The sequence below is a fragment of the Toxorhynchites rutilus genome, chromosome 2 (assembly GCF_029784135.1).
Source record: "Toxorhynchites rutilus septentrionalis strain SRP chromosome 2, ASM2978413v1, whole genome shotgun sequence".
NCBI lineage: Eukaryota > Metazoa > Arthropoda > Insecta > Diptera > Culicidae > Toxorhynchites > Toxorhynchites rutilus.
The window spans coordinates 95950745-96076185 of record NC_073745.1 but is presented as its reverse complement, the minus strand read 5'-3'; the positions used below and the strand labels follow the sequence as shown (position 1 = coordinate 96076185).

At 39.1% G+C, this 125441-nt stretch overlaps 2 protein-coding genes and 1 long non-coding RNA gene across 10 annotated transcripts; 2 read left to right on the top strand and 1 right to left on the bottom strand.

Moving 5' to 3' along the window:
* Positions 1-9020: 9020 nt before the first annotated feature.
* Positions 9021-103699, bottom strand: LOC129767748 (A-kinase anchor protein 9). 8 transcript variants are annotated; one of them, XM_055768917.1, is made up of 14 exons: positions 103442-103699; positions 63574-66435; positions 63370-63513; positions 62919-63212; positions 47948-48073; positions 46779-47885; positions 46655-46690; positions 46146-46313; positions 45695-45754; positions 39250-39444; positions 38695-39186; positions 25761-26414; positions 25615-25650; positions 9021-12932 (listed from the first exon to the last, which is right to left on the bottom strand). In XM_055768917.1, the coding sequence occupies exons 1-14, from the start codon at positions 103520-103522 to the stop codon at positions 9648-9650; spliced, it is 9540 nt and encodes a 3179-aa protein (XP_055624892.1). In that variant the 5' UTR covers positions 103523-103699; the 3' UTR covers positions 9021-9647. The 8 variants fall into 8 exon arrangements, with proteins under 8 accessions (XP_055624892.1, XP_055624894.1, XP_055624895.1 ...); XM_055768919.1 differs by lacking the exon at positions 25615-25650; XM_055768920.1 differs by lacking the exon at positions 45695-45754.
* A 3593-nt stretch (positions 103700-107292) lies between these two features.
* On the top strand, positions 107293-108459 carry LOC129767754 (uncharacterized). The gene is made up of 3 exons (XR_008741570.1): positions 107293-107491; positions 107551-107988; positions 108045-108459. It is a non-coding gene; the product is annotated as an uncharacterized LOC129767754 (long non-coding RNA).
* A 517-nt stretch (positions 108460-108976) lies between these two features.
* On the top strand, positions 108977-120889 carry LOC129767749 (probable ATP-dependent RNA helicase DDX46). The gene is made up of 5 exons (XM_055768926.1): positions 108977-109136; positions 109226-109489; positions 109543-111342; positions 119722-120463; positions 120530-120889. The coding sequence occupies exons 1-5, from the start codon at positions 109117-109119 to the stop codon at positions 120770-120772; spliced, it is 3069 nt and encodes a 1022-aa protein (XP_055624901.1). The 5' UTR covers positions 108977-109116; the 3' UTR covers positions 120773-120889.
* Positions 120890-125441: the final 4552 nt, after the last annotated feature.

Below are 125441 nucleotides of genomic sequence, written 5' to 3'. Positions count from 1 at the left end.
TGTACGGAAAATTCAGTGACGGAAAATAGTTCAATTTTGATGGTCCTGATGTTTTCAACAGGTACTGTGATTTACGGAAGAAGGAACAGTATTTTTAAACCAGAAATTTTGGTGGACGCTCGTGCATTGTTTGGGCAGGATTCTGTGAAACCAGAAAGCTCAATATAGCTTTCACATCATTCAAGGATTACATACTTGTTCTGGAATCCTCTCTCCTACCATTTTTGCGTGCATATCGTCATAAAAAATTCACATTCCAGCAAAACAATGCTACTATTCATACCAGCAAGGAAACTAAGCAATGGATTATGGACCAAAAACTAATTTTTTGAACTGGCCGGCTCGCTCTCCAGTCTTTAATCCTGTTGAAAATCTTAGGGGGATCCTTGTACGCAGAATCTACACTGAGGGAAAACGGCACACCTCGATTGACGAGCTCAAGGTCGCAATTTCGGAAACATGGAAATATATCGAGAAATCCGTTCAGCAGAAATTGGTAAATAGTATTCCAACACGAATTTTCAAGGTTATTAGTCGAAATGACAAGGTTGCCACTTATTGACATGTGAATCAGCCGATCGTTATGATTTTTGACCAAAAAACAGGTCACGTTTTTATGAAATAAAGTTAACGTTAATAACTATTTTTGCCGTGAACGGATTTTGGCGATTTACATATGACTGAGCTGTGGACGCGACCAAATTATTCACTCGCTGATGTCTCTGGCATTGCAATCATTGCATCAAACTGACGCCATTGCATTAATGTCATCAAACTAGGCTATCGTCAGCTCACCAAGAAAATAAATATTCTAGAATTTTGCCTGTGATTTGGTTTCGCATGACGGTAGCAAAACTCTATCCACCAAGGATGACAGCTAAGCTAATCTAGACAGGCATTATTAACATAAAGGACTTCTGTTGAGAAGAGCGCAAAATAAAGGAGAATGAACTTCAAAGTTTAAAGCCTCTTAAAAACAAAGAAAGAAGAAGAGCGCAAAACGGAGATAAGTGTGTGTATATTTAGATACTTCAAGCTATCGATATATGGACATTTGTGCGCGTATGTGCGTGCTTCATAACCCGTAAGTAAAAATAGTGCATCTCTGCTACGCTGACTGTTGTTGTTTCCATGCGGCACCAAATATTAGGCTGTCAAAAAAGTCCTGCGGTATTATTTTTGAATTTTCATTTGTTCATAAAATTAGTTACAATCATCTGTTTTAAGTGGAATATGCGCCGTTTTGTTCGATGACTTGTTCCCAACGAGATGCCAACTTCATAATACTCCTGTTATAGAAGCTCGCCTCCTTATTGGCAAAAAACTCGGATAGCCAATTTTCACAGGCCTCTTTTGTGGCTAACTTCTGACTACCTAGCTCGTTCGCCATGGACAAAAACAGGTGGTAGTCACTTGGTGCAAGGTCCGGACTATACGGCGGATGCAAAAGAACATCCCATCCGAGCTCCCGGAGCTTCTGGCGCGTCACCAAAGAAGTGTGTGGCCTGGCGTTGTCCTGATGAAAGACAATGCGGCCTCTGTTTATCAAAGATGGCCTCTTCTTCATGAGTGCTACCTTCAAGCGGTCCAGTTGTTGGCAGTACAGGTTCGAATTGAGCGTTTGGCCATAGGGAAGCAGCTCATAATAGATTATTCCTTGACAATCCCACCAAACACACAGCAGAACCTTCCTGGCCGTTAATGAGGGCTTGGCCACCGTCTGAGCCGCTTCAGCGGGCTTCGACCACGACCGTTTGCGCTTCACGTTGTCGTAAGTGACATCGCCAGCCACCATTCGCTTCAAAAACGGGTCGATTTTGTTGCGATTCAGCAGCGATTCACATGCGTCGATACGGTCAAAGATGTTTTTTTGCGTCAACGTGTGTGGCACCCATACATCGAGCTTCTTTGTGAATCCAAGCTTCTTCAAATGGTTAATAACGGTTTGATGACTTATCCCCAGCTCTTGGCCGATGCTACGGCTGCTATTATGCCGGTCTTTCTTGGCTAATTCAGCGATTTTGTCGCAATTTTCGACGACAGGCCTTCCGGAGCGTGGCGCATCTTCTACGACCTCTACACCAGAACGAAAACGTTGAAACCATCGTTGTGCGGTGGAAAAGGAAACTGTATCGGGTCCATAAACTGCACAAATTTTATTGGCAGCTTGAGATGCATTTTTGCCTTTGTCATAGTAGTACTGTAAAATATGTCGGATTTTCTCTTTATTTTGCTCCATATTTGCGACACTATAACTCACGAACGACTTAACCAAACAAAACATTGTCAAGGACTATATTATAGCGCGTAAAAATACCTTTCCAACAAGCTATAGTATGACTCGATACAATGAATACAACTAGAACTACGCGCTTACAACGACATCTCGCGGAAATACCGCAGGACTTTTTTGACAGCCTAATATATATTGATGTAGTTATGAGATGTGGAATAATGGTGCTGGTGCAACAAGTATATACTCGACTGTAGCCGACTGTAGTCAATTGCTAAAAAGGTCAACAGAATAGCGTTCGAAATAAATTTTCAATGTATTGACATGAAACAAATTGCGACATACGATCAGCTAGTGTATTGTTCTGCGAGGGTGAGAATGAATCATCAATCAATTATCGTCAATTGATTCTACAATAAAAACCATTTCAAAGCGATCATACCATTCTACTAACCAGTTATTTCTAAAATTTCACAGCATTATAAAATAATATCCGATGCTCAACACAAGCGACTTATATAAAATAACAGCGCAGTTTTACGTCAACAATGCGGTCGTATCTTGGACACAACCTCATATTATTTTTTCCATTGATAATACTTATGAATTTTGAAGTGGTCTTATAGAAACTGGACAGCTGAAATTATGATAATTAAGCACAATAAATAAACAAACAACTCTTTTGAACGAAATTGATGTTAAATATACTTTATTCTAAGCATTCAACAATGTATTAATGTATCCTGTTGAAATTCTAACTGTTTGTGTTGCAACGAAATATAATCAGGGTGGTCTTATAGAAGTTGGACAGAGTGTAGATGTATGTTTGAATATTAAACGGCCGCTTAGACGCCGCACAGACGGGACTAGTAATGAAAATAACGAACCTGGAATTGTTCTTTTCCTTCTCAAGAGATAAACCAGCCTACGGCTGAAAGTCTCTATAATAAAGAATAAAAAAAATGTTCTTTCCCGTTTTATGTTTTATGACCGGCTAGGCGATAATCAACGCGATGTTGGTTGTCGGTAGTATAGAGAAGAGGGAAATAAGAATTCCCTAATGCTTTAGGAGGTAGATTTCTTAGCTTAAGGTTCGTATATATAGGCCGAAAATTTACTGAATAAAGCACTTGCATTCGCGGTGCCCGATGGACACTTGCATTTCGAGAGTAAACGACTTCGTTTATTCAATCCGAAACCTGCGGAAATCTTGCACCACCACAAGAAATATAGCGAGATACGTGCGATACGTAATCCTCAAGTCTACAATCGACGTATCAGTCCAGGGCTCCTTCTCTCCCCTCGGTCTCGCAAGATTTCCTTTTCGTCGCCCTTCGCCCCTCGATATTTTCGTTATGATGAAGTTATAACCATTTTAATGATGCGGTATCTTATTTAGTGGGTGCACCCGTGGCCGAGTGGTTAGCGTCTCACATTATCATGCCGGGTGTTCGGGTTCAAATCCCGTACTGGTCGGAGGGATTTTTCGTCAAAGAAATTTCCTTCGACTTGCACTGTGGTCACGCGTATTCTAGAGCTTGACCCTCGGAATACATTCAAGGCGTGTTATTTGGCTGAGGAAATCTCAACTTAGTATTACTAAATGACGCTAGTTAATGCATACGTTGAGACGGCAAAAGTTTCACAGGAACGTGAACGCCATTCAAGAAGAAGAGATCTTATTTAGTACGACCAAAACAATTACCTTCAAACGCGTTGATCTCGGAACTAGATTTTTTCTCAATCTGGCGTACACGATATCTCAAGTTCTACTGAACCGACATATGTCGAATTTATATGAATACAATCTGTATGCATATCTCTACCTCATGAAACAATAGAAACAGCTTTTTATAAATTTTACTATTTTAAAAAAAATCGGGGAACGGGAAAAAAACGTTCTTCTTCTGTAGGAGCATTGTACCATTGCGACCAATAGTTTGATCTATTGTAGTGGGAAAAAGACGTTAGGAATCATTTTTTGTTCAAAGGGTCGTCATTTTGACAAAAATCATATTTTTGACTTGTCCGAGACTCATGCGAGAGCGGCATCTTTATTGACTCAGAATCTGTTCGATTTTTTTTTTGTTTCCAATAACCACAAGACTTGTACCATTGCGTACACGATTACAACCCTCAATCGTGTACGCAATGGTACAAGTTTTTTGTGAACCCCCTCACTTCGTCAGCTTGTAACTATTCTGATCATGAATATTTTTTCCCGTTAAATTTTTAGTTCCTTGGTAAATGATAGATAAACAAATATTAGGCTGTCAAAAAAGTCCTGCGGTATTTTTTTTGAATTTTCATTTGTTCATAAAATTAGTTACAATCATCTGTTTTAAGTCAAATATGCGCCGTTTTGTTCGATGACTTGTTCCCAACGAGATGCCAACTTCATAATACTCCTGTTATAGAAGCTCGCTTCCTTATTGGCAAAAAACTCGGATAGCCAATTTTCACAGGCCTCTATTGTGGCTAACTTCTGACTACTTAGCTCGTTCGCCATGGACAAAAACAGGTTGTAGTCACTTGGTGCAAGGTCCGGACTATACGGCGGATGCAAAAAAACCTCCCATCCGAGCTCCCGAAGCTTCTGGCGCGTCACCAAAGAAGTGTGTGGCCTGGCGTTGTCCTGATGGAAGACAATGCGGCCTCTGTTTATCAAAGATGGCCTCTTCTTCATGAGTGCTACCTTCAAGCGGTCCAGTTGTTGGCAGTACAGGTTCGAATTGAGCGTTTGGCCATAGGGAAGCAGTTCATAATAGATTATTCCTTGACAATCCCACCAAACACACAGCAGAACCTTCCTGGCCGTTAATGAGGGCTTGGCCACCGTCTGAACCGCTTCAGCGGGCTTCGACCACGACCGTTTGCGCTTCACGTTGTCGTAAGTTACCCACTTTTCATCGCCAGTCACCATCCGCTTCAGAAATGGGTCGATTTTGTTACGATTCAGCAGCGATTCACATCGAGCTTCTTTGTGAATCCAAGCTTCTTCAAATGGTTAATAACGGTTTGATGACTTATCCCCAGCTCTTAGCCGATGCTACGGCTGCTACTATGCCGGTCTTTCTCGGCTAATTCAGCGATTTTGTCGATTCGACGACAGGCCTTCCGGAGCGTGGCGCATCTTCGACGACCTCTACACCAGAACGAAAACGTTGAAACCATCGTTGTGCGGTGGAAATGGAAACTGTATCGGGTCCATAAACTGCACAAATTCTATTGGCAGCTTGAGATGCATTTTTGCCTTTGTCATAGTAGTACTGTAAAATATGTCGGATTTTATCTTTATTTTGCTCCATATTTGCGACACTATAAATCACGAACGACTTAACCAAACAAAACACGCGCAAAAATACCTTTCCAACAAGCTATAGTATGACTCGATACAACGAATACAACTAGAACTACGCTCTTACAACGACACCTCGCGGAACTACCGCAGGACTTTTTTGGCCGCCTAATATCATTGTTTGTTTGGTTGAAACGATCAAAATTTGATCGCAGAAAAACTCCGTGCAGTTTTGATAATTTTGTTATTTAAAACTTTACAACACCGCATGTTGCTTGGCTCGATGCACTGTTGTGTGCGAAATCCCAAACTTATACACGTCTCAAACTGGGAAGTTGGGGTCCACTTTAAAGTGTTTTTTTAGTTTCTAAATGTATGTGATTGATTCAAGGAAAAGCATTAGAATTATCGAATCTTGGGATGCACCCTGACCATTTTTTGAGTTTGTGTAATTCTTGATCTATATAAACAAAAATGGAAGGCCAAATGTGTTGCCAAGCACAAAACCCGAAGAAGGAATGGTCCGATTTGAGCCATATTTATTTTGTTGTATTTGTCTCTGCCTGGAGATCAATATAGTGAAGAGCAAAATCGGAAAAATTTCGGAAAACTCAAATTTTAACGTTTGTGACACCAGTAAATGAAGTCCCAGAGTGTCGATTTTTGACAAAAACAAAAATTTTCGAGATGACACTAGATCTCAACGATTCATGCAATTTTAAGACATTTGGCATCATTTTTTTTCGGAAAACCCCGATTTCCTTTCAATCACCCAAGGGGGGAGGATTTCTTGATTTTCAAAAAACTCAAAAAACCGCTTTGCGCTACTCTCCCTTAAGTCCGATTGAGCTGATATTTGGCATAGGGTGTTTTTTCGAGGTGGTGAACATTTTTATGGGGTAATTTCTTAAAATTCGAGATGACTATTTTTATTGGCACCCTAATATAGATTTGGAAGATAGAAGATATAGAAGTGCGTTATTTCACCTGAAAATCCATTTCTACTTCCAAACAAAGATCAATTTCGATAGCACAAACATTGAATGGATCGACAACGCTTATCATGATATAATTACATATGGGAAATCAATTTTCCGAATTTTCCGACCTTCCTTCAGAGTTTTCCGAAAATTTTACGATTTACTCTCCATAACAATGATCTACGGGCAGAGACGAATACACCAAAATAAAGATGGCTCAAATCGGACGATTCCTTACTGAAACACCTGAATTCACTCAGATTAAATCGGACACCAGAACACTTTAACTTACTTTCTTGTGTAATATATGCCAAGAACAGTACACCAAATCTGATGTTCCAGGACCAGACTTTGGAGATTTGGAAAACCATTTGAAGATATCTATGTAGGCAGTATTCTAGTCTAGAAGTTTGAAAAAAATCAAAATTTTGTCTCGTCATATTTCTAGAGCTTCTACATTCAAGAATATACCTTTTAGAAAATCCTAAAAAATTATATATTTTTGGAAAAATTTTCTATTTCAAAAAAATCGGGAAACATAAGAAAAAACGTTTTAAAACGGCCACCATTTTGTCAAAAAATATGTTTTAACCTGTTCGAGGTTCATGTGATAGCGGCATCTTCACTGATTCAGAAACTGTTCGATTTTTTAGTTTCAGATAACCAGAAGGGCTGGAATCGTGTACGCCATGGCCCAACTTGAACCCCCTTGGCTCATCAGCTTGTAACTATTCTAATCATGAATTAGAGGCGAATGAACTGCAAAGTTTAAAGCCTCTTAAAAACAAAGAAAGAAAGAAAGAATCATGAATATTTTCATCCCGTTCAAATTTTGTTTTCTTGGTAAAGAATAGATGAACAAATAATGGTATAATTGATACCAAAACTATTCTTTATTTATTTTTACGAAGCTCGAAAAAACGATCGAAGTTCGTGTCTCTAGAATAACCCCTTAAAGATGTAGAAATAGAAGCTACTGAAAAGAACAATAGCTTTTAGGACCATCTGCTGAACCATCAAATTGTTAGAGTTTTTGCTATAGTTTGAATAAAAAATAGAAATTTGAATAAAAACATGCCCGATTATTTTTTTAGAATGAAAATTTCCTGTCCTGTCCATATCCTAAGTATTAGATATATAGTAACTCTATGTGCCCTTTTCATGCGTTGACAGTTCTCCAGTTTAGCATTATTATGCTTCTTTTTATTCCATTACTACCATTACCTTTCTGTGTGTACCTGAAATATATTATCATGACGGTATTTACGTTGCCTCATGTGGACAAGTATCCCCTGGTAACTGAATAAATTTCCCAGGTTTGCGTTCGAGACACCACCTCTTCCGACGACGGGTCATAACAGAAATGTGAGGCACATGATGTTTTTCCCGCGTCACACTATTTCTAGCCTACTACAACTTTTCCAAGTGGTTGTTTCTGTTGCAGTTGCTCACTGTGGCAATTTATTCCGGTCTCGCATGAAGATATAGGATCTTATTCACAACATTTGTTCTAGTCCATAGCTGCTTCCAATTCCATAGTTTTCCAATTCCGGGCCACACCGATTAAGTCCTGTCATCTTACTGGTTGGGCTCCTCTTCTTCTTGTCTCCACCGGATTCGATGCAAACATCATGTTTGCAGAGCTGCTGTCCGGCAATTTTGCAACACGTTTCTCCTGTCGCACTCGACCAGCCTTGGCGACTTTCATGATACCCGGTATCCAACTGCGCCAGTTCGTGGTTTATTCTGGTTCATCGTGGTTTTCCTGTACACCACCGTATATTGTGCTTAGCACTAGGCGTTCGAAAACACCAAGTGCCTAAGTAAGTCCTCTTCGATCATCGTTCATGCTTCGTGCCCACAGAGGACTACCGATTTGATCAAAGATTAGCGCATAATTAATTTTATACGGAGTCGGAGTTTGTTGGATCTTAGGATCCAACATCCTAGATAGCACGCTGGACGATGCCTCAGCGTGATGGAGATTAATCCACTCCCTTGTTTAGTTTGGGATAGTCAAAACTTCATCTGTATGTTGTTTGGGAAATTTCTTTAGTTTTTAACGTTTCCATTATTCGAATTCGCTTTGCATCCAGAGTTATGTTGGTTTTGAAAAAACTTACCTTTCACAAAAAGCTTAATCGAAGTTCCTGAACTAGTTGCGGTAGCTGCTGAGTTGGTATCGCATGGCACAGGAAATGCCAATTACCAAGCTTCGTGGATTTCGTAGTTTCATCGCGAGAAATCTTCACTTCACCACCGTCTTGCTTTGTTTATCATCGCGGTTTGAAGCCACTTCCTTCTTAGAAATCGACAGTCCGGCTTGTTGTAGGCGACAATTTTAGCTTGTTTGCAACATCTTGGACGGAGAGTGTGAAATTGCTGGTCACTCTGTAAAATACTAGCGCATACTTTTTCCACTTTCGTACTTATGTCCAACTTTTTACTCAACTAAATTACATTTTTTGGGAAGTTTTCGGAAATAATAATTTGCATGATTTTTTCTCCTTAATAATTTATATTCATAGTTGTGTTGAATTTCTAAAATATTTATCGAACTAGCTCAGTTAATATAATCACTGTACATCTGGGATCAATCTCCACGCAATTTAGAGGCAAATTGCATGTCATCTGATCGTGAAAATAAATCGAATCTCAGAAAATTCTATCATGAAATTTAAGACAAAACAAAACGTTGATTGATGCAGAGTCTGCGTTAAATTTAGGTTATAATTAAGATAATACACATTGTCGATTCCATGCGAGCTCTGGTTAATATCCTGATTCCTAACCCTTGTAATATAGTAGCTATTATGCGATGTATGTGTTTGTTAGAATTTGTTCATTCTAGGTAAGGTTTGTGGAAATTTGCGTGAATTTATAAGGCACTATTGAAACATCATTGTTGTTATGAATTGTATTCTCACTATCGTAACAGATAACGACAGCTTGATTTATTTTTCTACTTTGTCAAACTACCTTAGCTTCAGTTTCACCAACTAAACCGTAAGAGAGAGTCATGAAAATATGACTAGAAAAAGTAAACCATATATTATACAAATTAATACTTTTGTCTCTTAAAAAGAAAATAAACTAAGCTGTGTTGTCATAACCATAAAATGAGAGAAGGTTTATCCTACCGATTACCAACTAAACGACTATACTGCTGATCGAATTTGTCCCGCAGTTCCTGGGCCTCCGGCAATCCCATGAAATGACCGGAATAACTTTGAACGGGCTGTTGTTGATGTTGTTGTTGTTGGTGGTGGTGATGGTGAAATGCGGTCCGATCTCGAGAAGATGGAGACGCATTGTATTCCACAAAGTGCGAGTTTGGTGATCGAGTCCACACGTTGGTACTCGCGGATTGTGTCCGCCTGGGAGTGAATTGCTGGGAAAAGATTGCCTTCGCACATGCTCGCTGTCCACCCTGCCACTTTCGAACGATGAACTTCATCCGTTCGATAGCGATAACAGCGTTTACAACGGCTCGGAATGATCTGCGCTTCTTGCGGAGATCGTCTGCGCGCTCTTGTTTTATGCATGCGAGCGGTAGCCCCTGTAGATGCGGTGATGAGGTCTGGGCGCTGAGCAACTGAAGTGCTTTCGACTCGTTTTCCTCGTACGAAGACAGTACAATTTGCAGGTAACGCTTTTGATGAACCAGAGCCTTCCGGTGACTTTCCGATCGGAGATATTTGCCAAACAAGTGATTGGCGCGTTCTTCGAGATCATCACGATTGTAACGGTGCACGGTTCCATGAATACTATGTCGTTCCAGTTCTTGAATTCTTAGTTGCAGTGCTTTGCGTTCTTCCATCATGTTTCGAAGAGTCTCAGCTTGGTGATGGTTCTCTCGTGCATTCGCCTCCAACATTCTGTTTAAATCTTTTAATTTCGTCAAAAATTCTTCTGGTACAGACCCCTGTCCACTTTCAAACAATGAGTTTTCCCGGCTCAGAGCTTCGGTCAGTTTTGCTTCACGATGTTTACGGCGCTCTAATTCGGCCTTGAGATTTTGGACGGTGTCCTGCAACTGTTTACGCTCTCTTTCTACGAGTTCAAGGCGCGACTGAAGTTCTTGAGATTCGAGCGAGTTATAACCGGACAATCGCTCTCTGCGAATTGAACGCATCGACTCCGCCTCCTGCAAAGCGCTGATTCTTTTTTCCAAACTCTCTATTTCTTTGTGAGCCAGTATTAACTTTTCTTGCTCGTGATCAAACTCAACTTCGAGACGGTCTTTCTCCTTCGTAATTCTCATCAGTTCTTTCTTCACCTGTTCCCCATGTTCGTTCCTATCAGCAATCTCTTTTTCAAAGCGATTCCTTTCCCTTTCCAAAACACGCTGCAAATCGGTGGTTCGCTCACGTTCCCTATCGTTTTGGGCGGTCAAAAATTTAATCTCGCTTTCAAACCGTGCTACCATTTCAGACTCAAATTCATTACTTCGATTGAGTCTTCTGGTGGGAGATTCTTGAGGAGAATTGACGCGATTCATCAGCAAGTAGTTATCGAAAGATTTTGTCCGTTGGACACCAGCCATCAGAGTCGACAGCCGCTCATTCTTCCGCTTCTCTTCCGCCAGAAGATTTTGCAACTTACTCTCATTTTCAATCGCAGCTTCCAGACTCAAACGCATCGCCTCAATTATGTCGGCGTCTTGCAACTGAATCGCGTTGGAATTTTGTTTTTCTTCTTCGAGCAGTTTGGCACTTTTCTGCAATTCCATGTGCAGCAGTTGCGTCAATTCTTCCAACTTTTTTCCGTCATTTTGATCCTCACCTACTGCTTTTGTTTCTGGGTTCTCGTTTTCGTCTTCCGAATTCAGGTCATCACTCTCAATCGCCTTCATTATACTCGAATCCAGTTGGGCAGAATAGTTTAGCTCTTTCTCTAACTGCTCGGCGATTTCTTCAACCGAAAAAGGCTTCGGACTGGACGAATTGTCACTTCTTTGAATCTGAGTCTTCAACGAGTCGACCTCCGCCTGAAGGGCTTCGTTCCGAAGCTGCTCCTCTCGAAGTTTTTTGTTCAGGTTATTATTGTTTTCCTGCATTTTGTTTTGAATGTTCGATAACGCCTCGTGTAAACTGTTTCCATCATCACCAATTTGCGCGATAACCATTTCTTTTTCCTTCAACTGATTCTTCAACAGCTCAGCTTCATTCTGACAGCTGGCCAGATCAATCTTGACCCGTTCGAGCGATAGCATCTTTTCAGTAAGCATAACTTTTGTCTCCCGAAGCTCTTCCTCGAACTTTTCGCAATTTTGCTTCAGAAACTGAACGTATGAAGGATTCGACGTTGGATTCGAAGACGAACTTCTTGCTATCTCATTCTTCAACCGATTTATGTCCTCGTTCAAAAAGCGATTATCCTCGTTCAAGATCTGAATTTCATGCAAGCGATCTTTGTAGTTACCTTGCATAATTTTCAGTTCAGTTTCTTTGGCGTCCAGCGATTTCAACTGCTCGAGATACTTTTCTTCATTTTTGCTATAATTTAAAATATCTTTTTCCAATTTAGTCAAAAGCTCATCTTTGTGACCAATGGTTTTATTTAACGATTCGACTTGCTGCTTCAATGTGTCCAACAGAAGCACGTTCTTCTGTTGTTCTGACTTCAGCAATTCGTTCTCTTTGGTCTGTTGTTGCACCTGATCACAAAGTTTTGCGTAAAGAAGCTTCACTTCAGCTATCTCTTCTTCCTTCTGAGCAATCTGTCCAACCGCCTCTTGCAATTCCACCTCCTTCTTCTTAAACTTTTCTGCCTCACATTCAAGTTCTCGCAAGCTAACTTTCACATTTTCCAACTCTTCCCTAATATCCTTTTTCTCTTGCAACAAATCTTCGTAGAGCTTATTTCTAGCAGCTAGCTCTACCTGTATATCGGATATTAGATCTATTTTGTTCTGAATATCTGCCTGCAGACGTTTCAGCGATTCATTCTTCTCGTTGGTGACCCTATCTAAAGCTAGCTTCAACGATTCAAGCTCATTCTCAAGCTTACCTCTGTCTTCTTCGATTGCATTTTCCGATATGTCCGATAGACGCGCTACACCACTTTCGCCGCCGCGTTTCACTGGCACTACCTCCTCTACCTCATCCTGTATCTCTTCAATGAAGGCCGGTTCCCTGACGTAGCTACGTGACTCCGTCGATCTGGAATCATCCACCACGGAGAAATTTATTTGCCTGGGCAAAAACTCCGGCGTGCCTCCTCCACTACTCGCACCAGCGGATGAAGTTGGCCGGGCGAAGGCAGCGGAAAAGTTTTGGAAGAACGGAGCCTCGAAACTTGGTGGGAAAAGTGACGGTTTTGGCAGATGTGGCGATCCGGATGCGTTGGCGGAAGGGTGGTGAATGCCCGCTGACGTCTGTGGTGCTTCCTTTGAGTGAAACATGGTGCTAGAAGTTTCCTGGAAAGCATAAAATACAAATCGTAAGAGCATTGAACAGAATATGGGAACATTTCTCTTCCAATAGCGGTACTACTATTTTGGATTATCGCAAGCCCATCAATGTAGCCAAACTAAATTACCTTTTTTTCTATTTGATATCTAAATCTAATAGGAAATTTAAACAATGATTTTTTGTTCAAAATATTCTATCGATATGATACGATAATAATAAGAACTAAGGAACTGAATATGGCAAACCTAATACTGAAAGATAATACTCAAAACTCTAAACTAAAAAAAAATACCTGCTATAATTTTTAAAAATGAAATGTAAAAAAGTCTTTTTGATTTGACATTTCTAAAATTTAAAAAATACATAGATTTTGAAATTTTCGTCTAAAAACAGACATTGCATGTGAAGCTCAATATTTGTTATGGAAAGTTCTACTTTTCATTTACTGCTTATTTATAATTTATAAAAGACACTCTACCACTAACGCTTCCAAAAAATTACCAATTTTTCACCTTAACATCTGGTGATGAGATCACTTGATCGGTGTTAAGCCAGATGGACCTATTAGCAAGCCGTGACCCAGAAACAAAGGCTGGAAGTGTTGAAGAATTATTTTTTACCGGCGGAACGTCGCGATCGCCATGGACGTCCGTTGTTCCGAAGGATCTTCTCAAACAATTTCGTGACGAGAACGGAGGAGGAACTAATAAATAGAGCTATAAAAAAAAACACAAAAATGCCAACAAGTATATTTTCCACAGCAATGGCTAAAGTTCCGGCTTGTTTCGGTTTTGTTTTATGGTAAAATTTGTCCTATTAAACTATATTTTTTTAATTTTTACTATGGCATTCCTGTCCTTTGAAAAAAAAAACAAATAATGACAAAACGTGGCTAACAATGTTTTAGATTAAATTTCGTTATACATGTTGCTGCCTTTGAGGAATTCGATAACCAGTTCTTCTTTCTGTGGGTTGTACGCCAGGACATCAGTTAATGTTCTGTTGATTCCGTTGATCGACTAGAATGTTTTGCACTGATATTCGACAACATTTACAAATCGGTGGAGAATTGTGGTTTAGCTGTGGTGAGTTCCTGTTATTCCTTGTTTGGCTAAGTAATCTGCTTGTTTGTGTCCTGGAATACCAGAGTGGATCCATAGGTGTTTCGATCGTTAAGGCAACTAGCAGAATCTGTTAATACCAATATGTTTTGTTCTTCGCTCATTTTTGACAAATCAACGTTCAAGGCGAATGCTTCCGCAGACAAAAAAAAACGCTGCAGATACCTAGTAAACAGTAGCTATATTTTTCACTACCTATAACCACTGGTGCTGGAGTGAAGTTGCCGTCTTTAGAGCCGTCAGTGAAAACATGAGTGAAAGAGTTGCAACGAATCACGATAAACTCTTGACACTGTGGTAAAACGATGTTCTAGATTGTGCCAGCTTTTGGTTTGCGTTTCTCAGTGTCGATTTTCGGAATAGAACATAGAAATCCTGTAACTCGAAGGAGTTCTACTGATAGTTTTACCACCGGATAGTCGGTCGCTTCCGGATTTTTTTCTAGGATGCGTGCTGCCCGTTGCGACAGCCGTTGAATTAGTGCTAGTTGGAACGTAATTTGGCGCCCTACTTCGTTGTGTGTTGCTCCAACATCTCGTTTAATATCATCTAAGTTAAGACTAGTGAGTCCTAATCCGGAAAACAGCTTGGAAATAATCAACGCTGAACCCACTTTCAACAGAGTAGATCGACTACGTCTTTTTAATTGGCGACCTAGGATTCGCGGATTTGTATTCTTCTACTGCAACTATTCTTGATAGAGTTTATGTGTTATTTTAAGTCGAGCTTTGTATCAACAAGGATTCCGAGAATTTTTATTTTTCTTACTCGTGGTATTGGCGCGTTGTTCATCCTAATAGCTCGTCCTCGTTTTCGGTGCTGTTGGAAGCAGGCATGTAAGAGCTTAGACTGGTCGGAGCAATGATAAATCCGATGTTCGGTGCCCAATCGATGGCAGCTTCAACACCCTTTCTTAGATGTTTCTATATTCCACGGTATTTTTCGTCACTGGCTATAAGGATGACATGGTCGGCATACAAAAGAATACCAGATTCAATGTGTATTTTATTGAAGATAGGTTACATGGCTACCTAGAATAAGGTCGTGTTCATCCTTTTTGTAATGAGAGATCCCAGAATTGCTAAGTTGGCATCGACCATTGCCCATTGTCCGCATGGAATACGTGTCGGCGTGAATCAAGCTTTCTCGTAGATTCGAGCTCGACGATAAAATGACGATTTACCTATCTTTCGAAAAGCTCGACAAATCAGCTCACTATAGTTATAGGCCGATAACTATTAATTTTTCTTCGGTCCGCTTTAAGCTTGGATGTGGATATTATTGTACCTACCTTCCACTGCTTCGGAAACGAGTCATTGCCCCATTCTCTGTCGGAGAGCTCTAACGTATTCGTTGTAAGAGAACATAGCTAATGATATCAGTCCCGGTTGAAGAGCATCCTCTCTTCCTCAAGAGCCCGTGTTAAGAGAAGTTCGAGAAGTCTGCGACATCTGCTTTTTGCTTTTTTTGGAATTTTGTCTGGGTAGTTGACATCAGACGACTAACTTTGAAAATGGTCTGCCAGTGCGTTAGCTTCCATCTGGCCACCGTTTTGTCATGCCCGTTGGAAGGATTTGTGTAATTGTACTATTTCTCCTTGTACCAAGCAGTTCGTTTATGTTGCTCCACACTTGGCTGGTTCGGTCATTTGGATTGATACCTTCAACGAAATCTTTCCATATTTTTCTCTTCGCTTCTCGAATGATTTTATGACATGCTGATCGAGCTTCTTGGAATTGCTTTAGTGCTGTGATTTTTCGTAGGTCGACTGGGCTCAACCGGCGAAAGGCGCGAAGACAATTACTTCTTTACATTATTGCTAATTTTACATCTAGAGTCCACCATACAACAGTCTTCGGTACGGCCTTTCCGGCAGTTTTCAGAATGCTGAATTCTTCGACCGTCAATGAGTCTCCCGGAAACAGAGTCATTTTAGTGAGATTTCAAATTACAGTTAGCTTTTTCATAGCTCCATCTAGGTCGATTATTCCGTTCGACCGTTCCGAACTCTATCAGAACGATCCGATAATGTTTCCGAGTTGAACTTGGGTGCTAACGGTGTTGCACAGATGTAGACGTCAAGAGCCTGTGTAGCCCGGGTGGCTGGATTTGTTCGAGTGTGGGAACCGTCGTTGAGCACTAGCATATCATGTTGTATCGCTAATTCTAATTTTTTTTCGCCTCTTTATCTAGCTTCTGAGACTATTGGGCAAATTCTACTGCCCCAGACTGTATGATGTGCGTTCAGATCACCCAAGAGCATTACAGGTTTTTACAATTATTCCAGCAATTCACTTAACCATGTAGTATCTTGTATCGTTGTATTGCAATGACTTGGATGTTGGTTTATATTTGGATCTGCTGAAAGGGTAATCCTCTCTTGTCCAAAACTGCGGAACTTCCCTGATTAGAGTCGACATGGAAGGCCTCGTGCTTGTCGATTGATAGGATGTAGGTTCTCATGACCTGCTAGATGATGGTACGCTGGTTTGTTTCCGAAAATAATCGTAAGATTTGGAATCGAGTATTGCTGTATATGGGCGTTAAAGTCCCGGATTATTGCCATCATCGCTTCCATTACTGAATATGGAGAGTGGACTACACGTTCCCCGCCTCCTAACCGAGCTTCTAGTTTATTGTTGATGTCTTATGTTTCAGGGTCTCGTTTGGCATGATGTTGTGTAAACGTGTTGAAAGTGGTGTACGTTGTTCATTCGTTCTCATATTCATGTTCGTCGCAGAGTCAATTATATATATATATATATATATATATATATATATATATATATATATATATATATATATATATATATATATATATATATATATATATATATATATATATATATATATATATATGTTCTACTTTTGCTCCGATTTCAAGAATATCATTTCAGTATGCTTTTCGTGCGTGATTGAATCGATCGTGGTGCCTTACCACCGAAGGACTAACGAGCTGTCTGCTTAGTCCCGATGAAACGAGTCCTCACGGTGCGAGAGTAGAGTAAGAAATGAACGAAAGCAAGGGAAGTGTCATTTTATAAAACATAAAAGAATCGAATGTAAACTCCACCCTCTTTATTATATAAGCTTACTGTATACTCACGAATATAATAAGGGTGGGATTTAGATTCTATACTTTTATGGTTTATAAAATGACGCTTCCTTTGCTTTCGTTCATTTCTTACTCTACTCTCGCACCGTGAGGACTCGAGCTCGTTAGTCTTTCGCAGACAGCTCGTTAGTCATTTGGTGGTAAGGCACACGAAGTCAGCTCGGATAAGCGCACCAGTAGCAGGATAGGTGGAGAAGCCACATCGCTATCGACCGGGAACTTTGCGTGAAATTCATCGCTATCAGAAGTCGATCGAATTGCTGATCCGCAGCTACCTTTGCAGCATTTCGATCGTGGAATTGCTCAGGACTTCAAAACCGACTTGCGCTTCCAAAGTTCCGCGGCTATGACGCTGCAGGAGGCTTATTCGAAGATACCAATTTGTGTGCTATCCATGCAAAACGCGTCACATCATGCCCAAGGACATCCAGCTGGCCCATCGTATCCGAGGAGAGCGTGCTATATTAGCTTAGCATATAATCAACGGCCCTTTTCAGGGCTCCAAATTTGATGGATTAGAGTACAGAGAAGTTTTTTACAGGCCGAACTGAAAGGAGCATTTAGCGAAAATCGTGGTTTCGATAATAATTCGTTACCGATAGGTGCCATGGATATGGATTTCTTAGTGAAGAATATGAAATACATGACATGATGTAGTGAATATATCCGAAGAAATCACTTTGGTGAAACTGCATTATAAAATTATTTGTGTACGAATGCCGCAATCGATAGTCGACTCTAATTTGCGCTGGGTAATTTCCTCGGAGGACTCGATTCCTCCTTTGAACATTAATAATCTCTTTCTGGCAAAACGATGTGGTATGAATCACATTATTTGAATGATAGAATGAAGAAGTTTTCTGCCAATTTCCTTCAACCTCCAAACGTATATTTCTCCCGTTTGTCGTTTTCGCGTTCGCTAATCCTTTCTCACAACACCCATTTCTCGTTTGAGAAATTGTTGAGTAAACATTGTTTGCCAGTGCACGTAGAGCAGGAATTCCTAAAGATTCATTGCACCTCTAATAAATTGCCGAAAGACATGGTCTTACGTTGATCGCACTTGATTGAAAAAATCCAAAACGAAATGTATTTGGTCGCAGCATTATATGAGTAGAAAGCAAATAATCGCTCGAAAATGACTTGATTTTCGCGATGTGAAACATTTTCCGTTTTTCATGTTATGCATCCAATATTGGATACGAAAATTTCCACTGATGGGGAAAAAAAATATTCAGAAGCTTTCCTGTTAATTGCGATTGATTGAAAAATAACAAAACCAAATGTATTTGGTTGCAGTGTTATATGGATAGAAAACATTAAAATAAACTCTTTCGCATGAATGTATTTTTCAATTCCCAGGGGAACTGGCAGATTATTTTTCAGCAACGATGATAGCAACGAGAATTCCGCGCGTGTATGTGTGTGTGTGTGTGTGGCGGCTGCTCCGATGTTTCAAGCGGAACCTTGGCATCACTCTCCTCCTGATGGATTCCCTTTTGGCCTTAGGTGCACAAAAAGGCTCTTGGTGACACCGTTCATCAGCGTTTTCATGATAAACGAAATTAGCTTCACAACAACAGCGACAACATGCTCCAATCGCTGTTCAATCATAACTGAGTGGGTTTACGAGCGGCGCTCGCTTATATACCGATTGGTGATTTCAATAGCCTGTTTTGAAAGCAATTTTAAGACTATTGAAACAAGTTTTTGGATCAAAAAGTAACAAGTATATGACGCGTAGACATTTTATCTTTCGAATGAAGTGTTTATCATACCATTTCGTTCAGTTGTTTAAGAGCTATTAACGCTCAAAATCTCGGTCTCCAGCGTAACGCTTTCGTTCTCGAAACTTTGGTTTTACACCCCGGTATAGAAATGAAAGACGTAGTCCTACGTCAAAAATATAAAGGAAACAATTGCGCGAGTTATCCAGAACCAACTGAAGCAATAATTAGCTTCCAAGGACATATTAATGGCCAACCTGCAGATGCAAGATGACCTCTTAGTAAAACAAGTTGCCCAATTCAAATCAGTTTTGAAACGACGCTCTCAAAGACGTTCAACTACCCCAAAAGCCCCACTCACCCAGCCAAACTCAGCAGCCAAGACTGCATCTTCACCGAGCCAAAAAATTACAGCCCCGCAGAAACACAACTCTCGTTTATCAAGGGATGACCAATGCTGAGAAAAATAAATTACCTTTCAGATAACTCGTCTTGCTCAAACCTATATATATATATATATATATATATATATATATATATATATATATATATATATATATATATATATATATATTTCGATCGACTATATATATATATATATGTTCTACTTTTGCTCCGATTTCGAGCATCGTAGTCCGTTGATGTTGGCCCTGCCTCCTTCCCCTACAGAGGTTTGAGCAAGACGAGTTATCTGAAAGGTAATTTATTTTTCTCAGCATTGAAATCAGTTTGGCAAGAGAAAATGAACTGATTTTATTCACAGATATAAATTCGTGTATAGTATTGCAATGTCGCAAACAACCTAAGCCGATACCACAGATCCGATTCGGTCCCTACAGGGCCCTTGCAGCCAGTTGGTCCACAAGTTCAACCGCCATCCTTATTTTTGATTGACTATGAATATCCTCATCCAAAGAAATCAAGAAATTTTCATTCACGAAAAATTCTTAGACCTTAAAATTTACATCCTTTAAATCTGTGCCACGTTTCTTGTTCGTGACCGCTGATTAAGTTATCTTTCCAGCCGGCTGAGGGGGGAAATTAAATTTTGGTCATCCCTTGATAAACGAGAGTTGTGTTTCTGCGGGGCTGTAATTTTTTGGCTCGGTGAAGATGCAGTCTTGGCTGCTGAGTTTGGCTGGGTGAGTGGGGCTTTTGGGGTAGTAGAACGTCTTTGAGAGCGTCGTTTCAAAACTGATTTGAATTGGGCAACTTGTTTTACTAAGAGGTCATCTTGCATCTGCAGGTTGGCCATTAATATGTCCTTGGAAGCTAATTATTGCTTCAGTTGGTTCTGGATAACTCGCGCAATTGTTTCCTTTATATTTTTGACGTAGGACTACGTCTTTCATTTCTATACCGGGGTGTAAAACCAAAGTTTCGAGAACGAAAGCGTTACGCTGGAGACCGAGATTTTAAGCGTTAATAGCTCTTAAACAACTGAACGAAATGGTATGATAAACACTTCATTTGAAAGATAAAATGTCTACGCGTCATATACTTGTTACTTTTTGATCCAAAAACTTGTTTCAATAGTCTTAAAATTGCTTTCAAAACAGGCTATTGAAATCACCAATCGGTATATAAGCGAGCGCCGCTCGTAAACCCACTCAGTTATGATTGAACAGCGATTGGAGCATGTTGTCGCTGTTGTTGTGAAGCTAATTTCGTTTATCATGAAAACGCTGATGAACGGTGTCACCAAGAGCCTTTTTGTGCACCTAAGGCCAAAAGGGAATCCATCAGGAGGAGAGTGATGCCACGGTTCCGCTTGAAACATCGGAGCAGCCGCCACACACACACACACACATACACGCGCGGAATTCTCGTTGCTATCATCGTTGCTGAAAAATAATCTGCCAGTTCTCCTGGGAATTGAAAAATACATTCATGCGAAAGAGTTTATTTTAATGTTTTCTATCCATATAACACTGCAACCAAATACATTTGGTTTTGTTATTTTTCAATCAATCGCAATTAACAGGAAAGCTTCTGAATATTTTTTTTTCCCCATCAGTGGAAATTTTCGTATCCAATATTGGATGCATAACATGAAAAACGGAAAATGTTTCACATCGCGAAAATCAAGTCATTTTCGAGCGATTATTTGCTTTCTACTCATATAATGCTGCGACCAAATACATTTCGTTTTGGATTTTTTCAATCAAGTGCGATCAACGTAAGACCATGTCTTTCGGCAATTTATTAGAGGTGCAATGAATCTTTAGGAATTCCTGCTCTACGTGCACTGGCAAACAATGTTTACTCAACAATTTCTCAAACGAGAAATGGGTGTTGTGAGAAAGAATTACCGAACGCGAAAACGACAAACGGGAGAAAGATACGTTTGGAGGTTGAAGGAAATTGGCAGAAAACTTCTTCATTCTATCATTCAAATAATGTGATTCATACCACATCGTTTTGCCAGAAAGAGATTATTATTGTTCAAAGGAGGAATCGAGTCCTCCGAGGAAATTACCCAGCGCAAATTAGAGTCGACTATCGATTGCGGCATTCGTACACAAATAATTTTATAATGCAGTTTCACAAAAGTGATTTCTTCGGATATATTCACTACATCATGTCATGTATTTCATATTCTTCATTAAGAAATCCATATCCATGGCACCTATCGGTAACGAATTATTATCGAAACCACGATTTTCGCTAAATGCTCCTTTCAGTTCGGCCTGTAAAAAACTTTTCTGTACTCTAATCCATCAAATTTGGAGCCCTGAAAAGGGCCGTTGATTATATGCTAAGCTAATATAGCACGCTCTCCTCGGATACGATGGGCCAGCTGGATGTCCTTGGGCATGATGTGACGCGTTTTGCATGGATAGCACACAAATTGGTATCTTCGAATAAGCCTCCTGCAGCGTCATAGCCGCGGAACTTTGGAAGCGCAAGTCGGTTTTGAAGTCCTGAGCAATTCCACGATCCAAATGCTGCAATGGTAGCTGCGGATCAGCAATTCGATCGACTTCTGATAGCGATGAATTTCACGCAAAGTTCCCGGTCGATAGCGATGTGGCTTCTCCACCTATCCTGCTACTGGTGCGCTTATCCGAGCTGACTTCATGTGCCTTACCACCAAATGACTAACGAGCTGTCTGCGAAAGACTAACGAGCTCGAGTCCTCACGGTGCGAGAGTAGAGTAAGAAATGAACGAAAGCAAAGGAAGCGTCATTTTATAAACCATAAAAGTATAGAATCTAAATCCCACCCTTATTATATTCGTGAGTATACAGTAAGCTTATATAATAAAGAGGGTGGGGTTTACATTCGATTCTTTTATGTTTTATAAAATGACACTTCCCTTGCTTTCGTTCATTTCTTACTCTACTCTCGCACCGTGAGGACTCGTTTCATCGGGACTAAGCAGACAGCTCGTTAGTCCTTCGGTGGTAAGGCACCACGAAAGCAGCTCGGATAAGCGTACCAGTAGCAGGATAGGTGGAGAAGCCACATCGCTATCGACCGGGAACTTTGCGTGAAATTCATCGCTATCGGAAGTCGGCCGAATTGCTGATCCGCAAGCTACCTTTGCAGCTTTTGGTTCGTGGAATTGCTCAGGACTTCAAAACCGACTTGCGCTTCCAAAGTTCCGCGGTTATGACGCTGCAGGAGGCTTATTCGAAGATACCAATTTGTGTGCTATCAACGTAAAACGCGTCACATCATGCCCAAGGACATTCAGCTGGCCCGTCGAATCCAAGGAGAGGGTGTTATATTAGCTTAGCATATAATCAACGGCCCTTTTCAGGGCTCCAAATTTGATGGATTAGAGTTCAGAAAAGTTTTTTGCAGGCCAAACTGAAATAAGAATTTTCGTTTGGATGCCATACAGCATCGAGAAAATTCCGGAAAGATCTAATCGTTGCTGAAAAATAATCTGCCAGTTCCCTGGGAATTGAAGAATACATCCATGCGAAAGAGTTTATTTTAATGTTTTCTAATTATATGGCGAACACAGCGACCAAATACATTTGATTTCGTAATTTTTCAATCAAGTGTAATTAGCTGGAAAGCTTCTGAAGATTATTCTTTCCCATCAGTAGGATATTTTCGTATCCAATAATGGATGCATAACATGAAAAACGGAAAATGTTTCGTATCGCCAAAATTATATAATTTTCAATCGATTATTGCTCAGTCGCCGAAATTTTCATACTCAGAGAGTTCATTCTCCTCTAGTTTGCCTTCCAAATTGCCATCGTAAACCACACCTTCTCTCGATTCAATCACGCACGAAAAGCATACTGAAATGATATTCTGGTGGTGTAACCCATTCATTTTTCGTGAGGCGTCGTGCACAAATTACGTAACGCGATAAGGGGGGAGGGGTTAGATGTTGCGTTACTTTCTGTTTATTAGAGATAGGAAATTGCGTTACGAAAGGGGGGGGAGGTTCAAAATCCGGATTTTTGCGTTACGTAATTTGTGCACGACGCCTGAGGACATCGACAAGACAACATCGTTACTGAACGAGCTGAACGGCGAGGGATCGAGGTATTCATTACCTGGCTTGACCTGACCTGAAATGCAATCAGTTTGTTTTAACTGTGAGGGAGCGCAGAAAAGCCGATCGATCAGAAGGAGAAGAGAAGGTGACCAAGAGAGTATCAGCATCGAAATACGGTTCCTCGGGAAGACATAGAAGCAGCCGCCACACACACACACATACACGCGCGCAACTCTTTTCGTTTGCTGGTTATCGAGAGGAAACCTGGAAAGAAATGATCGTTGCTGAAAAATAATCTGCCAGTTCCCCTTGGAATTGAAAATTACATTCAAGCGAGTTTATTTTAATGTTTTCTATCCATATAATACTGCGACCACATACATTTGGTTTTGTGATTTGTCAATCAAGTGCAGTTAACAGGAAAGCTTCTGAAGATTATTCTTTAGAACAAGGTTTTTTGTATCCAATATTGGATGCATAAAACCTTGAGTCTTCAAAGTAACACTCTCGTTTTTGAAGTCACCCAAATATTTATTTATTCATTCATTCAGGATGGATTTAGATTCAACTTCAAACAAATGATCTCTAAATCAACGATAGTCCTACGTCACCCTTGCGGTTATACCATAGATATAACCCACTTCCTGTTTTTTCGTTTGATATATGTTTTGCTCCAATGAAAGAGATACACTGGTTCACTTAAATGATCATCCTCCTTGTATTTCGGATAGTCACGGGATGTTATTGGGTGCCCGAATTTTCATACCGCTCTCCTTCAGTCAGATGAGAAGTCTGTGAACATCGCATGCAGATACTATTTTGTTGTGGGCAGAATTTTGTGGGTGACCGTAAGCGCCGCAATTGTAACAAACCAGGGGCAGCTGATAGTATGGACGTACTACAATTCGTTGCATACCAACGTAAATAAACTCAGGTAGAACCGAGCCATTGAACGCTATGACCACTAGAGGACTGTTCTATAGGTCTCGCTTTTTCATACGTCGTTTACTCGCTTTTTCATACGTCGAATTGATGAAACACCTTGCGATTTCAACTTCTCCTTTATCATTTTCACATCGGAATTGATGGAGTTCAATTCATACACCGTTTCCTGTATCGTGTTTAGCGAAGAAATATTTCAATTTCCATTTAATCGATGAGTTCCGACGTCAGATATCGACGTCATTTACGGGAAGCTTTATTGGTTTATCTTCTTTTTCCCTTACTGCAAGTTCAATTGAAGTTTCAATGATGAAAGGTTCCGAAAAGAGACACATAGTCTTCTTCTCATTCTTCTCTGGAGTTTTCGTTTTATCTTCTTCCATTTTTCGCTCGCTCATAATTTAATTTATCTTATATAATGCGAAATTCTTCCATCGCCTTGGAATTCAGGAAGTTCTTCTGGGAGAAGGCCAGGCGGAGTAGTGGAGCTACTGGTCATTCGACCGAAGCTCAGCGACATTTTTTGTGATTCACATAACTTTTCAAAATGTTTTGTTTTAATTTTGTTCTCTTTTTACTTTACTCTGTTACCTGGAACGCACAGTTCAACTCACACGGTAGGATTGTGTATTCACACCAGTATGTATTAGTGACCTTAAGAACTAAAATTATCGCGTAATATTTTCACTTGGTAAATGTCGTTTTTTACGACTTCCGTTAAGATTTTCACGAGAAATCCACTTGAGTGTACCACCGAATGTAATAGTGAAACCACTAAGCGTGATGATAAATATACATGCTACCATGCAAAAAAATCGATATTAGTTCATAATAAATATACCGATCTAGTTTTTTGATAAGAAATCAATATACCAGATTTTAGCGAACTCGGTACATTTTTTAAAATTTTCTGTGTCCATCGAATGTGTTGCCAAAACTTGAATTCTAATTTGACTAATCAAGACTAGGACAATGCAGAATTCATAAAAATTATCTACTCCGTACAACTTGACATACAAAAAGCAATAATTCAATCCCAATCCTACGTCTGATTGTTTCGGCATCGAAACAACATTAAAAAAACACACACTTAAAATGTGCTACAAATGCATTTATCTCAGTCTTTTCCATTATAAAGTTACAAACATTCTATCAACAAACTACCCAAAACTTCTCTACAGCGAAAGCAACCCAATTCAAAGCTAACAGAAAATAGAAGAAAAACTAAAATAGCTACATAGAAAATAACAAGAGCATTCAACCCGTTAAGCCAGGAAAAGAAGTGAAACAAACAAATGGTTATCAGTTCAAAACACCTTAATCGTCAAGACACACAAATCTGTCCAGAACATCTATATATCGAACGCGACAGGAGGAAAATATCTGGGTTAGTGGTAAAATAATTTTGGAAAAAAGGGTAAAAATCAAAAAATCAGAAAGCAAATCATTCGAACCAACTTACCATCGGAATGCTGTTGGCTGGTAGAAACCTTTCACCCTGTTCGGGCATACGTCGCATCACCATATCGGATTCGTCGCAGTCGGTAATTGAGACGATGTCGCTCAAAGTCCGCGCGTTGTCATCTTCTTTGCCGTGACTGAGCAAAATAGGTTGAGATTTGTGCTGCTGTGTTTGCAACTCGTTGAGCTTTTCCTTCAACTGATCTATCTCGTCGTTTTTGTCCGCCAACATTGTTTCCATGAGATCCGGCAACGCCACCTTATTGATCATTTCATTTTGTATTTTACTCTTGAGCTGCTGTATCTCGTCACACTTGGCACGCAGATCCGCTTCCAGCTTCAGCTCATACTGGCTGCGATCGTTGTTGGCCTGATTGATGGCGAGTTCCTTCTCCTGGCGCTCGATAACCTGCTGGCTGTTCTCGAGAAAGTTCTTCAGACTGGCAATCTGCTTGTCGCGGGTCTGAAGTGTTTCCTTGAGATTGACTAACTCATTCTGCAAATCGTGTACTTTCACCGTCAGGTGCGATGTACCTTGACGATGAAGCTCTTCGGCTCGCAATCGCTGCTCGTCCAGCTTCGATTGTAGCGTTGTAATTTTGAGCGATTGCTCGGACATCCTCTCCTGCAGCACATCGCGTTCATGCTGTAACTCCTGTTGACGCAAATAGAACGAGAAAAAGGAAATATTAAGTGATCTCAGCTATGGTCATGCTTGCAAACAAACGCATTGAACTATTCCATTAGGCGCCGTATCTGGGTGCGCTTCAAATAGCTCCCGTTAGAAAAACATCTACATACATCATTGCAAGTAAATGGCGAAAAACACTCGTTAAATTATCATATTCAAATTCGACATTCGAGCGATAGTATTAATGGAAAATTAAATCAAAGAAGCTGGATAGATGAAAACATTCACGTTAAAGCCTTCATCGGTACAAATTCACTTCTATCCATTTTATATATCTTCTGCAGGTTGTTTCTTGCACAATGCAAATTCGTGGTAATCGGAAACTTATCTCACGAGGAAAGTACCAGTGTGTTCAATTAAAAAAAAATCTAATGCGCTTGCGCGATTCATCTGCAGGAGAAAACAAATTTGCAAGAATCCTGATGCGGATAGACAAATGACAACATTTTCCGATTTGTGTTTATCTCTGTAGACTGTACTTACCCCGAATGGCTCCGGGAGCCTTTTAAAACCGTTTATAGTTGTGAACATTTATCAAAAAACAAGTTAGAATGATTTTTGTTTCCGATTCGTAGAAAGTACACCCTTAAGGTCCTTCTTGTGTATTTGGTTGTTGTGATTGTTCCTCCTAATTGAAACCATGGTTAAGGGAATTTTTTCGTCGTGTAAATTTATTTAAGATAAACCTTCCGCAATCACGATGACGAGCGTCTGGATTGAGTGTAAACAAGGTGCACGATTTGTAAACATTTTTTAATACATGAGTGTAGGAGTAGGGTGGCAATGAAAATGGTCATCTCGAATTTCAAAAAGTTACTCCATAAAAAATGTTCACCACCTCGAAAAAACCCTATGCAGAATATCAATTCAATCGGATTTAAGGGATAGAAAAAAATATTATGTCAAATGTTTTATAATTGCACGAAACGTCGATGTTTACTGTCATCTCGAAACAAAATTTTAATCAGAAAAAAATATTTTTTTGGCACTGGATCGGTTTTCCATCTGAAAAGTCGATTTTTGACAATTTTTTTTAGATCACTGTAAATCTCGACGTGCCATGCAATTTTAAGACATTTGGCATCGAAAAAGAGTTTTGAAAACCACGATTTCCAGTGATTTGACGGTTTTCAGAAAGATCAAATTTTCACGTCTGCGACCCTAGCAAATGAAGTCCGATTGAGCTAATACTTTGCATTGGGTATATTATCTTGCAAATCAACATTACGCAAGTTCCGAACGGAAAGTCGAGATAACTATTTTTATTAGCACCCAAAACCATACGTCGTATTCCGAAATAATGATTAAGTCACATAGTGTTGATTTGGATTTATGAGATGATAGTAGATCTTTACATTTCATGCAATTAATTTTAAGACATTTGGCACCAAAATTTTTTTTTCGAAAACCCCGATTTCCTTTACTCCCCTCCCCTTGGGTGATTTTTCGATTTTCAAAAAACTCAAACTTTGACCGCTTTGCACCACTCTCCCTTAAGTTTTTTCGACGTGGTGAACATTCTGTATGGGATATCTTTTTGAAATTTTAGGGTGGATTTTTTCCCATACATTCATTGGCACCCTAGTGTAGAGTATTGCAAAATGTATTTCCTTTTCGTTGGTGATAAATGAGTTCTCATTTGATTTCCACTAGTTTTTCAATCAATTTGGACGACAAAAATGGATCAATTGACCCCCAAAAAGTTAATACAGTGGTAGACATTCATTCAGCTGAGTTCCATTTTCCGAAGTTTTTCGAATTTAAATCACAATTTATTACTGTTTTTCGTACATGTTGGACATATCATCTTTATGAAAGGTAATAATTGTTAAAACTGAAAATGAACTCACATTTTGTTAACAAAATATTAAAAATAAAAAAAAATAGTTCGTTCGGCCGAATTGTTCAATTTCAACAAAAAGATTGTTAAATTCGGAGGGAATTCATAGCTAATATTGGTATAGCCGGCATCGTTTCGAGTCACTTCAAATGGTTTGGCATCGAATCAGACAGCTTTTGCAGTGTTACCGTATGTCGTTTTGAATAGCTATCTCGAGACTAGAAATGCTGTCAAACTGACGTCCGTTTGCATAGACTTTCCTAGTCAAGATTCCCCAGTGGTTCTCAATGGGATTGCACTCTGAACCCTGAATCGAGATGAAGGATAGAAGGTGGGAAGATTCACAGGTTTTAGTCGTGTTGAACTTTGATTGTGTTAGTAGCCAGGAAGATAGGAAGTTCACATATCAGGCATACCAGTCAGTTACTCAAATGGTACAAAATTGAATGTGCAAACGAATAACGTTGAAAGAGGATGTACAGAAGCTAATTACAGATTTCCAAATCATATTTTTCGAATTATGAACAAAAAAAAACAAAACATATCATAAAATGTTATAAAAGGTTTAATTTAATTTTTAATGTCTACTATGTTTGGATTCTAGAGCAACTTCATGGAAGTTTGACTTTTGTCAGCAATTGTAATTACTTTTTCACAATTAGGGTGCTGAAAACTTCAGTCGTCTAAAACTAAGACGCAAGCGGAAAACTTTTTGTCTCAATCTAAGTTATACGCAGTCAATTAAATTTATTTTTCAAGTTCATTTTACATGAAATGACTTGCAACCTTTTTCCCATGCTCTGTCAAATGTTTATCCACCAAAGGAACAAAAGTTTATGTGACTCTGACTTTGTTCGTTAACGTTTTGGTCGACGTAACGAGAAGTAAAAAAATATTAAAATTTCAGTTTCTGTTAGAATGTCGGGACCTTATGAGTTTTAACGCTAGCATTGATTTAGGGAAAAAAATAGATCGTTCATTTCATTTGCTTATTTTTACTTTTAATAACAACACTTTTCCTATGTAGTGGGCTATTATAAGAAAAGTAACATACATAAACAAAATCTGTGACGTCACAGATTTAAAAAATCTTCCCACCTTTCATTTTCCATCTCGACCCTGAATAACCCACTACCAATCGGTAGTGGAATATTTTTCACAGCTAACTAAGTCTGTCATGAGACGTGAATACATTCTGTCAAACATATTTCAAGCATGTCTACAGCCAGTTGAATGCGATGAAATTTTTGACGGAATAGTCGTGCCGCGACTAATGTCCAAAACATCAACATAAATGTGACGAACGGTCTCGTGAAATGTTTAGTTGTTAAATGACGATTTCCGATCACCATTCCTTCGATTTTGCCGAGGTTTTCGTCAGTCAAAGACGCCACCCAGACGACCAGCCTGTCTTTGACATGGCAAATCGTTCATCTCTTCTCGACAGTCTTTGAATGTCTTATACCATTCATACACTCGTGTTTCCGACACAGTTGAGTCACCAAATGTATTCTGCATCATTTTAGGTTTTATTGTAACCGATCAAAAAAAATTTCAGAAGCTTCAGATACATTCCAGAATACATACTAAAAGGATGAAATAAATTGGGAGTTTTGCATAGCGAGGAAAGGCACCTAGTAGATTAAAACCTGGCAACATCTAGTATAAGAATCAACCATTGGACCCTCCAGGTTTTCAAGAACTTCTTGGACAAAACACCATGGCCGTCATAGTATTAAACGATATTCAATCGATTTTGCGTAAACTGCCTCAGAAACCGAAAGCCCAATTTTCACGTGCCTCGGCTAAATGAATACTTGGGGTAAAACAATGCAATTCGATTGTTTACGTCCGTTCAAAACAGTTTGCATGAACTTTTGAGGTGATCCAATCATTGAGCCAATTTTTATTGCTTTCATGAATTATAAGTTTCCACCATTAGAATCAACTATATTAACTGGAATAAGCGGCCATTTGAAAGAGCTATATCGTCGTTACATATCGTCGTACATATCGTCGTTATCAAATCAATATCTGTTTTCCATCTCATTAATTGACAGGATGTCAACTCAACGGGCGCAAAAAACTGATTTTCCAGTATTTTTTCAGGAAAAATCTAGCTGTAGACTAATCATAAAATTAATAATACTTGTTAAGTTTATGAGCAAGTACAGAAAATTTATAAACCTTTGTCGATAACATCCAATAAATTAATCATTCAATTAATAAACTAAGTGAAACGACGAATGTCAAAATAGTCAAAAGCTTCTCAAATCTTTTTCCAGCCAATTTTTGATCGGAATCAAAGATGGAATGATCAAAAGAGAATAAGGCTTTCGTCAAAAGATACGTCAACAACGATCGCTTTATAACCTTTAAGACCCGTGCGTTCAACATTCATTTGCATTACAGACAAAACTGCAGAATTTGTCTGTCGTAGGAACAGCCCTAAAGATGTGACAGATACCTAGAAGAAACTCCGTAACATCCCAGCACGCGAACACCATTCTTGCACCGTGTGAGATGTGACAGATAACTAGAAGAAACTCCGTAACATCCCAGCACGCGAACACCATTCTTGCACCGTGTAAAATATACGATTATTTCAATCCAGATTATCTAAAGCATTATGCAACAACTGTTCTTCTCTATTTTGAAACACCAGTTTCAGCTCGCTTCTAAATGACGAAATCAGAGATCATTGATTGAGGTCGTCAAGTCACCTAAAGTAGCTTGCCTAAAGGGATATTTTCGAGACCTTCTTTGAAATGCTGATAGGACTATTATATATAGACGTATCATAAGACTCTGTGTTCTTAAGTGAAGTGAAAGTGAAAGGCCCCGTTGGGGCCAAAATATTTTTTTCTAAGTGAAACTCCGTGAAAAAGTTTTAGCTGATCTGATGCTCGAGATTACCCCAAGCACATTGACTCCATGTAACGAGTTCTTCTTCGTCTTTTATTTATGCCATTTTTAACCATCTCCAATGCAGTTTGTATTAGGCAATGTTACATCTAGCTCAGATTTATAACACGGGGCATTGTCGAACATCATCGTGTAGCTCTATCTGGCTGTCGGGAAACATTCTTCTCAATACAGCCCGGTTCTTTTCAGAAGCGCGAAATGATTTAGGACACAACTACTTCCAGTACCGTTTTTCAGCATGAATTTATCGAAAGTTTCGAAGAAGGAAAAATTCTCACGGAGAATATTGAAGGATGTCAAACAGCATGTACTGATTGCACAGGAAAGTGATCAGTTACAGCACAACCGGATTCAACATCCCTAGAGGTGCCTATTTCGAACTATTGATGTAAATGACGTGTTAGATATTTGGAAATATTTCCGGCTTCTGTTAGTTGAGACGAAATTCCCTGATATCCCCTGATTTTCTAGGGTTTTCCAGGTAGTCGACATCCTGATTAACGACATTCAATACTGATTTAGAGTCATTAGGAACAACACACTAAGAACAGAGAGTGAAGTGAGTGATTCACTACACTGGAGTCACTTTTTACGCGTACCGCGTATTAAAAAACCGCGTAAATTGCAAACTCCGCATAAAGATAAACCGCGTAAATTTCAAATACCGTGTAAAAATCTAACAAACAGTGAATTATTTATTTAAAATGCAACTCATATTCTAACTATTGATTAAATGATTTTTTTGCATGCTACAATCATGATATCTGTTTCACCTTTTATTTCTCAGTTACTAACCAGAAATACAATACAAACTTATTTCGTGAAAAGTCACATCAATCAGCACATTAAAGCTGTTTACATTGGAGTCACTTTTTACACGGTCGATACGTGCCGCGTAAATTTCGAAATCCGCGAGAAAAAAACGCGTAAATTCGTAAAACCGCGTAGGAAACCCGCGTTAAAAGCGACTTCAGTGCACTCTGCTGAGCGTCCTAGCGCCCTGTGATATGTGAGTGCACCACGAGTGAGACTCGATGTTGGAAGTGAAGGGGCTTAATGGCGTGGCGTGTCATTTGCGATTCTTTGATTTTAAAAGTAAAGAAACTGAAGCGCGCAACAGAAGTTGAAGTTTTAAAATATGCAAAGGTATGAAAACAATGCGATGCGTTGAGCCATAAAATATATTATCGATCCTTTGTATAGTCGGAGTTCTCCCAGTTGCCTCCACAGTGACACTCATGGAGACCCTCAGTCAAAACACGGTTCTTTGTAATTTCTATGCAACTATGTAGTGTACAAACTACCGCAACTTTCTTTCATCGTGGTAGTGTCGAATAAGAGAGACATCAAACTTTTTTAGTTCATTCGCCTTGAAAAAGCCTTATAAAAATACTGAATACTCAATTTAGTTTTCAAATTTAGTTTTTTTCCAATTTATATCTCCACTATGTTCCCAAAAGACGTAATCATACAACAAAAAACAGCTGATACAGATACGCTTTGCAGGGAATACCAAAATGTGCGCGCATGTGGAAATACACATCTTCAAAATTGACTGTCAACGCGACGCTACTAGCTGAAAATCAGAGGATCAGCGTCCCGGAATAAGAACAAAGCGAATTTCGAATACAGTACAGGCGCGATTATCCACGGTACAGGCAAGGTCTTTGCGGGTAACACAATAAAAAAAACTAAAATGAGATGGAAGCAATAAACAAGATATTTCATCATGAAAATGTTCCCAGTGGAATTTCGCCGTCTCAACGTAGTACTACTTGCATCATTTGTTCACCAGTGATTAGACAACTCGAACGCCAATAAACACGTCAGTAATATTGAAAGTTTGCATCATATTGCCAATTGTACTTCTTCGGTGTTGGCGCTTGTATTCAAATTGATTCATTGAGGATCATAATTTTAACATTTCTGTGTAATTGGCGCTCGTTCCACTGCAGCTTCATGCACCATCGTTTATACACAAAGGCGTAAATTAAGAAAAAATATATTTTAATTAAGGGTTGTAGAAATTACGATGGGCATAAGAACGAAATATAGAGAGGAATTATAACAAAGTTCAAACGATTTTGTTTAAGATACAATGATTTTGGGAAAAATCCGTGAAACTAATGTAGTGCACCCTTCGATTAGTAAAGAGAGATGACGAAGAAACTTCAAATATATTAATTAGAATAAGAAAGGATGTCTCACTAGAATTGTTCTAATTTTACGTCTACCTAATTTTTGTTACTCTCGCATCATGTAAAACTTAACCGATCATGTTATTGACAAAAATATATCTATCTTCAGGCTTCAATCTGTCACTCATCTGTGCTCCATATTTTTCAAAAAAAAATATCTTTGTTGCATCTTACTATCCGTTGATAGAACAAGGAAGCGACCGTTCTCAAACGCATTATTCTCATGTTGTTTATCTCACACTTCTTGTTTACACTCTTTCAAGCTTATTCCCTCGCCATCATCAATTGGACCATTGCCAGATGTAAACAACATAATGGCCGTGTCGTATGTAGCATCGTTAGACGTCTGTCTAAATGGCTATGCATTATGATCACCGCTTATTCTATGTCTAACGGCTATAATACATGTACACTAACATTCACAACAGATCATCATTTGTACTAAAATTGAACTTTGCACGCGCGTTTGATATGTCCTCGGCTGGCCGACGATATGAATACCGCACTATTTTTAAGACCGTTCCACGTCACTCTGACGCATTTCTATAATTTCTCACTCCTCAAACTCCAATGCCAATTGTATAATTATCTGCTCCAAATTCACTACCAACTTTCAATAGTACACCAAGTCCAGCTGAACTACCAACATGATACTAAATCAAAACAGATTTCGTTCACTTGCTGACAATTTCAAACATTAATGTACTGCGCGGCAGGAACATTCACGAGTTAGAACGTAACAGATCGCCACAACGCCTGGCAAAGTCAACGACTGAAAGGAATATTCATGGACAGATTCAAACTCGCCACTCTCGTGACTCGCGCTTGCGCGGACTCATCTGTCACCGAGGCATTATATTGAAGGAGGAGAGAATAAATGTGTCTCACTCCCCGTCACATCCAAATGTGATCGAGGAGAGAAAATTAATTCTATGTCCGAAGCAACGGATGTGGAAAATGCCAACTGCTCTTTTCCCCGTCTGACATTAACATGCGGTTAATTGAATCATGAATTTATATTTTGCTCGTTAAGTGCTGTAGAAAGATGCCTCTAACAAGTTAACTATCATTATTGAATATGCGATTTCGATACAAACATTAATAATAAAATGTCCCCACCAAACTCGGATGATGAACCACACGTTTTCATCGAGATGTCCCTCACAAAGCCATAATGACAAATTGTCAGTCTCCTTTGTGGCGGCAAACAAGCTCCTCACTGCAAAAATTGTGCAAATCATTGAACCTGCGAAGGTAAATGTGTTACTTCTCGCAAAACAATCTGTACCTATATGCATTTGAGAACAAGAATACTTCCTATTTCTTCCGATCGCGAACGGCAACCGACCCAATAAAAATCACAACTGCGGCTACGGCTTCACCGATAACCTCTTGATTATGATACAGGACGAGCAAGAAACTGTGCTACTCTCCAGGACCGATACCTTATCATCTTCAACAACGCACGTTAATTGAATTAGCGAATCTTATTGGAGCTCGGGCATAGGGAAAGCATGGAACGTATAATTTAATAAATCAATGCATGTAATGAGCCATCTGGCTATTTCTAATACTTTTATGATACATCGAATAATATCGCTCATGTGAAAACATTGCTCTCTCATTACATGACTGCGCTACAAATGAAACAATAAATTATTGTGCGGAGCAAATGCTTTTAAATGTCTTTGCCTCAAAAAGTAAATATTATCACAACCTTTAGAGCGTGATTCTATTCTACCTATTAGTTCCACCGCACATAACGATTTTTTCATGAATGTATTTTTTTGTTTTTTTTTAACTGGCCCAATTTTGCAGACGCAATCTTCATGACCAAAAAGGACAATTTGCAGCATCGGTTTGTCATTTTGTCTCTAGTCTTATTTTTGAGAAAGGCCTATGCAACTTGAAAATTTTCAAAAAAATATAAAAATAAATATAAACGGTTGGCCCGATTGAATTGTTTAAAAAATGTTCTATTTTTATTCAATTTCGGAAATAACACTCAAAACTAAATTTGCTCAAAACAGATGTTTTTGTTTTATTTTTAATATGTTGCAGTGGACGACTAATGAAGTTTATTGCACAGTTCGCCGAAATGGAAAAATAATGGACAAAAAAGGTACAAGTTGATTTTTTTAAAGGTACCGGCAAAATAAATTGCAGTACGCTTCTGTTTCAGTGAAGCCTGGCCTTTTTTGAAAAAATGTTACACCTGCAGATCCAATCCAGTAGATCAAAAGTTATGAATTTTTGTGTTGGAAAAAAGAGGAAAAAATGATTTTTCGAACCATCGGTTAACTTTGAAAAATCATAACTCAAAACCGAAAAAAAACGCCATATACGACATATGTTATGTGAAAAATCCTCAGCTTTCCAGAAAAAAAATATAAAAAAAATATAGCGCCTTTGGTCCCGAGACAATGAAAACAATAAAAAAAATGAATACAATCAATAATAACGAGACGAGAGTTTGAATTTTTTGCAGGTATAGTATTCCAAAAACACCAGATGATTGGCTTTAATTTGATATGTCGATCATCTGAATCGGTCTAGTAGTTCAAAAGTTATGAATTTCTGAATTTTTGGAAAAAAGAGGAAAAAGTTGATTTTTCGGACAATCCTAAAATGGAAATGGTCACCCTAATGAAAAAATAAAAAAATACGGGTCAAATGTTTTGCGATAAGATAAATAACAAAACTACCATTTTTCACGAAATTCACACAGTCTGATAAGTGAATTGATCTAAACAAACGGTGTGCTTTGCTCTCCTCTCACTAACACTATTACCAAATAGGAACACGTGGTTTTACCTATACTACTACAATGGCTTCGTTCCACCTTCGCCTTAACTGATCTAGAATTATATTCCAGATAGCCGTGCGAGAAAGCTGTTGCTTATCATCCGAACAGCCGGAGTTCGAATCCCATCGGAGCAATCTTTTTTTTTTCCACCACTAGTTTTAAATACTATACCCCCTCTCACTAGAAGTCAATTGTATTATTCATATTCCTATAAACATTGTTGTTGTCATATATACAATTGGCGGTTCTTGAGGTTATAAAAATAAGCTCACGAACATTTTCCGCCATTCGATTTTTTTGTTTGTTTGCCTGTAGTAAATCGTATATACGTAAGATCAACTGTCATGAATGTATATCACCTTATATGACCAAATTAGTAGAACTAGGATTGGCAGAAAAAACCAGCCTAATAAAAAAATTAAAATTTCCGATTCGTGTCGTCAGTAGATGGACGAACGAACTGCCTTATCTAATAGTGATGATTTATCCAGTAGTGAAGAGGAAGATGTTTGTATGAACGAACCCAGACATGAAACAATAGAAGCGACATCAGCAACTTTAATAGTCAGTGAATTCCAACATGAATATTCTTAGTCAGAAGACATTATTAGAAGCAACATCAGCAACATCAATTGAAAAAACGGACTCTAGCGTTCCTGAATACATCCAAATAGTTAATATTGATATTTTCAACGAGTCTAACTAACCCAAATTTTCTTTTACTATGCAGTTTCAGGAGGCGATCTGGCGTAGTGGTAACAATCATACCTCTCACACTAAAGGTCACGAGTTCGATTCTCACTCTCGACATTCTTCCAAATATGGAAGTAAAAGTGACGAACCAGCCAAAATGTGTTGAGAGTCACTAAAAAAAACTACAACAGAGTAGGAAAATACCAAGCAATAGCTTCTTGAACAATATTCGAGAGAGATTACTATCCAAGGAACACAAAAATACCATTCATTTTTTTGACGTAGAACTACGTCATTCATTAAGGGTTCCAAATCAGAAAACAGGCCACGTTTTTATGAAATAAACTTGACGTTAATAACTATTTTCGCCGCGGAAGGATTTTGACGATTTACATACCAAACGAATTGTAAGTTCCCTAAGATTTGTTTGCTATACATTACAATCCCATAGTATGTATATAGTTTAAATTGATCCCCATTTCCATTGATCACCATTTCCTCATACATTTGTTGTGTCCATTTGTGTGCTTTCCCGAACAGAGCTGTCAATTACGAGCAACTTATTGACGAGCAACGAAGGGAAAATCGTGAGATGTAAAGTCTCCGTGAACAAAGAAAAGGAAGAAGAACGAAGGGGAATATTTGCTTAGAGTATAAACAGTTGATCTCGCTGAGGCAAACTTTCATTCTTTATGAGGACACCGACTGGAAAACATCGTTTCTGGGCGAGCTGGACGGCGAGGGATCGAATGCCTTTCTCAAGGCAATGGGGGTGGAGGAGTAATATGATGGATAAAGTAAAGTTTTCCAAGGGCCTTATTGAAGGTTAGAGGCGAATGAACTGAAGAGGTTTAAAGTCTCTCTAGTTCAACAAGCAAGGAAAGAAGGCAAACTTTCAGTCTCGTTCTGTATTCAAAGCAATGAATATCGCTTGTTCTTCCTTGTTTTGTGTCATCACATGTCTTCGTTTCGGATTAAGCTGTGGACGCGACCAAATTACTCACTCGCTCTTGTCTCTGCCATTGCAATCATTGCATCAAACTGACGCCATTGCATTAAGGTTCTGAGCTACATAATTGTGTGGGGAATTATCAAGCTAAGCTATCGTCAGCTCACCACGAAAATAAATGTTCTGGAATTTTGTCAGTGATTTGGTTTCGCATGACGGTAGGAAATAAAATACTTTCAAATAAAATACTTTCAGAAAAACAATTTTCTGGTTTGAATAAACTCTAAATCATCCGAAAACGATCGAAAGTTGGCCGAAATTTTATACGAAAAATTTTGCCGTTCACCTTTTTTATGTCAAATCATGCGTACTTTCCTAAAATCGGATTGAAAAACATTTATAAGAATCATTTCAACAGTTTCCAAAAATCCGATTTTAAAAAAATAATTTTTTTATCCATTATTTTTCCATCTTAGCGCACTGTGCAAAAAACTTCATTAGTTGTCCGCTGCGACACATAAAAAAAATCAAAAACACAGAAAATTGAATTTCATGTGTTATTTTCAAAATAATTTAATATAATTATATTAAATTTTAATAAATTTAATTAGTTATATTTTAACAGTGCATACTTTCTCCATATAACCCCAATAAGAATTTTCAACATTGCGGAAGAACCAAATCAAACGGACCAACCTTTTCTGAGTTATACTGCAAAATTTGTGCCAAACCCAAAATACAAAATAATCGAATTACAAAATACAAAATACAAAATACAAATTCAAATTGAATCGCTTCTATGTAACGTTTTTAGAAGCAAAAAACACACTTACCGCAAAACTGCCACGCAAACCACCGATTTGCATCTCCAGATCGTTTATACGCTTGATTGCGACCTCTTCGATCCGTGTGTGACGATGGAGTTTATCGAAAATACGCTGCACTTCATCCACAGGCAGTGGTGGCAGAGGTTGACCTGCATTGCCATTCTCGTTGATCTTTTTCTTGTGCAAAGGACTCTCGTGATTCACGGAGACGTCCTCGGAAGGACTGCTACACACGAGCGATGCGGCCGAATTGGAATGTAGCGTTTCGAGATTTCTGGCTTTCTTGTCGAGCGTTTCCTCGATGTCACGTAGTTGGGCCGTCAACGCTTCCAGCACCAAACTATGCTCAACACTGGGTCGAGTTCGTTGCAGTTCCTCCTCCAGCTTGGCGATCTTGTCCTCGTACCCCCGAACGGCGATGTCGGTCCTGATGCTCTCAACCTCGTGGTGAAGCGATTCATTCTGGCGATTCTGAGCGTCGATGTAATTCTCTAGCTCCTACACGCATGAATGACAAAATTAGAACTGAGTTAATAATAACCACCGGTAGCGAAGTATTACCTTGATCTTGACATCCAAAACGTGCTCGTTGATTGTTTTGCTTTCGATCTGGGTCTCAAGCTCGGTAATGATTTCTCTGAGCGTAAAGCCTTTGTCGATCGAATCCTTGAGGTCAATTTCAAGTTTCCTTATTTTATCGTCTTTCTCAGTGAGCTGAGTGGAAAACTCCTTGCTTTGTTGCTCCACTGATTCCAGCTATCGATACATACACATTTATAAATTGCTTGTTATTTCGCTTCCATCACTAAAACTCTACAATAATACTATTTTCATGGCTCATTTGTATCTCATGCACACTTTGAACAACCCTAAACGGCAACGGGTAAAAATCATTCTCACTTGACGAACTTTTTCAAAGAAACATTTTTTGAATGTAACGTATTGTCTCACATTTTCCGTGACCTATTAACAGCTCGGAAATAACAAAAAATGGAAAAAAAACTCATACTTATGGATGATAGATACTACCATGCTTCGACAGTGGACGCATCTGTATTACGCTTGCGCTATAATGGAAAGAAAAGAATGAGTTTGCCAGGATGAACAACAAAATTGCTGGTTGCGATGAGGTGATGATTGCCTAGCGTGGGTTTGAAAGCGTGGTACTGAAGAGTGCAGCGTGCGTATATTTACAGTTAGTTCGAAAGGGAGATGGAAATGATAAGGAGTCTTGTTCAGAGAATGTTCCGCTTTTTCAAGTGTTTTTTAGGAAAGTGTCTTTATCTGAGAAATAGAAGATAGACAAACCCATTTGATCATTTTCATGTTGATGAACATTTTCTAATAGAATCGCCAGTTCTGTCCACCTTTTGTTTGATTGAAAGCTCCATTCCCAAATATACATAAACAATGTTTGTGTTCATCGTGACCAATATGTTAACGCAAGTTATATATTTTCTCTCGACAAAAATACTATTGACAGAGAACAGTGTTTGTAATTTATCTCGAGATTTTGCACAGCACTGATGTCTCATATGACATTCGCATTTCTGGAAATAACTGTATAACCGTTGATTCATCTCTCTGTTTATCGTTTATGGGTTGTTTATGGTATGATGGGTTGTATGTGGGAAGTAATTCAAGACCCTCACGGTAGCGATAACTTACCAATCCCTGTTTCTATTTTCAATGAGATTCCATCAATTCGATATTCAAGGTTCCATTTCTTGGAAAATATGATATGACGAATGACGCTTCGGTGTAGCAAAACATTCTCATTGTACAAGTATCGGTGATTCGAGCTTTAAATGTATTCATTTAATTATTTATTAATCATCACCACCTGACTATAAATCTTAATAAACTTAAACTTAGATTGGGAAAAGCCACCTTACGCAAACGTTAAATTTGGGCTCAAAGCGGCATAAAAACTCAATACCTTTTCACAAGGGTATACAAAATAAAATGACATAAAAACTAGGCAAATAACAAAGATGAATAACAATTATGACAATACTATACTACGCATTTAACAGTTGCACACAAAATATTCTAAAAGGACAATAGATTTCCACGACGATTATAATCTAACGCAATCTGACGAATAGGTCCTTGAAGACCATAATTAGTGCGGTGCGCGTCAGCACGTAGCAGATGTTGGTTCCGTAGAGATCGAACAGGGCAGTGCAACTAAAGTCGCGACAGAACCTAGGTCCGTCACGCTATCACTTCGCTGGAGTAACGAGCCATTAATGTAATCGAAAACTATTGGTTGTTTTTTACGGGTAAAACTGATAGCAGTACATTTCTGAATGCTGATTGTCATATGATTAAAGCTGCACCTTTCCGCAAATAAATCAATCAAATTTTGGAGTCTCAAATAGTCTGTGGTGGTCTCAATTGGCAGATAAAGTTTTACTTCGTCAGCTTAGCATTTGTTCCATGAGGAAATAGTCGAGTGATGTCGTTAACGAACAGCAAGACTAGTAAAGGTCCTAAAATGCTGACTTGCGGTACTCCGGAATCATTCTGGAACCACCTCGATTGGGAGGAACCCACTTTCACGGAAATTTTGCGATTGCGTAGATATGTGCTTAGTAACGAAAGCAAACTAGATTATATTCTTAATTTGTTGAGGCGCATTCAGATCAGTATAAATCGTGTCGTTCTGATTACCTTGTTCTGATAGTATGCAAACATAGCGATGTGAAACTGATCGACCAGGATGAAATCTGTTTGCAAGCAGGCACAGAAATTACGGTTACCTACTCGCATACGAACTCTCCGGATGGTACTTCGTTCAAAGTTGTGTTTTATTGGCGATGTCGTAGGACGAGATTTCCGGGTTTATCTTAATTGTTTTCAATACATTCAACCTCAGCTTCCGATCGTAAGTTCCACTACAACGCGCCCTCTGAACCATCCAAACAGTTGTACGTTTACGGAAATGTTTCAGCACATCATACACGGTCAATTTAGCCACTTTCAGCGATTTCGCGATTTTAGCACCTGACCTCGCCGGATTTCTAATGTAAATATACAAAATCTAATTTCTTCTCTCGATTCCATCCGACACAACTTTTTCAAAACAAAACGGTTCAACGTGAAGTCTTTGCCGTTGAATGATTTAAATGGATTTTCACCGTTAGGTTTTCCAAACAATTTGCTTTTAAAAATTTTCAGATACGCCTACTGCGCCCGCTGCTATAAAAATGGTTTTAAATATGTACGTCTAGAACAGGGATCTTCAATCTAACAAGGCGTCGAGTCATAGACATACGTATAATTTAATGAAAGTTTGTGCTATTGAATTATCTTTGGGTGTTTTTTTTTATCGTAATCTGAAATTAGTCCATTTTTGAAGCATAGATTTAGAATAGTATCGATGAGCCGTAGTGTTAGGGATTCCACCTTTTTTTTTTGAGGAGGTGGAAATCTACCATAATTTTTTTTTAATTTTTTCTTTGATTTCAGAAATAGTATTCTAATGTCTACTATGTTTGGATTCTAGAGCAACTTCATGGACGTTTGACTTTTGTCAGCAATTGGAATTACTTTTTTCACAATTAGGGTGCTTCAGTCGTCTAAAACTAAGACTCAAGCGGAAAACTTTTCGTCTCAATCTAAGTCATACGGAGTCAATTAAATTTATTTTTCAAGTTGATTTTACATGACAAAAAAAACATACAATCTTTTTCCCATGCACTGTCAAATGTTTATCCGTCAAAGGAACAAAAGATTGTGTGACTCTGACTTTGTTCGTTTACGTTTTTAATCGACGTAACGAGAAGTAAAATTGAATTGAAATTAAGTTTAGAACACTTCAAAAATACTGAAATTTCAGTTTCTGTTAAAATGCCGGGCCCTTATGATTTTGAACGCGTTGAACGTTCATTTCATTTGCTTATTTTTACTTTTAATAACAACACTTTTCCTATGTAGTGGACTATTATAATAAAAGAAACATACATAACAAAATATGTGACGTCACAGATTTCAAAAATCTTCCATTTTCCATCTCGCCCCAGAACCACCATTTAGTATTACTTGAGGGGTGTGCTCATGCTCTCATTGCTCTATGTTTGTTATGGTTACTCTTTGATCTTCTCTCCATTTTCGTTGGAGTTCTAGCATAATTTTACATATGGCGCTGTTCACTGCATTCCACGTGTTCTCTTCTCTACACATTGCCTGAATAATATTTCTAGCATACACGTCGGGACCGCTCACTACAATCCTTTCTTGTCTCTCTGCGGACAATCGAGGACAGTCAAAAACCACGTGCTCCGTTTTTTCTTCTATTTGATCGCACAAAGGACAGAACGGTGAGCTTGCATGTCCAAATCTGTACAAGTACCGCCTGAAATATCCATGGCCTGACAGAAATTGTGCCAGGTGGAAATTAACTTCACCGTGCTTGCGATCAATCCAATTTGCAATGTTCGATATCAATCGATGGGTCCATCGACCGTTGGACGTGTTGGTCCATTCCTGCTGCCACCTCCGTATCGAGTCTAATTTTGCTATTTTTCGCACTTCTTTGTTTCTTTGCACATTCATCGTTTTTTGTTCGTAGCTTACGCTGTCTTCTGCGTTATTAGGCATAATTCTTGCCATCCCTGCCACGACCTTTGCTGCTATCTCACATGCATATTTTACATGGCTCTTGAATTTAGGTCGGTCATCGATGATAACGCCCAGATATTTCAATTCTCGTTTGGACGTAATTCTGCGATCCCCAACAATAATTTCTGCCTGCTCCACGACTCTGCAATTGCTTATCAGCACCATTTCTGTTTTCTGGTGTGCTATATGTAATTTTGCCTTCTTCATCCATTCTTCAACAGTTTGAATTGACTCGACTTCCTCTCTAGTCTCGCCAATCACCGTCAGTGGGATATCATCTGCGAAGCCAGTTATCTTCACGCCCAGCGGAAGCTTCAACGTTAACACTCCGTCATACATCTTGTTACACAGCGTTGGATAGATCCTTGTGGGACATCCGCTGGGATATTGTTCGTTTTTTCATTCTGTCTCTGTATCGTAGATAAGAACACGGTCTGGGAAGTAAACTTTCATGATCTTACACGCATAGTCGGGGATTAACAAGCTATGTAATGCTTCGGCGATGACTTCCCAGCTGGCACTATTGAATGCATTATTTACATCGATCGTTATTACGGCACAGTAGCGATCTCCACACCTTATCTTCGTCAATGCTTTGCCGGCTGTCTCAGTGACTGACAGACTATCTTTCCGAAACCCGAACTGCATCTTCGAGTGATCGTGCTCGCTCTCTTTGCACCTTGGTACTCTATTCAGAATGATCCTCTCCAGCAGTTTCCCTAGAGTGTTCAGGAGGCAAATGGCCCTATCAGAGGATGGCTCACCAGGTGGTTTCCCTGATTTTGGCAGCAGAACCAATTTCTGCCTCTTCCAGATATCTGGAAAGTTTCCTTCATTCAGACAACTTTGCAGCATTTCCCTAAACATTTCGAGGTAAGCTTGCGCCGCGGTTCTGAGCGCCACGTCAGGAATTCCGTTTGGACCTGGTGCTTTGTTCACCTTCAACTTCTTCTCGGGGTATCGATGGACGTTTGATTTGATGCCAAATGTCTTAAATTGCACGAAACGTCGAGATTTAGTGTTATCTCGAAAAGTTTTTTTTTCTTAACAATTGAGGCTTTGGTGTACTCTTCAGTGTACTCCTCAGTGTGGCAGAGTGCGGATCAGTGCGCTTCAGTGCTGGACACAGGTTTTCGCACACTCGAACTCTCAATAGTAAAGAGAGTGTGTCTCATTCGCACCAAGATTTCTCTCATCTAGCACACTGGCTCTTTATATATTCGCCGGTGAAAGGGAAAAGCGCATGGTTTTTCTTTGGCTTTGGCGCGCACGGTTGTATCATTTCAGTGAAAATGCCATCACTGCTGGCTGTGATTTGGATGGTTTTTCGATTTTCAAAAAACTCAAACTTTGACCACATTGCCTCAAGTCCTCAAGACTTTGCGCCACTCTCCCTTAAGTCCGATTGAGCTGAAATTCTGCATAGGGTGTTTTTTCGAGGTGGTGAACATTTTGCATGGGATAACTTTTTGATATTCGAGATGACGATTTTCATTGGCACCATAATCTACACACACCAAGATAAAAATTTGTTCGTAAAATATTCAAAAACTTGAGAGTTTAGGCTTTAAAATAATGTACATCCCATCTTAATGCGTTCGTTCTTCATACAAGAAAATTGTATTTTATTTGCAATGGAAAAAATACTTCACTTTTACTTAATTACTTTACAGGCAACTCAGTAGTTTAGATATGAAATGAGTTTTGCGACATGATTTCTCGAACGAAATTTCAACAAGCTATAGTATGTAATATATAAGACATACCCCAAAGTCGTTTTTGGGCATCGGAGATCCTTAGTCCAACCGTTCGTGCCGCATCGAGAGTGGATTTTCAACTTTCCATCGAATTGAGAAAACTACAAAAAAATAAGCAACTGGTCGTCGAAAGCGATATGAGACTGGCGAACGCAGTCTCGTATTACGAAATTGGTATCCTAAATGCGGCTACAACAAGGGATCGTGGAATTTTTGCGAATCCCCGGTCTATAGAAACAAGACATTAGCATCAACCATATATGAAAATCATGGGGTCGCCGTTTTGGAACAATAGAGTATATCATTTTCCATCAAATGAATGATACACACGACTGTACCGATTACTAGTATGACTCAAAGTTAGATAGACATGAATGGATTCTAATAATGTGTTCTACAAACAATGTTAAATTCATTGATAGTATTTCTCCGTAACTCTAAGTGAGATGATTTTTACCCACCGTTCGCTAAAAATGTTACAATGTACCTTTTACCCATATAAATTAATAGAAGTTTATTATTCGATCAAAAAATAAATTATTTGTTCTAAAGCCCACAAATAAAACCACCAAAACATTAGTTAACATACAAAAAATAGTATAAAAAGAATAAACTACACTTACTTTTTCAATAATCTCCCGATTATCGATATCACAACTACAACTGCCACACAATAATCCTTCCTAACAATATAAAATGTGTGTGTATTTATACGGAAACAATCAATACAGTTGTATACACATTAGGTCAGTGGCGGTGTTCGGTTGCATTGTGACGATTTCGGATTGTATATGTTTGTGTGCGGATAAAAGCCAAAGGTTTGCAGTCGTGTTTGCGAGTATTGAGAATTACCAGTAAGAGGAAAAGTGAGGGAAAAAAAATTCTGGTTAGTAAGCATTTTACATGTGCCGTAATATCACTATCTATGGTGCATTGAAATGAAAGGATTCAAAATAGCTACGTAACTGTGTTATATTCAGTCAGCCGCGCACTCTCTGAGAAAGCGAGTGTTGCACTTTGCGAAAAGGAAAACCTTACAATCGAACACAAAATGCACTCGCAAATGTCACTTACCTCTTTCGTGACACGCTCAAAGTTCACCTTGTCCTTGTCTTTCTCTCGCAACTGTGACTTGAGCCTTTGGATTTCTTTCACAAACTCATCACGTTCCAGTTCCCGTTCAGCGGCTTGCTCCTCGAGAAACTGTCGAGTGGCTTTCAGTTGCTTGTCGGCAGCCTCGATCTGAGCGAAAACCCAAAGGGGGCGGTGTGGAAGGATCAAAGTTGCGGCAGCGCGAATCGCGATAAGCGTTAAACAGATGAAAGCGATCCAGAATGTTTATGTGTATGCGTGTGATGATAAATGGAAAAGGGAAAACGAAAATCACATTTTAAAACTAGCTTTTGGGGGTAATGATGAAAAACAATGGATTTTTGAGCACGGACATTGATTAGTATGCGAGTACAGTTTTCATGTTGCTACAACCATTTGGATGAAAGAAAAAGTTCCAAATACTCCTCTACCAAACAGATGAACGGAATTCAAATTGCAGAAGCAAAACACATAATAAACTAAATGTTTACCTTACTGACGGAATCGTTACTGTTATCAGTAACTTTCTGAGAAAGGTGTTGAAAAAAGTTCGAAAAAAGCTCAGTTTCGCAACGAAAATCAAACACGCAACTCAAATTTCAAATCTATACTCACTTGCGACTGAAGATCCGTTTTATCACGCTTTTCATCTTCCATATAACGTTCTCCTTCTCGACAGAAATCTTCGACTAGTTGTAGTAAATTGGCACTCTGGTCAATCGAGGAATCAAGATTGGCACTACCCAAAATGTGCTTAGCCCTTTCCTGTAACTCGAAAAAACTATTGCTCGACCACTGGACGCATGGCATCAATACATTCGTGCCGTATCCCTCGCTGAATTCAACCCTCTGAGTGTTCAACTCCAACAAGTGTTGTTTAGTTTCGCTCAGCTCAACTACCAAACTACTATGTTTACTTAGCACTTCATCTAGCTCACTTTTCAAACAACGTTTCTCATCTTCCGATTTCAACAGCCGATTCCGCAATTCATGCAGTTGAATATTCAACTCACTGCTCGATTGAATAGCTCCCAAATCAGTTGGAAGGCTACAAGCCTTGACTTGTTGATTCTCGGTAGGGCCGCTACTTTCCCGAACCATGTTGTCATCAAGCGAACGAGTGTTCGTAACCTCTTTTCTATTAAACGCACGTTTTAAACCGTCTTCCTCCTCACAACTGTCACTCTTCACCGAAACTTTGTCCAAATCTTCGTCTTTGGATAGGGTTTGTTTGGCAAGCTTTTCAGACAACTTCAAAATCTGTGTCGCCTCGAGCCTTAACCGCTCCAAACAATCGTCCAAATTAGCCGACTGATTTCCACCAATGTTTTCCTTCGAAATAAACTCGAGCAAGGAAGGATCCTCGATAGCAGTCATCAAACCAGACACATCTGGTGCGAACTTTACAATCTTCTTCGGTGACAATGTTAACACAGTCGAAGCATTCATATCCAACAAGGAAGTCTCCAGTGTTTCCTCTCCAGCGCAGGACACAATTCCGTGCTTTTGTAGCTCGCCGATAAATGTGTTGTTCAAATCTTCTTCACAATTCGAAACATATTTCACCAGTTCACCGAGTATGTTCCGCAGTGTTGACGAAAGCTCCCGAAGATTGTCCCTTTCGCTGATGATTTTGTCGAAATCACGTGCCGAGTCGAACGTTGTCTGACGCTTCAATTTCCACTGTAGCTGCTTCTCAAAGTCGGCTTTTATTCGGGCCATCTGAAAGAAATAATGAATTAGATAAAACGGCCGTGACTGTACAATAATGCGCATTATCCTACCTCTTCTTCATGTTTAATCTGAAGTTGAGCAATTTCCAGTTGGCTTTTGGCAGTGAATTTTTCTCTGAGCAACACAAATTCTGCGGGCCAGTCGCTGTCCTCTGTAGCCGAGTCAGATAGCAGAGTCTAGAGGGAACGAAACAACAACAACGATTGGCGTTTAGAAAATGATAAAGTCCATTTCTAAAGTGGTTGTAGCCAGGGTGTCTCGAACCAGCTTAGATGAGAACCAAAACAGAAAGAGCGTTAATTCACAAACATTGCTTTGCTACTGGATGCCAAAATCTATTGGTAAACATCACAGATCATTCTCTTTTTCGGCAACATTATACCGATTGGACAATTGCTATTGGACAGACAATGGTTATGAATAAAAGGAATGTCAATTGTGCAATCCTATGGAAAATTTTCACATTGGGAATGATCATCGGTATGCAGTTTAAAATTAGATATAAATTTACCAACGACCGATTTGTGCTAGTTTTCCGAACGTAGTGAACGTACTTTTTATTCCGAATGGCGGGAAAACGTGTTTGCAAGCAAGCGTCGTGATGCATGTATGTAAACGATCATTAACTCAGTTTCGGTACAAAAAGCTATGCGACTCTGCATCATCATGTGCATCCAAAAATGAATTCTTGAGATGATCGTGCGGAGTACAAAGCATCACCGGCGGCTTATTTTTGTACACATATGTTGGATCCTATTAATAGTCACATGAAGTTCATGCTTCTGCAGCTCAGCAGCATTAGCGTGATCAACAACCGCTGGTGGGATCGCAGCAAAAGATGCATGTCGGATTAATCTTTGTTCATATGCGGTACATCTTGAATGACGACGGGGAAAAAAGCATTTCAGAACACAAACGCACATTACGCGGTTCTTGAAATCGTATAAAATTTTCTTCGAATGGATAAAAGCAAAAAAATAGCATCCGTTGTTTGGTGTAGTTCTAAAGAAACATACGCACTACACGCCAGGAAGAAATGAGCGAATGCATGATATACTATGCTAGATGAAAAGTTCGTGGCACGATACTTATACTGGACTAGTTAAATGTATGATTGGGCTTGATTTTATAAGCGTTTGGTGGTTTATTCACAGAAAAAACGAGGGGTTTTATCCGAGGCACGACCGCTTAGGACGTAGGACCTTTTTTTTTAATTTGTTGGTTTATCATTTCGGATATTATTTGCGAATACGTCGAAATTTCATAAATAACTCTTTAGTAAAAAGTTCCGGGGACCCCGAAAAGGTTTAATGCCTTGCGTGGTTTTGAGAATCATTTCGAGAAGCAACGATTATTTCTTACCTTTGCGAGAACAATAAACTAATTGGTCATATGTCGCAATTTGTTTCTTTATATCAATGCACGCATTGCACTAAGTATTTAATGAGAGGCATCTTCCGTGCATCGCCATTCAACAAGCATCAAACATGCTGCAACTATGTGCATTTTGGAATGAAACATCGCGAGAATGACCGTTTATGAAAAATCGTTTCTTGACTCTCGATCAAAACCGTCAACAAAGCTAGGAGCATGTTGCATCAGAGCCGATGCGCACGAGAGCAAATACAAATGGCAACTAAAAGTATCGAAGGTGTGTGTTATTCACATGTACAAGAAATGAAATCAGTCGATGAAGCCCCGTAAACACTCATCTTATTTCCTCACAAAAGTGAGGGAGCAGATGAGTGTACTGATTGAAGGACCTTTCAACACGTTCATCGGCCCGTCACCCGAAAATGGGTGACGTATGCATTTCCTGGGGGCCCCAGATATGGGTGACACTTTTCTCGTTCAAAATTAATAGGATTTTTAAATAGAATTTGATGGAATATTAACCTAAATATAAATTCAGGATGTGTAGAAAAATCATAAAACTAAAAATATTGAAATATGATTTTTATATAATATTACACTTTTTATTAACTTTTATTTTGGATGGTACTGTTTCTTATGAAACTCATATTTTGTGACATTGGCACCTGTTTTTGTTGTCAGCTTCAATTATGTGCGTCTTCAAATTTGAAAACAATATTGCTAGATCATGTAAAAGTTGTCTGAAAACAAAATTCGTCCATTGTTAATAATTTATCCGAAAGTTGAATGTGAACGTCTTCGTTAGGCCAACACGCTTTCTCCCACTGGTATCTCATCTAGACATACTTTCGTGAAGCACATTTATGCTTCAGCCGAATCGCGCTGGGCGACAAACGTGTTAAGATAACTTTTGTATGCAATCCCCTCGCATTCGGGCGATGGGAAGGCGGATTCTCTCGCAAAGGTGGAAGGAAGGGAAATCGTTTGATAAATAGATTTCATACGATGAATTTCACCAATTATGAAACCTCTAATCTTTGCTGATGTGCCGCAGACGACTGTCCCATTGGAACACATTATTCGCCTCGTTATCGCTGATACACGACCGCCATTGCTGTAAAAAATTATCGAAAATTAGAGTGCACTATTAGGTTTTCTCCGAGACTGCCAAGATAATCTTTGTATCATCCTATCATATATATGTATGTGAAATCATATTCAAGCATTCGAAAACGCATTCGAATATTTCCATATAGCAAAAATTTCTGACGACAAATTGAATTCACAAAAAATCAGACGAACTTTAAAAACATTAATTTCCAGAATGTTAACTATCGGTTTAACTCGATATACGGTCTCCCTCCCGAATAAACTTTCCAAAACAACATCTTGTTATTAGGTCATAAATTTACTAACACATTTCAATTAGTCAACAGGTCTGGAAAGTCCAATGAGAAGAAAGCAACTAATAACCCGACGTCGTTGAAACGTGAGAGCTAAGTGATTCCCACCCTATCAACAACCGTTCAACCGTTATATTTTTGGACGAAAACCAATAATACGAGGAGAAGTCGCTGCAACAAATTTTGGATGGTTTAGAAATAGTACGGATGCGGAAGTGAAACCATCATAGTGCCGTAGCGTTTAGTTATACAGTGAAGGATGGGAGAGAAGGTCATTGGCCATAAAATGCATCAACGTGAAAACTACTTGCACGTGTTTTCATGCATCAGCATTTATGACCAATCCATCGTACAAGACGCACATACGAAGGCAAACACAGGTCTATCATGAACTTATCAGTTAAATGTTTTCACACTATTTAATTAACCAAATCAAAATCATAACAGTGTCGAACTGTTCACGGAAATTCTGCAGTTAATGCAATTAGAATGTTAATCAATATACATACATATGTTAATCAATATACATACTTACACACATCACTCAACTAGAAATAACTTATTATCAATATTTTAATTGGAATTATATGTTTCACTTTTTGCTATTGTTATTCAAAATATGGTCTGCACTGTTCATATATAAATATCCAATGAATATATTTTGTAGCAAACAAACAAAACAAACACTGAGAGCAAATCAAAACGAACCTTTTTTTTTTCAATACAACACAATAATTTAAACGCGTGTTATCAACGCACGCTGTGTGTGGTGCGCGTTCAAAGATCACCAACTGTTTGTTTCTAACGGGGATTTGCACAGCATGTGGTTTTCCTTCTCGTAAAAAACACAAAATCACTATTTCTATTAATACATCAATACACCACCAATTGTCATGATATTTTCACGTTTCATATTTGGCAAACGCACTTTTGTTTATTGAAGATCATATATGTCAACACTGTCACAGTTCTGATTGTTTTGATTCTGTCAGTTGATATCTAACATTACCACTGTGAAGAATACGTTTACGCTAAACGCTCAATGATTTCGCCGCAGATGATTAGCTGTTCTGATACACGCGCGCTTTCCTTTGCACGGTTCAGCAAACACGCAGGATTTACTGAACAGCATCCGAACGCCGCACGATTCAAATCTAAACTGACAGCCGATTCGTTGCTAAAAATACGAACCAGACTCCTTGTTTTCAAATTCGTTCGCACATGCGCACACTGTCGGAAATCGCGGACACACGTTCTAGTACCGTTTGTTCTAATTGAATATTCACCTCTCAAATCTCACCACCTCAGATTGCGATGAGATTGGATGATGGGATGAGAATAGCTACTACAAAAGTGAATTTGAAAACTCGCATTAACTGAACCTAGAGTGCTATTTGAGTACACTCGGTCCCCTAAAATATTCTCGCTTTGAGATCTAACTGCGTACCATCCGTTTCAGTAAATGGAGTGATATTTGTTACCCAACAATATATGATAAGTATATCTCATGTCCTGGAACGATGATGATGATAAGCAAAAACAACAACACAATAAATGTCAACAGTATTGAAATATAGATAGAAAAAATCCTTTAGAATGAGTCATTTTCTGACAACCACTAGGGTGGGTAAATAGGTAGCAAAATAGCCAACGATGATGATTCATACGTTTCCCTCAAAGTTGTTAGATTTACATTACATACATTGAGTGTCATAAAATTTTGAACAGTAGTTTTTGTTATTCATCTGCTATAAGGTCTGATTAACGAATCTCACCGAGCTTTGGATCCGATCTACTTGAACCATTACCAGGATTGATGCTAGTTTCGATTGTGTTTTTGTTTGTCTAATTAATATCCAAGGCGAATGAAGATGTCATTAGGATCTTCGTAATCAACAGTATACGAAAACTGCTCAGGATTAATCCCATTGCCCATCAAATTGTGCTCCACGTTTACGTTGACATTTTCTAATTTCCATTTTTCGATTTACCGAAAAAAATTGTAGCATTCACTCTATTCCCTAAACTGATATAAGCTGAATCAACACTGTTCTAACATTCCATATAAAATGTACTGTAACACTAGTCGAGGAATATTTTATGTATCTGGACCAGTGATGAATCGGATATGGAGTGGTTTGGCCGGATACAGGATGACGAATATTCGGCCAGCTTCGAGACCGGATGGTTCTTTATTTGCGAGTTCGAATCATGCGACCATACATGAAGCAAATAAAGCATTACATTTTAGAATAAATAAACTCATTTCTAAATAAAGATTATGAATGAAAATCAATTTTTTCGTTGAGAATGAATATCCTATTTAAGGGAGTATTCTAGTCTAGAAATTTCAAAAAAATCATTTTTTTTCTTTCATATTTCTGTAGTATAGGCGTTCAATAATATACTCTAGAAAGGACTATCGAAAATCCTATTAAAGGGTGTGTCACATCAAATTGCATCACGGAAAAAACGCTGTAGAAATTTAATTTTTAGGAATTATATCTTCAGCTTTCGCTTATAATCAGATAAGAGTGTATAGATCACGTTGGCCATGCGTCACTGTCAATTTTTCGTAAATTTGGAAAAATGTCGTCGAACGAAAAAGAGCGTCGTGAATTAATCCTGTGCACTCATTTCGAGAATCCGGAGTTGTCACATCGGGACATCGGTAAGATGCTGGGAATCGTCCAATCCACGGTCAGCAGAGTACTAAAACGATACTTCGAGAACCTAACCATCGACCGGAAGGTGAAGAACGGCAAAAATGGATGCTCCGTCAGTAAAACAGATCACAAGCGCGTAGTTAAGCAGTTTAGACGTGATCCAAGAAGTTCGGTCCGGGATGTCGCCAATAAGCTGAATTTGTCAAGTTCATTCGTCCAGCGGACCAAGCAGCGGGAGGGCCTGCGTACATACAAGGTTCAGAAGGCTCCTAACCGCGACGAAAGGCAAAACATGGTGGGGAAGACGCGAGCCCGGAAGCTGTACACCGAAATGCTGACGAAGCCGCATTGCCTGGCAATGGACGACGAAACCTACGTCAAAGCGGACTTTCGTCAGCTGCCGGGCCTGTTGTTCTTCTCCGCAGAGGACAAATTCAGCGTTCCGGAGGAGATTCGCAAGCAGATACTATCCAAGTTTGCCAAAAACTACATGGTGTGGCAAGCGATCTGCTCTTGCGGAAAGCGGAGCGCCCCCTTCGTGATGACCCGCACGGTAAACGGGCAGATTTACCTTAAGGAGTGCCTACAGAAGCGCTTACTATCACTATTGAAGCAGCACGAGGGCCCGACCATCTTCTGGCCGGATCTCGCTTCGTGCCACTATTCAAAGGACGTGTTGGAGTGGTACGAAGCCAACGGGGTCACCTTCGTGCCAAAGGAAATGAACCCGCCCAACGCGCCGGAGCTTCGCCCAATAGAGAAATATTGGGCGATTATGAAGCAGGCCCTCCGGAAGAACCCAAAAGTTGTCAAATCGGAGGCGGACTTCAAGAGAAAATGGATTTCTGTTCAAAAAAAACTACAACCTGACGTTGTACAGAACCTTATGGACGGGGTAAAGAGGAAGGTGCGAGCATACGGGCTTGGGCTCGAAGTATGAATAAAAAGAAAATACCAAAAGTTGTTTAATAGTTTTTATTTTACTGTCTAAAATTTTCAAAAGGATCGGTCTACTGGGTGAATTTCTACAGCGTTTTATCCGTGATGCAATTTGATGTGACACACCCTTTATTTACCGAGTTAGATCCATTTTAGTGGTGCGGTATCTAACCTGCTACAGCCATAACAATGATCTTCAAACGCGTTTTTCTCGGAACTAGTTTTTTTAAACTAGCGTACACGATATCTCAAGTCTACTGAACCGATTCGTGTCGAATTTATATGGATACAATCTGCAGACATCTCTCTATCGCATGAAGCTCTAAAAATGATAGTTTTTAAATTTTACTATTTTCAAAAAATCGGGAAACGTAAGAAAACGTTTTTTGAAACGCATTTTGTTTTACTAACGTCCGCCATTTTGTCAAAAAAGATATATTTGACTTGTCCGAGGTTCATGCGATATAAGCATCTTTACTGATTCAGAATCTTTTCCGATTTTTTTTTTGTGTCAGATAACCAGAAGGGCTTGAATCGTGTACGCCATGGCACAACTTTTTTTCATCCCTCTTATTTCATCAGCCTATAACTATTCTAGTTATGCACATTATTTTTCCGTAAAATTTATGTTTTATTGTAAGAAGATAGATGAACAAATAATGATATAATGGATAGTACCAATATTCTTTGTTATATATTTACGGAGCTCGAAAAACGTCCGAAATCCCTGTTTCTACACTGGAATACCCCCTTAATAGAACAGTAGAACCTCGATTATCCGACCTTACAGAAGGATAGTTCAATAATTTCTGTATTGATGAAACATAGTTTTCATGCTAAAATATCTTTTTTTTTGTGTTTGCACCTCAATTTTAGCCCTTTATTGCGTTATACGCGATGACCTAGCCCGACTATTTCGCGGATAATCGGGGTTCTAATGTATATCGTGTTTACTACAAGGATTCTTGAACAGCTTTTCAACGTAAGACTACGTCTTTGAATGAGAGTGCCAAATCAGAAAACAGATCACGTTTCCCTGAAATAAAGTAGACGTTAATAACTATTTTTCAATCGTACAGTTTCTGATGGTTTGTATACCAATTGAATCGGAAATATCCTAAGATTTGTTAAATATGCTATACATTACTATTTTCTAATCCGTTCTAATCCGTTCTGCACAATTATATGCTTGCCTAATCCTTGTGCCAATAAGGTTCTACTTATGCATATACGAGTTACAATATTCATATAACACTTCGAATCAAATCCAGCATTGAAGTTCATCATGAAGACATGAAGTTCCTATTAACATATTCGTATTCCCGTAGATAATACACCAAATGATACACAAACAGGTTGAATAATACAATTTCTAGCCCAACGTTGAAAATACGGTCGTGTCTCAGACACAACCTACTTCATTTTTTTACTGATAATGATTGAATGTTATTTTAATGAGATTTTTGTGAGTATATTGAAATGACAATGATAAATACAGGGTCTTTCAGATTAAACGCTCACGCAACAAACCGTGAACCGATTTTTATTTAAAAAAAACCAAAAAAAACTTATTTTAAGACATTTTCGTTGCTCGAGTGATACGATTTCACTAAAAATACACGTTCTTATAAATTGTACATTTTGACACTAAAAACCATCCAATCAAACTGAACGAGTAGCCGAATATTATAGTCCCGAAATGGGGAATGCGGAGCGAAAAAAAAATTATAACGAGCTCTTCGATTTTTCTTACGTGAACGCCCACTGAAACACACTGTATAAACATATGAACATATGAATACTACATATTGTGTATGTGTAAAGACTATCAATCAATTATTTTCAACAATGCCGAGACTTCACATTGGTAAGTCATTGCTTGGGAGAAAATCCAAATTACATGATTTTTTTTTGTTCCGAGGTTCAAGTCAGCCTATTTGTTCTTGAAACGAAACAGCTCGACAGAAAACTTATTGGATTATACAAAAAAATCTTGTAACGAATCTTTTGAGAGAAATATGATACGATATGAGATGTTCACAGGAGTTTCGGTGATACACTAGGTTAAAAAATTACCTGCTAACATGAGTAATTACTGAATAAATTACTAAATTATAATAGATTTTCATTTATATTCAAGTAAAGTTTCCACTGAATTCATTTCCAAGATCCGATTTAATTTCAACAAGAAGCGCGACACCTATATTCGAATGACGGGTAACCGAGGAACTACACTCGTCACATTCGCCACTCGAACTCGAATAGATCAATGATTTTGTCTACCTTGGAATACGAGGAATGAGATGGTTGAATCAGAAGCACAGTGTTGAGGATTTTAGCAAGACGTCGTGCTCAAATTACGTAATGCATGAAGGGGACTTGAGGTTGCGTTATAGGGGTAGGGGAGATCCCCATGATCGTCACGTAACAAAATTCCAATTTTATTCCTAAATAAATTAACGCGCCCCTATATGCTTGAGCAGCTTTCTTCGATTCTGGAATGTGTGTGTTTCCTGAGTCAAGATGGTTTAACAGCAGCCATTAGACAAGCACCGAACAATGCATTTCGAATAATGCTTTGATCTAACGGATCATGATTTTGTGATGGCTGCTAAACATTATCCCCTCTGTTATCGCAGGATGCAAAATAAACCGCATGTTTATTGTTACGTAATTTGTGTACAACACCCAATGTAAAGCCTTACAAAATTTTGGTTAAAGAATGAAATGTAGGGAGTTATTTGTTTTCATTAAAAAACAAACGAATTTAAAAAACAAAATCATTGAAAAAAAATACTTTGAAAATTTAAATTCATGTTTCTTAACCGTACGCACTCATATTCAAAGGGTCAAAAATATGCATTTTTTTCAATTTTGAAAAAAAAAATGAATAGCCAATTCAATTACCAACAAGTAATCTATACATCAGAAGAAGGGGATTGCTACAGAGAAAGTGTTTCCCAAACAACAACTTTTTGATGTTTTCTTTGAAAAAATACTACTAATGTTCAACTCGTAATATTTTTATGTATAAATTATCGCAATTGACATATACTGCAAACTTTTTTCTATTTATAAACATGTCAAGAACATGTCAAACGAGAGAATTTACACATAAAAATGTTACGAGTAAAACCCATACAAAAATGTCATATATTACAGAAACTATAAAAGATAGAAAGTTGATGTATTCGACAAAAGTTCATATTTTTATAACATCTAAAACTTTGTCGAATACACTATATCACTATCTTGACTTTAAATAAAATTAGTATTAGTAAAAATACGTTTTTGGGGAAAATGAATTTCAATTTTCAAAAAAAAATTTTTTTTTCTGTATTATAGTGACTTTCAACGCTTCTGGCTGGTTCGTCACTTTTACCTTCCATTTTGGAAGAATGTCGGGAGTGAGAATTGAACTCGTGATCTTGAGCGTGAGAAGTATGGATGTTACCTCCACGCCAGATCGGCTCCACGTTTTTTTTCCAAAATTATTTTTTCAGTGTAATTTAAAAAAAATATTTTTGATGAAAACTTATACATTTCATCTTTTGACCAGAACTTTGTAGGTACCGTCGATGGGGATGAGATTGGGTCAAAACGCAGATAGTTAATACAGGTCGGACTCGATTATCCGGAGACTCGATTATCCGAGATTCGATTACCCGGAATTTTAGACTCTATTATCCGGAGTATTTTATTTTTTATTTTCGAAAATTTCTATTTTGGACATCTAATATGGGTATCAAAAGAAAGGGCTTGATTAGTAGAATGCAGTTATTTATGAAAAATGCAAATCCTAGATGGTGGCCACTACAAAATGGCGGATTTAATATTTTCTCAGAACCCCATCAATATCGGTACCAAATGAAAGGGCTTGACTAGTAGAACACAGTTATTTATGAAAAATGCAAATCCAAAATGGCCGCCACCGCAAGACATACATATTTTTTTTCACAAACCCATCAATATGGGTATCAAATGAAGGGGTTGACTAGTAGAATACAGTTATTTATGAAAAATGCAAATCTACGATGGCGGCCACTACAAAATGGCGGATAACATATTTTCTCAGAATCTCATCCAAAATGGCCACCACCACAAAATGGCGCCATATATTAGGCTGTCAAAAAAGTCCTGCGGTATTTTTTTTTTTAATTTTCATTTGTTCATAAAATTAGTTACAATCATCTGTTTTAAGTCAAATATGCGCCGTTTTGTTCGATGACTTGTTCCCAACAAGATGCCAACTTCATGCAAAAAATGCAAAAAACTCGGATAGCCAATTTTCACATGCCTCTTTTGTGGCTAACTTCTGACTACCTAGCTCGTTCGCCATGGACAAAAACAGGTGGTAGTCACTTGGTGCAAGGTCCGGACTATACGGCGAATGCAAAAGAACCTCCCATCCGAGCTCCCGGAGCTTCTGGCGCGTCACCAAAGAAGTGTGTGGCCTGGCGTTGTCCTGATGGAAGACAATGCGGCCTCTGTTTATCAAAGATGGCCTCTTCTTCATGAGTGCTACCTTCAAGCGGTCCAGTTGTTGGCAGTAAAGGTCCGAATTGAGCGTTTGGCCATAGGGAAGCAGCTCATAACAGATTATTCCTTGACAATCCCACCAAACACACAGCAGAACCTTCCTGGCCGTTAATGAGGGCTTGGCCACCGTCTGAGCCGCTTCAGCGAGCTTCGACCACGACCGTTTGCGCTTCACGTTGTCGTAAGTGACCCACTTTTCATCGCCAGTCACCATCCGCTTCAGAAACGGGTCGATTTTGTTGCGATTCAGCAGCGATTCACATGCGTCGATACGGTCAAAGATGTTTTTTTGCGTCAACGTGTGTGGCACCCATACATCGAGCTTCTTTGTGAATCCAAGCTTCTTCAAATGGTTAATAACGGTTTGATGACTTATCCCCAGCTCTTGACCGATGATACGGCTGCTACAATGCCGGTCTTTCTCGGCTAATTCAGCGATTTTGTCGCAATTTTCGACGACAGGCCTTCCGGGCGAGGCGCATCTTCGACGACCTCTAGACCAGAACGAAAACGTTGAAACCATCGTTGTGCGGTGGAAATGGAAACTGTATCGGGTCCATAAACTGCACAAATTTTATTCGCAGCTTGAGATGCATTTTTGCCTTTGTCATAGTAGTACTGTAAAATATGTCGGATTTTCTCTTTATTTTGCTCCATATTTGCGACACTATAACTCACGAACGACTTAACCAAACAAAACACTGTCAAGGACTATATTATAGCGCGCAAAAATACCTTTCCAACAAGCTATAGTATGACTCGATACAATGAATACAACTAGAACTACGCGCTTACAACGACACCTCACGGAAATACCACAGGACTTTTTTGACAGCCTAATATATTTTTGTCAATCAATATTGGTATCAAATGAAAGGGCTTGACTAGTAGAATGCAGTTATTTATGAAAAATGCAAATCTAAGATGGCAGCCACTACAAAATGGCGGATTACCTATTTTCTCAGAGCCCCATCAATATGGATATCAAATGAAAAGGCTTGCCTAGTAGAACACAGTTATTCATGAAAAATGCCCTAAAATGTAACAAAAGAAAGTTCTCGACTAGTAGAACATAGCAGATAATGAAAAATCCTGTTTCAAGATGGCCGCAGTCCCCAAACAACTAATTATTTTTTGAATGGTTTCATTCAGCTTGACCTGTTTCTATGTATGTATGAATGTTTGTTGGGTTGTCCCACATTAATAAAAAATTGACGCCGTTCCTGTTGAATGATTGATCTGAAATTTGGAACATACATTAAATTCTACTGTCATTATAAAACTGTGTATTCCATGATCTTTAAAAATTCAATTTGGCCGACGCAAAAAAATGGCTGAATGGCTTGATTTGTAGAATACACTACACACTACACACTATGAACAATATCGAACAATTCGAAAAGGTCGCCGCCACAAAATGGTCGACTATGTATTTTTTGCAATCCCCTCAATAATGGTATCAAATGAAATGATTTGACTAATAGAATACAGTACAGGTCAGACTCGATTATATACAGACTCGATTATATGTGATTCGATTATATACAGTTTTGGACTCGATTATATTCAGTTTGGAAAAAAAATATTTTTTTTATGTTTTAAATATGGCTTATTTCATGAAGAAATGTAACCTTTCAACGTTAAGGTGAAGTTTAAGTGGCTATTGCATGTACAGTGGGGTAAAAATCGTGATTTTTGGAGATTTTGCTTGAATTTTCACCAGGAATTGTTTATATCGATATTGCAGCCAAATTAAGAAATATAGAAGTTGTGCGTCAAAGAACAAATTGTGGAGCGGTTAAAGACCTTCATTTTAATTCATATAAACAATCTAGTTCAATATAAATTTTTAGGATAAAATTAATAATAACACATTAAAAATTATTAACTTTTATGTGTTTCACAAGAAAATAATTGTTCAGGAATTTGGTGTGTGACCTGGTAGTAGCAAAACTATCTTCACCAAGGATGACAGCTAAGCTAATCGAGACCGGTAATATTAACAGAAAGGGCTTCTGTTGAGAAGAGCGCAAAATGGAGATAAGGGTGTGAATATTTAGTTTCTTCGAGCCATCAATATATGAACATTTGTGTGCGTACGTGCGTGCTTCATCCTCGTTTCGCTGAAACCCCATTTGTATCTGCTCCCGTGTACATTGGCCCTGTTGCGATGCAATAATCGCCTAATTTTTGATGCTATGATGGACGATTGTTTGGTGATGCACAATCTACAGCCGTGATGATAAATATAAACAAGTAGAGGATATAGTGGGAGGAGAATATCTGCGCTAGGGTATGATTTTTTTTTGTCAAAATAGTTACTCGAATGTCGTTTCGAGTTCAAATTCTAGACTAGCTATATCAATCACGTTATTACATTGCATAATAATAGTTACATATTTCACAAATATTTTGAGAATTACAACTTTTTTTGATTTTTGTATGCTCCTCAATTGAGGTCTCAAAAGCTCCCCTATTGAGAGTCTGCGCCATCCATTGAGCAGAGTAATTCATTTTTTCGCAATAGTCTCCAAGCTGGCTCTACCCGTACGCACTCGCTCAGTTTGTGTTCTAATGTTTCGCATCCAATGTTACAGAACAAACAGCTCTCACCATCGGTTCTATTCATTCGGTACATCAATTTTCTATGATCAAGCTTTCTATTGGTCAACAAGAAAAGAGTACTCCATTCACTCGAGATCAGCTTTCGAAGCGTAATGTTCTTCCAAATGTGTCTCCAGTTCACTGCTGGATATTCACAAGTAACTTTCGGTATTTCAGTTTGTTCGATGTAATGGTTTTGTATAGTATCGGCGGAAGGATTTTGTTGGATATGTGGAGGGAGATTTGGGAAAAATGAAAGGATAACTTTTAAACAAGGACAATCTGCAGGAGGGGTAGGATCTCGCTGGGAAAGGAAGGACATATAAAAGGGAAGCGACGGTATATCATTCACGTGTCGATTCAACAGAACTATACTAGCGCACGGTGTCACAGACCGAAAATTGAACTTCTCTGTAATGTTGACATTGTGTATTATTCAGGCTTTATTGGCATTAATTTGAAGAGAAGGTATGATTGAATGAGAAAACTCCAAAAAATATGTTTTTTTCGTCTTTATTATGTTTTAATAGTCATCTAATTCAACCTCCTTAAAATAGATTAATTTTTGATACACCAACACAAATAACGAAATTCGAATTTTTCACTGATATTAATTAAAAGTAAGCAACTGAATATAATTCATGGAAGTATAAAGAGCTATAAAATAACATAAAAACGTATTAATCGATTGTGGTTTCATTGGAGTAAGAATCAGAACATAGCATAACTGCATGCTCGAAGCAAACATAATTTTTATGCAGTTGTTGCGTGTTTTTCGGGTCTTTTATCGAAGAGAAGAATGTATAACAACCTTCTAGATAATTACCAGATGATAAAGGTTCTGGAATATAAAGTTTGCATATAATATTCTGTGTCTCTGTTTCCTTGGTAAACTAAGAATTAATGTCTTTTTTAAGATGGGGCATAAAAAGATGATATGGAAAGATGATAAAAGATTTCTAGGAACTTCCTTTTCTTTTTCTTGTTTTCTTGTCGATATTGTCCATTATGAAAAAATATCCCCGAAACTGTAACTGTTAAAAATTACCATAAGCTACCGATTAGTTTATAGTTTACTGTTTACAATTCTTCCACAAGTGAAATTCTTTCAGAAGTGTGTATATGTGTGACCATTGTATTTATCGAATAACTATACGAAAGTCAAACATTTGTATTTTGCTTTTGCACATATGACGTGAAAACGACGAATAGTTTAAATATGGATCCGTTCAATCCATTTACAAAAGGGACTGATACGATACGATACGCTAAACGATGACGAACGACGAATAACGAAGCTAGAGAGAATCGCAAAGTCGTAGTGTTGATATCTTCTGAGAAATGAACAAATTATTGATTTCTCGGTCTGACAGACCAATGCGCGAGTATAGGAGAGTGAAAGGAATTTCATGCAGTGTTCCACACAAGGCCCAAATAAATTGTGTGCAATATCGAATACAACTGACGGCGAAACTGCACACAATCACTAAACTCACCTGTATCTGCACCTCCAGCTCCCGCAGAACATCCTGCCGGGCGAGCGCAACTTGTTCCTTCAAACGTCGCTCGTAGTCAGCGATTATCTCGTGCAGATCATCGCTCGGCTCGGTACCAATATCCACCGTTGTAATGTTAGTGGTGGTGGTGATGGTATCGGTGCTTTTTTCTGTTAGTAACACAACACCGGGTTGGGATGCGGTACTGTCCGGCTGCACTGCACTCTGTGACGCTACTACTTGTGTTATCAGATGGGATGCAGATTGGCTCGTGAGGGTGGTTTCGTTATTTGACTGTGGTTGTTGTTAGATGGAGAATGCACACACACGGTATTGAATTGAAGAAAGAGAATGTGTTACGGAGAAGCTCAGTATGAGGTTCATGCATATTTTGATATTTAAGGTAAATTAATTTCTGAACATGCCATATGAGGAAGAATGGGTTACTTACAATAAATTCTTCGTTGGTGTCATTATCTTCATATTGTTTCAGTCTTTCTCGCAACCGATTGATTTCGACTTCGTGCTTTCGATTCGAGTCTTTTATTTTGTTTTGGTAGAAACTACGAAGTCCTTCCATGCTTGTATCAGGTTCCTTTACAAAAAGCATACAAACAATCAAAACTAGGTTTAGTAAATTCGCTGGGAAACTCACCTTGGCAAGAGCCGATTCGACCGCCAAAACCTCATCAGCACTTCCATCCGTTGTATCGACTGTCGTTGGAGTAATCTTCCGGTGCGTTGGGCTTTGATAAATTTCATCCTTCAGCTTGCGCTTTGGACTGCAGGGCTTCGATTGATATCCACCGTTCTCTTCAGGGAAATCTTCCTGATCCGAAATGTCTGTCGCCGTGTCGTTCGACAATCGTCGACTTTGCTGCGAGAATACCTCTTCCGAATACTGCTTCTCCAGTTCGGCACATTTTTTCTCGAAAAATTGGCGCAGATCATCCATTTCTTGAGTATGGCGCGCCTCCATCTCATTGCGTAGCTCCACGACTTCTGTCGATCCGCTTTTGACGTTGGCCAGCATTTGTCGGAGACGACTAACTTCGCTTTCACGTTCGGTTTTTTGCAACTCCAATCGTTCCTGGAGTATTTTAACTTCATCTTCGTGTTTTTCCGACAGATTGTCCAGTTCCTGTTTCAAGAAATCGTCAAATTTCCTTTGCACCATGTTGAACAATCTAAGCTCGTCGGGGGATAGATATTTCCTGAATTGTTCCACTTGATTGGACATAGTGATGGGAATATGGAGCGGGTTCTGTTCAGAGTAGTCCACTTCCAAATTAATATCTAGCTGTCTTTCTCGCGAATTCCTGTTCGATCTTGCCTCGTACATATCGGGGAAATCGGACAGTGCTTCATCGGTTTCACTGACTAGATCGATGGATATTTCCGAGATTCTCTGACCGGTACTTTCCTGATCCCGCATCCAGTGTGGTTTATGCTTTATCACTTCGACGTTTTCAGCAACCTGTTTTTTTAACTGTTCAATCTCCGCCCCCAAGTTCAAGCCTTCCTTGTGTAATCGGTCCCGATCATCGATAGTCTCTCGAAGTTTGTCAGCGAGTATCTCTATCCATCCATTTTGCTCGGCTATTCGGTCGTGCAAATCCTTAGTCGATGCGCTTTGTTCGTTGAGCGGTCTGTATTCAGTTGAATTGGTAGCTATGCTGTTCGAATCACTCGATCGTTGTGGATCTTTTAACGAATCTGCCCGAACCTCTTTCAATGAATCTCTTCTCGACAGACTCTCCAACATCACATCTTTCACGGCAATGGTTTCGTGTAATTTTTTTATCTCGTTTTCCATCGCTTTGAACAAGTTTAAACTAACAACACTATCTAGGTCAAGTGATTTATTCGGTGGCAAAGAATCTGATATATTTTCTTTATTGTCTTCGTATATTGTACTGCTTATGCTAAGTTGCTTTTGTAGAACCTTCTCTTCCAGTATCTTACGTATTTCTTTGCCCTTTTCAATCACAATGAACGATTTGGATCTTTCACCCTCTGTATCCGTTCTTTCATGCGAATGATTTGAATTATGAAGCGTTTGTTCTGATTCTTCCGAAATATCCTCTAACGGTTCTTTGAACTCCGTCACTTTTTCCATCTGTTTACTGCCAACGGTTTCATTGTCTTCCAGCTTATCGCACATAATCTCCAGCTCATGCTGTGATTTTGCTTCTTCGAACGATTTACTAGATGTCATAACTTTCTCTTTTAAATCGCCCGACGAATTACTATCACTCGAGCTCTCCTCTTCCGGGTGCTCGGCTCGACTCAACTGATTTATGTTGGACTCAGTGATGTCCTCTGCAACTATGCCAGCGCCAAGTGCGCCGACCGATATTTCGATCGAATGATTCGACATTATCAGTTCCTCGATGGAATTATCCTCCTCAACACTGCGATTATGCTGATCTGATGATGCCGCAGCATCACTCATCTCCACATCACCGAGGCTGGCGAACGTCGGCTTCACATTTTCTTTCGAACACTGCTCTGCTTCCACACTTTTGCTTCTTGACAGCGGCTGCAATGTGCTTCGGGGAGAACGCTTTTCATAATTGTCATCTTGTTTGTTGGAAGAGCTTTCGCTTCGCGAACTTCGATCGTAATTATCACTCATTATGCGTTCACTTTCCGTATCACGGGCCAACTCCGAAATATCATTAGTTGTGTTCAAACTGTTATCACCACTGTTATCTTGTACATTTGATTGCTTATGGGGTTTCTTCAGCGAGTGCAAATTCACTTTATTATTGTTGATTAACACATCATCTTCATTCAACGGAGATAATTCCTTTAGCCGATTAGCCGACTGCTTTTCAGAAGCTATGCTTGCACTTGATTTTTTCTCTTCAGACACACTTGATTTCACTTCTTGTTTCACTTCGTCTTCCCCCTCCGAAGAACCTATGTCATTCAATATTTGCTCCAGTGAGTCAACATCGTGATTCTGCTGTAGCAATTTTCTTCTTCTGCTAAATTTCACACTAAAAATATCATCCTTTGGATCATCGTCAGAGCCGTGCGATTGAAAGTGTTGAGCAATTTCGTCTCCCGATAGTTGTAAATCATCTATATCAAAGTTTGACCTATTTGCAACGCCACCGAGGAACAATTCGTCTTGCTTGTCCTCAAAATCAAACAAAGTTCTTTTCCTGGCGTCTGCCGTTTTCTGAACACCGGATGCTTGTCCAGTCTTCTCGAGATTCATCGATATTTTCTCCGATATACTGCTGGAGAGATTCCCATCGTGTTTACTGCCATCGTCCTGCGCTTCTATCTCTTCCATAATCTCTAAACTGTCCTCATGGTTGGTGCCGCTACTTGCTTCACTGGCACTGCTTGCGCTGAGGCTACCGATGATTTCGTCCTCCAAGTTAAAGCGAACCGACTGCTCCGAACGGCTGGGTTGTACTATTGCACCACCATTGTCTGTCGTCGATGATTTACCAACATCGGATTTTTGTGACACTGCAAACCGTGGCGAACTGGTGGATCCCTAATGTGAGATAAGAATGCAAAAAAAAAAGTTGTTAGCTTATTTATGGTGGCTTGAGGATATAAAATAGAAGCTGGAAACATGATTGTGTATGGCACAGTAAAAATACATTTATGAGCGCAAGTTTGCTTCCTTTGGCTGTGTTTAAATATTGACGCCTTCATAATGATTCTAATATTTGAAATTTTTTCTTTTTTTCTGTTTTATGATATTATGAAATAACAAATTGATGTTCGAACCCTGTATGATAATATTTGCCCAGTTCGACAATAATTCCTAGCCAAACAATTCCGAACGATACTACACCAACATGCAATAGATTTTCAGATTTAAGCTTCAAACCCCAAGGAAGAGGGTCCAAAGCCCCTAAGGAGTATGGTTATAATAGCTGTTATCCATGGCTATCACGTGAAGAAAAAAATGGATAAATCCTTAAGCCAAGATGTGACGCGACCCGTGCCGAGGGATGAATGGTTGGGGGGATTCAATCAAATACCCTGCCACTAACGGAGCCTGTGGTGTACCAGGGCGCCCTCCACAGTACTTTGTGCCCTTACTGCATTAAGCGGGACACTGAAGCGGCGGACCTTCTTCACCGCGCAAATCGTTGGATCTTTTCCCAACAAACAAAACTTTTCGGGTTACTACAGCCCGGAGTCTCTAAATTCCAAAGACCTTGGAAATATGATGTCTTCGTCTTCGGGGACTAGTAGCACCAAATTTGGGGTTCCATACCAAGTTCAAAGAGTCATCAGGAATTCTGGTAAAGAGAAGATTCTACGCGGTGAACCTTCGAAATCCGCGAAGCTTGGCAATCTGGCAGTTCCTGGGCCAAACGGTACCAACTCAGCGGCTACCGCAAGAGGTTTAGAAACTTCGATCAAACTTTGTGAAAAAGATGGGATTCCGTCTCTCCTCAACGAACCAACGAGCGGTCAGAAATAGCACAGAACACTAAGGTTCTGCAAATAAATCTGTTCAAAAACTGTTGTCTTACTTAATGCAAATAATAAATGATTTCATATAACAGAGTTCATTGAGCGGGACATCGTCGCGATCAGAGGTAAGACACCAACAGCTAGGGGAAGATCCGACATAATAATTTCGTCGGCTTATTTTCCTGGCGACGTTCCCGAGGCTCCCACCTAAGAGGTTGCGGCATTCGTAAATAACTGCAGATAAATCAACAAAGACTTCATCATTGGCTGTGATGCAAACGCTCATCACACACGGTGGGATAGTTCTAATATAAGCAGTCGAGGAATTTCTCTCTCTCCTCTCTTCAAACAACATTGACATTGTCAATATAGACAACAAACCAACGTTTACAAACGCTATCAGACAAGAAGTCCGGGACCTAACAACGTGCAGTCCGGTAATTTCTGAGAAAATACACAAATGAACACATTTTGAAAAATGCGTCTTTGTCTGATCACAGACACATTTTTTTGAATGGGATGGTGGCTTGACAGCACAGAGAAAATATCGTGATGCAAAAAAAAATACTTGAAATCGAGTCAAAGATTCTCAATACAAGAACAAAGCCGATTCAACAGCTTGAATCAACTTTAAAAGAATTAAACGATGCATTAGTCTGTCTATAACAGTAATCGTCAACTAAAGAGTGTTTTTTCGACAAAAAAAACGTTCCTTGATGGAACAAAAGGCTCGAGCGGCTTCGGACTCAATACAGGAGAGCCCTAATCGAATACAGCAAAGAACAAAGAAGATCTGAACAAAAATCCTAGGTAAATAATTGCGAAATCCAATCGTTACAAAACACAGTAACACTCTTGAAAACCACTCGAACGGGTTAGGTTCCCTTAAAAAAGTTCGTTCACAAAATCTCGATCAGAAGTATTATACTTACTGATGGAGACTCACTTCCCAGGGTCTACAACTGTTCATTCTGATACTATTTTTAGCTATAATCGTGATTTAAGTTACTTTCGAAGGTGTCTCACAAGACCTAAAAGTGCAAACGTAGCAAACATAGTTGCTGGATTGCAAGGACAAGAGGACAAGAACAGAAAACGCGATGAGATCCTTTCAACCATACAAATCCACAGATGCAAATGGGATTTTTCAGCCCTGATTAAAAAGAAGAATTAGAACTAATTCCATCTCTAATCGAAACTTTTAAGACAATTGAATCGTTTGTTTGGGAAACCTCATAAACGCCACTTTTATCAACCTTAACTTTTTGACAGTTTTTGAGTCTTTGTGGGCACCTACATCGACTATCAATATTTCAGAAAAAGTTGGCTCTATGAACTTAAATCGGGGTTGCAAATATTCGTTTGTTTGAGAAACCCTATAAGTCCATGTTTCTAATTATCATCACGGACAGCGCTGCGATAGATATACACCTACATTCATTGTTTACATCCGAGCCGTAAAAAGCATGCGCTACTCAATTTAATCGGAATGTCTGCTGGTTCGGATTAGGACCCGGACATGACCACGAAATGTGAGCGTGGTGTTCGGCGGACAGCAGAATACAAATCGGAAGTCATGAAAAGGGCAACTGCCAATGGAACGGTATACAAAAATAGGAAAGGAAAGGAAAGATGTTCCAACTGTGAAAGTAGGAGAGGATTGCACCTCCAAACAGGATTGCTTGGTTGAAAATACAAGCGAATAGGACTGATACTTGCAAAACTTGATCGATATCAAACGGAAAAGAGATATCTCGGAAGGATTAAGTAAACCATTCAGAGGTGATACTTCTGGGTAAAATGTTCCGACATTACTCTAACGATTTGAGAGGCAAATCATTTCCCGGAAACCCCAAGCTGATAACTGTGCATTATCTTTTTAGACAACGCATTTCGTCCGTAAAAGTATCGCTCTACACCACCATCGAGAAAACTACGAGGAACTACGCGAGAAAATAACTATTTCGTTGGAAAGCAGTGGCCGAAAACCCCCAATGACCAAACAATCCACTTCAAGTTTAGGCAGTTCAATCAGTTTTCTTACTCGAAAGCCTTCAAGTACATGGCGGTGAAAAAAAAACCACATACGTGACGCCAACAGCAGTACTTTTTGGCTTCCTGGTCAATTGAGTCTTTCAGTCAATCCTGCATAACCAGATAGAAAAGTTCCGATCAACATTAAGAAAATCGAGGACATCAGAAAGTTGAAAGTCTGTATACAGAATGTAGATTATATAATACAGAAACCCTGGATGAACATGACCAATAATTCAATTCAAGTAACAAGGTTCATGATATGAATTGTCCAATAAAACAATTTGAATGCAGCTGCAAAAAAAAACAATTTTAAATATTGCTTGACTGTAAAATCTGGCAATAGCGTAGATGGTAAGCGCGTCGGTTTAACGAGCTGAAGGTTGAGGGGTTCGCATCCCACCACTGTCTGAAGTATTTTCGGGTTGAAATTTGTTCGACAACCTTTAGCAATAAACATATCGTTGTGCTTGTTGTGCTTAATTGGATATAGGAAAGACATAGTTAGCCTAAGAACTGTGAAAGTGCCCCCTCCCTCCTTCGATGCAGAGCATAACATATAAACAACCCCAATCTTACTTGGTATGAAAATTATAAACGTGCATAAAATTTAATTGCATCCCTTCAAACCGATAAATACACTACTGATTTCTCGTTTGTTTGAGAAACCTCCTAAGTCCACCAACTTTAAAACGTTATGTTTTGAACATCAACTGTCACATTGATGAAAAAGTGGTTTCACATAATATGTTTTGGTTGTGATAACCGAACCTGATACCAACAAATAGAAGGACTAGGACAGAAATTTGAAAGAAAAAAAAACAGTTTTTAGTGGTTTTCTCGTAAGCGCGGCAAATGGACTTATAGGGTTTCTCAAGCAAATGATTCACTTAGTCCTGCACACATAATTGTTCACCAGAAATCTATGTTTGCAAAAGTCAATAAGGAAAAACGAAGAAGCCCTCCGACCAATATACCCTACAAAGTTTTAATTTTTTATTGCTCTGCCCACAGTCGTGTTCATCGACCTAAAGACGTATCAAAAACTAAACGAAACAATTTTCCTCCAAACAACACGCAACATGTACGATTATCTTCGGAAAACTTTCGCTTTCAATGGACTATCTCAACAATCGGTTCGGCTACCAACACCCGACAATCCTCAACTAGAATTATAGGTCATAGGTATCAGTTAGAAAGTGGAGCGCTATTTCCACATTACTCAGGCAAACGGGGCAAACATGAACCTTGAGTTTTGCGAACGACTGCAAATCAAACCGCGGTTTGTCATCCAAGCTGCTGCTTTGCTTTATTTTTAGTGGTTCCCCTGCGAAGGAATGCTTCCACTATGTCGGCGGGCCTTCAGTAGCCGAATTGCCTTGTCTGTTTACTTTTTCGATTACAGCCTTTCTTCGGATACATATGTATGCAAGCAAATATTATGTTTTTACGTTTGCATTCCACAGTTTGTTAAATCGATACGTGGAGTTCAAAGCAAAGACCTATCTAAGCTCTAAAACAAGCTGGCAATTCTGTGCCGCTATATTGTGTGTACTTTTTACACCATGCTCAAAACCTTGTCGCATATGGAAACGCAGTATGATTTCGTTTAGTTCCAACATTCATTCCCGTTTGGCATCAACTCACCACTTATTATTTGTAAAAACTCAAAATAGGCTCGCATATGTCGCTCACACTAATTTGATCGGCCCCATAAAGATCCGAATCGTACAGTTGCATAACATACTTCATTCTAGCACAAAACATGATCCCAGTCTCTTGGTGAATTACGAAACGATCGAACTGATGAAATGGATATACTCAAACGATCCGATCATGTTCACGCTCCCGATTGTAACAACGTCTCTGGCTGAGCTATGTTTGTTTGATTTTCACACGCGTTACAACCAACGATATCATGTCCGAGTGCACGATATTCACTGCTCGAGAACTGCCGCAATACTGCCGACTTTCTTTGGGACGGAACGTGCTCATCGTGCAAAATCTGAACAGAAGGCACGAGTCGTCGGTGCAAGTTGCGTGTCGATTGGATTTACTAAGGCGTTCCATTGGAGACATGAACATACATACGAAACTTTGTTTAAACAACGCTCGTTAGAACTTGACATTCACGCTAGCATAAAAATTATAGAAGGCAATCAAACGAACAACATTTAAAATGATAATTAATAAAATATAATTAATTCACCATTATGACAGTTGATGTATTTTGGTATTGGAAATGACTCGACATAATTGAAAAGCGAAACTATCAGTATGAATTATTACAAAAGAAAATTTCAAAACAAGAATAAACGTTTGCATGCTGGAAAAATAGACATTATTCGTTACCGCTGGAAAAGCCCAAGCCGCAACGTCACATAATTCATTCCTGAAGATGGCCGAAATTTTCACGATAGAAATTTATTTAAAAAAATCTAGCTTACAACAATATTTTTTTTCAATTCTTTATTTGAGAGGCTTTCCTCCTGGGATGACCGCTTCTGTTGCAGCAATGGTGATACATTAATGTTAACTAGTGCTGTACTGTGTATTTCTATTTTGGCAAATGATTCACACGTTCTTCAACAAAAAATCTCATCTATATGGATGCAATTTATTGACGTAGGACTACGTCTAACCGTTCAATATAGGAGCCTATTTCAATATTTTTCGGTGTGAAAAAGTATTCAGTTTTTTAACGCTAATACCTCCTCAATTAAAGAATGGATTTTGGTTCCAAATACACAAATTGATAGGAAATATCCTCAGCATTTGTTTATATCCTACACATTACAGATTTTCAGCTTATCTTCTTCTTCTTCAATGGCACTAACGTTCCTAGAGGAACTCCGCCGTCTCAACGTAGTATTACTTGCGTCATTTTTTTAGTACTTAGTTGAGATTTCTATGCCAATTAACACGCCTTGAATGCATTCTGAGTGGCAAGCTCTAGAATACGCGTGATCACAGTGCAAGTCGAAGGAAATTTCTTTGACCAAAAATTCCCCCGACCAGAACGGGAATCGAACCCGAACACCCGGCATGTTAGTTATGACGCTAACCACTCGGCCAAGGGAGCACAGATTTTCAGCTTATATAAAGTTCAAATTGATGGAAAATTGGTATTTGTATGTTTGTATGTAACATGTTTGTCTATGGCGCTGTACCGCATTAATTGAAATTTGACCCCTTTCCTTTGTCTCTGCATTCATTATAAAACTGCGACCGCTACAAAATAGCGGATTACATATTTTCTCAAAGCCCCATCAATATGGATATCAAATGAAGAGGATTGACCAGGAGAACACAGTTTATTATGAAAAATGCAAATCCAAAATGGCCGCCACCACAAAAAGGTAGATTACATATTTTTTCAAACCCCCATCAATATGGGTATCAAATGGAAGGGATTGACTAGTAGAACACAGTTATTTATGAAAAGTGCAAATCCAAAATGGCGCATTACATATTTTCTCTAAGCCCCATCAAAATGGGTAGGGGAGAGGGAGGCAAGATGACGAATCGGTAATTTGACCCGTCGTAATGAAGGTAGCGCCACCTACTTTTTAACTGAAAATGCATCATAACAAGGCCAAACTATGTACTCGGTAACTCTGCCGAAAACGTTATCCCAAAAAAAGTGAAAAATAAAAATGAGAAAAATCCTGATTTTGTTATTTTTTTCCCGTTTTTTCAAAAATATCATTATCCACTTTATCAGAAAAGTTAAAATTTCAAAATAATTTTATACATGATAAAGGTACTCTGTTGTACATAATCTGTTTGTTTCCGGCAAGTTTCAATCATGAATTTTTTTTATTGAAAAAGTCGCTTGGGGCAAGTTGGCGAACTACAACATTATGTTAATTTTTGGTTTTTTATTGCAGATGGTTAGAACTTATAAGCGAAAAAGAGACCAATATTGGTCGGACACCAGTTTGGAGAATGTTATGAAAGCTATAGAAGATGGTTTGTCTGTTCTGGGTGCTTCAAAACAGTTCGGTGTGCCAGAACCAACTTTGAGACGCTTTCAATTCAGCATTTGCGTTTCCATGTTCTTTATGCAAGAAATATCAAATCTGTATCAATTTCAGGATAAGTCGTCCAATAAAGGCCGCTTCAAAGCCACATTCAGGTCCAGCTTCGAAGAATTGCCTATTCGTTTGCGGTTAAAAATGGCATAGAGCACCCTTTCAAAGGAACATGCGCTGGACGGACATGGGTTGAAATGTTTATGAAGGCTCATAAGCTATCTTTGAGAAAGCCAGAAAATACCTCAGCGGCTCGATTAATGGCGTTCAATAAAGAAAATTGTGACTTATTTTTTCGAACTTTGGGAGATATACGAGCTCAGTATCGTTTTCCTGCGTGTGACATTTACAGTGTTGATGAAAATTGCATTTCCACGGTTTGATGTTGATCAATCCATATTCGCCAACTTGCCTCCAGGCATTCGCCATCTTGCCTCCACGTGGAGACAACTTTTGCGCAAAGCTTTTGGGTGTACAAGTTTTTTAGTTTTTTTTACCCATCCAATAGATAATATGATAGAAAACACTTCAGGCTATATGAATCAGCATCAACATTAAAAAAAATCCAAGATCCAGGGCTCGCCAAAACTTAACGTCGCCAACTTGCCTCCCTCTCCCCTATCATTTGAAGGACTTGACTAGTAGAACACAGTTATTCATGAAGAATGCAGGAAAGCCAAATTATATCACGATTTTTTTTTTTATCTCATTTATTTATTAGGCTCATTAGCATTTAGCTGTAACAGAGCCGGGTTTAATCGTGTACATGTACATATGTTTATGTTTCTATAAATTGTGAATTACACAGTAGTTAGTAGTAGCCATTTAGGCGTTAAGTTTTCTGTTCCATTGCATTATGGTTAATTACACAGTAGTAGCCATTTAGGCAGGCGTAAGGGTATTCTTTCTGTTCTTCCATTGTTCAGCAGACCGGACAGCGGAGACAGTTGATATCGATCATTGTTGAGTTATTTATAGAACAGCAGCCCGATATTTCTTGCAGAGCAGAGCAGTTTTATGGTTGAATCGATCTTTTGTTCCACCGTGGATCGATTTCCATCGGTGATGATGGTTGCGTGGACGTAGTTATTCTATAACAACACAAAGATGGTCAATTGAGGGCCCTGAGTTTGAACTCACGATCGATCGCTTGGTAAGCGAACGCGTAACCAAGTGGCTACGAAGACCCCCTAGTTATATCACGATACCAGACGGTAAATTCCTATTACGATATGCTTGCCATGAAGTGTGTGTTCGTTGCCGACTGAACAATAACCCCTACAACATTTGCACCGCACGACATTTGCACGATAAATTTTGATATTTTCGTATTTGAATCTAAACATTTTAGTGTTTGCTGATTGCTGAGGTTTTATTTTATCCTTTGATTTTTTTCTGTAATTTTGTACATGAAAAAGTTGGTCATTCTGGGATCTGTGCTCCATGATATTCGAATAATGGACACTCCTTGGTGTAGTCCTACGTCTCTCCGGTTGTGTCCCTGACATTACCCACCCGTCTTTTTTTAACCCTTCTATATTCGCGCATTCGATCTCACAGGCCAAAACTCAATAATTTTGTTTTGAGGAGGCTGAATTAAATGACTATTGAAATAAAATGAAGTTGAAGAAAAAATTATATTTAGGAATTGTTACATTCAATTATATCTTTTTTTTTTTAATTCGCCTAAAAATACACAATAGCAATACAGGTCGGATTCGATTGTATACAGGCTCGATTATGTAGTATTCGATCATATCCAATGTTAGACTCGATTATAAACAGTTTGTTTTTTTATTTTTCAAATATGACTTATGTCAAAAAAATGTAATACAGGTCGGACTCGATTATCCGGAGTATTGATTTTTTTTCACTCCGGATAATCGAATCATAAAAAAACGAAATTTCTCTCGGTAAACGTAGAATAATTATGATTTGTACTTATTCATTAAACGGTTTCATCTTGCTTGAGCCGTTTATATGTATGTGATTTTGTAACATTGTCTGTAGCGCTGTACCACATTAACACATTGCAGATCGCTCACGAGTTTTCTCGTGTTTAGCGTTCCGTCTGTTACGGATAAATCACGAAATAACCCGTGTTTTCTACACTTGAAGGTTTAATTCTTGTTTTGCCAAGAATCTAACAAGGCCTACCGATGGCTCGCAAACACTCAAACATACATACAAACAGAGCAAGCTGAATGAAGCCATTAAAAAGTAATTGTTTATTTGGGAACTGTGGCTATCTTGGATTTGGATTTTTCATTATCTACTGTGTTCTACCAGTCGAGCACTTTCATTTGATACCTATATTGATGAGGCTTTGAAAAAAAAATATGGCGCCATTTTGTGGTGGCGGCTATTCAGAATTTGCATTTTTCATGAATAAGCGTGTTCTACTAGTCAATCCCTTTTATTTGATATCCATATTGATATGGTTCTGAGGGAATATGTAGCCATTTGGATTTGCGTTTTTCATAAATAACTATTTTTTGCTAATCAAGCCCTTTCATTTGATACTCATATTGATTCTTCAATATGGAATTATCATACAAATTTCCGATCTAAAAATAAGAAAAATCAAAAATAAAATATTCCGGATAATCGTGTCTAAAATTCTGGATAATCGAAATCCGGATAACCGAGTCCGACCTGTAATTGGTTATTATAAGTACAGTAGAGTCAATGAAGTATAAAATGATATTGCAGTAAAATTAATAAAGATAGAAGCTGGGTGCCAAAGAACAAATTGTAATCAAATTTTGTTGATACAATCAGGTTTACTATCGTTTTTTTGGATAAAATTTATAATAACTTCTTATAAATCACTAACTAACTAGCTTAACCCTTTCCCGTACAATATCGAGTCTCACTCATGGTTTACTTGCATAACATAGCTAGAACGCTCAGCAGAGTAGTGAAATCACTTCATTTGTGACTTATTAAATAATACTGGAAGAGTTAACATGTTTTTCATTTCCAAAATATGATTCAAATCCACTAATTTACAAATATACCGTACCAAATTTTCTCATCTTTCAAATGAGAGCAACAGAATCTTCCTACTTAGCATACTTTTTGAAGTAGAGCCAGTTTAAGCCAACAGAGCTCGAAACAAAAAAGAAGTTCCATAACTTTGTCATCGTTGAAATTCCAACTTCGGACTTTGGGGTAATGAATCAAAACCCGGCTGACCCCGCAAACTTCGTTCCGCCTTAAATTAATTCTCGGGTGATGCTGAAACTTGTGTTTCATTCGTATGGCAGAAAACCCCCCTCCCCCGGCATAGAATCGACAAGCTTTTGACAAGTGTTGACCAGACTGCTTTGATTCTTTCCCATAGTTCCTGCTAGTTTTTGATTTTTGTTATCTTTACGATCTGCCAGAGATTCTCCATGAGAACCCATCAAGTTGACCTTTGTTTCGTCAAACCACAGCACATTTCGCCATATCTTGTTGTTTTCTACGCCTACCCAATCGAAATGGTCCTTGGCAAACTCCAACCTCACTAGAAGACGCTTCTGTGAGCCTTCCTGGGGCTTTTACCACCGATTCCATGCTCCTCAAGCCTTCTCCGAACTGTTCGGGAACTCACAGACAAATTCAACTCGTGTCTGATTTTCTTTACAGGTTTGAATATTACCTTCATTCAAAACAGTAACCAATAAAATCTGAATATCTCATGTAAAATTTGAAGTAAATATTGGACACGGTGTACACGCTTTGAAAACTCTGAACACATCTTATAAAGAGCAAATCACTAGCATCGGAAGCCCACAGATAGTGTTCGAGACATGCATTGCCTCGCTAACCCTGGTTTAATCATATCGAATGACCCGCATATAGATATCGCTATAAGCTAATCAAGAAAGATGCTAGCCAAGTAATGAATTAACTTGTGGGTTCCTACAGCCAAACACACAGTTCACCCAAAATTAATGTTTAGCACATTGCTTTATCATCCCGATCTATTACATTAAATGAGCCTAAAAATAACAGAAAATGTCGTGACTCTGAAATACTCAAATACTGCAAATTAACTGAATGTATTAAAGATTTTCGCACACTTTGCAATATACACGGCCCAGACCGAGATAGATATAGATTCACGTTAAGCTCTCATTTTTCTCTTAGAAAACACTTTCTAAATTCATTTTATTATGATATGCAATATTATCACGCATATATGCAACAGCACAAGTAGCTATGTGGATAACGTGGTTGTGTAAAGAGCTTTGCATTCCAGACAGCCATGGTTCGATCCCCGTTGACATCGTTTGGACTTTTTTCGGGTGCAATCCCAAAAGAGATGAAAAAAAGAAAGAGATGTCCATACATACTTCCACACATACATATATTTTAAAGCTTTTGAAACAGATGATTTTATTTGCTCATTTGACCTTTCAGGACATTTGACCTTGAAATGTTTTATGTCAACGCTAGGTTAGGTGTACAGTAAACATTTTGCCGCAAGCATCAGATCGTCCAATGGCCTATTCTATTTTCAAAATTAAAGATGAAGAAATAAACAAAAATGAGAACAAGTTATTGAACAAAACGGTGCGTATTTCCTCTAACTTCGGTAAAAGTTTTCTAATTCAGGCAAAAATAATGAACCTATTAACTACATCTTATAGAACCAACTCAACGCGTGATGTTAATAAGACGAAGTTTCGCATGATCGTGCCATTGCCATTGATAATGAAACTATAAATTTTTAAAACACTCTTTTCCTACAATACAAAATCAATTGAATTTCACGCCTTCGCGGCAATACAAAAGCGGTTACATACTGCTACACGAAACATTTGCTCCAGTCAATATATCCTGTAATACAGTCCAGAAAACAAGACGTTCCAAGAACGAGAAATGCAAATGTCAATAAACTCTAAACGGAAAGGAATGCGTCTACTTCCTTCTGCACTGATCACACGCACTATTCATAACTAGCTCACCTTGTTGATAATGTTTCACTAGAGCGCCATCCACTACAAAGTGTACTGTGCGTGAGACTTCATTTCTAAAATTACACATAACTCATCTCGCACAGTTATAATATAGAACACAACTAGGACTAGCATAAGACGATCCCTCTTTTCACATGTATATATAACACCAGTTCAAATGCACCAAGAATAATGTGCATGGTGTGCAACGGAACGTAAATTAGTTTCAAACACCACGCACCCGCACTAAACTCCATCAGATTAATTAGATAAACAAAAGCTGGAGGAACAAAACTACGCTACCGCGTTTCCTATCCATTCGCTAACACCCGCATGTCGAACGTAACTCATTCCGGATTCGGAGACCTGCAAGAAGAGCTGCAGACGATGTGAACGATTCAAATCTCAAACGAAAACTAACGCGTGAAGTGAATCGTGAGCGCTGTGCGATCAGAGAAGGAGAGCACAGATGCATTTTCTCGAAGCATGTTCTTATCTAAGCGTGGATGGGGGCGAACGACGATTCAAGTGATTTCAAAGTGCCGCTCCGAGAACGAAGTGAATTATGTTTCATATATCCGAGAGCAATTGAAAGTCGAACTATTATTTAAGAATATATGTTGCTCAATGTTGATACAGTTTATGAGCAATTTATTGTTCAGAAATGAATTGAACGGAGTTGTGAATGTAACGCGTGACTTCAATCTAAGTGCCAAGTGTATATGGTCGCAAGATCGAATGTCAAATCAACAGTCACGTAGAGAGTAATGAAGCGAGTTTTATGATAATATTTACATGTAAACCAGACGCACACTTAATCGCTAGGCACTCAATCAAAAATTTTAATTCAATTACATGTTATGTACCACACATATTACATTTCGGTACATTGAAGAAACTGTCCTCAAGAAAAGTTTTACCGAAAAAAATGATCTGGTTTTGCTTGACTCATGAATAATTATTCCCAACCGAAAAACTTTAGATCTGTTTTGATAATTCAGTAGAACCCCCATTATCCGCGGAATAGTCGGGCAAGCTCATCACGAATAACGAAAATCGCAGATAACACAATAAAGAACTAAAAAAATAAATAAAAATGAGGTGCAAACACGAAAAAGATGTTTCAGCATGAAAACTATGTTTTATTAAAACAGAAAAACAGAAATCATTGAACTCTGAATCTGATTGTTTTTCAACCCTTACATTTTGAGAATGAAATTCGATTTCGGTCATATGGCCCGTTTACAGCGATTGATCTGTTGGACCCAGTTTTTCATTACTCGATCACACATTTCGACCAGAATGTTGCGAATTTCGCCTTGTATTTCGTCTCTGAGCACTTTTAAGTTGCTGATTTGTTGGCACAGATCAGTGATTGACAAAGCCCCATAAAAATAAAACCAATGGCGTCAACTCACATGAACGTGGCAATTCGCGTTGATGGCGGAATGGTGTCGATATCTGGATACGACATTAGTTTTTATGAGGCCAACTTTTCTCTATCAGATTAGTCGGCCCTGAGGTAAACTGACCAGACAGTCCCGCATTTCAACAAAATGTCCCGCGTAAGATTCCGTCCCGCGAAACGTCCCGCATTTGGCAAAAAAAACGAAAATGTCCCGCGATATCAATATATTTCAATATCACAACTTGATCATGCTGATTTTCTTAAATGAATGAACTTAAAAAAAACAGACTGTTCAAGAGCGCTTCTAATGCATCCAAAGATTGATACGTTGAGCTGGTTTCATCGCACCGATAGTGGGCTTTTTGTTTAGAGAGCAACAAAATTGGAAAATGATTTTTATAAAAGTCCCCTATTGATCCGCAGGGACCCACGTGAGTCAGACGAAAAGTTCATCTTTGGTCCCCTAGCTCGGTCAGGGCTTAACGTTTTAAATAAGCCGGAAGAACTAGTGTATACTCGACAGGAAGAGGCAGAGTTGTTTGATGAAGTATCGTAAACGAAGCACTGGGCGGTCTTACGGAAGTTGGCCGGAATCTGAACCATGGCCGATGAAAAGATGTATATCGGCGTGTTATTTTACCTTTTAGTGGCTTTGGGGGTCGTCTGTCTCTCTATTTTGGCCATTCGCCCAAAAGTTTTCTATCGGGCGCAGCTGGGGAATGTTGGTAAGGTTGGTGGTCTTCGCGACAATGTTTATCTCCAGCCGATCCATCCTCCAGTGATTCTTTGACATAATGGGCTGATCCCAGGTTCGGCATAAAACCCACATCACCTTCCCAACTCCGGCAAGCACTTCGTACTATATATCTCCCCGTTCACCATATGACTCGAAAGAAGAAGTTTTTCACTTCTTTCGCCGAAAAGAAGTTTTTCACCAGCACCTCAAGCTACTCCTTCTGTGTGATTGCCTGCTGCTCAGATACGGCCGGTCTCGTTTGACGCTTCCGCATAAAAATGTCCATTTTGGTCAGATTTTTCTCCACCGTTTGGCCGGTTGCTTCGATCTCCCAGCTTAAGGAGTGGCAAAGAGATGATATTGTAAATACCAGATCGGCTATATCTGGCGGACACAAAATGTCTCAGGATGTCCAACTCTTTCGATGTGGGGTGGAGCTTGCATTATGGAAAAATCATCAAGTTGCTTGACAGTGCTGCTGCAGCGAATCAACAGCCTTGAATCATTTTTGTTGTAGACTTAATAAACGTGAGATTTAAAAAAAAATTGTTCCTATAAATTATCTTTCATCGTCATCTGAAATTAATCCATTTTTTGAATGCATACGATTATACTAAAATCGATGAAAAATGAATTGGAATTTTCGAGCATTCCATTCGGTGATTTGAAGAAAATTGTAGAATTTGAATCGTGCTTGCCAGGCGTAAATGCTCTGATTAAGCGAATGATTTTCGGGTGTACACAAAATCTAAACCACCGAAAAATCACAACTGAGTACCGATACTCCGAAAGAAATAATACTGTCCCGCGTTAGACCTTTGACCATCTGGTCACTTTACCCTAAGGCAGTTTTAAATTACTAAAACTTGTATGAATTTTTTTTCTTGGCGTTATTCACATACTAGAAGTACGTTGTTCTGACCCTAAATTAAACTATTTTCTATGAATTTCCAGATATTCTTACCAAAAATTACCATTATAATATAAAATTATCTTTAAACACAATTTTTGTATGATATTTTTTCCCTAATTGCAAGCAAAAGTGATTTTTATTTGCATAGAGTACTAGTTTGATTTAGAAAAAAATAATTTTCATTCATAATTTTTATTTTGGAAGTGTGTTCATTTCTTCTGCAACCCCATATTGCCATGCCTACTCCCTCATTTCGTAATACGAAGCTCAATGCCGTCAACGCGGATTGGCACCGTCTTGTTGAAACCACCATATCATTGAGACAGTGACGTATTGTACAGGGCGCGAGTGAGGCGATCCGCCCCGGGTGTCACCCTCAATGGGGTAAAGCCCACGACCGTGGTTAGTATATATTTTTTTTGAAAAAAATCCCTCCAGGTTTCGATTAATCGTCACGCGTCTGCGACTGATGGATTTATTTGATGAGTAGTTTTAAACCAACCTACTTATTGAATTTGAAGAATTTAGTATAATATTCAGTCTAGTAGATTTTACCCCAACTCTGCCAGAAACAGTGAACTTGCAATTTTTGTTTTGCACGATGACTGAGTTTAGTTCAAATGATTACTGTTTGCTATAAAAACGAAATTTGTGACAGGTGGTGATGGAAAATAAATCAAAAGTGCAAACGCATGAAAGGCAGAGTTGCCATAATAAAATCTGTGTTCTTGATCTCAAAAAATCTTTTATCTTAGTTTTTTTTCTCAGAAAATCTGTATCGAAATCTGTATTAAATAAGTTCAATTTTGAAGCATGAGTTTAGCTTTAGTATCATTTATTGGCATAGTTATTAAGAATTTGGCGATGCCTTAGATTGAACATGAGAAAGCAGTACTACACGCTACATATGGTCGGTGTTAAGTTAGAGAGGAGATGCAAAAGTAAAGTTGCAAGTTGGAAGTTGCAAAATTGAAAATTTTGAGTTATTGATTGCATTAGGTTAAGCATTTCGTAAGCTACATACCATATTCATTAAATTTGAAAATTCACCCGTACAGCAGGAATAACGTATCGAAATTGTTTTGAATGCTCAACAAAACCACTTATAGTAAGGTACACCGGGGTAAGTGAATCAATTGATTTTTACAAAATCTACTGTACATTCGTTCCGATCTAAATGAACGTATTATAACGAATCGATCCCTAACGACACCCCTGCACCAATACTACTAACAAATCTAGCGTATGTACACATTTATTAAGCGCAATACGCGAAACTTAATTTTCAGCTCTAGAAAAAGTTAATTTGCGACGTCCATGTAAACTTCGGTAGGCGCTAAATTTTTTTTTTGAAACAATTGTTCTGTTTCTCAGGTAATTATGACAAAATGTTAAACAAGTCTTGAATGAATAAGAAATGATTCAAGCATTATAAGCTAATATGTTCATCATGATACACTTCCCCAATTATTATATTTAACTGGGGAAAGTGGATCTTTTTTTTTTGTTTACTTAGAGTGAATCATAATTAGTTGGCTTATTTCGCTACCTGTTGGTTCAATAGAAAATTCAATTTATTCCTTATATCATTATAGGGGAACTGGGGGTAAAACCAGCACCCACTGAGTTTTACTAGAAAACTTTGATTAACTATGTTTTTTAACACTGTACATGTTAGAATCTATTATTTTAGACTTCATCGAACACATCGTAATCCATCGAATATCAAAATATTAATCCAAACAAACGCGAGTGCCGATGATGCGCAACCGGATCTAATTTTTCAATAGTGGAGTTTAAGTTTTTATTCTTGAACGAGGTTGCAAATCCTTTTTCGTTGCTCTACAATTTGTCCATCGGGTTGTTAACCATCACGAGTTGAGGTAAGTTAAAGCAATAAATCCATATATATAGTCTTCTTAAAAATGTGTGCTGACCGTCATCCTTTGAGTGGGGTAAGCCAGGCATGGTTTGCGGTTAGTTGAAGGTTTTTTGAGACATATTTTCCATCTATTTGAGATGTCTCTCGGCTACCGAAGGAAATCGAATAGTGGGGTTTGATCCCAGGAGAACCTCACCCTTGCAAAAGTGCCTATCGCCGGTGGAGTTTCTGTCAAACGTACTTTCAAGACTTCTGGATTCCCAAGGCTTACATTACAAGAACACGTTTGCGAAAGGAGGTAGGCTCGAAACTAGGACCAAGAGAGACAATATTTACGACGGAGCATGAAGCGGAGCTCATGCAGCACCTATTTGAATTAGAAAGCCGATTTTATGGGATCACGAAGGATGACGTACGGAATCTAGTTTCGAACTTGCTGAGAGAAATAAAATCGTTCACTCTTCCAACAAGCTAGAGAAAATGGCAGGACGCGATTGGTTAGCCGTTTTTTTTTAAGCGGAATCCGAATCTTACGTTCTCTATGTCGGAAGCTGGATTTAACTGTTTTGATATGATTAGTTGGATTGATTCCTTTATCATTAAACGATAAATAATGGTCATTTGATGGTCTTAACAAGCGTAATAAACTAATTACAAGTAAAAATAAACTTGATTAGTTTTATTGTCCCATAATCACAATTCCATTTTAAAGGATGTACACGATGCCAGTGTACAAGCAGGAGATTCGTCTACTCGTAATGGATTTTGTACTTTCCTATTGGAATACGTTCCTATTGGAATATGTAAAGAAAAGTTGGTCTACATCAAAGTCCACAGGAAGAAAGAATATGCCCGTGAGCCGAATTGATCACTTCATCGGATACTGTTCAAACATTCAAGAGCACCAAAAATTGTGACATAGGTTCTACTAAGAAACGTATTCCAATTGCCAAGTGATTAGAAATTTTTAAATAATGGACTAACTTAACAAAAAATAATGTGTTTTTCTCAATTGCCTTTCAATCTATACACTTTTTGAGCTAATAAAAGTTAATAAAATATAGTAGCTTAATTTTCTCCTATGATTCTGTATTCGTCATAAATGAACAATCATGATCCACTTACCCCTTAACATAGGGGTAAGTGGATCACCCGGTATCCTGTTTTCAATTCGCTTCTATAGTGTTCTAGTCAAACCCAAGATTCTAGTTTCATACCTGTCTCCTTTACAATACCCTCCGAATTATTTCATGTTGAGTAGACGAGAAAATACTCCTTTTTAAAAATGTGACACTAAGTTGAAGAAGGACTTCTCATTTTTTTGTATCCACTTACCCCGGTGTACCTTATCATAGTTCAAATTCGTTTTTCTCGAAATCATAAAAATGTCACATGGTCCAATCTGCCTCAACACCGACCATGTGAACCGAAAAAATCTATAGTCGGTAACTACAGATTCATGGTTTCAAAAAGTCTTAGAAATCCGTGTAAATACAGAATATTCTGTAGATATGTTCACCCTGATGCAAATAGCATAACCGATGTTTGGAAAAATTGAAGGTTTTGTCGTTATATCTCAAACTTGATCCAGAAATCGCATATATCTATCGTATCTCTATACATCCATTCAGTGGCCTAGCGTAACTGGGTGACCCACGGGACGGGTGACTTGGGTGTCACCCCTCTAACCAAAACTTGTTAGCAAGTCTTCGTTTCATTCTCTGATGAAAAAACAAATTTACCGAACCAAGACACTCAAATTCACGGATATTAAAGGGGATTTCATATGCGTTTGGATTTTAATTTATAGAATTTATACAATTGAAAATTGTAAGAAATATAACATATATTATTGGGGTTCAAAATCAATCCTTGCCTTTTTATTAAAGGTTATTTCATGTAAATGTTGGTCACAACTACGTTTCAGGTGTTCCATATGTGAAGTCCAAATTCGAGTTACTTTTTGGGACATATCGGCTGGTATTTAACGAGAACACGTGTTTTGACGTAGGACTACGTCTTTCATTTCTATACCGGGGTGTAAAATCAAAGTTTCGAAAACGAAAGCGTTACGCCGGAGACCGAGATTTTGAGCGTTAATAGCTCCTAAACAACTGAACGAAATGGTATGATAAACACTTCATTCGAAAGATAAAATGTCTACGCGTTATATACTTGTTACTTTTTGATCCAAAAACTTGTTTCAATAGTCTTAAAATTGCTTTCAAAACAGGCTATTGAAATCACCAATCGGTATATAAGCGAGCGGCGCTCGGAAATCCACTCAGTTCTAATTGAACAGCGATTGGAGCATGTTGTCGCTGTTGCGGTGAAGCTCTTTATTTATCATGAAAGCGCGGATGAACGGTGTCACCAAGAGCCTGTTTGTGCACCCTAGGCCAGAAGGGAATCTATCAGGAGGAGAGTGATGCCACAAACGGTTCCCTGGGAAGACATCGCTACACACACATACACGCGCGGCTATTAACAGGTGGTTATCGAGTTGGCATTAACCACTGGTGGGCTTCCAGTATCGAGGAAAATGTGGAAATATCTAATCGTTACTGAAAATAATCTGCCATTTCCTTTGGGAATTTTCAAAATATATTCATGTGAAAGAGTTTAATTGAATGTTTTCTATCCATGTAACACTGTGATCTTCTTCTTTCTTTGTTTTTAAGAGGCTTTAAACTTTGCAGTTCATTCGCCTCTAAACAATGTGACCAAATATGTTTCAATCAAGTGCTATTAACAGGTGGTTATCGAGTTGGCATTAACCACTGGTGGGCTTCCAGTATCGAGGAAAATGTGGAAATAACTAATCATTACTGAAAATAATCTGCCAGTTCCTCTGGGAATTTTCAAAATATATTCATGTGAAAGAGTTTATTTGAATGTTTTCTATCCATGTTACACTGTGACCAAATATGTTTCAATCAAGTGCTATTAACAGGTGGTTATCGAGTTGGCATTAACCACTGGTGGGCTTGCAGTATCGAGGAAAATGTGGAAATATCTAATCGTTACTGAAAATAATCTGCCAGTTCCTCTGGGAATTTTCAAAATATATTCATGTGAAAGAGTTTAATTGAATGTTTTCTATCCATGTTACACTGTGACCAAATATGTTTCAATCAAGTGCTATTAACAGGTGTTTATCGAGTTGGCATTAACCACTGGTGGGCTTCCAGTATCGAGGAAAATGTGGAAATGTATAATCGTTACTGAAAATAATCTGCCACTTCCTTTGGGAATTTTCAAAATATATTCATGTGAAAGAGTTTAATTGAATGTTTTCTATTCATGTAACACTGTGACCAAATACATTTGGTTTTGTGGTTTTTCAATCAATCGCAATTAACAGGATAGCTTCAGAAGATTATTCTTCCCCATCAGTAGGATATTTCCGTATCCAATATTGTATGCGCCCGCAATCAATTATTGCTCAGTCGCCGAAAGTTCCGAGCTCAGAGAGTTCATTCCCCTCTAGTTTGCCTTCCAAATTGCCATCGTAAACCACACCTTCTCTCGATTCAATCACACACAAAAAGCATACTTAAGCGATATTCTGGTGGTGAGACACATTCATTTTTCGTGAGGACATCGACAAGACAACATCGTTGCCTAACGTGCTGGAGGAGGTGGACGGCGAAGGATCGACACATACATGCGCAGAACTCTTTCCGTTAGGATGCCATTCAGCATCGAGAAAGTTCCGGAAAGATCTAATCATTACTGAAAATAATCTGCCAGTTCCTCTGGGAATTTTCAAAATATATTCATGTGAAAGAGTTTATTTGAATGTTTTCTATCCATGTTACACTGTGACCAAATATGTTTCAATCAAGTGCTATTAACAGGTGGTTATCGAGTTGGCATTAACCACTGGTGGGCTTGCAGTATCGAGGAAAATGTGGAAATATCTAATCGTTACTGAAAATAATCTGCCATTTCCTTTGGGAATTTTCAAAATATATTCATGTGAAAGAGTTTAATTGAATGTTTTCTATCCATGTAACACTGTGATCTTCTTCTTTCTTTGTTTTTAAGAGGCTTTAAACTTTGCAGTTCATTCGCCTCTAAACAATGTGACCAAATATGTTTCAATCAAGTGCTATTAACAGGTGGTTATCGAGTTGGCATTAACCACTGGTGGGCTTGCAGTATCGAGGAAAATGTGGAAATATCTAATCGTTACTGAAAATAATCTGCCAGTTCCTCTGGGAATTTTCAAAATATATTCATGTGAAAGAGTTTAATTGAATGTTTTCTATCCATGTTACACTGTGACCAAATATGTTTCAATCAAGTGCTATTAACAGGTGGTTATCGAGTTGGCATTAACCACTGGTGGGCTTGCAGTATCGAGGAAAATGTGGAAATATCTAATCGTTACTGAAAATAATCTGCCAGTTCCTCTGGGAATTTTCAAAATATATTCATGTGAAAGAGTTTAATTGAATGTTTTCTATCCATGTTACACTGTGACCAAATATGTTTCAATCAAGTGCTATTAACAGGTGGTTATCGAGTTGGCATTAACCACTGGTGGGCTTCCAGTATCGAGGAAAATGTGGAAATATCTAATCGTTACTGAAAATAATCTGCCAGTTCCTTTGGAAATTTTCAAAATATATTCATGTGAAAGACTTTAATTGAATGTTTTCTATCCATGTTACACTGTGACCAAATATGTTCCAATCAAATGCTATTAACAGGTGGTTATCGAGTTGGCATTAACCACTGGTGGGCTTCCAGTATCGAGGAAAATGTGGAAATGTATAATCGTTACTGAAAATAATCTGCCAGTTCCTTTGGGAATTTTCAAAATATATTCATGTGAAAGAGTTTAATTGAATGTTTTCTATTCATGTAACACTGTGACCAAATACATTTGGTTTTGTGGTTTTTCAATCAATCGCAATTAACAGGATAGCTTCAGAAGATTATTCTTCCCCATCAGTAGGATATTTCCGTATCCAATATTGTATGCGCCCGCAATCAATTATTGCTCAGTCGCCGAAAGTTCCGAGCTCAGAGAGTTCATTCCCCTCTAGTTTGCCTTCCAAATTGCCATCGTAAACCACACCTTCTCTCGATTCAATCACACACAAAAAGCATACTTAAGCGATATTCTGGTGGTGAGACACATTCATTTTTCGTGAGGACATCGACAAGACAACATCGTTGCCTAACGTGCTGGAGGAGGTGGACGGCGAAGGATCGACACATACATGCGCAGAACTCTTTCCGTTAGGATGCCATTCAGCATCGAGAAAGTTCCGGAAAGATCTAATCATTGCTGGAAAATAATCTGCCAGTTCCTTTGGGAATTTTCAAAATATATTCATGTGAAAGAGTTTAATTGAATGTTTTCTATCCATGTTACACTGTGACCAAATATGTTTCAATCAAGTGCTATTAACAGGTGGTTATCGAGTTGGCATTAACCACTGGTGGGCTTCCAGTATCGAGGAAAATGTGGAAATATCTAATCGTTACTGAAAATAATCTGCCAGTTCCTTTGGAAATTTTCAAAATATATTCATGTGAAAGAGTTTAATTGAATGTTTTCTATCCATGTTACACTGTGACCAAATATGTTTCAATCAAATGCTATTAACAGGTGGTTATCGAGTTGGCATTAACCACTGGTGGGCTTCCAGTATCGAGGAAAATGTGGAAATATCTAATCGTTACTGAAAATAATCTGCCAGTTCCTTTGGGAATTTTCAAAATATATTCATGTGAAAGAGTTTAATTGAATGTTTTCTATCCATGTAACACTGTTACCAAATACATTTGGTTTTGTGGTTTTTCAATCAATCGCAATTAACAGGATAGCTTCAGAAGATTATTCTTCCCCATCAGTAGGGATATTTCCGTATCCAATATTGTATGCGCCCGCAATCAATTATTGCTCAGTCGCCGAAAGTTCCGAGCTCAGAGAGTTCATTCCCCTCTAGTTTGCCTTCCAAATTGCCATCGTAAACCACACCTTCTCTCGATTCAATCACACACAAAAAGCATACTTAAGCGATATTCTGGTGGTGAGACACATTCATTTTTCGTGAGGACATCGACAAGACAACATCGTTGCCTAACGTGCTGGAGGAGGTGGACGGCGAAGGATCGACACATACATGCGCAGAACTCTTTCCGTTAGGATGCCATTCAGCATCGAGAAAGTTCCGGAAAGATCTAATCATTACTGAAAATAATCTGCCAGTTCCTCTGGGAATTTTCAAAATATATTCATGTGAAAGAGTTTATTTGAATGTTTTCTATCCATGTTACACTGTGACCAAATATGTTTCAATCAAGTGCTATTAACAGGTGGTTATCGAGTTGGCATTAACCACTGGTGGGCTTGCAGTATCGAGGAAAATGTGGAAATATCTAATCGTTACTGAAAATAATCTGCCATTTCCTTTGGGAATTTTCAAAATATATTCATGTGAAAGAGTTTAATTGAATGTTTTCTATCCATGTAACACTGTGATCTTCTTCTTTCTTTGTTTTTAAGAGGCTTTAAACTTTGCAGTTCATTCGCCTCTAAACAATGTGACCAAATATGTTTCAATCAAGTGCTATTAACAGGTGGTTATCGAGTTGGCATTAACCACTGGTGGGCTTCCAGTATCGAGGAAAATGTGGAAATAACTAATCATTACTGAAAATAATCTGCCAGTTCCTCTGGGAATTTTCAAAATATATTCATGTGAAAGAGTTTATTTGAATGTTTTCTATCCATGTTACAATGTGACCAAATATGTTTCAATCAAGTGCTATTAACAGGTGGTTATCGAGTTGGCATTAACCACTGGTGGGCTTGCAGTATCGAGGAAAATGTGGAAATATCTAATCGTTACTGAAAATAATCTGCCAGTTCCTCTGGGAATTTTCAAAATATATTCATGTGAAAGAGTTTAATTGAATGTTTTCTATCCATGTTACACTGTGACCAAATATGTTTCAATCAAGTGCTATTAACAGGTGGTTATCGAGTTGGCATTAACCACTGGTGGGCTTCCAGTATCGAGGAAAATGTGGAAATATCTAATCGTTACTGAAAATAATCTGCCAGTTCCTTTGGAAATTTTCAAAATATATTCATGTGAAAGACTTTAATTGAATGTTTTCTATCCATGTTACACTGTGACCAAATATGTTCCAATCAAATGCTATTAACAGGTGGTTATCGAGTTGGCATTAACCACTGGTGGGCTTCCAGTATCGAGGAAAATGTGGAAATGTATAATCGTTACTGAAAATAATCTGCCAGTTCCTTTGGGAATTTTCAAAATATATTCATGTGAAAGAGTTTAATTGAATGTTTTCTATTCATGTAACACTGTGACCAAATACATTTGGTTTTGTGGTTTTTCAATCAATCGCAATTAACAGGATAGCTTCAGAAGATTATTCTTCCCCATCAGTAGGATATTTCCGTATCCAATATTGTATGCGCCCGCAATCAATTATTGCTCAGTCGCCGAAAGTTCCGAGCTCAGAGAGTTCATTCCCCTCTAGTTTGCCTTCCAAATTGCCATCGTAAACCACACCTTCTCTCGATTCAATCACACACAAAAAGCATACTTAAGCGATATTCTGGTGGTGAGACACATTCATTTTTCGTGAGGACATCGACAAGACAACATCGTTGCCTAACGTGCTGGAGGAGGTGGACGGCGAAGGATCGACACATACATGCGCAGAACTCTTTCCGTTAGGATGCCATTCAGCATCGAGAAAGTTCCGGAAAGATCTAATCATTGCTGGAAAATAATCTGCCAGTTCCTTTGGGAATTTTCAAAATATATTCATGTGAAAGAGTTTAATTGAATGTTTTCTATCCATGTTACACTGTGACCAAATATGTTTCAATCAAGTGCTATTAACAGGTGGTTATCGAGTTGGCATTAACCACTGGTGGGCTTCCAGTATCGAGGAAAATGTGGAAATATCTAATCGTTACTGAAAATAATCTGCCAGTTCCTTTGGAAATTTTCAAAATATATTCATGTGAAAGAGTTTAATTGAATGTTTTCTATCCATGTTACACTGTGACCAAATATGTTTCAATCAAATGCTATTAACAGGTGGTTATCGAGTTGGCATTAACCACTGGTGGGCTTCCAGTATCGAGGAAAATGTGGAAATATCTAATCGTTACTGAAAATAATCTGCCAGTTCCTTTGGGAATTTTCAAAATATATTCATGTGAAAGAGTTTAATTGAATGTTTTCTATCCATGTAACACTGTTACCAAATACATTTGGTTTTGTGGTTTTTCAATCAATCGCAATTAACAGGATAGCTTCAGAAGATTATTCTTCCCCATCAGTAGGGATATTTCCGTATCCAATATTGTATGCGCCCGCAATCAATTATTGCTCAGTCGCCGAAAGTTCCGAGCTCAGAGAGTTCATTCCCCTCTAGTTTGCCTTCCAAATTGCCATCGTAAACCACACCTTCTCTCGATTCAATCACACACAAAAAGCATACTTAAGCGATATTCTGGTGGTGAGACACATTCATTTTTCGTGAGGACATCGACAAGACAACATCGTTGCCTAACGTGCTGGAGGAGGTGGACGGCGAAGGATCGACACATACATGCGCAGAACTCTTTCCGTTAGGATGCCATTCAGCATCGAGAAAGTTCCGGAAAGATCTAATCATTACTGAAAATAATCTGCCAGTTCCTCTGGGAATTTTCAAAATATATTCATGTGAAAGAGTTTATTTGAATGTTTTCTATCCATGTTACACTGTGACCAAATATGTTTCAATCAAGTGCTATTAACAGGTGGTTATCGAGTTGGCATTAACCACTGGTGGGCTTGCAGTATCGAGGAAAATGTGGAAATATCTAATCGTTACTGAAAATAATCTGCCATTTCCTTTGGGAATTTTCAAAATATATTCATGTGAAAGAGTTTAATTGAATGTTTTCTATCCATGTAACACTGTGATCTTCTTCTTTCTTTGTTTTTAAGAGGCTTTAAACTTTGCAGTTCATTCGCCTCTAAACAATGTGACCAAATATGTTTCAATCAAGTGCTATTAACAGGTGGTTATCGAGTTGGCATTAACCACTGGTGGGCTTCCAGTATCGAGGAAAATGTGGAAATAACTAATCATTACTGAAAATAATCTGCCAGTTCCTCTGGGAATTTTCAAAATATATTCATGTGAAAGAGTTTATTTGAATGTTTTCTATCCATGTTACAATGTGACCAAATATGTTTCAATCAAGTGCTATTAACAGGTGGTTATCGAGTTGGCATTAACCACTGGTGGGCTTGCAGTATCGAGGAAAATGTGGAAATATCTAATCGTTACTGAAAATAATCTGCCATTTCCTTTGGGAATTTTCAAAATATATTCATGTGAAAGAGTTTAATTGAATGTTTTCTATCCATGTAACACTGTGATCTTCTTCTTTCTTTGTTTTTAAGAGGCTTTAAACTTTGCAGTTCATTCGCCTCTAAACAATGTGACCAAATATGTTTCAATCAAGTGCTATTAACAGGTGGTTATCGAGTTGGCATTAACCACTGGTGGGCTTCCAGTATCGAGGAAAATGTGGAAATAACTAATCATTACTGAAAATAATCTGCCAGTTCCTCTGGGAATTTTCAAAATATATTCATGTGAAAGAGTTTAATTGAATGTTTTCTATCCATGTTACACTGTGACCAAATATGTTTCAATCAAGTGCTATTAACAGGTGTTTATCGAGTTGGCATTAACCACTGGTGGGCTTCCAGTATCGAGGAAAATGTGGAAATGTATAATCGTTACTGAAAATAATCTGCCACTTCCTTTGGGAATTTTCAAAATATATTCATGTGAAAGAGTTTAATTGAATGTTTTCTATTCATGTAACACTGTGACCAAATACATTTGGTTTTGTGGTTTTTCAATCAATCGCAATTAACAGGATAGCTTCAGAAGATTATTCTTCCCCATCAGTAGGATATTTCCGTATCCAATATTGTATGCGCCCGCAATCAATTATTGCTCAGTCGCCGAAAGTTCCGAGCTCAGAGAGTTCATTCCCCTCTAGTTTGCCTTCCAAATTGCCATCGTAAACCACACCTTCTCTCGATTCAATCACACACAAAAAGCATACTTAAGCGATATTCTGGTGGTGAGACACATTCATTTTTCGTGAGGACATCGACAAGACAACATCGTTGCCTAACGTGCTGGAGGAGGTGGACGGCGAAGGATCGACACATACACGCGCAGAACTCTTTCCGTTAGGATGCCATTCAGCATCGATAAAGTTCCGGAAAGATCTAATCATTGCTGGAAAATAATCTGCCAGTTCCTTTGGGAATTTTCAAAATATATTCATGTGAAAGAGTTTAATAGAATGTTTTCTATCCATGTAACACTGTGACCAAATATATTTCAATCAAGTGCTATTAACAGGTGGTTATCGAGTTGGCATTAACCACTGGTGGGCTTCCAGTATCGAGGAAAATGTGGAAATATCTAATCGTTACTGAAAATAATCTGCCAGTTCCTTTGGGAATTTTCAAAATATATTCATGTGAAAGAGTTTAATTGAATGTTTTCTATTCATGTAACACTGTGACCAAATACATTTGGTTTTGTGGTTTTTCAATCAATCGCAATTAACAGGATAGCTTCAGAAGATTATTCTTCCCCATCAGTAGGATATTTCCGTATCCAATATTGTATGCGCCCGCAATCAATTATTGCTCAGTCGCCGAAAGTTCCGAGCTCAGAGAGTTCATTCCCCTCTAGTTTGCCTTCCAAATTGCCATCGTTAACCACACCTTCTCTCGATTCAATCACACACAAAAAGCATACTTAAGCGATATTCTGGTGGTGAGACACATTCATTTTTCGTGAGGACATCGACAAGACAACATCGTTGCCTAACGTGCTGGAGGAGGTGGACGGCGAAGGATCGACACATACATGCGCAGAACTCTTTCCGTTAGGATGCCATTCAGCATCGAGAAAGTTCCAGAAAGATCTAATCATTGCTGGAAAATAATCTGCCAGTTCCTTTGGGAATTTTCAAAATATATTCATGTGAAAGAGTTTAATTGAATGTTTTCTATCCATGTTACACTGTGACCAAATATGTTTCAATCAAGTGCTATTAACAGGTGGTTATCGAGTTGGCATTAACCACTGGTGGGCTTGCAGTATCGAGGAAAATGTGGAAATATCTAATCGTTACTGAAAATAATCTGCCAGTTCCTCTGGGAATTTTCAAAATATATTCATGTGAAAGAGTTTAATTGAATGTTTTCTATCCATGTTACACTGTGACCAAATATGTTTCAATCAAGTGCTATTAACAGGTGGTTATCGAGTTGGCATTAACCACTGGTGGGCTTGCAGTATCGAGGAAAATGTGGAAATATCTAATCGTTACTGAAAATAATCTGCCAGTTCCTCTGGGAATTTTCAAAATATATTCATGTGAAAGAGTTTAATTGAATGTTTTCTATCCATGTTACACTGTGACCAAATATGTTTCAATCAAGTGCTATTAACAGGTGGTTATCGAGTTGGCATTAACCACTGGTGGGCTTCCAGTATCGAGGAAAATGTGGAAATATCTAATCGTTACTGAAAATAATCTGCCAGTTCCTTTGGGAATTTTCAAAATATATTCATGTGAAAGAGTTTAATTGAATGTTTTCTATTCATGTAACACTGTGACCAAATACATTTGGTTTTGTGGTTTTTCAATCAATCGCAATTAACAGGATAGCTTCAGAAGATTATTCTTCCCCATCAGTAGGATATTTCCGTATCCAATATTGTATGCGCCCGCAATCAATTATTGCTCAGTCGCCGAAAGTTCCGAGCTCAGAGAGTTCATTCCCCTCTAGTTTGCCTTCCAAATTGCCATCGTAAACCACACCTTCTCTCGATTCAATCACACACAAAAAGCATACTTAAGCGATATTCTGGTGGTGAGACACATTCATTTTTCGTGAGGACATCGACAAGACAACATCGTTGCCTAACGTGCTGGAGGAGGTGGACGGCGAAGGATCGACACATACACGCGCAGAACTCTTTCCGTTAGGATGCCATTCAGCATCGATAAAGTTCCGGAAAGATCTAATCATTGCTGGAAAATAATCTGCCAGTTCCTTTGGGAATTTTCAAAATATATTCATGTGAAAGAGTTTAATAGAATGTTTTCTATCCATGTAACACTGTGACCAAATATATTTCAATCAAGTGCTATTAACAGGTGGTTATCGAGTTGGTATTAACCACTGGTGGGCTTCCAGTATCGAGGAAAATGTGGAAATATCTAATCGTTACTGAAAATAATCTGCCAGTTCCTCTGGGAATTTTCAAAAAATATTCATGTGAAAGAGTTTAATTGAATGTTTTCTATCCATGTTACACTGTGACCAAATATGTTTCAATCAAGTGCTATTAACAGGTGGTTATCGAGTTGGCATTAACCACTGGTGGGCTTCCAGTATCGAGGAAAATGTGGAAATATCTAATCGTTACTGAAAATAATCTGCCAGTTCCTTTGGGAATTTTCAAAATATATTCATGTGAAAGAGTTTAATTGAATGTTTTCTATCCATGTTACACTGTGACCAAATATGTTTCAATCAAGTGCTATTAACAGGTGGTTATCGAGTTGGCATTAACCACTGGTGGGCTTCCAGTATCGAGGAAAATGTGGAAATATCTAATCGTTACTGAAAATAATCTGCCAGTTCCTTTGGAAATTTTCAAAATATATTCATGTGAAAGACTTTAATTGAATGTTTTCTATCCATGTTACACTGTGACCAAATATGTTTCAATCAAGTGCTATTAACAGGTGGTTATCGAGTTGGCATTAACCACTGGTGGGCTTCCAGTATCGAGGAAAATGTGGAAATATCTAATCGTTACTGAAAATAATCTGCCAGTTCCTTTGGGAATTTTCAAAATATATTCATGTGAAAGAGTTTAATAGAATGTTTTCTATCCATGTAACACTGTGACCAAATATGTTTCAATCAAGTGCTATTAACAGGTGGTTATCGAGTTGGCATTAACCACTGGTGGGCTTCCAGTATCGAGGAAAATGTGGAAATATCTAATCGTTACTGAAAATAATCTGCCAGTTCCTTTGGGAATTTTCAAAATATATTCATGTGAAAGAGTTTAATTGAATGTTTTCTATCCATGTTACACTGTGACCAAATATGTTTCAATCAAGTGCTATTAACAGGTGGTTATCGAGTTGGCATTAACCACTGGTGGGCTTCCAGTATCGAGGAAAATGTGGAAATATCTAATCGTTACTGAAAATAATCTGCCAGTTCCTTTGGAAATTTTCAAAATATATTCATGTGAAAGACTTTAATTGAATGTTTTCTATCCATGTTACACTGTGACCAAATATGTTTCAATCAAGTGCTATTAACAGGTGGTTATCGAGTTGGCATTAACCACTGGTGGGCTTCCAGTATCGAGGAAAATGTGGAAATATCTAATCGTTACTGAAAATAATCTGCCAGTTCCTTTGGAAATTTTCAAAATATATTCATGTGAAAGACTTTAATTGAATGTTTTCTATCCATGTTACACTGTGACCAAATATGTTTCAATCAAGTGCTATTAACAGGTGGTTATCGAGTTGGCATTAACCACTGGTGGGCTTCCAGTATCGAGGAAAATGTGGAAATATCTAATCGTTACTGAAAATAATCTGCCAGTTCCTTTGGGAATTTTCAAAATATATTCATGTGAAAGAGTTTAATAGAATGTTTTCTATCCATGTAACACTGTGACCAAATATGTTTCAATCAAGTGCTATTAACAGGTGGTTATCGAGTTGGCATTAACCACTGGTGGGCTTCCAGTATCGAGGAAAATGTGGAAATATCTAATCGTTACTGAAAATAATCTGCCAGTTCCTTTGGGAATTTTCAAAATATATTCATGTGAAAGAGTTTAATTGAATGTTTTCTATCCATGTTACACTGTGACCAAATATGTTTCAATCAAGTGCTATTAACAGGTGGTTATCGAGTTGGCATTAACCACTGGTGGGCTTCCAGTATCGAGGAAAATGTGGAAATATCTAATCGTTACTGAAAATAATCTGCCAGTTCCTCTGGGAATTTAAAATTACATTCATGTGAAAGAGTTTATTTTAATGTTTTCTATCCATGAAACACTGTGACCAAATACATTTGGTTTTGTGATTTTTCAATCAATCGCAATTAACAGGATAGCTTCAGAAGATTATTCTTCCCCATCAGTAGAATATTTCCGTATCCAATATTGGATGCATAAAACCTTGTGCCTCCAACGTAACGCTCTCGTTTTCGAAGTTCTCCAAATATTCATTCATTCAGAATGAATTCAGATTCAACTTCAAACAAATGATCTCTAAATCAACGATAGTCCTACGTCACCCTTGCGGTTATACCATAGATATAACCCACTTCCTGTTTTTTTTTATCCAAAATATATATTTTTATTAAGGCTCATATGGCGTCAACCTGACGGAGCCGGGAGTTCAATATTTCGACAATGTTTGCCTTATAACTATGTTAGTAATATGTAACCGATTACTTGCGGTTGGCTCGAGGTTAGTTTTTTTTCCAAAATATATATTTTTATCAAGGCTCATATGGCATTAGCCTGACGGGGCCGGAGTTCAATATTTTGACAGTTTTTCTTATTATCTATGTTAGTAATATGTAACCGATTACTCGCGGTCGGCTCGAGGTTAGTATTACAAGTGTTCTCGTAATTGGGATGTTGCTGTCTCCAATGCTCTGTACGTGTGCCCGACACGGGATACTTTCTATTGGGATGCAGCTGACCATTAATCAGCAACGCCCCCCTAGTATGTACCTCATATCTAGCGTGGTGCGTCTTCTCGACTCGAGGAATCCAGGATAGAATGGTCACTAGCCGGCGCAATCATCAGCTCGTTTAGAGTTGTCATGAGCGGTACAACCTTTGGCTCTTGTTGAATCATCAGTGGACTGCACAACCTTCGGCCCGTGTATCTGTAAAGAGTGTGTGTATGTATTGCCGCGACTAAGTAAAAGTTTATAGATCGGATAGGAGGGATATGAAACAGGGACACAACGAAGGAAACATCATTAAACGTTGACACCGGCGTTTCTGAGGAACAGGTATAGATGAAGCAGAAGATCAGGATCACGGCTACCTAAGATATCCCGGACAGGGATATCCGATTGTCTGCCTTTTGCTCTCAGTGCTCTAGAGAGCTGAGAGCGAGCAGCATGGAACCGGATACACGACCAGACAATATACTCGATGTTGTAGTAGCCATCGCCACAATCACAAATTGTTTGCTGCGAGCTCAATGCGAAAGAGATGCGCGTTTAGGTTGTAGTGATTGGACATAAGCCGAGATATCACGCGAATGAAATCACGACCTACATTCAATCCCTTGAACCATGCACTCGTCGAGACCTTAGGGATAATCGTGTGTAACCAACGACCGAACTCATCTTCACTATGCGCTGCCAACTTACGAGCGTGTTGCTGACGAGGAATGTGGAAAAAATCATTATAAGCAATTTGCCTTTCAAAAAGTGTGCCTTCTGAAGCGCCCACCTTAGCTAGCGAGTCCGCTTTCTCATTCCCCGGAATCGAGCAATGAGAGGAAACCCATGCTAAGGTAATCTTGAATAATTTTTCGACCAAAACACTCAATAACTGTCTTAATCTTGTTAGGAAATAAGATGACCGTTTATCAACTTTCATTGAGCGGATTGCCTCTATTGAGCTGAGACTGTCTGAAAAAATAAAATAATGGCCGATGGGCAGTGTTTCAATGATCCCTAGAGCATAGTATATCGCACCCATTTCAGCGACATACACGGAACAAGGATCTTTGAGTTTGAAAGAGGCACTGGAGTGAATATTTATTTCTTGTAATAATCACGTATCACGTTGTCATTCTGGTCACGTGGTCGATCGGATTGTCGATGTTAGATGGTTGGATAAAAAAATTATATAGCCTAATTCTTAACCTAAAAATGCATTCACCTTGAGAAAAATTCCTTCTTTCATTAATCGCGATTACAGTGGCAATTATTCGATGTATTCATATTTTGATTTTAAATTATTCGATATCTGAAATTATAATCGAGTAATCGATTATTTGAATTAATCGAACAATTAACCGACGTCTCTACACGCACACATTTACAAAATGAGTAGTGTTCAATTTTAGTTGATGCACACTCAAAAGAAAAACGTGAAATTTAACTTGACCAAATTTCGATCGTTCTACCGTTTTCGAGAAGTGGATCTTGCAAAAACCATTTGTAAACACAAAAATTAACAACCTAGTCGAAATAGCCATTCGAAAAGATTTATTGAAATCCACTGAAAGGAGAATTCATCATAAGGGAACCAAACTAGGTGAAAGACCTGCCCTTTCGCTAACAAAAGAGAAGAGAATTATGGCGGGTATGTTGTAGTACATTGAACGTTTTCATCGGGAATAACTAGAGCGGCCAAGTAATAAAAAAACAACCGCCGCAATGTTTGAAGCAATTCAAGTTCGACACATGTTATTGTCGGGTTACACAAACGTGTGACATCGATGCAAATTCGACCCTGACAATTTATCCCATTTCTACACATTTCTACACAAATACTCGTTGCTATGTATACGGTAATAAATAAAATTTTCATTCCATTTTCGTCACTTAGAGAGTAACTACCACCTGCGAATCTTCGGTTGCACAGTGTGGGTCCACATTCCGAAGGCAAAGAGAAAGAAGCTGGATGTCACCGCACAGAAATTGATTTTTGTTGGCTATTCAAACGAACACAAAGTCTATCGTTTCCTCGACACAGCCACACGGAAAATCCATGTGAGCCCCGACGTCAAGTTCATCGAGAGCGGCACGGACACGATTCCAACGGTTGAACCGACACAAAGCAATCAAGCTGAGGAGGTGGAGTTTGATTTTCTGTCACGAAAAATTCCGAACGAACCCGAAGCACAACCGGAGACTGCAGAAAACGCTGAAGAGGAAAGCGAGGTTGGGAGCCATTCGGACGACGATTTCTACGGTTTCAGCGATGGAGATACTCTACTTGGACAGGAAGTCAACATCGAGGAATCAAAACCAAGGCGATCTGTACGACTTTTGAAAAGTTTCCAGCCCCAACGATTCGACGATGTCACCAACGTAACGAAGAACCCAAAAACTACTCCGAAGCGATCAACAGTCCGGAAGCAGTTGCCTGGAAAGCCGCAATGAAGGAGGAGATCGATGCGCTCAAAGAAAATGGTACGTGGGAGCTCGTACAACTGCCTCCAGGTCGAAAGGCGGTAGGTTGTAAGTGGACGTTTAAGAAGAAGGAGAAGGAACACGGACGAGTGGTGGTACAAAGCACGACTAGTCGCCCAGGGATTCGCACAGAAATTCGACCAAGACTACGACGAGGTATTCGCTCCCGCCGTACGTCAAACGACTCTCCGAACAATCCTCGTTTTGGCCAGTAAGCAGCAGATGGTGGTCAAGCACCTCGATATCAAGAACGCCTATCTGTATGCGGAGCTGCAAGAAGATATGTATATGAAGCAACCCGGCGGCTTTGATCGACACGATGGCATGGTTTGCCACCTCAAGCGCAGCATTTACGGACTCAAGCAGTCCGCTTGAGCATGGAATAGGAAGATCGACGGAGTTTTCAAGTCCATGGGCTTCCACCAAGCTGAAGCCGATACATGTCTGTATATCCGCAACTATGACAGAAAGGTGACCTACATCCTCATATACGTGGACGATATGGTCGTCGCCTGTAACTCCGAGGAAGATTTTGAGGAGATTCGTCAACAGCTCCAGCATCACTTCAAGTTATCCTGTTTAGGCGAACTCAAGCACTTCTTGGGGATTCATGTGACGAGAGACGGTGACCATTACACTCTCGATCAAACAAGTTACATCGAAAAGATGATTCGACGATTCGGACACGATGAAGCCAAGCCGTCGAAAGTGCCGATTGACCCCGGATACCTCAAGCAAAAGGAGGAGTGTGCATTGCCTACAAACACGTCATTCCGTAGTCTGGTAGGCTGTTTGATTTACGTTTCGGTCAACACCCGACCGGACATTTGCGTATCCGTCTCACTGCTGGGCAGAAAAGTTTCAAACCCAACAAACCGCGACTGGACCGAAGCCAAGCGAGTCCTTCGATATCTGAAGACTACAAAGAACCATCGTCTGCACCGGGGATCCGGATGCGGCGAGATGGAGTGCTTCGTGGACGCTAAGTTCGGCGGCGGTCTTGTCTACTGAGGAACACGGAAGTGTACATGTGTCGCCCTTTCCTCGACGAAGGCCGAATTCGTAGCGTTGGCGGACGGATGTCAGCAGCTAATGTGGTTCCGAAAACCACTGAACGACTTACAGCAAGCTCAAGCGGAACCTATCACCGTATGGGAAGATAACCAGTCGTGCATAAAGATCGTCGAATCCCAGCGTCTTGAGAGACGTTCCAAACACATAGATACAAAGTATACTTTCACGAAGGATCTACACCAGCAGCAAATCATTGATCTGCGTTACATGCCAACCGAGTGCATGGAAGCCGATATTATGACGAAGCCGTTGGACCACGTGAAGCTAGACAGACACCGAACTGCCATCGAAGTCAAAGATCCAACCGAGACATCGAACCAGCATCGTTGAGGAGGAGTGTCGGGTTACACAACCGTGTGACACCGATGCAAATTCGACCCTGACAATTTATCCCATTTCTACACATATACTCGTTGCTATGGATACGGTAATAAATAAAATTTTCATTCCATTTTCGTCACTTAGAGAGTAACTACGTTTTTCATTCTGCTCCGTTTTTCCATTATCCTGCGATAGTTATTAGCATCTAACAACCGACCGAAAACGTCGATTCTGTAACTGGAAAAGTTCTACGACAAATTTCGGTAAGTGTGTTTTGCTAGAGATACCAAATTTCCGTAGGCCGTTGAAATCAACAGACACGCTTAAATGTTTGATTGACTCCGCATGTCCTAGGGAAGAGTAAAGTGCGCTACACATATAGCGCCACCGTCACCGACCCGTCAACTATTCTCTTGGACTTATTTTGCCGACGTCAAAGTTGCTGGTGATCGGTATGTGAATGCTACCATACGATTTCATCTCTTTGTTGTCAATACGTTTCTCGATTAAAAAAAATTAAACACCAAAACAAAGACTTGACAATAAGGATTGATTAGTGGGGTAATACTCAATGCATCCGCCCCGGGTGTTACGCTACGCCACTGCATTGACGTTAAGATCTTTCCATTTTGGCTAAAAATAGTGTTCCGGCATGTCGCGATAGCGCTCTCCATTGACGATAACATGACGGTTGTTCTCATCGATGAAATACGGCCCAATCACTCCTTCGGCATGAAAACCACACTAAACAGTATTTTTTGCGAATGCAATGGTGTTTCTTGAAGCACTTTTGGATTTGCATCTGACCAATAACTCATATTTTGATTGTTGACATAGCCATTTAGCCAAAATTGACCATGGTCCGAAAGTTAGCGCACATCATGTATCCGTTGCAGAGTTGCAGTGATCTCAATTTTCCCACAAAATTAAACGATCAGAAAGGCGACGCTCTCGTGCGTACACTCCATTCCGTTGAATGAGAAATTCAAACAACCCATTGAATGCGGCAATTATCCAACCGTGACCACAAAACACAATTCGGCACACATCTGTCGACCCAAGCTAATTGTATTTCTATTGCATATAAACAAATTCAATCAAACGAAGTTTTCCCAAAACGACCATATCAAGAAAAATAAATAACGTTACCCGTCGTATGCCGAATGAGATGCGATGGTGAAAGATTTGAGGTCTTAAAATAGATAATGAGTGCGATCGTCGCGTGTGCTTTTGCCTATCCTAAATATGCAAGGACCATTCATAGCACTCATTAACAGAAAACTACAAACACTAGGTGCAATGCAGCAATATCGAAAGCTGATATGATGCTATTAGATTTATTTAATTACTATAAGTATCGATTTGATTACGACTTTGGCAATGTTCTGTTGTGACCTACCTCGGTGATTGATCGGGAGCTGTTGGTTTTGCTCCCTGAACTCCCTCTGGGTTTTAACTTAAGACGTCCGATATTCATCATGCAATAATCAACATCAACTTGATATTTACAATTGTCACATTCCACTTTGAAATAAAGTTAACCGTTCTTTGAAGATTTGTACCACTCGCACTACATTTTCCTCAAAAGCGTAAAAAGCACCGCAACTGTGAAAAACGCATAATCGTTCCACTCTGCTGTTTGTTTTGGATTTCTGACTTTCGGTCGACTATTCAAAACAAGCACACGCGTAGGGATGCTCAAAGATTAATTGGTGATTACTTTTAGTACAAACGACAATACTTTGGTAATGATGATAGGGTAAGAACACGTTTAATGATCGTATGGTTTAAGTGCACTACACATACAACGTCCCGTCACCGTGAAGTCAACGTAAATGAATAAAATGTCAAATATTCTCCCATTGAAATCGTATGGTAGCATTCACATACCGATCACCAGCAACTTTGACGTCGGCAAAATAAGTAAATAAGAGAATAGTTGACGGGTTGGTGACGGTGGCGCTATATGTGTAGCGCACTTTACTCTTCCCTAGGACATGCGGAGTCAATCAAACTTATTTTTCAAGTACATTTTGCATGAACAAAAATTTTTGCAACTTTTTTCCCCATGCACTATCTGTCAAATGTTTCTCCGTTCAAAAGAACAAACGTTTTTCGTGGCTCGAACTTTGTTTACTTACGTTTTCGGTCGAACCAAAATTTTACCCACAAATATTATCCTTCTGCAGAAATCTTTTTATTACTTTATGTCGTAATATTTCTGCTACACTCAGCTGAGAGACGAAGGTATCGGAAATCCAGGAAACGTCAATTTCAAATATTCAAATTATTCTGAATTATTCTGAAGAGTTCTTTCATTAAATCTTTAATACTGCCCAGATTAAATACGGAAACTTTGGAATATGAGGAAAAAAACCAGTGATGGTAAAAAATCACATTCAACGATCAATGAATAGGTGTATCCCTCTAGTCGGATGTTTTTTAATCGCCCCCAGCAGGCGATGCTCTTTTATCCTTCGTATGTACACAGAGAGAATACTTGGAACCAAGATCTCAAAAAAGCTATATGAAAGAGGAATCCCCACTGTATGCACTCTCGGAGCATTACTTCTACTACTCAAGGCTACTCGTGAGTGCAAGCCACAAACGATTGATTCCATTCCATAGAGCGGATGATGAGTTCTTGATCGGAAAGTGTACAAGAGTCGATCAACTGAAATCTTACGACACTCGTCGAGGGATTTTTAATTCTCTATTGCACTGACCGCAGTGAGTGGCGTGTCGATTTTATTTTGCTGTCGTCTCTCGCCCGATAAACAGCAGACGGGAAAAGAATGCAGTTGTTTAATTTTAGCACCAGCAGATTTGGGCGAATCTCATCCCGCCCAAAATCGTTTTTTAGATTCCAATAATTCTGAACATTCACATTTCTCTTCAAATATTTTTTCTAATAATAATTCAATTAGTGATTTTACGAAACACTTTTCGAATTCAATGGAATTTAAGATCCTTTTTTATTTTGTAGATAAAACGGATCCCATATTTGATTAATTCAATTCTGTGTGGTTACGTTTTTCGTTGCAAATAAATGTAATGAATTAGTATGGACATATGTTATTCATATATCGTAGACTTCCGACATATGTGGCAGTAGATTTATTGAACGACTAATGTTTTTTTTTCATATCCCTTCAAACTTGTTGCATCTCTTGAGTGTACATACTGCTTTGTCCGCAGATTTGTTTGGTTGAATCTGGTTAATTTCAGGTATTCAATCTCCATATTGTCGAATAAATACTATTGGAACAATCGGTATCGCAGAAAATGATTATCAACATCCTACCTAATCATCGAACGGTATGCGAAGAATTTCAGTGAACTGACGACATTCGAATATGTGCTTTGTGAGGACCACACAATTATTATCAGAGCGAATAAACGTCCGACTGGAAGTCATGAACATCAATTTAATGTTTCCAAGATAAATTTATCTTTTGAAGGTCATTAACCTTCCTAAAGATGATCAGATGGAATATATTCCAATGTCGTCTAGAATAACCGAACCAACACCTTATGATCGTGATGTTGTTTTTGCTATTATTCTGATGTTTCATAACACGGCACTCTATTGATTATTCGCCGAAAATGAATAAAAAATATCCTTGAAGTTAGCCTATGGTTTTAGTAGCAGTGCAATATGGTGAGCCAGTCTCAGGATAAGAAAACATTTAAAAATAAAGCTTTTTTTTTTTGATGAATCAATAGTAAAACAAAACGTCAAAAAAAATCTCAGCTTTGTGATAGCAGATAATCATTATCCAGTTGAGTTGTATTCAACAATAATTATAATATGTACACTATTTTTCTCAGCTAATCGCGAATGATTTTGACTCCGAAATTTAGAACTAAGAGATATGATGGAATGAAAAATACAACCAAAACCAAAACAAAAGCCGAGACACAAAACCCCCAACGAACCGTCCTTCTCCGTCAATTATTCTTTTCTACAAATACGTTGCATGTGTATGAGGATGTTTTCATAAGAATTGCATGGTAGAATAACTGACGTAACGTGACGTGACTGGACGTGAACATGACGTGGATGTTGTATGTGAATCGCACTTAATACGACACGTTTGATTGGAAATTTTTACCTCTAATTGGACATTCTTTTTTTTAATCCCATTTGTTTATTTCAGGGACATTAGCATTTCAGTACCGAGTTCGGGGCCCAAATTATGGCCCCACATCGCCACCGGTCGTCAACACTGTACCACTCTCATCGAAAATGTCCAATTACAGGTCAAAACCGTCTCCAATGCGACACTGAGTGGTGCCTTGGCATGTCGCATCAAATGTAAATTATTGTATCAATGATATAGTTTTTGCATTTTATACTATTTCGAATACACATGATGGTAACAGCGAGTTCTTACTCGTTGTAGAATAGGACACACAAAGTTGACGCATCGATACCTGTTCGTTAAAACTGAACAGCCAGTTTGTGTCACCTGCGGAGTGCAGCTCACTGTTAAACACATGCTCGCCGAATGTAGAGCCTACGAAGAACATCGACAACAATTTCGTCTGGCTCATTCTCTGCACGACATCCTATCCCAAGAAACCGATAACGAAACAAAGCTTATCAAATTTTTGAAGACTACTGGGTTATTTAATCAGCTCTAGATGTTACAGCGAGGCAAAAGCCTTAAGTGCTACGCCTCTTAAAATCTAATAAAAAAAAATACACATGATGGTTCCTTTGATAGATATTTTATACGATTGTAATTTGATACGAATACGAATTTATTTGAGACCTAGCATGTGCAAAAGTTATACGATTCAATGTTTGCTGGGGATGCATCGTCATTGACTCACTTAACGGAACCTGCCCACAATCCAATCGACGAAAAAAACATCGACCTAACAACGACCGTAACGCTGTTACCTATTCACGATGACGACGATTAGGTATCGACATCTGGATACGGCATTAGTTTGAATGAGGCAAACTATTCTCTATCATATTAGTCGGCCCGAATCAGTTTTTATTTGCTAAAATTTGTATGAAATTTTTTTCTTGGCATAATTTTTTCAACTTAAAGTACGTTGTCATGACCCTAAATTGAATTATTTTTTATAGACGTTCAGATATTCTCAAAAAAACTTGTCATTATAATATAAAATTATCTTCAAACATATTTTTATGACGTTTTTTCACCACTTGCAGGCAATGGTGATTTTCACTTACATAAAGTACTAATTTGATTAAGGAAAAATCATGTTCATTCATAATTTTCATTTTAAAAGTGTATTCATTCCTTCTGCAAATCCATACTGTCATGCCTATTCCCCAATATCGTCAACGCGGATAGTTCGTTAGTCGAAATACTGAATAATTAAACAAACCAAATGGCATCACTGGTGGTTCTTTTTTCCACTCCGCTAAACTGTCATCTCAAACAAAAACAAATGGATCATACAACTGGTGAGTATGAAATATATTTCGGCTTTTTAATTATTAATTATTTTATCTTGTCTTATCAGCTATGAATACATTCGACTCGTTTGCTTCCATCAATCGGTAAGGTAGAAAGATGATTTCTCCCATCACCACAGTGCGGATTTCCACTTCTATCACAGCAGCCAACAACATCCGTTTTCCTGCAGCAGTAACCTACAACCCCTGTTGGCAATGCCGGGGGACAGCATTAACAGCAGCAGCAGCAGCAGAATTTGACCATGGTATGGTATTGCGAAGAACTTTCCCCATTAGAGGTTCCGTGCTTCGCGCACATTCAAAAATCCTCTTCAGACACGAAAACTCAACAAGGAGGTATTTATCAACTTGCTCAGCTGAATTACCACCCCGGAAGAACCCGAATGCACTGATTCCGTTGTATAGTAGAATGAAAATAGGTGAGGTAAGCGAACGTAATCGCATGATATTTTAATGTTCGCATTTTTATCCGGATCATACAACTGGTGAGTAGGGAATTCATTTCTGCTTTTCACTTACTAATCATTTTATTTTGTTTCAGCTATGAATACATCCGACTCAATCAATCGGCGAGTGAGAAAGATGATTTCCCTCATCACCACATTGCTTATTTACACTTCTGTCACACCAGCCAACAGCATCAGCTTTCCCGCAGCAGTATCCTTTAAGTCCAGGGTGCTATTCCGGGGAACAGCATCAACAGCAACAGCAGGTCCTGGCCATCTATAGTATTTCGAGCAATTTTCCCCATCGGAGATCCCGTGCTTCACGCACATTGAAGAATCCTCCTCAGCCACATATCTGTGTCATCAAGGGCAAGGAGGTATTCATCAATGTACTCAGTCGGATTTGAATCGTCAATCCAGACAACCCGGATGCACCGATTCCATTATATACCTTATTTTTATTATACATGAATTTTTATTATTTTTTTTCAATAAAATGATTAAAATCGATCAATGTATTTCCTTTTCATTTTCAATAACAAACCAATACAAACAAGCAGCAAGCAGTGCTGAAAGCAGCGCTGCCAGCAGGTCGACGCCTTGCACATGTTGGCGAAAAAGTGGCGTCAAGTTGTTCGATGAATGCATATGAAAGGTCGATAACTCGATTGCAAGGTGGCAGCATTTGAGGTCGATTGTTGACATTTCATCGACCCGATCTTGGCAGGCAAAACGGAATGTGGGTGGATACAAGCTCTAGAATATGCGTGACTAAAGTGCAAGTCGGAAAAAAATCTTTGATGAGAAATTCCCCGGCCAGAACTGGAATCGAACCCTAACCCCGTCAGCGTCAAACCACTCGGCCACGGGAGCAAAACTCAAGACAATTTCAAATTAATAAAAATTGAAGTACAATTATTATTTATAATAAATTCCGTATTGCATAATATTGAAAAAGAACAGTTTTCATTTGAAGTGACCAATACGTTCGGTCTGCTGTGTAGATAGATTTGTACTAAAATCTGTCAAAAGTTTTCACGTTTACGTTTCTGTTGATTACTTTCTTGTAATCGGTTACTGTTGTTTCGAGTTTTTGGAGCTGCTAGCAAACGAAATCGGATTAATTTCTGTTATTAAACCAGACCAATTAAAACTATTTCAAACGTGATGAGGCCAGGTGAAAATGGGTACGTTGAATTCCATCAGCTTCTACTGGTGTAAAATGCCACTTTCACATTTAATGTTTACCAAATTGTACGTGTTTCGAAACCACCAGCAAAGAACGGCGCCGCAGCAGATCCCATTCGCCGGTGGATAGAAAAAAGAAACGTTCCCGAAGCCGTGATCGAGACCGAGATCGTACGAAGACCTCATTTCGATTCAAAGATCTGGGAAGGCGAGACCGGGAACGGGATCGCGAGCGAGAACGCAGAGATCGTGAAAGGGAAAAGGAGATAGAGAAGGAACGCGCACGGGAGGCGGAAAGGAAGCGGGAGTGTGAGAAGGAACGCGAGAAACTCCGCGAACATGCCACCAAATAGTGAGGATATTTGTAATAAATCTGATGTTTCAATAATGAGTCTTCTGTTTCAGTGCCCAAAGCGTTAGCAGCAACAGTAATTTCCGCCAGTCCAAGTTTGACCAGAAACCACCCGGTTTGGTTGAGAAAGAAGTTAAAAAACCTCCAAAGGAAGAACCTAAGGAGAAGGAAGATTCATTTGATTTATCAGTGCCCATGGATAAGGAAGAGGAACAACGCAGATTGGAACAAGAAATGGTTAAGCGGAGGGAGCGAATCGAGCGTTGGCGGGCGGAGCGAAAAAGAAAAGAAATTGAGATAAAGAAGCCAACGGTTTTGTCAGGAAGCAATATACCGAAAAAATGGAGCCTTGAAGATGACGAAGAGGATGACGAGGACGATGTTAAGGATAACAAGGGTAACGACGAGGAGGACGATGTTGATCCGTTAGATGCGTTTATGAAAGAGGTCAATGATGAGGTTCGCAAGGTAAACAATTTTGCTGCTCCTGCTACTCAACCCGAAGGGAAGGCTGCAGTCAACTCTGGCGTCACGATTATCACCGGCGTAGCGAAGAAGAATGCTGAAGGTGTTAAAAAGGGCGAACTTATTGAGCAAAATCAAGACGGGCTTGAATATTCTTCGGAGGAGGAACAAGAAGACATAAAAGATACAGCAGCCAACCTTGCGAATAAGCAAAAGAAAGAGCTGGCTAAAATTGATCATACAGGAATCAATTATTTACCCTTCCGAAAGGCATTCTATGTTGAAGTTCCGGAGATTGCTAAAATGACCCAAACAGAGGTTGATGTTTATAAAACAGAGCTCGAGGGAATTGGCGTTAAAGGCAAAGGTTGCCCAAAACCTATCAAAACCTGGGCACATTGCGGTGTGTCTAGGAAGGAATTCGATGTTCTACGCAAGCTAGGTTTTGAGAAACCTACTCCCATTCAGTGTCAAGCTATTCCTGCAATCATGTCAGGACGGGATCTCATTGGTATTGCCAAAACAGGAAGCGGTAAAACTTTGGCCTTCATTCTACCAATGTTTCGGCATATACTCGATCAGCCTTCTCTAGAGGACGGAGACGGGCCGATTGCCATCATAATGACCCCGACGCGAGAACTTTGCATGCAAATTGGGAAAGACATTAAAAAGTTTGCGAAATCAGTGAATTTGCGTGCGGTTTGCGTTTACGGTGGCACAGGAATTTCCGAACAGATCGCGGAACTAAAGCGGGGAGCGGAGATTATTGTTTGCACACCGGGTCGTATGATCGATATGTTGGCAGCGAACTCGGGTCGCGTGACGAATCTCCGTCGAGTGACTTACGTTGTGCTGGACGAGGCGGATCGTATGTTCGATATGGGATTCGAGCCGCAAGTGATGAGGATAATCGATAACATTCGGCCGGATCGACAGACTGTAATGTTCAGCGCAACTTTCCCACGACAAATGGAAGCGCTGGCAAGACGTATATTACGAAAGCCTATCGAGATCCAAGTTGGCGGCCGATCGGTTGTCTGCAAAGAAGTCGAACAGCACGTGGTCGTGTTGGAAGAGGATGCAAAATTCTTCAAATTATTGGAATTATTGGGTTTGTATCAGGAACTCGGTAGCATCATTGTTTTTGTCGATAAGCAAGAAAATGCCGACATTCTATTGAAGGATCTGATGAAGGCTTCCTATCCATGTTTGAGTCTGCATGGCGGTATTGATCAATTTGATCGAGATTCAACGATCATCGATTTCAAGCAGGGTCGTGTTAAACTGCTTATCGCAACGTCCGTTGCGGCTCGAGGATTGGATGTCAAACAATTGATTCTGGTTGTTAATTATGATTGTCCCAATCACTATGAGGATTATGTGCATAGGTAAATTTTTCTAACATCCAATGGCGTCTCGTCCACCCCTCGCAACCCCAACTTAGACAACTAAACACGCTTCAGATCCGCAATCGGCGCGCTTTGCGTAAGGTGCTTTTATATAGCGGATCTCTGAAAGCTTGCTTGACGCAGGTTATTTATTACGTCATCGACATCAGTCTGTGCACTTTTTCTATACACAGGCTGTATATTGAACTATAGAGAGAGCGGTAAATTGCCAATGTATTAGTGTATTAGTGCATATCTTTGCTTGCACTGGTAGTAGATTCTTGCTTCAGTTTCGCAATCGATAAAATTACGTTAGATTTACAATCAGATGGCGCAGCGAGTAAAACTATGATGTTTGTTTATTTTTGGTTTGAAATTCGTTTGATTATTTTGGAAAAATCAGAGTTTTTCTCCGAATTATCTTTCAAACATTCTTTCTACTCTGAAAGGTTAGAAAATCGCCATTATACATTGTTTCATTCATAATATATGAGGAATGACTTGCTATAAGTGTTGTAATTCGATATCTTTCTGCCTTTTTCGCAGATATAGTCACAATTTAGAATAAAATATGGATATTATTGGACAGTATATTTTTGATAAGCTTTTGAAAAGGCCATTTGCGAATAGGACTGTTGAAGAGAACTTTTAGCGAAAAATGAAGGACTACGACGGCGTAACACCGGGAATTCTCATCGGAGCTGGGCATACACCACTCACTGCCACCAAACAACTGCGCGAGGGTCGGGAGGGCGAGCCCATCGCCGCAAAAACCAGACTTGGATGGGCAGTATACGGATCGCTCCAGGACGGGAAGCAGAGTCGCTCGTATAACCTACATATCTGCGAGTGTACTACAAACGATAGGCTGCATGATTTAGTCAGGCAGTACTTCACCGTAGAGAACGTTGGTGTATCAGCAGATTGTGGACCAGAATCGGACGAAGAGAAACGAGCCTGGTCAATTCTTCAAGCGACGACCAGAAGAGTTGGAACCAGCTTTGAAACGGGACTGTTGTGGCGGCATGACTATGTAGAGTTCCCCGACAGTTATCTGATGGCGGTTCGTAGGCTACAGTGTTTCGAGAGGCGGTTGAAGTCGAACCCAATAATCAACGAGAGTGTTCGACGTCAAATCATTGAGTATCAGCAAAAGGGGTACATCCATGAAGCGAGCAACGAGGAGCTGACATCCACGGACCCGCGCAGGGTTTGGTATTTACCAGTAAGCGTAGTTCAGAATCCAAAGAAACCGAGTAAAATTCGGTTGGTGTGGGATGCCGCAGCCAAGATTGACGGGATCTCATTGAACAGCATGTTGCTGAAAGGCCCAGACCTGGTAGTACCATTACCGACTGTATTATACGGTTTTCGGGAACGACGTGTTTTCGGGAACGACGTGCTTGGTGGCGACCTGCAAGAGATGTTCCATCAGGTGAAGATACGCGCTGAGGATCGCCACACTCAGCGTTTTCTTTGGCGAGACGACCCGACGCAACAGCCCAGGATCTTTATCATGGATGTTGCGACATTTGGTTCAACAAGCTCGCCGTGCTCGGCGCAGTTCATCAAAAACCTGAACGCACAGGAATATGCTGATGAATACCCGAGAGCTGCTGAGGCTATCCTACGTCGACATTACGTGGATGATTACCTTGACAGCTTCGACAGCGAGGAGGAAGCCTGTCGGGTAGCTGAAGAAGTGAAGCTGGTTCACAAAAAAGGCGGTTTCAACATTAGGAACTGGCTGTCTAATTCTTCGGAAGTTCTGCGACGGGTCGGAGTAACGGATGGTTGCCGGGCGAAATTTGTCAACGCAAATTCAGACAAATTCAGTGGAAAGGGTTTTAGGGATGCTATGGATGTCCGAACTTGATATTTTTGTGTACGCAAACGGACTGAATCTTTCGGAAGTTGTTCCGACGAAAAGAGGTATTCTACGGTGTGTAATGAGCCAGTACGATCCACTTGGCCTGCTTTCGCACTTTCTTATCCACGGCCGAGTCATTATTCAAGACATTTGGCGAACGAAGGCAGGCTGGGACGACACTGTCAACGAGGAGATCCTCCAGCGATGGCAGAGGTGGATCAAACTGTTCGAGGAATTGAAGAAGGTCAGCATCTCCCGAGCCTATTTTCCGGGTGTAAGATCGGAAGAAATTGAGGATCTGCAAGTTCACGTTTTCGTCGACGCCAGTGAGACCGCTTACGCTTGCGTTGCTTACTTTCGTGCTTGGATCCACGGCGAGTATCGCACTGCGCTGGTAGGGGCGAAGTCGAAAGTTTCGCCACTGAAATCTCTTTCGGTGCCAAGATTGGAGCTCCAAGCCGCCATCATCGGATGCAGATTAATGAAGACCCTTTGCTCCAGCCACAGTTTGCCGATAAAACGTAGAGTTTTCTGGACCGACTCGAAGACGGTTCTAGCGTGGATCAATTCCGATCATCGCCGCTATCGTCAGTTCGTTGCGTGTAGAATTGGCGAGATCCTCACAAAATCAAACACTGATGAATGGATGTGGATCCCCACAAAACAGAACGTGGCAGACGAAGCTACGAAATGGGGAAAAGGGCCATCCCTAGATCCCGAAAGTCGCTGGTTCGTCGGACCGCAGTTCCTGAGAGGACCTGAAGTGTCTTGGCCACGTCAACCCATAGCCGAGGAAACTCCAGAAGAGCTGAAGCCTTTGCCGTGCATGGTACAGAACACCAAGCGACAAGATGTGCTGATTGACTGGTGTCGATTTTCTAAGTTCGAGAGAGTATGGCGCGCCATCGCATTCATCTACCGTTTTGTAGAGAATTTTCGTCTCAATCAACGAGGACAGCCGTCAAAAAATGGGCATCTCACAGCAGACGAACTGAATCAAGCGCAAAATGCTCTTTGGCGTCTTGTTCAGCAGCAAGCGTTCCCGGAGGAAGTCAGGTTGTTCAAGAAGATCGCCGAAGGAGAACGATCAGTGAAACTACAGAAAACCAGTCGAATTTTCATGCTTTCTCCTTTTATGGATGATCATGGTGTAGTCCGGATGGATTCCCGTCTAAGAGGTGCGCACTTCGTTCCGTTTGACGCACAATTCCCGGTTGTTTTACCGAAGAGCCATTTGCTGACGAACCTCCTTCTAGATTGGTATCACCGAACTTATCTTCACGCGAACAACGAAACGGTGGTGAACGAAGTACGGCAACGCTTCCACGTACCTTCTCTCAGAATCCAGCTTCGTAAGGTGGCGGGTTCCTGTATGTACTGCAAGGTGAAGAAGGCGAAACCATCTGCTCCACGTATGGCACCGCTTCCAGATGCGAGGCTGAGTCCATTCGTGCGTCCATTCTCTTACGTCGAACTGGACTACTTCGGACCATTGCAGGTCAAGGTCGGACGATCGTTGGTGAAAAGATGGGTGGCGCTATTCACGTGCCTCACCTGGAGATAGTGCACTCATTGTCGACGAACTCCTGCAAGATGGCGATACGACGGTTTCTGGTGCGTCATGGATCTTCGTTGGAAATTTGGAGTGATAACGGTACAAATTTTCAAGGAGCCAGCCGAGAACTGAAGAAGCATTTGGAGCAGATTGACCAGCAGTTGTCCGCAGTGTTTACGAACACCAACACCAAGTGGATCTTCAATCCACCGGCTCCACCACATATGGGTGGATCGTGGGAGCGACTGGTTCGGTCAATTAAAACCGCTTTCGCCGGGCTGTCGACCACGAGGAATCCAGACGATGAAACTCTACTCACGCTACTGATTGAAGCCGAAGGAGTTGTCAACTCGCGACCGCTCACATTCGTTCCACTGGAGAATGAGGCACAGGAGGCACTCACTCCCAACCACTTCCTCTTACTCAGTTCCCAAGGCGTAACCCAACCACCCGAGCCTTTGACGGAGTGCCCTGAAGCCATAAGAAGCAACTGGAAGCTAATGAAGAGCATGGTAGATGAATTTTGGCACCGTTGGGTAAAGGAGTACCTCCCCACCATTGCCTGCCGCCCGAAGTGGACGGATGAGTCCAAGGAGTTGAAGGAGGGAGATCTGGCGTTAATCGTGGATGAGTCCTGTCGAAATGGTTGGCTGCGAGGACGTGTAGTATCCGTGGTACACGGGCGTGACGGAAGAGTACGCCAGGCGTTCGTCAAGACTCAGAGGGGAGTACTGCGAAGACCTGCTACGAAAATAGCCGTGCTGAATATCCAGGACAACGCATCGTGAGTAACGCTGGACGACGGGATCTGCTGACCAGCATTACGGGTCGGGGGATGTGGGGGCACTACGTCACTGCCAGCACTTTCATTTTCGAAAATACGCACTTTCCTACAGGCCACACGTTACGATTGACATTTCCCTTTCTCGCAAGATATTGTCATAACAACAAAAATCATTTTTCGCACGACACGAATAAGATAGAGCTGAAGGAAAATTAAATTACATTTGTTGGAGGATATTCAGGATTTAATTATTTCGAAGACCAAAATGTAAGTTTGTTACAAATATCATTACTGTAATTTGTTAAAATAAATTTAAATTACAGCTTTTGAGCTACACCAATTAAAACGGTTTGCTTAAAAGGGGTCCGAAAATTGTACACCTGTCCCAACACTTAGCGACAGCCAAAATTGGTTAAAAACGACTTGTGTTAAAATAGTTAAATAGTAAAATAGTTACACGGAACTTTAATGCTACAGCTTACGACGCGAAGTGGCTATGTGGTATACAGGAGTACAGCGATTTTGTTGGCCTTGTTTGCTGTTTCAGAACCCAGCAGAAAACAGTGTGTGAAACAGAGTAGGATATGCAGATTTGAATAATATATCTTACGCTATAAAATCTCATTCAACTAGCAAAGAGAACATCAACAACAGCATAATATGCCGCACGTTTGAGAAAACTTGGATTGAAAATGCGTTAGAACATGCTAATGAAGTCACAAGAAACAAGCATAATTCAATTGTGAAGAAGACATAAAAACTCCCATTGAATTAGTTTGTCTTCTCAGTTCACATGGTCACGATGAAAGCATATCTGTCTGTAAATGGAGGAAACTAAAAGGACATGTGTAACTTTTTGGCTACGAAAGATATGTCGTTTTCTGACTTCATAAATGCCACGGCAGTATTTTCTGGAACATCGGCAACAATTCAGAATGAGTTGGTGGAAATTGTTGGATCCACCATGCAAGAGCAGATCGCGCGGAAAATAAAACAAGCTGATTTCGTTGCAGTTATGATTAGGACTGGGCGATCTCGGATCGATCTTTTTCATTCCGTTTCCCGATTTTTTGAATCGATGGGCAATTGTCATTTGTTGAATTTACAGTAATGCCTAATAAAAACGACTTTTTGACGTCACAAAATGAATGCCCTGGAAAATGTTTTTCTATGGACTTTAAATTTTTTGTGCCCTTTATACTGAGGAACAAAACAAAATACTTGATGTTTGAATAGAAATATGAAATTTGTATTCCACGACTAAAGAGAACACAACACTCCTGTAGAATAAGCAGACAAATTGGAAAAAAAACTTTTGATTATTCAAAGATCGATTAGGTAAAGATCGATTCTTTGGTACCGATTTAGTCAATGGATCGATCTCTATGCCGTTTGTAGAATCAATTCGACAAGATCGATCTTTTTATAAAGATCGCCCAATCCTGGTTATGATCGACGAAATCACTGATATTTATAGGAAATCTCAGTTCGCTACAATTTTACGATATGAGTAGTAATGATAAACTATAAGTTCAAAAACGCATGACCCTATGACATTCGTCATGAATTAAACTTTAAACAAGTATTCCCGTCGAAAGATTTGTATCATTGAGAGATGTTAATAGAGATAAGTCCGATACAGCTTTATGTCGTTTGTTTATTGCAACAATTTGGCGTATCACCTGCTAAGCTGGTTGCGCAAACATATGATGGAGTTCGAGTGATTTCAGGAGACAAGCAGGAATCCAGGTGATCGCAAAGAAGTCGTTTCCTGAACTCTTATTATATCCTTTGTAAGCCGCATGTTATCAATATTATTTTGCTGCACTCTTGTACGAAAAATTCAAAAACAAGGAAATGTCGCGATTGCGAGTTAAAGAAATTTATGCAGCAGAAGACCCCGAACGTGTGCAAAGTCAAGTGGAACTACAGCTCTAGGATGATCAATATAGTTAAAACATATAATAAAGAAATTTCTACTTGTCCGGGAAAAATGTATCTAGGTGACACCAAGTGGAATGGTGATACGATTTCACTCGCACGAGGGCTGCATGGATACATGCTGGATTTTGATACAATTTTCATCAATCACTCCAAATTTCTCATTTGCTGACATTCTGTACCATACACTAAAACAATGAGAACTGGACTATGTTGAATGTGATAGGAGAATCAGGAACACGTGTGCGAGTAGAAAAGCGTTGGAAGACGAACGAAAATTTAATGCTATTTGGGAAACATGCTTGGGTGCGGCAGATTGTAGCAGCAGAGAAGATCAAATTGAAAAATATGCTGAAATTTACATGTCAAATATTGTCCGCATTCTCGACGAACTGAAAATGCCGTTTACTTATTCTAACAAGTAAAGCATTTAAAATATGAGTTCCCCAAACAACTGATAGATGATCTTTGTTGGCGATTCTCTAATTTTGACAAAGTGAAATTAGGAAATGTACTGCGAGTGTTATATACGAAATCAGAATTTGCCGAGAAGAAAATATCGGAGATTATAAAAACACTGATCGGTAACAATCTCGACGATATTTTTTCGGAAATTATTTTACTCGGAAAGCTAATATTAACTAATACTTCCATCAACTATTGAAAACTATTGAGCTATTGGAAACAAAATGCTTGTTGGGCTCCTACTTTAGAGTTTTTTTTTGGAAAACGTAATTGACAGATTTGCCCATTGCACAGAACGAAGAATTTCGTTTCTGTATCGCTAGAAGAAATTAAATTTAAAAAATAATTTGCCTCCGAAAACAAGACTGTAATATTATATTTAAGAAACATCCTATTATTGCGCATCTTACTGCAATGTCAATTTATATACAACATATATCAACTACGCACGACTATGAAAAATAGCTCCAATTTAGAATTAGACTCATTAATGAGAAACGAGACAGCTCGCCAATCCATTATTCTTGCATAACGAAAACAATATTCGAGCACTAATTGACCCCCATTCTGCAATTTTGAGTAAAAGTTTTGGGCCACCGTGTAGGTGCACAACTAGTCAATTTACTCACGAGACGCCACTTCTTCTTGGATGGCATTTACTTTCCCAGTGGAACTTTTACCTTCTCAACGTAGGTATTACTTGCGTTATTTTTATTAGTAGTACTTAGTTGAGATTTCTATGCCTGATATAACACGCCTTGAAAGTATTCTGGATTGGCAAGCTCTGAAAGTTTTTCTTATTAGTGTGTGGGTATGGAATTGTTACTAACATAAAATTCAACCCTTTCGAACTTATTAGTGGTCCCGAAATGAACCGATGGAATTTGAGTACCGAGATCCGAGATCCGATTCATTCCGTCTTTATCGTGATGTGGCAATTATTCATCACTGTTCCATGCGAAAGCAGAACAGAAACTGATGCCATTGGATTGCATTACGGGAACACCAAGCCGAATGCGTGAATGGGTGCGAATATTCCTTCGCTCGGACGCATTCACACGCAAACAATTTTTCATGACTGTTCCATGCGAAAGCAGAAGTTCACGATAAAGACTGCGAATATTCATCCGCTCGGATGGATTCACACGCAAAACAATTTTTCATGACTGTTTCATGCGAAAGCAGAACAGAAACTGATGCGAGTGAAAGTACTCACGCCTTGCGTGTGTCCGCTAACACTCATGCAAGCGAGCAAAACAAATCACAGCTTGAATGTATTCGCTATGACGGTTTCTCCAGTTGCCTAGATTTTGCGTCCGTGTTTGGGAACACATTGCGATCACCAATCACCATCACCATCAATAAGTTAGATTGTTATGATTTCAATAGCTTGCTTTCAAAGCAATTTTTAAGCTATTGAAACGATTTTTTGGACCAAAAAGTGACAATCATATAATTCGTTGACATTTTATCTTTCGGATGAAGTGATTGGTATACCACTCCATTCAGCCGGTAAAAAGGTATTAACGTTCAAAACCTTGCAGTCCAGCGTCACTCTCTCGTTTTCGAAACTTTGAACTTACAACCCGGTACAGAAATAAAAGACGTAGTCCTGTGTCAAAATTCCCTTGACCAGAACGGGAATCGAACCCGAACTCTCGGCGTGATAATGTGGGACGCTAACCACTCGTCCACAGGAGTACGAGACGCCACTGCTAACATCGAAATGTATTGTAATTATCTAAAAAAAAAGTTTAATTCTAGGTGTGGCCGCACCGGTCGAGCCGGAAACAAAGGTTTCGCATGGACTTTCCTTACACAAGAACAGGGCCGTTATGCTGGCGATATAATCCGTGCGCTAGAGTTATCCGGTGGGACTGTTCCAGACGATCTCAGAGCGCTTTGGGATACCTACAAAACAACACAGGAAGCCGAAGGAAAGAAGGTCCACACCGGAGGCGGCTTCAGCGGAAAAGGGTTCAAGTTTGATGAACAGGAAGCCGCGGCAGTTAATGAGCGTAAAAAGCTGCAAAAAGCAGCTCTTGGTTTACAAGATTCCGATGATGACGATGATTTAGAGCAAGACATAGATCAACACATTGAAAGTATGTTCGCCACCAAGCGAATCGTAAAAGAAGTGGAAGCACCAGTTATCACACAGACCGTTGCGGCTCCAGTGTCGAGCTCGACGAATTCCGACAAGCTTGAACTTGCTAAAAGACTCGCATCGCGCATCAATCTGCAGAAGAATCTCGGATTCGAAGCGAAGGGAGCGACACAACAGGCGGCTGAAGCTATCCTCAAGGGCGGAACCACTCAACAGCTTATCACAGCTAAGACAGTGGCCGAACAGTTGGCCGCCAAGCTCAACAATAAACTCAACTATCAACCTAAAGATGAAGAAGACGCACCCGAGGAAACTAAAGAAACAGTATTCCGTAAATATGAGGAAGAATTGGAGATCAACGATTTTCCACAGCAAGCAAGATGGAAGGTCACTTCAAAGGTAAACCATATATATTACAGAAAAGAGAAGAACCGCCGTAATAATCCATCGTTACTTTGTTCGCAGGAGGCTCTTGCACAAATATCGGAGTATTCCGAAGCTGGTCTCACAGTACGTGGCACTTACGTTCCCCAGGGCAAACCTGCTCCGGAAGGAGAGCGTAAACTCTATTTGGCGATTGAAAGCTGTTCTGAGCTGGCTGTAACGAAGGCGAAGCGCGAGATAACACGTCTTATCAAGGAAGAACTGTTGAAGCTGCAGGCTTCATCACACCACATAATTAATAAGTCGCGATACAAAGTATTGTAATTTGATTTATATGATTACTACTGGTTGATAGTGACGGTGAGTTAAACATTCAAAACTAATAAGCGCTTAAATATTACGAAATTATAGAGAACAATAAAAATTCCGATCAAACGCCAACACGTTATTATTTATATTGTTTTTATAAACGAAAATCCAGAACGGTGGTGATGTATTTACAGGGATTCGCCTCTAATTCGACATCTAGCTAATTGGACAGACATGAGATACGACGCGAATAATTGAACATTGTCACCTCTAATTGGACATTTTTGTACACATCCTTTGTGCAAGTTTCTACAACACGTTAAATTTTTAGGAGTGTTTTTAGAAGAGATCTTTTTTCCTGTTTTAATTTGTTTTCCACATTGTGTTGTGTTTGTTGATATTTCCAATCGCCTCTAATGCAGCACAGAGTGCTGCTTCGGTATGTCGAATTAGAGGCAACTCTCTGTATTTACAATTATGTTGCATTCAATGAAAAGACATTGTGCACAACATTGTGCCGCCAATGAACTCGGTTCATAGCTGCAGTTCCCGGCCGCACTGATTCTAGCCAAGTCCAGCCCCACCTGGTCCCACCATCTCACTCGATGGGCTCCTCTTCTTCTTGTTCCCACCGGATTCTTGGCGTCCAAAACATCAAGTGCTTGTGAGTCCTCTTCGAACATTCTACATACTTTGTGCTTATAAAGAACAACCGGTCAAATTAGGAATTTGTATATAGTATACCCCGTACGGGGTCGGAGTTCGTTGGACCTCAAGGATATACGGAACCCATAGTTTTCGAATTTCACGGTTGTTATAGGGCGCTTGCAGCGTGCATATGTATTAGTGATCTGTTGGACAGGCAAAAGAAATCGCTGCATAGGATTTATATGGAATCGACGATATTGAGCTTTGTATAAATAATTATTTTAGCGAAATAGTTACAAACATTAAGCGCTACTCTATATCAACACATTGCGGACCGCTCACGAGTTTTCTCGTGTTTCGCGTTCCGTCTGTTACGGATGGATCACGAAATAACCCGTGTTTTCTACACTTGAAGGTTATATCCTTGGTGTACCAAGAATCTAACAAGGTCTACCGATGGCTCACCTTCGTCTCATCCACATCGAAGCAAACGATCTCATTTGTGGAATCCGAACAAATGAAGCGTTCAAGTTTGCCCCAAAACGTGCGGTCCTTAATATGTTAATAACATGCGAACATGTGTGTCCTTAAATAAAAATATTTCGTTTTAGCGTCATATACACGGAGAAAATTTGAAATTTCTGTTATGACTATGATTTATATCAATGGAATCGAGTGATTATTCGAAAAGTTGCACAGGAACAGTGAAAACTGCACATTGCGATTGTATAGCTGAGTTAGGTGAATATGTTCCCATGTAGGCTTTGTGCTTTTTGCCCTGGAATATAGGAGTCGTGAATAAGTAGACTATAATGATTAATGAATATGTAGATATCCTTAATCGGTGGTTAGTTTCGCCAAAAAAGCGGTTGATTACGTTGAAATTAAGGACACATTCAGCTAGAAAGATCAACCACACCCCAGTTATGATTTCCGGGTACCGAATACTCTGCGGAGAAGTGAAATTTGTTTATAACAAAATTGATCGGAAACGGAGAAAATCCATCAATTAATCAATTCATGAAAAATACAAGAAATCATTCGAACGTGAGCTTGAGTGACTTTAATCTAGGTCCGAACATGTTGATAATCCTTCCCTGCCAATTTTTCGATTCAAATCTAGTGGGAAAGTCGCTCGATGAACATCGCGAAATAGGTGCTAGTAAATTGAGTAATATGGGTCACACATGAAATAGCTTGCCTAACTATTTCACAAAGTTCATGTTAGTTCTATGAAATATTCGCGCTAGTAAAAAGACCGCAACTATATTTAAATCATCTACAAGAACGTGGATTGATTATGAATCCGCTTCTGCTGCATAGATACTACGAATGTACACAAACGATGTGTGCCCAACACATGCTCCGTATGTATGTGTAGCAAGAGCCCTATTAACGTTGAGAGTGTGAGAGAGACTTCTAACAAGCTAACTAGATTTGTTAAAAATCGTGTCTTGCATGCTGAAGCTCGCTTCCTGCATAACACCTTCCAGCGCCACGTTGAAGAGCCGACAGGAGAGTCCGTCGCCATGACGAAGTCCCTTGTGAGTCTCCGACAGAACGCCTGTGATCCGTACACTGCACCGCACACTGTTCATCGTTGTCTGAATCAGTCTTGTCAGTCTTGTCTTGTGGCGTTGGTCATATCATATGTGGCTTTGAAGTCGATGGAGATGTGGTGCGCAGAGATGTGATACTCACACTTACGGTGGGTTTAGACTAGGGATATATTCATGTGAAGAAATATGATGAGATTTATATAAATCGCATCAACCGTTTACACCAGCGCTAGATTTATATAACGAATACATTCATGAATTCCTTCATGTGATTTCAACTCGTGATAAATGTACGACCCGTTTACATATGCATATATATATATATATATATATATATATATATATATATATATATATATATATATATATATATATATATATATATATATATATATATATATATCTTGTGCCGTGGATGTTTTCCCTCATTCTTTTTCGTTTCTCTCCGCAGACACACCTTTAATGCTAGTTGTTGACTTCTGGTTGATGTGACGACATCGAAACGCAAAATTGCCGCTTGTGTGATTATTTTAAAAATGCTGGAGAGGAAGAAAACACGTTCTGTGTGGATTCGAGATTGGATTCTGAAACGTGAGAGATATGGTGCCTGCAGTCAGTTGATGTCTGAGCTCTATATCGAGGATCCAGCTCAGTTTTCCAACTTCCTGAGAGTCAACCCAACCAATTTTGAGAAGCTTATCTGTAGAATTGGTCCTTTGATATCGAAACAAGATACCAGATTCAGAAAAGCTATTGATGTAACAACACGGCTTACTGTTACATTGCGTTTCTTAGCAACAGGTGAGCAGAATTTTGCTGTATTATACTACTTAATGATAAATAATTACACATTATCATGTCAGGTGATTCATACGCTAGTTTGAGCTATTTGTTCAGGGTACCAAAATGTACAATTAGCATAATTGTTCCAGAAGTATGTAGAGCAATATATTCAGCACTGAAAGACGATTATATTAAGGTAATTTCTATATATATATATATATATATATATATATATATATATATATATATATATATATATATATATATATATATATATATATATATATATTATTAATTGTCGTCAGTTCTCACAGTTTCAGTTTCTATATCAATCAACATTTGTGGCGAGGGTACGTTTTCATAATATTGCGAATGGTTTGATGAGTCGGTACGTCTATTTACGGAATTCGTATAGTTGCTACTTGTAGAAGCGGAAGCACTCAAATATTCATCTTCCTCGCTTATTTCTATCATGATTTGTTGAAATTTCCGCTTCATTTTTCTGCGTAAATGGTTTGAAGAGAGATTTCTCATCTCAGATGCAACGAATTTCCCGAAAACATCAAATTGATCCTCTTCTTCATTTAACGTTTGTAGAGCTTTTTGTAGAATTGAATTGTCTGATGCGTCAATTTTCCGTTTCTTCCTGCGATTTTGGTCTCGAGATATTGGTGTTGAGTCAGGCGGGTTTATGTCCTCAGAATGTTGAAATATGTTATCGTTACAGCCAGCCCCCTCCAATGTAGAATACTAGTATAAATATAAGAAAATTAAATAAGTTTTATATATTACCTAATAATTGACCAATCTCATGCCAACTCGACTGGTCTTTGGCAGCAAGATCTCAGGTTGCAGTGAAACGTTGTGAGTGTAGAGATATTGGTCATTTAAACAACTTTGCATACTTGAAATCTTCAAAAGACTACTTTTTGAAAAGTGTCGAAACAATTTTTTTTATTTTTTACAAAAAATTATGACTCAAAACTATAACATCTACAAAATTTTAGTTAAAGGATGAAATGTAGGAAATTGTTTATGTTTTCATTAAAAATATCAAACAAATTTTTGAAAAAAAATATTGTCAAAATTAAAATTATTTTTTTCTCAAAAATATGTTTTTTCAAAAATCTGAAAAAATAGATATGAATAGCCCATTCAATTACCAACAGGTCACCCATACATCGGAAGATGAGTGCCTTTACAGAAAAAAAGTTTTTCTGACATACAACTTTTTCATGTTTTTTTTTTTTTGAAAAATCACTATAAATGTTAAACTCGTAATATTTTTTATGTATAAAGAATCACTATTTAAATGTTCTGCAAACTATTTTCTATTTGAAAACATTTCAAGAACATGTCAAACACGAAAATTGACACACAAAAATGTTTTGAGCAAAACATTATTTTTTAAGAGTCTCCATACAAAAATGCCTTATATGTATTCCAGAAATTATAAAATATAGGAAGTTGACGTCTTCGACAATAGTTCACATTTTAATAAGATTTAAAGCTTCATCGAACACACTATATCGCTATCTTGACTTTAAACAAAATTAGGATTAGTTGTAATTTTTGCAAAGAAAACATGAAAAAGTAATACTTTTTCCCTGTAGAAGTGCCCATCTTCTGATGTATGGACGACTTGTTGAAAATTGTAAGGGAAATTCACATTTTTTTTGAGAATTCAAAATTTA

What these genes read in the sequence shown, in the direction of transcription:
- LOC129767749 (XM_055768926.1), top strand. Translation starts at nt 109,117, where the DNA reads ATGAGGCCAGGTGAAAATGG. An exon ending in CGCGAACATGCCACCAAATA is followed by an intron (nt 109,490 to 109,542) that starts GTGAGGATATTT and finishes CTTCTGTTTCAG; the next exon opens with TGCCCAAAGCGTTAGCAGCA. An exon ending in GATGGAAGGTCACTTCAAAG is followed by an intron (nt 120,464 to 120,529) that starts GTAAACCATATA and finishes CTTTGTTCGCAG; the next exon opens with GAGGCTCTTGCACAAATATC.
- LOC129767748 (XM_055768917.1), bottom strand. Translation starts at nt 103,522, where the DNA reads ATGATGAATATCGGACGTCTTAAGTTAAAACCCAGAGGGAGTTCAGGG. An exon ending in TTTTGGATGTCAAGATCAAG is followed by an intron (nt 39,187 to 39,249) that starts GTAATACTTCGC and finishes TCATGCGTGTAG; the next exon opens with GAGCTAGAGAATTACATCGA. An exon ending in GTTTGCGTGGCAGTTTTGCG is followed by an intron (nt 26,415 to 38,694) that starts GTAAGTGTGTTT and finishes TTGCGTCAACAG; the next exon opens with GAGTTACAGCATGAACGCGA.